At 43.7% G+C, this 135,681-nt stretch overlaps 3 protein-coding genes across 3 annotated transcripts in view; all 3 read right to left on the reverse strand.

The window, feature by feature from the left end:
- Window positions 1-1,253: 1,253 nt before the first annotated feature.
- PLCXD2 (phosphatidylinositol specific phospholipase C X domain containing 2) lies at window positions 1,254-56,537 on the reverse strand. The gene is made up of 4 exons (XM_073616099.1): window positions 56,186-56,537; window positions 21,031-21,488; window positions 8,824-9,065; window positions 1,254-6,607 (listed from the first exon to the last, which is right to left on the reverse strand). The coding sequence occupies exons 1-4, from the start codon at window positions 56,268-56,270 to the stop codon at window positions 6,451-6,453; spliced, it is 942 nt and encodes a 313-aa protein (XP_073472200.1). The 5' UTR covers window positions 56,271-56,537; the 3' UTR covers window positions 1,254-6,450.
- A 26,214-nt stretch (window positions 56,538-82,751) lies between these two features.
- ABHD10 (abhydrolase domain containing 10, depalmitoylase) lies at window positions 82,752-102,806 on the reverse strand. The gene is made up of 5 exons (XM_073616100.1): window positions 102,650-102,806; window positions 93,503-93,686; window positions 89,787-89,898; window positions 88,282-88,419; window positions 82,752-83,233 (listed from the first exon to the last, which is right to left on the reverse strand). The coding sequence occupies exons 1-5, from the start codon at window positions 102,747-102,749 to the stop codon at window positions 82,892-82,894; spliced, it is 876 nt and encodes a 291-aa protein (XP_073472201.1). The 5' UTR covers window positions 102,750-102,806; the 3' UTR covers window positions 82,752-82,891.
- Window positions 102,807-127,633: 24,827 nt separating this feature from the next.
- Window positions 127,634-135,681, reverse strand: part of AUNIP (aurora kinase A and ninein interacting protein) — a 10,157-nt gene continuing 2,109 nt past the window's right edge. Inside the window, exons 2-3 of the mRNA XM_073614179.1 lie at window positions 132,454-132,637; window positions 127,634-129,229 (exon numbers count right to left, since the gene is read on the reverse strand). Coding sequence (XP_073470280.1) covers window positions 128,697-129,229; window positions 132,454-132,637 — 717 coding nt within the window. The 3' untranslated portion in view covers window positions 127,634-128,696. The remainder of the gene's footprint in view (window positions 129,230-132,453; window positions 132,638-135,681) is intronic.

Raw genomic sequence — 135,681 nt, forward strand, 5'->3', positions numbered from 1 at the left:
TTGTTTTTGCAGATTGCAATTCAACATGCAGCTCACTAAATCTGGCTCGCTGTACTATAGTTTGCTCCCAAAGACCTATTCAACAGAAGGCATTGTTGCTCTATCTTGCAATGACAACAACATTTATCCCCAAGAACCAGTGGTGGCTGGTGCTCAACATTTTTGGGGGGGCACAAACAAACTGAAACATTTTTGAAAAAAAAAACATCAATTGCAGCCACTGCGCCCATCAAACGCAGCCACTGTGCCATCAAACGCAGCCTGTGTCCCAACAAACGCAGCCTGTGTCCCATGAAACGCAGCCTGTGCCCCATGAAAAGCAGCCTGTGCCCCATGAAACGCAGCCTGTGCCCCATGAAATGCAGCCTGTGTCCCATGAAATGCAGCCTGTGCCCCATGAAATGCAGCCTGTGCCCCATGAAATGCAGCCTGTGCCCCATCAAATGCAACCTGTGCCCCATCAAATGCAACCTGTGCCCCATCAAATGCAATCTGTGCCCCATGAAATGCAGCCTGTGCCCCATGAAATGCAGCCTGTGTACGGCACTTACCTTGCTGTGTGGTGTCCTCTCCTGCTGTGTGGCACTGGCAGCAGCAATGGAGGAGTCCGCTCCTCATACTTCCGGTTTTCTCTCTCGGGCGAAATGGGAGAGAGAAAACAGGAAGTGACATCTAACTCGGATGTCAATCGGGCGGAAGCTACTTGGTGCTTTGGAAAGTGCCGCAAGGCAGGACAAAAGCCCAAAATGAAGCGCCGTGTCTGCAATCTCGTGATTGCAGAGATGTGGCGCTTCCCATAGTGCACTGTGTCCGGCGTCCGAACACAGTGCACTTAAGGATCTTTTTTTCATTTTTTTTTTTTAAGGGCCAGTTTAAGAAAAAAATTTTTGACTGCCTGGAGGGGGGGGGGGGGGGGATTGAGCAGTGCCCGTGCGCCCCCTATGGACGGGCCACCACTGCCAAGGACAGAACTCTTCGACACAGAGATTAAAACACTGAAGATACCGAAAATGTTGATTTTATCTGTTATTTGGCAATCACAGCATTACTGTAAAAATACAACTGATTTTGATTTTCTTTCTTAGTTTTCTATATACAGAATTATAGTCTAGTGTCATAGGTGACAGACTAGTGTAAACCTTACCTCGCCTATCAGATTTTACATATTTACAATGGACAATGATAGAAAAAAAAATACAATAACATGAACCAGGCATCAAGCAGTACAGTATACAAAAATCACACACCAAGTCTTTAGTAAGTAAAATATGTTTTTTTTTATTGTATTTAGAGTTACTTTTTATTATAAACTTTAAATAGCAAGGCATGTACAACTATACTAGTTTATTTACATACATAAAATACCCAAGATATATAAGCAGAAAGACCCATACTTATGAATATCACAATTAACAAATGTTCTTCTATTTTGCTACAAGTTCATAGAGGCATCCCCAGTATAGGCTCCTAGCATTACCATTGAACAGCCTTTTATAGGATTAATTATCTGAAATTATACAACCCACCTAGCAAATGGGAAGATAGAAGTTAAAGGAAAACAAAGGGTCGTTACTGACCGAAACAACCAGTTACATAGCCTCCATTTTCTGACCTTCACTGGGAAACTGATAGTAGACAATTTGATGGTTGTTCTAAAAACTTCCCTGAAGCTTTTGTTTTAACGATTTCAACCCCATGGTTCAGAACAGCTTATTTGCAAAATCTCATAATAAAGTAACACTCAGACTTTGTAATTTACTCAACTAGAAGCTGAGGTCAAGCAAAAGAAGGCAAAGCATACAGAGAATCTTTAGTCATTTGAGTTAATACAAATTGCCTTTTTACCAAACACTTCAAGGCATAAATCCTAGCAGTGTGTAATTTGACAGTGCCAAATACTCACCACATGTATGTTGTTATAATAATAAATTAAAATTAAAAAGCAATGTAAACACTAACTCTTCAGGAGAAGAGTGGGCAGCATAGGGTAACAGAGTATACTTTTTATTTTACCAACCTCCTTCCAAAGTATCAACCTCTCCACCACCACCTTGGTGCCTAGGAACAGGACTGAAAATTGACATATTGGCATGCTTCTGCTCCAGCTTTTAAAAAGTTAACATAGGCACTTTAGGGCAGGGGGTGGCAACCTCAGCCCTCCAGCTGTGGTGAAACTACAAATCCCATCATGCCTCTGCTTCTAGGAGTCGTGCCTGTGATTGTCAGGGTCTTGCAATGTCTCATGGGAGTTTCTAAACAGCTGGAGGGCTGAGGTTGCCTACCCCTGCTTTAGGGGATCCAAAGAGCTGGATTATGTACTGGCACTCTATGCTGCCTTCTCACTTCTGAAAAAAATAGCTTACTATTTTGTTATACTTTGCTACAGATTCACTCTAATATACTTGGTGGTGGTGGTTGTAATAAACATACATTTGTGCATATGTATATGTATATATGGAAGAACATATTGACAGCATGACAGTCATGAGCTTTAACAATTCATAAGAGAACTTTCCAAGGAAGGTAGCTCAAAGTGGTCTTATTGTGGCCTTGTATCTGACCTTGTGGTTCAGCAAGGCAACGGTGGTGGAATTGTTTGGCTGATATAGCTAATTTCTCTGCTAAAGATAGCTTCAATATAAAAGAACTAAACAAAGTACCCTCAGGCCTCCAAAGGCTGGTCGAGAATTGTTTCTTGGATTTTGTCTGACATGTAGATTCCACAGTGTCCAGAACCATCTGTCCTGAGAGTGAAGCAACTGTCTGTCTTGAAGCACATTCCCTACCACCTTAGCCCTTGTATAGTTTAAATGCCTCCCAAATCTCTGAATCAAGGAAGTTTCGATGTTGACACCAGAATTCTAGAATTTCCCTGCAAGCACGGTGAGGAGTCCCTCCCGCAAAGCTGTTATGCTCTCCCAGGTGGGGTGTGCAGGGGAGCCACCCCAGCTGGGATTACTTACTGTGATTATTGCTAGCGGCTATAGTCACTGGCAATAATTGCATGAAAAATCCAACAGGCTGGTTGTGCCCAAGTTGATCAATCGATAGACTTGGGTAAAATCAGCCTGCCCATGCATGGTTCACATCTTGGCCAGTCACTGCTAAACTGGCAGAGATTCCAAGCGTCTATAGCTGGCTTAAGAATTAAGAGACACTAAAATTTACAACCAACTTTCTAGTGTCCAAAATATTCCTCAATAATCTTTGTGGTTGACTTCTGTTTACAGCATATGAAGTTGATGTAGTTCTAACATTCCAATTCCAGGCTGATTATTGGAACCAACAGTCTGTTACTACAGAAAAACCCTACAAAACTGGTGGCATGTAAGCACCAATCATATAACCATACACTACTTCAGGGTAAATCTTTTAAGTGGAGAGCTTATTTGGAATGCTTCTCTTTCTTCACTGATTTAAATATCCTATCATGCTTATTATTATCTTGCTGTGTATCTGTTCAGAAAACATTGCGTTTTACATATATATATATATATATATATATATATATATATATATATATATATATATATATATATATATATATCCCATACAAATATATATATATAGAGAGAGAGAGAGATAGGGAGAGATTAAGTGGAGGGGGAGAAATATTTCAGCAGAAAACTTTGGTATAATTATTACAGAACTGAAAGCATATTCTTGGCCTTTTAAAATGGGTCAGAACTGTAAACTATGTCATTATGAGAGAAAATAGAAAACACTTGCCCCCATTTATTTATCTTAGGTCAGAGTTTGGCACCAGCTGTGACAGTTAAAAGTCTAACACTTTGTGGGGGACTTTTGTCATGCCAAGGTTTAGCATATGTGTGACATGTCCTTCCATATATAATATGTGAAAAGACTTTTAGGAAACTGAAATACATTTTGTTTACTTGACACTTCACACAAATTTGACTTTCATTAAAAAATACTAAATTACATTTTGCTGTATGGCATGGTTTTGGATCAGCATGTGAATAATAGGCATTTTAAAAACAAATCCACATGCATGCATTAGTCTTTACTGTTTTATAAAGAACTGTCTAATTAAAGTGTAAAGTCAAAACATTTTTGTTTTAGTTCGGGATAGAAAAGGGAATGGTTATTATCTATCCCTTTGTTTTCTGTGTCCCTTTAAATAGATTTTCTGGGATTCACTCGGCCAGTCCGAGTTTCGAATCATGTGTTAAAGCCTACCCGAAACCCGGACACATTGTTCAGACAGGAACGTGGCTCGCAACAGGGCTTGACAGGAGGGTGAGGGAGTACTATGTGCCACACATTTGGAGTGCCCAAAGGTGTCTCAGGTGTGTTACAATCCTATAGTACATACTAAAACAAAAAAAAATTTCTGTGCGCCTCTAAAGTTTGGCCCCTCTTAAAGTTGTCAGCAGAACAGATTATCTATCAGAATTTTCTAACCTAATTCCTGTTCTATTGACAACTCAAAAACAGCTGCCGGGCTGTGGCACTAACCACTCCCCCTACCTCCTTGTTTGTCGTGTCTCTATTGTCCATCTGGCTGGAAATTAGTCATTCATGCATGCGTGATCGCACTGTGCATCCACTGAAACACACAGCACCTGGCAAGCCATGCCTTTCTCCCTCCTCCTAGCTTCCGAGAGACAGCTGCATGAGCCAATTTGTTTTACTATCCTAGCCTCCCCTCTACAACCTGGAAGTGAAGCTGAACAGTGCCAATCGTAGAGGTCCTAAAGATGACAACATAACCATGAAAGGTGTTAAACATGTTGAACATTGTCTTGTGCAGACATTTTGAGGTGCAGTAACCATACAGGCCCTACTTAGGCAGCCCAGGCTTAAAAGGATTCAAAATGTCTGACACCTGAACAAGTCGTCTTGTTGTATGTGGATTTGGGGTGGGGAGAAGCATGACCAAAGCCATTTTCAGTGACTGTAGGCATAGCAGATGTACACATTATATGGCTGTAATTTCCACTTGGTGTCATTTTTGTTCCATAAAGAGAGAATATATTTATAAGGCCCCTTTCACACGGTCGGACCGTTCAGGTCTGCCTGTCAGTTTTGACGGCGGACCTGAACGGGCGCTCTATGTTAGTCTATGGAGCGACGGATAGCAGCGGAGACATGTCCGCTGACATCCAACCCGGTCCGATCTGCAAAAAGCAGACGGATGGCCCTACGTCCGGATCCGTCACTGGCGGATCGGGTGAGATCTGATGAAAAAGGACATGCTGTCCGTTTTCATCCGATCCCTCCATAGGCAACAGCGGCGTCTGACAAGCCCCTCCCCGCTCAGTGAGCAGAGAGGGACCTGTCATCCGCCGGCTCAGCGGAGATCAACGGAGAGCTCTCCCGCAGAGCCGGCAGACCGAGGCGGACTCCGTGGAAGCGGAGTCCGCCTTGTGTGAAAGGGGCCTTATATATATATTGTCTAATATTTATTTTCTACTAACAGAGTATCACTTCCTATACTTAATTTATGTAGCAGCAGCTGATTCCCTATGGCAAACCTTGGCATCCCAGATGTTTTGGAACTACATATCCCATGATGCTTATACACTATGGACTAGTGTGGTTGCGCATCATGAGAAATGTAGTTCCAAAACATCTTGGGTGCCAAGGTTTCTCATCACTGTTCTATGGTTACTTCTCTGATATTGCACACAAATGTGTCATTTGGCATCTCCACTATCTCTTGAATGTGCTCTATATCCAAAAGGTTGAACCGAAAAACTAGTCGGTAGTTATTTTACTAGATAAAAATGATGGAGGTATGGATAATTCAAATAGTTATAGCTGTTGCAGAAAATTCTAATAACAGCATGTGAGCATGGCGGGGATGGTTTAGCAAACATAAAAGCAGGTAGGATATGCTTGACATCAGAGTGGGAGGGGAGAGACATCTTGGAATAAAAAGAAAATATTATTCCTTTTTTTTTCTTTCATATGTCAATGGAGTATAAATTCTTGGTAGCTTTCTGGAAAATTTGTTGCACTATTGTTTGGCCAACTGTGTCCTCACCGTTTTACATATTCCCCACATTTGGGTGATTCAGCAGCATGCATTCTGGTGAGAAAAACATGTTTATATCTTATATTTTTATATCAATCATACAGCACAATTGGACTTATTAAATAAGACATTGTGAAGGTCAGAGGTATGCAGTCACCCATAGCATTCAATCCAATTTCATCTTTTATCACTCTGTTGTGTTTAGCCTATTGAAAGCTGACATCTAATTAATTGGCATGCATGTTACTCTATTAACTCATAAATGAGAAAAGGAGATTCTAGTAATCAATATCCAAAGATGATCTTTATATAGCAAACATGGAAAATTAAAATGCAAGAAAGAGGTAGATGTATTTCAAATACCAGGAACAGCAATGGTAAGATTATTATCTTGACTCATGTTATATTCCATTTTCCTTCCAGGGTAAATACAGAACTGATGTTTTCTGCTAACTGTCGTCTTTTTTGTTTCTTAGTAGAAGATAGTTTAGTCCAATTACTGTCTCTGCAAAGTCAACCAGTTCTACAAAATCTGATGTAATTATATTAACACCCATGGCACCTGGCCTCTGCATCTTCACCCAGTTCAATATCATTGGAAGATTCCTAGGGGGAAAAAAAGACATAGTGACACAACGTAATACATACAAAATGTGTAACCATCATATCCTGTATGTTAAAAAGGCATGGCTTTGTGCATGCTATGTTGTGATATGGGTTATGGGTCCTGTTATGGTTATGGGGACCTTCACGAGTCCTGGACTAAGCTGAATTGATTAGCTTTAGTCTTGTCAATACTATATGGTACCTAGATTACAAAACAGGTTCAACAGAATTACAACTTCTTTGGCAAGTAAGACATTCCCTATATTTAAATATGTTTCAAATGTTTGTCTGGCATTTAGCTTTAAAGTCTAAGTCCACCAGAACCTACTAATTCTGTATTGGGTGAACAAAGTATAGGATGGATTTTTCATTTAAGTCTGCATCCCCCTATGGCCTTTAAAATGGGGTGTCCTCTCTTATGGATTACGAAGACCAGACACACCAGAAACTAACAATCTGAAAGGATTGGGGGAATACAATATATAGCTTGCTTAGGTAAGCAGTCATTGCTCAGAATCACCACTAAATGTAATTGTTTACTTTAATGTTCATCTTTAATGCTGTTGTAAAGCAATACAAGCACTAATGATGTGGAGTTAATCTCAATGCAATTTTTGGTCAAGGTAGACATTACCATTATTAATGAAGAACTTGCAGGGATTTTACAGCACAATAAAAATATTTTTTTTGTGCCCTGATGTATATAAGCATATACAGTACTCAATGCCTTTGGATGCATATATGTTCCACTATTATGTTCTGCTTGTTAGAGCGGTGCCAGTTGTGTACTGTTAGAAGTGTCATCCAGCTTAATCCAGTGTTTTTCATGATGTTACCATCTGACTGTACATCATATGATGTGGCGCACAAAGAAAGCTGGTTGTCATTTCCTTGGACTGAACATGTGCCAAACAGTAGGACATTACTGGGGAGTATTCCCTGTTTATGATTACCACTGTGCCCAGTCACTACAGTGCTACAGCCAGTAATAACCAGGGCCTTGCATTGACTTTGGATAGTGGAAACTTTAACGCACTGCACCAACAACAAAGCACTGGATATGTGTGGTAAATAAAGGCCATACAGGTCTCTAAAGGCAGAGACTTGACCACAGTTGTAACCTCTGCGATGCCTGTTCCTACATTGCTGTGATTTACAAAGTTTCTCCAAGAAGCTTGAGGATCACAAATCTCAAGAGTATACACTCTTCTGCAGTGCAGGGGTGCATTCTTGTGAGATTTGAGTGCCTGGGGGTTACTAGGTGGCTGCAAAAAAAATACAGTAACGTCACTAGCGCCCAGTGCTGGGATAAGTTCATCCAGCGCCCAGGGCAAAGATGCCAAACTGCGCCCCCTCCCCATTCATGATGTACAAGCTTAGGAGGTCCTACACCCAGCAATCACCCACTTGTTAAAATCTCTGCCTCTGTCACTTCTCTGGTCAACCTTGCAACAGAAGGAAGGTGCCTTCATCCCTACAGTAAACCATTGCTCCCATGGCAACCGTCCCTCCTGCCCACCCCTTGTCTTGTCCCTGCCCTGCTAGCACCTAGGCAAATGAGCCAGAAGTTGGGATCTGAGGGAAGTTTTCATTTTTCACTGCAATTTTTCTTAAAATACGTTTTAGGCTAGTAACTTTACATGGAGGGGGGCTAATTAATAGAGATGACATCAATATTAGTGAAATGCCTGTCTAATTGATGATGTTTAGTAAATTTGAGATAACCAGCTTTTGAAATGCATGTTTTGCTTTTGGATATATAAATTCCTCATAAAATTGTAGCAAACAATTTGTTTCATATTTATATTATTTATATAATTTAATAAATACAGGAAGTTCCAGAGTTACGAACACAATAGGAACTGTAGGTTTGTTCGAAGTTGTTCGCAAGTCGCAACACTGCATTTGTAAGTGTAACGTCCGGTCGGAACACAGCATTCGTAAGTGTAACGTCCGCCTGTGCATGGATGTGGGATGTTCCGGGCGCTTGTTATGTTATCTGGGGCTCTTCTGGCCATGCAGTACATGTAGTACTGCAGTATGGGATGTGTCCGGAGGTATCCAGGACCAGCGTGGAGCACAAGTGGCTGGCTTTTGAGGCTGTTTGTAAGTAGGAGTCGTTTGTAACTCGGGTGTTCGTAACTCGGGAACTGCCTGTAAGCAAATACAAATGATATTGGTTTACCCAGTGCAATGGTTTGTATTTTAACATTTACCTGTGGACAAGAGTATTTTTTAATCCAGCTTTCAGTCCTCTTACAATGGTTTTAACTTGTGGGGTTAGAATAGCTTGTGATACATGGAAAGTCCCTCGCTTAGACCGTTCTCCAAGAGTTGTTTCTAGAAACTGAAGCAGCTTGTGAACGTTGGTTGTGTTTGCCCAGGGTGCTGGCATTTTATTTCCTGCCCATAAATAGGAGTACTCATTCCATAAATTGTAGTGGTAAAAGACCAAAACCTTAAAAAAACAAAATGAAAACATTTGAAAAAACATCCACATTCTTTCATATGTAACAGAAAATGTACATTATATATTATTAGGTATATAAAGGATGAAAAGCTAAGAGGTATAGGGTGAAAGTGCTGCCTAGTGTAGTGCTTTCCTAAGCGTACCCCTAACTTACTCTACCCTTACTCCAGAGGAGTAAGATGATGCTGTGTCGGAGGAGAAAGATAGTAGTAGCATGGCTAAGCACCTCCATCATCTTTTATAGGCTATTAAGAAGACACGTGTACTGGAGAGAGAAGGGGAAGAAGATGCTGCCTAGGAACAAATGTAGTAAGTGTGGTCATGAGAGTCTCCTTATGGTTTGCCACAATTGCCAGGCCATAGCCTTGTCCATTTTCCCATGAGTTATCACAAACGCTTGTGTATTATTATAGTTGCTTGTGAATTGCTTCAATTTCCTATGTATATTACTACCACAGTTAATTACTATTGCACCATCAATAGCAGACCATGGCAACTGGTACACCACATTTTCTTTTTGTGGCTAACACCATATGCTACATCACACATGCCATCTAGCAGTTAAACATGTCTGAATACCACATGTTATGTGTTACCATTCATCTCTGCCCCACACAAAACTGTTTAAAAATTCCCAGGTATGCACATAGGCTCCCCGCTTTGAATTACAATCAGAACTGCAGGGCCTAAACAATTCTATGTTATTATCTTATTGTCCCATACTGTCAACGAGTACAGGTGTAGATTTCTCCAAGCTGAACAATATAGATTTTAGGCGGCAGGCTCAACGGAAAAAAAACAGATATCTCCTTTCATGCTTATAGAGTGGATGGATGAGGCCTATGGGCTATTGTATCCTGACAGCTGGCACCACCACCTGTCAGAAACTAAAAAGTGACTTTAGCTGAATGGATACAGGCGCTGTTAGGCCATTCATTTTCCACGAATTCCTTCAACAAAAGTCAACTGCAAAAACAACTTTTATCAATCAGCGTTGCCAACAGGGCCTCCCACTGAGTTAATGACAGTCAATTCATGCATGTATGGCTAACTTAAGAGAGAAGGACTTCTTTGCTGTTTCTTAACATACAATGACTTGATGTGAAAAATAATGTGCTGGCACTCAAAAGGAGGTTTATTATGCAAGTTACTAACAGAATAAGGCCCAATAATTGGTCTGCCTGTCATTTAGAAAATGATCTGTAACCAATTCTGTGTGTCTTTGCTGCCTTTGCACTTGTAGTCAAACAGATGGCATTAATAATCTTGCTAACATATTTGACGGATTTAGCATTGCAACAGATTTGCATGTAAAGCATGTAAACAACTAATAATTCTCCTGTGGTATGTTGACAATTGGCACAGTGGTAGCAGCACAGTGAGGAAGGTATGCATCAAGCCGTGATCTAATATAAATCTGTCTTATACCATGTTTTATTGTTCTGGATTTGTAATGTCTGCACTGCAGAATTTCTCTCCTAGAGAAAAATGTACCCTGGTCATGCAGGCAAATGTGTTTGTGGAACAAGGAACCTATGTACATAATCAGTTTGCTCAAAATACTTTATTGTAGTTTCTAGTGGGGAATAGGGATCTGACTGGAATGGAATCAGCACCATAACAGTAAGTACACAATTTTTTTCCCCCTAAATTGTCCTCAAAGTGTATGTATAGCCAAAACTTTTTGTAGCTTTGGGTATAGGAGGAAAGGGTTAAAATTCATATCAGATTTATATAACTGTCTCTGTTCCTGCTGGGTAGATACACCCTCTTATTTGGTCCTGGTGATCATAGTCACCAAAACAAAAAATGAGGAAAAATCAAAAACTTTAGAGTTATCACTGGAACAAGTGGTAATAAAGCTTCCAATGGGGGGCAATAAGTGAAAGAAAATCTCCCTGAGTGTGGAGGGAAGTGTAGAGTGTAGTGTGTAGAGCTTATTTGTCTGAACATGCAAAGTTTATATTGCACTTTCTGAGCACCTGGTCTGGAGCAAGTATGCAGATCAGGAGTTCTGACTTAAATCAGACTTTCCTGGTCTGGTATCTTCAGCCATGGCTAGACAGCTAGCACTTGAGGGAGGTCACAAATGGCAGTATCCTTTAAGCCTGACCTTCTCTATTATTAGCCCAAGTCTTGGCCCTTTATATATTATTCTGTTATAGAGAGAAAGGCTTGTCAATGTAGCTAAGATTGCCTGCATATTCAGGAGACACTTTGCAGCACTTGCTACAGTGAGACTGTTCCCTCCTAGTGCTCAGCCTGGACTTCATGTTATCACATCCTGAAAACAGAGTTTCCAAAACCTAAGAGTGAAGCAAAGCATCTTGTCACATGTAGTCCAAATAGCCAGGGTTTTGCAATAAAGTCGGACTGTATTGGACTACAAGTACCAGAAAGCTGTAGAAGAGAGAACAGAATGCTGGGAGAGGTGATCTAAAGCCTGTGTGGGGGTGGGATCGCTCTCTTGGGACCACGGCCTGGTTGTGCAAGCAGTGACTCATGCGGTGGACTGTGCTGTGGCTTGGTTGCGGCCTACGCTACAGGAAGAGAGAGTCGGTTGCATCCACTGCCAGGCACATCTGATTGCTCGGCGGCAGCCTGGAGGCTCGCCGGGAGCCTGGAGCCCACCCTCATCACATCCACGCCAGATCCAGCTGGATGGTAGCATGGAGCGATGTGGGGTTAAGTGCTGGCCCCTGAGCTAGACTCTGCAGAGGCCTTCTGCGGAGCCCTCATGCCACTTTTCAACCTAGACGGCCACTGGAATTGGTGAGCGGGCACTTGCCCATTTATTCTATACCAAAGGACACTGCATACAGACACTGTTGCCTTATTCACTCTACCAAGCTTGCAAGGAGATCCTTGTCACACTTTAATCCATACTGAGAGAATCTAGTATACATCTTGTCTGCCAAGATTACATTGTGCACATCTTAAAGAGCTAGGTGAAGACAAAAGTCTTCCTCTACAAAAAGGACTACAGAATATATCCCCCCCCCCACCCCCAGAAGGCATAAGAACATCTGGTGTCTACCTAGGCCCTTATAGTAACCAATGACTTTATTTGTTAGAGACTAGGTATAAAAACTTTAAAGTATTTTGCTTAGTGTGAATTGAGAGTTTTGCACATTACTGGGACTGTGTCAGGAGATTAAAAGGAGGGGTTTGACGAAATCCTAGTCACTCCTCTAACCTTTTTGGGCCTGTAACCATAGACGCCATACAGGGTTAAGTCCTGCTGGTTATATGTTCTTGGAGTGTTCTAATTGCTTATTTCCTAATTGAGTTTGCCATCAGCTCAGTGATTATGACTCACCTATCATATGTTACAAACTTTTTGTTGTTTAATTCATTGCCATAATTCTATCAGTAAATAAATACAACTGGTCTACTCTACATGTGTGTGTGCCTAAATATTTTTGTGCCTTTAAATTCTTAGCTATTTACCAAAAATGTTAGAACCCAGAGTGTCAGAGGTGTCGGAGGACTTGTAAGGTGGAAGGTGAGTATACCGGCCAGGTTTCAGAAAGATGTCGTGAGTTTGGCCACAAAGTGTATGTCCAAGTAATACCATTACTGTCAGCAGGAAATCCAGAGGAAGAGTGCTCTCAGTTTGGGTCAGTAGGCCCAGCTTCTGAAGACACTGATGTCCCAGCTATTGGTATGCCACCTGCCTCTTTCTATGCTGACATGAGCAAACTAGTCGAAAGCCTGGTAAAGAACAGTACCATTTCAGCCCATCAAGGGTACAGAAAGCTGTAGTTCTTCTTAGGGCTTATTCCAACCGCTGGAGGAGAAGAAGGGTTTGAGAGTTGAATGGATCAAGCCTTACAAGCAGTAGAAGAGTGGTGTGTGCCAGAAGTGTTGAAGAGACAGATGATAGGTGAGAGTCTCAGGAGCCTTGCAGCAGATGTCATACAGAGTCTGCAGAGGGAAAAGCTGGATTGTGTGGACATGGATTACATTGAGGCCCTGTGTGCCGTTTATGGTAGGGTGGAGAAACTGCCTGATCTGGTGTACAAGTTCGAGCACACCCACCAATACAAGGGAGAAAGAATGTCTGATTATGTTGTCAGAGCGGACTGGATTCTACATCAGATCATTCTGAAGAAGAGGATCGACCATCAGGATGCTGACAAAGTCAGGCTTGAAAGCATTTTGCAGGGTGTCAGGCTCAACCACCCAATCGTATTATGATTGCTACTCAAAGGGACGCAGGTGATCCCCACCGATCCTGAACTCATGAAACTGGTCGGAGAGAAAGAAGGGAAGGTAGAGACATTGACACCCTGGCAGTAGTATGCCCTAGGCCCCTGGGAGCTGAATAGAATTCTATGCTGATTGGAACTAACACTGAATTGATAAGAAGATAGTTAGTCCCACTGATAGAAGATGGTTCGGTACCCAACAGGATACATTGTAAACTGCACCAGGACTGAAAATGAGTAGCCCAAGAACAGAGTGCCCTGCAAAGGAGGTTGGAAGACTGTGGAGATTGGCAACCAAGGAAAAGGTGTTACAACCTGGGGTGGTTGTTTGCATGAAGGCAACTGTCAAGCTAGCCTGGAGTCAACCGGGCCCATTTGTCATGCTGGAAACAGATACACAAGCAGGAGCTGTGGGGGTTGAATTGGTCCTGGAGCTAGTATCCACCAAGGCTTTATCCTGGAATGGAAGGAAGGTACCGATCAGCATCCGGAATGTTACAGACTAGCCGGTCATGATAGGGGCTCACATGTTGGTGGGACGAGTGAGTGTGACTACTCCTGTGAACCAAAAATGTCAGAACCCAGAGTGTTAGAGGTGTCGGAGAACTTGCAAGGTCAAGGCAATGAGTGGGGGACAGAATCTTTGAGTGGCCCCCACAGGGATAGCGTACATCAACATTGCTAGGATCCCAGTGACTTCCTGAACACACAATCATTCTATAATCATAGACAGCAATCCAGGTCCACAATCCAATGACATCAAGTTTTTCATGGTATACCTTGGCAGGGCGTTTGATGTGTATCACTAGCAACAAAGCTCTCAACTGTCCCTCTTTCTTTCTCAGTTGTCCCTCTTTCTGATTTGATAGGCCTCTATAAAATGTATTATTTAAATATCAAAATGCTTTAGTAAATCTTTTATCCAGCTGCAGAATTATTGAATTTGTTATTTTGAAAATTCAGTATAAAGGAAAAGTAGTTGTGAAGGTATGAGGAATTAAGTTGTGAAGGTATGGTAACAAGGTCAATGTTCAAACAGTTTTACATTCTGGGAACTTGTGGCAAAGCTTGAAGGTAACAGCTATTGGATTTCATAATTTCGATCAACCCATCTATTCGGTTAAAGACAAAAAACTACTTTTATGGATTATGTTGCACCCTATTTTGCTAGATACCTACCTTTTCATTTAAACAAATACTGATTTTATATTGGGTGTGTACTAAATACATCAACTTGAATGTTAACTAGACCCTTTGCTCCAGATGCTCCACAATCGTGGAGATGCCAGTTAATTTCTCTTAGTGACAAAAAGGAGTTCTACGGTTTCACAGACTGATAGGATTGACTCTGTGTACCTTGCTATGGATTTAGGCTGCACAAGCTGTTCGATTTAAGAGTTAATTAGTAGCAGTCCTCGTGACAGATCAAGGAACGTGTTGCTAGAGGTGAGCAAAGCTGACAAACTGTATAAATGCAAACTAGTAATACATATGATATGAAAGTGCCACTGTGGGCAGGTGACTGATGCTAATCCAGCAATAATTGCTGCGGGGATCAAGTGTGAAAATATATTTGTCTAGAACACTGGAGCAATTTAGTGATGTGACCTAAACATATGCCATCCAAAGTAACACAAAATGAGCTGAAACAAATGGAAAAGTATCATCATACTGCATATATTTTTCGAGCATGAAGATGAGCTATCATACAAGCTGAATAAAATCCCAATGATATCAAATGCTAATTAGCACTTAACCTATTGTAACAGCCTCTTCACATCCCAATAATTGCAAGTAATGTGTTCAGCTGAGCATCCCTTATAATGAATAATTAGAACCTCTGCAAAGGTGTCTGATGCTTAAAAGCACTTGCTATTTATACATAGATCTTTTTCAACATGCTGAAACGTGTGTGTAAGTGAGCACTGACTGTGTACCCTTCTGTGAATATGTCCATTGCAATATGGAGAGAGAGAAGTCCAGGTGAATTCTGGCCATTGCCCCTACAGTCTACTTACAAAAGCTGAGCTTTAGATTCTTACAATGCATGCACCACCTCACTATTCGCTGTCCCCCTTAATTGTTTTCATTTCCCCCAGTTGTCACAAATTCCTAGGACTATACACTCAGTCACTGTTGCCCAACCTGCTGACTAAACCAGAACCCCCATGTCTGTAGCATGGGGTTGTGTCCTTCATTCTTGTAGCATTGCCACTCCTCCACTGTACCCCAGTCTTTACATTTCAGCCAGTTTTCCACTGTGTGCCAATCTTCACTCACAGTACAGTATTTTTCCACATAGCCCATATTCGTGCATCTCAGATAGTCCTCCACTGTGCCCAGACCCCACAAATCAGCCACTCCTCTAATGATTCCCATCACCCATAGATTCATCCATTGCGCCCAGATCCTGACAGCCCTGGCATTTTTTCACTGCGCAGTAATAAAAATTAGGCAGAGCTCCACTGTGCCTCAATCCCCTTTGCTTGGCCACTATTCCACTGCACCCAATCTTCACATCTCAACCAGACCTCCAAAGTGCCAAGATTCCTGCAGCTCTGCCACATATCTACCATGCCCCTATCCTGGAAGCTTAGCCATTTTCCACTGTGTTCTGATGTATGAAACTTAGGCACTCTTTTACTGTACCCTAATTTGGCCAGTCCCCTACAGAACCCCAAGCTCCGCAGCTTAGCCACTTTCCAGTGTGCTCCAATCCCTACAGCTCACCCAGTTTTTCAATATACTTACAAGCTCAGCCAGTCCTCCAACATGCCCTTTCACTATTTGTTTCCCACACTGCTAATATTCCTTATCATTTACCTGCTTGTCTGTTAATCCCTTTGTAGCCCACTCTATTCATATTATTGTTGGATTCAGTTATCTACTTTATTGGGCATATTATATTCCTTACAATATCTCCTATTTTTACTCACACTAATCCTTGCTTTGTTCTTAATAGACCCCTTCTTTTTCCAAGGATGTCTGACAATCTGTGATTTTAATTTTGTTTAGGTCCCCTGCCTATTTATATCCCTTTGTCCAGTCATTTGTCATTTTCCTCCATTATCTCTATCCCCATCCACAATCAGCTTCTACACTCTCTTCCTCTCATAGTGCTCAGTCCTCTCCCATTGCCTCTTCTCCCAGTGGTCTATGATCATCTGCCAGATCCCTCTTACTCCACCTCCTCTACCCCATTCACCCTTACCACAATTAGCTTCCACTCTGTCTCCCCACCATGATCAGTTTAGATGACAGTATATTATTAATATGTCTCAACTAAAGTATTGTCTGAAAGAGCAGTTAAGCATACCAGTTTGCGATAAACCACTTAGAGGTCAAATCTCATTCAGCCTAAATCATGAACAGACAGATTTGTTATCACACACAGTGCCTTGAAAAAGTATTCATACCCTATGGCATTTTGCACATTTTGTTACAACCGAAAGCGTAAATGTATTTTATTGGGGTTTTATGTGATAGACCAACACAAAGTTGCACATAATTGTGAAGTGGAAGGAAAATGATAAATGGTTTTCAAAATCTTCTACAAATAAATATGTGAAAAATGTGGCGTGCATTTGTATTCAGCCCCCCTGAGTTAATACTTTGTAGAACCACCTTTCACTGCAATTACAGCTGCAAGTCTTTTTGGGTATGTCTCTACCAGCTTTGCACATCTAGAGAGTGACATTTTTGCCCATTCTGCTTTGAAAAATAGCTCAAGCTCTGTCAGATTGGATGGAGAGTGTCTGTGAACAGCAATTTCCAAGTCTTGCCACAGATTCTCAATTGGATTTGGGTCTGGACTTTGACTGGACCATTCTAACACATGAATATGCTTTGATCTAAACCATTCCATTGTATCTCTGGCTGTATGTTTCGGGTCGTTGTACTGCTGGAAGGTGAACCTTTGCCCCAGTCTCAAGTCTTTTGCAGACTCTAATGCCCCGTACACACGGTCGGATTTTCAGACGGAAAATGTGTGATAGGACCTTGTTGTCGGAAATTCCGACCGTGTGTAGGCTCCATCATACATTTTCCATCGGATTTTCCGACACACAAAGTTTGAGAGCAGGCTATAAAATTTTCCGATCGTGTGTACACAAATCCGACGCACAAAGTGCCACGCATGCTCAGAATAAATAAAGAGATGAAAGCTATTGGCTACTGCCCCGTTTATAGTCCCGACGTACGTGTTTTACGTCACCGTGTTCAGAATGATCGGATTTTCCGATAACTTTGTGTGACCGTGTGTATGCAAGACAAGTTTGAGCCAACATCCGTTGGAAAAAATCCTAGGATTTTGTTGTCGGAATGTCCGATCAATGTCCGACCGTGTGTACGGGGCATAACAGGTTTTCTTCTAAGATTGCCCTGTATTTGGCTCCATCCATCTTCCCATCAACTGCCTATGTGCTTTCTACATGATCTTCATATATATATAAATAGTACATACCCTCAAATGGGTATACAGTGATACATAAATGCTACCCTGTGCAAATTGCTACCTTAGGCAAACTGATCTATCCAGTTCTCAACCATTTGCAACCCTCATGTACTGGACCAAATTTAGAACACAACTTTCCAATTGAGTACTTACAACTACAATTTCATTAAGCCAGCCATACACATTTTGAATTGTGAATGAAATGAGCTGGGTGGAAAATGTTGGCTGAACAGTAACTGCATCCTATCAGATATAGTCACTGCTTGTACAGTCAAGCAGCTGGGGATGTTGGGGCTGTCTAAATACAATAGCCAAAAGTGGAGATTCCTTCATGCTCACTGTTTACCTAAAGCTGGCTACATATTATACAATCTACTGGTACAATTTTTCTTAAGGCCCCTTTCACACTGGGGCGGTAGGAGGCGTCGGCGGTAAAACAGCGCTATTTTTAGCGCTGTTTTACCGCGGTATTCATCCGCTAGTGGTGCGGTTTTAACCCCCCCGCTGGCGGCCGAAAAAGGGTTAAAACCCCTCGTATAGCGCGGCTATAGCCGCGGTATTACCGCGGTATAGCCGCGCTGTCCCATTGATTTCAATGGGCAGGAGCGGTTTAGGAGCGGTGAATACACCGCTCCTTCACCGCTCCAAAGATGCGGCTGACAGGAGATTTTTTCTTCTCCTGCCAGCGTACCGCTTCAGTGTGAAAGCCCTCGGGCTTTCACACTGAACAAACAGTGGAGGCTGTTTAGGGGCGGTTTGCAGGCGCTATTTTTAGCGCAATAACACCTGCAAACCACCCCAGTGTGAAAGGGGCCTTAGATTTACCAAAACCATATAATATGAGGTCAGGCCTAAACAATTTCAGAATGTATGCAATCAGGCAGGCACTACATAGATGAAGGTAATTCTAAAGGAAATTGAACAATAACAATTGTATAATGTGCAGCCATCTTTAGAGTGGGTTGATAGTGGGTACATACTTCCTAATTACCTTAGTAAACATAACACTAAAGCTCTTTTCACATGGGTGGTCAGGGGGTGCTAAAAACAGGCCCGCCTACCATTTCCCTGGCTGCATTTTAACTTGGCTTTCAGCGTTTGACAGGTGACACCACCTGTCAAACACAATCATCAATGTCAATGGGAACACATTGATACTGTTAGCCAAACAATTGGTTTGGGGCTGTGGCATGGCATTTCAATCCAAAATCTCCAATGGGATTTACAACAAACCCCCCCCCCCCCCCCCAAAAAAAACAGCTATGTAACTAACAGGCAGCATGATTGCCTAATGACAACCTGGCTGCTCTATCACGCTCTAAACTAATCAGTATTCAACTTATTTTCATGCCAACAAACTGCCTTTGGGTAGTTGATAAGGAGGTAGGCAGGCTTCCTGCATTTTATTTGTTGAGAGTGAATACAGGTTTTCTGTTAACACTAATGAAAAGTTGAATAATGACCCTGTCAACACTTGTTACTTTGCAAGTAAACTTCAGGATGACAAAGTACAACTAATTGAATAATTGTTTCTGCTCTTACTTTATTTTAAAATGTGAAAAACGTTTTTTAAGGGAATTGAATGTGAGGGACTCCCAACATCCTTAATTATAGACAGAGAGAATATGCAACTAGTGCAATAGGAGCCGCCCCCTTGGACTTTAAAGGCAGAAAGGAGTAGAGAAGTATATAAAAGGCAGTCAAGTGCCTTTTATATACTTCTCTACTCCTTTCTGCCTTTAAAGTCCAAGGGGGAGGCTCCTATTGCACTAGTTGCATATTCTTTTCGTCTTATTTTAAAATGTACTTTTTCCATATCTTTTAGTTTTTGTTTAACTAGTGTTAAAAATGACATTTTCTGGACGTGTGGCAATCCTATCTGTAATCCCTGGCTCATTGACAGTTCTTTGGCCACTGCTATTTAAAGTTCTTCCTACACAGCCTGGTGCTACTCATCAACCCAGCGACAAGGTTATCTGTACGGGAGTGCACAGGTTGAACATGTACAGATCTCTCTCTTTTTCTTCTCTGACAGCAGCTGTGCAGAATCCATTAACAAGATCTGCTGGGTGCTGCTGACAAACAAAATGCTAAATGTTCATACCATTTACACCATAAAAAAGGGAAAAAAGATATCAATTGTACAGTAATATCCTTCAACAATTACTTCATTAGTCAAAAAAATGAAGACAGGGTCTCTTTAAAGTAAAGTGTCTGACACAGATCTAAAAGTATCTATTCACCCTTTACCTTCAATAAAGATTTGGAACTGTACACCACTTCCAAAGGGTACTGTCAATTTTAATGTTCAGCACAAGCACAATAATTCCACCCAGAACCTCCATCTAACATGTTTTGCCCCCTACTGAAGCTTAATCATAGAACAAGGGGGAGGAAAAGATTTAGGCCTTTACACTTGCGGTTGGGGCATGGTAAAAACACACAGCTGAGCTGCATTGCAAAGGGGTGTACACATGAAAATTACCCCCCCCCCCCCCGTTACGTAGTACCGCCCACTGAAAACGATGCATTTTTTCTGAATGTGGCTCTGTCACGACTGCCCCACAACTGGCAAAGTAGTGCGGATTTTCAGGGGTCAAAATAGGCAGTGAGCAGGCAACATGATGCCTTCTCATCTCATGTTAAACACTCGCTGAAGAGTGATCCACTGTGGAACGCTCTTAAGAGGGCACGCAAGTGTAAACAAGTCCACATATACACTCTCAATGTTGAGTGTCACTTAATGCTTAAAGTTATATTAACCTCTCATTGATACCAATAAAACTATACGTTGTATTCCAATTATTACCAAACATTCCATTATATCCATTTATCTCTCACCATGTCAAAATTAACATATTTATTACAAAAACACAACAAGAAAAAAAAAGCAGTCTATTTACATTGCAAAATGAATAGTATGCAGGACGTTTGATATGTTTCACAAATTCTCATAATTCTTTACCTTTTTTAAAATGCTTTTCCATATAAAATATATTCAATATTTTCCTATAATCATTTTTATCAGGAATCAAAATGTTAGAAGGAGGAACTTGGGTGGACTTTGCTTGTGTTAAACAATAAAGTTGATTTTTTTACCTTGGAAAGTGGGTGTGTGGTTCCAGAACATTGCTGAATTGCGTTTTGGAGAAAAGGACCCCGGAGGAGAGCACCTAAGAGCTGGAGTGCAGAAGTCCTAGGAGTGGCTTCATCTTTTGTGAGTGCCCTCACCCTTACTATTAATCAACAAAGTGCATAGTAATTTAGTAAAATGATTCTGATGAAATACCTGGTAATTTTTTTCCCAGAGGTACTGCAATGTTATATTTTCAACGCATTCAGCTGTACAGAGTTTACTTCCAAACACTTCTTGCAGCATATTGACAAGATACAAATGGTGCTCGTGTTCCATGGCATAGAAGTGATTGAAGTCCAGCAATACAACCTCTTTGCTGTGATTGTTCAGAAAAGTGTTTATTTCCGTCAGTCCATCCCATACCCGTATTCCATATAGGCCATGTATAAAGTAGATCTCTCTTCCCTCTTCTGGCTTAGAAGACACACGTAGATCAAAATAGCGAATACCTGACTCTAGCTGTTCTTTAAAAGTCAAATTCTGTGTAACAGACCATTTCTTCATCAGCTTTTTCACCAGCGAGATTTTTGCTAAGCGCTTGATTGATGCTGCCTGATCTGGTCCAACTGGAGATTTCTCATCAACCCAAAAGCTGAACGAATCATGTGATCCTAAAATATAAAACGTCAAACTGTATATAAATATGTTTGTGCAATAATCAGATTAATCATGCAGTTGAAGCTGTTAAGTGTAAGATATCAAGACAACACAGTAACTATCTAAATAGAGGATCTCACTTTTTTTGTCAATTAAACAAAAACATTTTCTTGTTCTAATGCTGATTGCCCTTCACTTTACCTGATCGCTGGCAAAAAAAACTTTACTCAACTAAATTGTGACATCCAGGACTGAGTCTACTATCTTGTTCTGTTTACAGGTGGAGTCCTTTTTCGGGTGCCTGCATTAAATGGACATTTCCTTTTGGCTTTCCAGTGCTGGGCTCCTTTCAGGATCAAAATAAAAGCATGCAGGTCATGCAAGGGGACCACTGAAAAGTGGCCGGCTTTGGCATTACTGATGTCGGCAAACAGCAACTTATAGCGGGAAAAATCGGTTACCTAACTGACACTTTTGACCCTTTTTTGGGGACCAGTGACATTATTACAGTGATCGGTGCTAAAAATATTGACACTCTAATGACACTGGCAGGGAAGGATTAAAATCAGGGGCAATCAAACGGTTAAATGTGTACCTGGCTGGTGATCCAGTGTAGTGGGGGAGGTGCTTTTACAAGTGGAACATGGATCAGTGTTCCTGCTTTACAGGAACACAGGATCCATTTCTTATTTACTGACAGAATAGCAATCTACCTAGTTTACATAGGCACACTGCCATTCTGCGTGTGTATTGAACAATCAGCGGGTGCCAGCGTGGGACCCAATGATCAGCTCCCACTGTGTAAAATCATAGCTGGAGCGAGCCCACCGGTAGTGCGCCCTCACGTACCGACACCCGGAAGTGCAGGATCACTTATTGTATATTTTTAGTCAGATACTGGAGGAGACGCAACCCCAATTATGGTGACCTGAGGTGTGCCATGGTGGCCCATGAGAGTAAGCTTAAAAGAGGGCATACCCTGAGTATGAAATATGGAAAAAATGCGGAATGGGTGGGAGGGAAGGAGGGAGGATTAGGGGAGAGGAAGAAGGGGGATTATAAGGCCCCGACCCCTCCTACAAATACAGGCTAGCCAATGGCCAGCCTTCTAACTTGTAGTCAGAGTCAGGATACTAGAGGAGATGTAACCCTAACTGAGGTGTGCCATGGTCGCCAGTAAGAGAAAGCTTAAAAGAGGGCAAAAGAGACACCAACTAGGTACAATAAGTGAACTTTAATGAAAAACATGACAAAGACTTAATCCAAGACTTAATCCAACAAAGTAGCAAAAGCATGTTTGACCTCCACATGGGGATCAGGAATATACCGACTGTAGCAAGATGATAGCTAGCGTCCCATGTATTTGATGACATGGGATGGGACCCCCTGCTTGGATGCCACGGATGTTGCCCCAATCCTGAAAGAATGGTCTGTGCACTGTTTCGGGTTCAACCCCAAGTTCACAATCACAATCCTAACATGTGAGATGAACTGACTAGAAGTAAGAGCCTGTGTAGGGAAGGGAAGCAATGGGCTGTCGAGAGGGGCTGCTGAAAACATGAAGGCGAGCTGATCCAAGACCTCCACTGGACACCAGACAGTGTTGGTTCTGTAATAATTGATCACAAAACCCTGACCTGTCTGCTGGTTCTTGTTGTTGGGGAGTTGAAGTGCAAAATGATCCGGAAACCTGGTAAGGCCACCCTTGAGGAGTATTGGTGCATAAGTCCAGCAAGGGATACCTCCCCAGGTCTGAGGAAACCAAAGTAACTAAGGAAGACGCTGCCTTGAGGACCAAGCTGGGACCCAACCCAAAGGGTGAAAGGGACAACAAATCTGCTAGTTCACAGAACATATGACCGGAGATAGGCAAGCATGTCACCCCTGGCTTGCCCTGCGTTTTCTGGATACCTTTAAGCATGGCTTTAATAGGATGAGCTGCAAAAAAGGACGGTCTGTCAGGATGGAGAAGTGAAAAGAAGTGCTGAATGCCTGAAAGGTATAGCTTAATGGTGTTAAATGACAGTGACAATTTGTCATGACAATAGGCCATGAAAGTCATCATGTACTTAACACCCCCCACCCATTTGCAGGGATGAAGGGACGTGAAGCCACAGAAACACCTCCACGCTGTCTTGTACGCCCTGAGTGGGTTCCTTGACAGTGACGCATTCACCAGGATGGATGCCTGCACCCTGAGAGCGTCTAATCCAACGTCAGCAGGGCAAACGGTGGAACTGGCTTGCCCACCTGATCCGCTTCTGGATGTTGTTGGAAGAAACGCCGGAAATCAGCACAAGGCATCAGCAGCCACATTATAGACCCCACTTATGGACTCCCCTTGGAAATGAAAATTATACCTGAGACCCAACAATGTCAACCTGCGCATGAACAACATTATCAGGAGCCGGATCTATCCTTATTGATGATCTCAGCAGTGGCTGCGTTATCAGTGAAGAAAACCACTGTATGTCCAGACCAAGAGGGTCCCCAGGTGATAGCCGCAGCTACAATCGGATATGTTTCAAAAAGTGCTGATGTCTGGGCAAACCAGGAAATGTCCGACGCCTCCGGAGGCCAAGGGCCTGCTAGCCACTGACACCCAAAAACAGCTGAAAAACCTACTGAGGCGGCGACATCCGAGAAAACTCTGGGAGAAAATGTCGTAGGTGGATGTATGAACATAGAGATCCCATTCCACTCACACAAGAACTGATCCCACATCAGCAGATCTGCCTGAGCATCGGCCTGCAACTGCACTGCCGAATCGGCGTCTTGGTAGAGAGGAAGGAGAGCCAAAAGCCTAGACACAAATGACCTGCCCTGAGGAATAATCCTCATAGCAAAGTTGAACATGCCTAATAGAGACTGCAAGTCTTTCTTAGAGCACACCGGGGACCTGACCAAACTGTTTATGATACCCCAGATCCTGACCAGCTTGTCCTGAGGCAGACTGGCGATCATGAGGACAGTATCTAAGGTGATACCTAAAAAGGTAATCACAGTGGAAAGCCCATCAATCTTATGGGCAGCTAAGGGGGCGTTCAGGTCCATGAATAATTCAGTGAGTGCTGCAAGGTCTTTGGGAGGCAGTGCCGGGCTTTCTAACAACAAGAAGTAATCCAAGTAATTAATGACCTTCCCACACCCCATCTGAGAAGAAAAAACCCAATTGAGAGCTGAGGCAAACGTATTGCAGAGCCAAGGACTGCTCTTGGAGCCAAACGTTAACTTGGAAGCAAAGTAATAACACTCCCGCCATTTGAACCCATGCCATTGCCAGAGAGACGGTTTGATGGGGAGCAGTTTGAAGGCATCTGAAATGTCAGCTTTAGACAACCATGTGCCCTTACCCGTCTGTAAAATATGCTGGATGGCTAAGTCTACAGATGAATATTGCAATGAAAATTCCTCTGAAGGTATGAGGGAATTTAAACTAGGTATGGGTGATGAATGAGGAGCCGACAGATCTTAGATTAAACTAAATTTATTAGAAAAATGTACCTCTTACCACACCAATGGGCCTAACCCTCCACATGCTAAATGGTGAAGACACAAAAGACCCAATGACGAACCCCTTGGCTAACTCATCCTGCAATAAAATATCTACTAACCGGGCGTTGGTGGCAGCAGATAACAAATTGGCACATTCAACCGACTGTAAAGGATGGGTGATAAGACCTGTATGAAACCCCTCAGAAAAGCCTTCAACCAGAAACTTCCTAAGAGCCGGGGATAGGTGGTGAAGCAACCAGAAATCTAACCTGGGGATATTACCTCAGCTCAGTCATGAGGAACTGGACGCCTTGATGGGACAAGCTGACTTGGTGTGTGCCCTGAAACAACTGGCACAAATATGGAGGAGTCTGCACTGGTTGTAATTGCAGTGCAGACTGTGTAGTTAAAATTGTTACACAGCTGAGCCTTGCCTAACAAATTAATGGGTTTGCCCAGTTTATCAAACTGCCCAGAAGGCCCCGTGGAAGAACCACTGGACCCTGGCCTGTTGGATCCTGACGCAACCGGATGATCCAGTTTAGGACACCAGTTGGCGGTGTGGGCAAATGACTCACGGTTGGCACAAGTTGGAGACTTTTGACTAGCAAAATGTCTAAAAGACAGCTCTGTATCAATGTTGCTCCAAACTGAATCTGTGCCCAAGTGGCAGCGAATTTAGCCGAAAAAGATCGGTGATAATCGTAGAAGGTGGGACCACCAGATTTGTGGGCCAGATCTACCACCTTGTGGAGATAAAGGTTCAGCTCCTCTCTTCTTCCCAGGACTGACTGGACAAACAACATCCCTATAGATACCGAAAGATAGAACAATTTTGGCAATGCTCAGCTTGGGGTTAAGCCTAGGATCACGGGTTTTGAGGACCACCGAGACTTCCCCACAAGCATAAGCCTTGTTCTCCACGACGTCCTGTGACACTATGAGTAGGGATGCCAGATTGACATCTTTCCCCTCCAAAATGTCCTTTTTAGATTAGCAGGAATAAAATGGGCAGGAGAAACAGATGGTAATTGAGAAGGAACAGCCAGAGGTAGCTGCACACTGGTGTTACCCACGGAGGATCCGGATGGCCCAGGATCTGCGGAAGCCGCTGCAACTACTACTCTGGCTGGACGGGCCTCCATCACATCCATCCTGTCTTGTAACTGCTGAACAGAAGTGGAGAGTGTGTTTAACACTGCGTGGATCTATGTTAGCGAAGTAATTAAAGACACATGCTCCGCATTGGTAGATGGCTGTGGCTGAGATGGATTGGAAAAGAGAAGCCTGAACAACTCCGCTTTCCTGGCCGTGGCGTAGGAGGGATGAAGGCAAATTCATCACTCTCTATGAAACGTGTGACATGTTCCAATCTGTGGAAAGAACCAACTGAATATAGTCAGCCCAATCACCAACCATGCCCTAAGCCTCAACTAAACTAAAATGGTGAGTGGTGCTGAAAGAAAATAAAAAAACAGTGCGTGAGTGACACTAATAATGACATGACCCCCTACGTGAGTGTGGCGCAAGCCCGAGTAACCTGTTGCACAGAGACAGGCAATTAAAAACAAACACTCAGGGCTTGGTACCTACAGGTCGTGGTAGGCAGGAATAGGAATGTACGTGACGTGCAACGTATGATGTACAGGCGAGAAGATTGCAAATGTTACAATCATTAAAAAAGAAACCTCAGCCTACACAGATCTGTAGACGTGACAGATCCTGGTATGTATTGCCCCTAGCTATGACCCTGGACGAAAAGACACACAGAACACACCTTGCCATTCCTGAATGAAAAATGTAGAATCCACCTGTAACAACACCATGACGACTGTAATAAATCAAATGATAGAAAATACAAGCTGAAAAAAGTAACGACATGCCGACCAAATGAAAATCACCTGACCAGAGTGAACGTGAGCTCTGTGGTGGGAGAACGAAAGGTGCACTTGAGGTGAAAAGTAACCGCGAACAATCATTTTTTTTTCATAAGGGGTAGGATGAACCAGGCTGTGCGTACCCTGATCAGTCTATGACATGTGACATGGTGCCGAATGTACAGATCAGTGGCAGCCCAAGAGGGCTAACGTGGCCACCAAGCTGTAGAACTGACAGACTCGGCAGCCTGGGAGATGGCTAACCAAGCCGTGTGTACCCTGCCCTGGCCGTGACATGTGACATGGTGCTGAAATGTGCTTAAAATTACAGCCAAAAGAGTGTTAAATAATGGAACTATACGTTTCAGCTGCCCGTCATGGTAAGCTAGTGAGATTCCTGACCTGCGGCCCCTGATGCAGGCGAGACTGGCAACTTAACCCAGCGCAACCCCATGTTCTGGCTCAGCGGAACACCCTGCCCGTGGGTGACAGGTAGCAAAGAAACCCTAAGACAGTGTTGCAGCAGACCCTGACAGAACAAAATACCAGTTCCTATGACACAGAGCCCGTGATCCTCTGAACGGTGATCCTCTGCACGCCTCCTCCCCCTCCTCCTTCTGACACCCGGCCCTGAACCTACCTTTAACCAGACCGCTGCGATTTTACACACCCACGTAATGACACTCGATCACCGCACCGCTGAAGAGAGAGCAGGAGACGAGAAGAGCATCCTCCCTGAAGTAAAGCCCACCGGCCGATACACAGGAAAGCCATTATCTGTGATCCTGGATTAAAGCCGAGAGTGAGACCGGAGCTATGCATGCTGACCCGGCCTCCAGGAAACACATACAAGCCCCCAGACACATCGGAGCAGCTCATCCACGCTGATCACCCAGAGACGCCGTTACCCGAAACCAGAAATGATGCGTCGACTGCTCTCCTGAACCCGGAATTGCTAGCCGACGAGTACGTAGGGGAGGAGGGGGGATTATAAGGCCCCGACTCCTCCTACAAATACAGGCTAGCCAATTGTCAGCCTTCTAACATGCGTAATCCTGTGCAGCGCGGCCGTCCTGTAGCAGTAAATGTGTTATGGGGCGGTTGGAAAGTGGTTAAACGATAATATACAGAACTGCCTGAAACCAACCTGCACATAAAACAAAGCTGGTTGGATGGCAAGAAATGTTCCTGCACACTTTTTCTTTCTTCAACTCCAGAAAGGACACACAGACCTGCCACTTTTGGAGGAGAATCATTAAAAAAATGCTTATACATAAAAGAGAACTCTCATCTAATGGATATTGTCCTTATGATCATAAAAGTATTGCTTCCACTTCCATTACTACCACTGACACCAATGGTCCCCATTTTTTTAGTTACCTGTAAGGGGGGATTCTTGGTAATGGCCACCAGTGTAATCAGGTGCCTCTACCAATGAACACCAATGTAAGGTGGTATTTCTCCCACTGACCACCAATCTAAGGGGGGCCTTCTCCACTGACCACTAATGTAAGCGGACACTTTTCCATGAACCACCATTGTGAAAGAACACTATTTTGTTATTCTTTGTTTCCTTTAATTATTATTATTAAAAATGATTATGTTATACAGAGCAGCCCTAGGTGTTAAATAGTTTAAAGTAGTATTAAACCCAAAAGCAAACATTTTCGATATTGCAGTTTACCAATTCTTAGAAGTGGGGGCTGCATTTGTTTTCTTTTTAGGCTTTCCTCTATTTTCTATCTGGTGATCCTGCCAGTAAGTCTGTTGTTTTTCTACAGAACAAGCTGTCCTGCAGATGAAGCACTTAGAGGGTTAAGACAAACCATTTAACACTGACAAGATGTGCTTACCATGATCAGCTTTTATTTATTTATTTATTTATTCATATAAAACCTTTATCCCAAAAGGAACAAAACTTTTGCTGTAACTGCTTATAAAATGTGAACTGGAGTTTGGCTTCAATTTGCTAGTGCATCTAACACCCCCCCGGCTGATGATGCTGCTGTCCAAAGGTGTTTCTGTTGCCCCTTAATCCAGAGTGGAGGCACCCTAAAACACCTGTAAACGAAATGTGGCTAAAGCTTCATGCACAGGAGACTCCAGTGCAAACTCTGCTGAACACATGTTTTTAAAAGCTGAAACCGGTGTTTAGAAACGCCCGTTTTGCCGCGCTTGCATGCCGCGTTTAATTGTGTTTGCGTCTAGAAGCGTTTAGTTAAGATAACAAAGAACCTCCCCAAGCTCAGAAAGCATGATAAATTTTAACTATTTCTGCCATTTTGATCAGAGTGAGCAGCAGCAGCAGAGAGAGCAGTTGTATACTTGCATTTGCCTCTCTTTCTGTGTTTTTTTTGGAAATGGATCCCATATTGAACATATTGCAGAGCAGATAATGACATTTTGTGACCCGACTTTGGGGCCCGTATCTCGGGGCCACTTGGTGCTAGGAATGCCAACTTTGGATATGTTGTAGTGCTAGTTGCACTGTGTTTGCACACCACATTTGGGGTTCCTAACACCAAGTGGCCCCGAGATATGGGGCCCCAAATTCGGGTCACAAAATGTCATTCTCTGCTGCAGTTTACCATCATATTTATGTGTTTTCTGGTCCAAAAAATAGGGTTCCTTTAAAAACACGGTACCGGCGTTTAGCCGTGTTTAGCGTCTGAAACGTGGAAAACTTTTGCGTCCGAACCCATTTTTTGCTTCTAGAAAAACGAGGTTAAACGCAACTGCCTAAAAATGCCAAAAAACGAGACTGTGTACATGGACACATAGGATAACAATGAATGTGTTCAGGGGCAGTTGAAAAAAGTGTCCAACTGCCTCTGAACGCCCGTTTAACAGCGTCTTGTGTGCATGAGGCCTTAGCCTCGGTTCACACCAGAGGCGGCACGACTTGCAGGTCGCCTCACCGAGGCGACCTGCACACGACTGCCGGGGCGACTTGCAAGATGACTTCTGTATAGAAGTCTATGCAAGTCGCCCCCAAAGTAGTACAGGAACCTTTCTTCTAAGTCGGAGCGACTTGCGTCGCTCCGATTAGAACGGTTCCATTGTACAGAATGGGAGGCGACTTGTCAGGCGGCTAGGTCGCCTGACAAGTCGCCCCCGTGTGAACCGAGCCTTAGTGTGAGTTACCGCGTTTGCTGCGTTTAGAAGCGTTTGGACGCTTGAAATACCTCTAAACTCAGCGTCTGAACTAATTTGTTTGCTTTCCAAAAAAGGCCTCTAAACTCAACTGCCTAAAAAGGACTATAAACGACCCTGTGTACATGTACTGATAAGATAACATAGAGGAGAGTTCAGGAGAAATTGAAAAAAATGCCCAACTGCTACTAAACTTCCGTTTACCAGCAGCAGTGTACATGAGGCCTTAAAGATGCACAAGGTTAACACCCTGTAATTATCTGAACGATATAAGATTACCTAAAGTCAAAATGTTATCAGCTAGTGAACTGTTTGTACATTGTCCATATGCTGAAAATGAAATCTGGATTCAATCAGCATCAAGTGGTGATTAGGAGAACATTGTAGGCTAATCCTCTAGATCCAGTGTAGCAGAACAAGGAGCTACCAAATGCCAGGCTTTTAAAATCATATTAGAAACAACCAGAGCAGCTTTAAAGGAAACTGATGTACAGGGCTTGCCATTTCTGACCTGCTACTGAAAAGGTAGATCCTTGGCTGTCCTATGATATTTGTTTGATGGCTTCAGTATTTGAGCCATAAAGCTAGAACAAATTTTGCAGAACGGGAAGTCTGACTTGCATACCACGGCTTGTCAGTGTGCCTCAACAGGTTGCAACTAAGAGATGTCAGAGCACGAAACACGTCAATCTTGCCCTGTTCTGTTGTACCCCACTATATGATGATTTTAATGTGAAGTGTACAATAAAGTCTGAGAAGAGAGCAGTTAATCAGGACCCTTGATCTTAGGAGCTCTGACTTTACTAATGTGAATGCCTCTTCCAGGTTAATGACTCAGAAAGTGCTGCAGCCATATGAAAGTGCTGTAGCCATAGTTCCCCTGAAGCATATCCAAATCTCCTACAATTCTATCTCATTCTGTACTTGAATTTCAGAGACAAGCTATCGGAAAGGTTTGGCCTTTTGGACTCATGTATGATTCATATTATACCTTATTTCTAATTGTTCTAAAGACTTCAAAGAAAAAAACATGTTTTATGTTGGATTATTACCCTGGTGCAAGTTTATTCTTGGACCCTACTGGGAGGGTAGTATAGCTAAATCTTTTATTATATTTATCTCTTGTTACACTTTAACCACTTGCCGACCGGCTCACTCCGATATACGTCAGCAAAGTGGCACAGGTGCGCAAAACAACGTACCCGTACGTCACTCCGTCCTTGGCGGGTAGCGGGCACGCGCGCCGCCGGTGGCCCGCGATCATACCATGGAGAGGCAGAACAGGGAGAGTAAACAAGGCATTTCCCTGTTCTGCCTAGCAACATGACAGGGATCTACTGCTCCCGGATCGGGAGCAGTGATCTCTGTCAGGTTCTAGTGAGCCCATCCCCCCTACAGTTAGGACACACTGAGGGAAGACACTTAACCCCTTGATCGCCCCCTAGTTTTTAACCCCTTCCCTGCCAGTGACATTTACACAGTAATCAGTGCATTTTTATAGCACTGATCGCTGTATAGATGTCAATGGTCCCAAAATAGTGTCAAAAGTGTCCGATCTGTCCACCGCAATGTCACAGTCACGACAAAAATTGCAGATCACCACCATTACTGATAAAAAAAAAATTATAATAAAAATGACATAAATATATGCCCTATTTTGTAGACGCGATAACGTTTGCGCAAACCAATCAATATACGCTTATTGTGATTTTTTTTTTTACCAAAAATATGTAGAAGAATACATATTGGCCTAAACGGAGGAAGAAATTTGTTCTTTTATGTATTTTTTTGGAAAATTTATTATAGCAAAAAGTAAAAAATATTGCTTTTTTTTCAAAATGATCGCTCTTTTTTTTGTTTATAGCGCAAAAAATAAAAACTGCAGAGGTGATCAAATACCACCAAAAGAAAGCACTATTTGTGGGAGAAAAAGAATGTAAATTTTGTTTGGGTACAACGTCGCATGACCGCGCAATTGTCAGTTAAAACAATGCAGCGCCGTATTGCAAAAAAGGGCCTGGTCAGGAAGGGGGTAAATCCTTCCGGGGCTGAAGTGGTTAATGCCCTGAACAATGCTTTCCTCGCTATAAAATATAACATTCGAATAACTTTTATATAACTTATTTAAGTGATTGTAAAGCTTTTTTTTTTTCTTTTTTTAATAAAAATAACAAACATGCCTATATTTACCTGCTCTGTGCAATCGTTTTGCACAGAGCAGCCCTGATCCTCTTTTTCTGGCGTCCCCCCACCGGCACTCCAGGCTCCTCCTCTTCATTGAGTGCCATGCGGGCTCACTCCCGAGTCGCCCTGCTGCATCCATTGACATAGACAGTGGGACTCGACCCCGCCCTCTGCTCCTGTGTCACAGCTTTTGATTGACAACAGCGGAGCCAATGGCTCCTGCCCCTATTAATCTGTCCAATGAAGAGAGCGACAGCGGCTGGAGCTGCGCTCGTGCACATCCCTGGATCGGATCGGGTTCAGGTAAGAAAAAGAAGGGGTCTGGGGGGGGATCTGCAGCACAGATGGTTTTACACCTTAATGCATAGAATTCATTAAGGTCAAAAACCTTTAGACTTTATAACCACTTTAATACTAGATGGGATAGGGCTTTTTGTTTGGTAAATTTTAATTACAAATAAAAATATATAAAACATTTATTTCTTATTTTCTTTAATCATAATATACTAAAATATCTAAAACTTGATTAAAGCTGGTCATAGATGATTGTTGTTTTTGTTTTTTTTTGATCAACCAGCTAGCTGATCAAAAAAAAAAAAAAAAAAACGAGTCATCTATGGCCAGCTTTAATCAAGTTTCAGAATGATGAGATTCCCCCATCTATACTTTCGAGGTGGATGAAGGAATCCTCCCCATTGCACTGTTGTATTCTGACAGTGGGACTCCTCTGCTTTCATAATACACTGATCAGCACTGCAACTGATCAGCTGCATGCACTGATCGAACACAAATTTTCCAACAGTCCTGTTCGAGAGTTAATAACTAGGTCAAATCCTCCTAAACAGGAAAGGCCATAGATGAACTGAAATTCGGCCCATCCTCGCTGAACCAGTCGAATTTCGATCCATCTGTGGCCAGCTTAAGGCTGAACTCGGAGTTAGGTAAAAAAAATTACCCTTCCAGTGTCTCCCCCCTGCCCTCCCCCTCCCTACACTGCAAGGACTGAATGCTTGTTTTGTCTAGGTTAGAGGAATAAGCAGTTATACTTACCTTATTGCTCACTCCCATAGGCCACCTCTGCACCATATGACCAGTCCCCCAAAGCCATTTCTCTTCCCTGCGCTGTTGATAGCATGTTTCCTGAAGTCATCATTTACAGTTAAGGGACCAGCAGTCCTGCATTGTACACGAAGATGGTGAGAGCCTGCTCACAACTCAGAGAAAGAAAGTGCTGGCTGCTGTGGAATGTGAGGAATAGGGTAAGTATAGATGCTTCTTCCTCTAGGAGCTTAAAGAGGAACTACAGTCTGCTCACATAATTTGTAATAAAAACATCTTTGCCATTCTGAAGCTTCCCTCCAAGCACTTTGCATATTATTTTATATATATACTTTAATAAATGGAAAGGTGAAAAAAAATGACTGAAGTTCCACTTTACAGATCCCTGCAGGAGTAAAAGATTATGTCTTGTCCCTTTTTCCTACAGAGTGTGATCTTCCTGCTTTTGCTCACAGTGGATAGGCTAAGTTACTAAGCTAAAGGGAACCTCATTATGAAAAATCCAATTTGAAGACAACCCTCATCCCCCAAATTATAAGGTAAAATAAAGCTGTCTAAAACTGAAAAAGAAAGAACGTTTTGCCTTGACGTATACTTTAATATATATACATAATTATGGAAAACGGTACTGGTGAACACAGCTTTTTTCAAAAATAAACAAATTATTGTTCCAAAGACTCCCATTTAATTTTGAGACATCAAATCTTCTTAACAGTTTTTACCTTTACAAATGGCAGCTGATAAGACAATATCGAATGTAAAACACGTATCTGATATACATCATTGAAACATTAGCAGCAACCAAGAAATCATAGAAGCAAAGCAAGTACGCTAGGAGAAGGTCCTTGGATTCAGGTCACTAACAATCTACAGTTAATCTTCTAATTAATGGATTATCTTTTTAGACAAACCTCTTTAACTAATCCAGCCATGAAAGCACGATGTTCCAACACACAAATGGTAAGTAACATTTCAGTAATATTTTTTTTAATTGAATTTGTTTACTGGAAAGGGAAACGAGTAACTAGATTTTATGGGCTAAAGATCAGTATGGTTAGTCAAGAAAACCGTTATTTGTTCTGATTCTTCAATCATCTCAGTACATCTCAGTACAAATCAAGTTTAAGAATCAATTGGTTGTTTTGCTCCAGTTTTACTGGCCTAAATTTAACGTTTCTGTGGGTCCCTTACCACTGTGGTGTCCGTTTATGAAGCAGTGATCAGCGGTGATCCCGAGGATGGCCGCTGATCACAGTCCATAAACAGTTTATGAAACAGTGATAATCGGGAGAGAACATGTTTGAACTTGTTCTCCCGCCGATTATCTCCACACATGGAGAGGAGAATCCTCATTGAATGACACAGTAACGGCCAGTTTATGAAGCGGTGATCTCATCACTTCACTGGCGATCTGTGTCAGAATTCACACTCCCAGGTTCACCAGCTCAGAGGTGGTGAATCGGGGAGTGAAGAGGAAATCTGGGGGGATCTGAGGGGGAAGGAGGAAGATTTTTAACTTCCTTATGCCTCGTTCAGACCCCCCAACACTGTAAGCATGTCCCCCTGTCATATTTATGTGTATACATATATATACATATATACATATAATGTGTATATGTATATATATATATATAATGTGTGTGTATATACATGTATATATAATGTGTGTGTGTGTATACATGTGTATATAATGTAGGTGGACTCGTTATTTTATTAACAATAATCCACGCCGTCTGTCCATGTATTGAGCGGTGATAATTTATCACTGCTTAATAAACTGACATCTCTGTATTTCTGGTTCTGTAATCTCGTAAAGTCTCACGAGATTCCAGTATCAGGAGCCGTTCTCCACTGTTGGAAGCATTTGTAGATCTCTTCACTCCTCCAAAGGTGAAGCGATCTACAAAGCTTCATAAACAGGCACACAGAGGAGAAAGATCTTCACTGTGAATGCCGGAGAACGAAGCAGTGAATAGATTTCACTGCTTCATAAACGGACACCTGTATGTAATACAATTTACGCTGTGGCTTGCAAGCTTTCGAATTTCAATTTGACAAAAATACGGCACACCACAACAAGATTCTGGTTTGCCATTTATGCTGCTCTGAGCTGACTTTTCTTCAACATATATTTTTAGGATTACATCTGCCCCGATTATGAAATCAGGAAGATCAGGAGGTAGTACAAAACCCAGATTTAGGCAGGCCATATGCACAAGAGATTCAAACCATGTAGAGGCAGGCTGAATGTACTATGTTAATGGATTGATCAACTTGGGTACAACCAGCATGTTGGGTTTTACCTGAGATTATTGCTAGTGGCTGCTATAATTGCTAGGAAAAATCACTTTCTTCTCCGGGCGGGGGTGGCTTCACCTGCTCTCCCCGCTGGGAGAAGACAATGGCCCAGCAGGAGGGGTTCCCGCATCAACACTGTCTGTGTTGATGGGGGAATTGAGCAAATTTCTTTCCTGCAACCCGTGGTTGAAAGCTTATGCCCATGGGGGGGGGGATTTTACAATATCTGTGGAGCCCATTTTTGGAAATATGATAGAAACTGCAAACACCGGAACTGATATATGCTAACTTTTTACTCATATGAAATTAGGCCCAGCTAGGCTACTCGGTAATATAAAGTTGGACACATACATATGTAAAATCTTCTTTATGCCAGAGACACACTGTGATCAAGTTTGGATCCACTAATCTATTATTGAAGTGGATCTTCACCCCCCCCTTTTTCCCCCACTTACTGGGTGGTCAGTTGTGCACAGTTCAGATACTCACCTATCCAGGTGATGCAGCGTTGTCCCACTGAGATCCTCTTGTCTTCTGCCACCACTAGGTTCAATGTTGCCATTTTCCTTTTGACATCATCAAGAGGCTCTCCGGCTCTTCCTGATTCAACCACCACACCTCCCGATGACGGGAATAAAGGGCTATGCTTCCTGGGATATGTGACGTGCATATCCCAGGAGGCACAGCTCACATTGTGCACGTCATTTGCCTAGGCGAGTAATGTGCCTATTCATGTAGCAGAGGGTAGGACGGGTGGATTGGAGGGAAGTCTGTTCTAAGGGTGAAGATTCAGTTTAACATTCTATTCAAATGATATACATTTAGGGATGTCCTAACACTACACACTCATTGCTACACCATGGTTTATCTGCATTGTTCCTTCTCATTGTACATTGGGTTGTGACTCCGCCTCCACAACCTGATAGGACCACATAGCTATAAATTAATGAGTAGGCACCCGCCCCAGTATTCTCTTATTTTTCCTCACCTGTCAGGACCGCACAGATCAGCACCCCCTTACCGCTTCGCCCCAGCCAGGTTCCAGCCTCTCCTGGGTGGAAGTCCTTCCTGTACAGCCTCTAAACGAGCTAAATGGAAGGAGCCCCACTCTGGTGATCTCAGGGGCACCCTCTTTCTCATTTGTCTGCCTGACCATGATATAAGCCTTAAACAGGCTTGATGTGTAGCAGCCCATATAAAGCCTTAAATAGGCTTGCTGGAGGAATGGCCTCTGAAGTCTCAGCTTTGGCCTCAGAAAATAAGCCTTAAACAGGCTTAGTTGTGTGCAGCGGTCTCCCCCCCTCCCCCTCCTTCACTCTTCCTACCTGCTGGGCTCTGTTGTCCTCCAAACATTCCTCCGTGGTCGCCGAGCGTCCTCGCGCATGCGCAGTGCGTCGTCTCAGGGCGCTCCTCTGCCTTTGCCAGATTCTAAGATGGCGCCGAGTGTCTCGCGGCGCTACTGTGCATGCACAAGCGCTCGGCGCTAATGGCGGCAGTTTTAAAAAGCCCCAGTGTCAGTTTTTCATTGCTGCTGCTGGATGACTGACCTGAGACAGTTTTTTTCTCTCTGAAAACGCTCTACAAAGGTAGGTGTCTTGTCTTTTTGCCCAGCTGTCTCCTAAAGCCTTATTTCTTTCTGCATATCTCAATCCTACTGTCTCTGCAGGTTTCCAAACCACTCTTCCACTATGGAGACCACTGCCCCAGTAGATCACCGCCAGCCTAATAGGTAAGGGGGGGGGGAGACAAGGGTAAGTAGTGAAGATCGAAAAAGAGAGCACTACTAATGCTACCTAAATTGGTCAGCCCTATCAGGTCCTCAGGAATGTCTGCTTCAAGACAGAGAGAGACCTCGCATAGAAGAAGTCGCTCCAGACACAGACGGAGCCGATCCTACCACAGGAGAAGCCGCTTGAGAGGGTCGCAGAAGGAGCCGATCTAGATCATATTCTAGACACGGTCGATCCCGCCATAGAAGATCTCCTTCGCGCAGACCCCGGTCTCCCGCACGCCACTCCCATCCCTCCGGGAACGCCTGCTGGATTTGTGGTGTGGCGGCTCTCCCGGATAAACTGGCCTGTCAAAAATGTCTAGAGGAGGCCACAAAAGAAAGAATCTCAGATACCGGAGAATCTGCTGGAATCTCAGCTCCGCAGGCCTCGATGGCGGATGTGGATTTTTCTACCAGTGCCTCTCCAGCCCGGGCCAGCACATCAAGGGAGCAAGACTCTCTGTCCGATAATGAGGGTCTGGAGGTATCGGCCGGATTTGACTTCTCTCTAATAGAGCCGTTTGTCAAGTCGGTCAAAGAGGCGATAGGATAGGAGGACCCCCAGGAAGTTCAACCAAAACAAAGAAAATATTTCCCTCACCTTAAGAAGGATCCAGAGGCCTTTCCGTTTATAGACGAACTGGATGACCTGATCAAGGAGGAATTGCAAAGACCAGAGAAGAAATTTAGTCTGAATAACAGACTTCTTAAGCTATATCTGCTCAAGGAGCCTAAAGTGACCCCCCTGGTGTCCCCTCCGGTGGTAGATGCATCTTTGATGCGCCTAGCCAGGCACGTTACACTCCCGTTAGAGGACGCGGTAACATTCAGGGACGTGCTCAATAGGAAGATCGACACGGACCTCAAGAGGGCTTACCTGTCAGCAGGAGGCGCCTGCAGGCCTGCGATAGCACTTGCAGCAGTAGGAAGAGCCATCTCGAGCTGGTCTGCAAGCACCGAGAAGCTCGTATTGCAGGGTGCAGACCAGGAAAAAATAGTTAAAGCTTTGCAAGAACTAAGCTTGGCGGGCGACTTTGTGGCAGAGGCCTCGGTCGATACCATTAGGTCTGCATCGAAATCTATGCTGGCTTCGGTAACGGCCAGAAGAGCATTATGGCTGAAACCCTGGACGGCGAATCCAGCCTCCAAGTCTAATTGGTGTCGCAACCCGTTTGACGGAGAGAATCTCTTCGGGACGAAATTGGACTCAGCCATCTCTAAGGTGACTGGTGGCAAGTCTGGGCTCATCCCCTCGGATAGAAGGCACAAACAACAGAGACCTCCTCCCTTTAAGCGAAACCTTCCAGAGAGGTATAGAGACGCGAAAGCGTACAGACCGGGGAAAGAGTACAGAAGGAGCTGGAAGAATCCTCATTCATCTTTTATGAAGTTCCAAAAGCCCAAGACCCCCGCTTCTAGTGACCAGAAGCCCTTTTGAAGGTGCGCCCGTCCAGCCAGCGGTAGTGGGAGCAAGACTCTCCAGATTCAAGCTGGTCTGGGCGGAGACCATAAAGGATACCTGGACTCTGGCCATCATCAGTTTCGGCCACAGGTGGTCCTTCAAAAATCGACCCCCAAGGGATCAATTTTGTCCAACTCGCATTCCTCCATCTCGGGAAAGAAGGTTGTCTCTACTGAATTATGTTCAGGATCTTCTCCAAAAGCGGACAATAGTAAAGGTCCCGCCAGCACAAAGAGGCAGGGGATTCTATTCTCCACTATTCCTCGTCAAGAAAAAATCGGGGGATCTTCGTCCAGTTCTAGATTTAAAAAACCTCAACAGATCCATCTGGGTGGAGTCATTCAGGATGGAAAGCTTGCAGTCTATCCTCCAGGCCATAAATCTGGGAGACTGAATGCTTTCCATAGATCTCCAGGACACCTACCTGCATATTCCAATCCATGCGGCATTCCAGAGATTCCTGCGATTCTCGGTGGGTCATGGGCACTTTCAGTTTCAAAGTCTTCCCTTCGGGATATCGACAGCTCCCAGAACATTCACAAAGGTCCTATTACCAGCAATAGCCTCCTTAAGAGAGAAAGGTCTAAGGGTTCACCACTACTTGGACGACATCCTCCTCCTCTCAAACAGCTGGGAGTCACTCGTGCAACATTGCGAGATCCTAGTATCCACTCTAAAAAGTTTGGGATGGATAATAAATTGGGGAAAAAGCAACACCCAGCCTACCCAAAGGATGGTCTTCCTAGGGGACGAACTGGACACCCGAGCAAATACAGTGGAGCTGCCACGGGAAAAAATGTCTCTACTAATCCAGAAAGTAAAGAAATCAATCCCGGCTCCGTTCTTACCAGCCAGAGCATGCCTCAGCCTTCTGGGTTCCCTATCAGCAATCATTCCAATGGTCCAGTGGGCTCAATGGAACACCAGACTCCTTCAAGCCTCCTTCTTGCACCAGTGGGACGGCTTGCCCATGTCCCAACTGATTTACATCTCGGAGGAAGCCAGTCTATCTCTGCATTGGTGGACACACCCCTACAATCTCAGGAGATGCAAACAGATAGCCATTCCCCATTAGGAAGTAGTGACTTCGGATGCCAGTCTGGAGGGATGGGGGGCACACTACCTACATTATGTGGCTCAGGGCCGCTGGCATTTCAAAACCAAGGACTTGGTCTCGAATGTTCTAGAGATGAAGGCAGCCTTCCGGGCCCTTTTGGCATTCAGCACCTTTCTGAGAGGGAAACAAGTTCTCATAAAGATGAACAACTGAGTGGCAGTAGCCTACATCAACAGGCAGGGGGGTACCAGGAGCATCGCCATGATGCAGGAGGTCGGCCCGGTGATGCGGTGAGCTCAACTGAACCTTCTGGATCTGAGGGCGGCTTATATCCCAGGAGTCCAGAATCTCCTAGCGGATTCACTCAGCAGAACATTCATTTCCAACAACGAGTGGTCCCTGAGCTCCCAAGCATTTGCCCTCATATCCCAGACATGGGGTCGTCCGGACATAGACCTCGCGGCAACGCCAGCAAACACGAAGTGTCAGAGATTTTTGTCGAGGATTCCCTTTTCCTCAGCGGAGGGAACGGACTGTCTCCTACACCCCTGGAACTTCCGCCTAGGCTACATTTTTCCACCAACTCCTCTTATAGCCAAGTTTCTTCTGAGGCTCAAGCATTCAGTAGCCCTAGTGCTGGCTGTGATTCCCTTCTGGCTGCGGAGGCCTTGGTTCACCACCCTCCTACAGCTGAACACACTTCCACTCCCCGTGTCGGCAGATTTACTGACCCAGGGCCAGCTACTCCACCCGAGCCCGGAGAGGTTACACCTAACGGCCTGGAGGCTGAAAGGTCTAGATTTCTAGGCCAAGGATGCTCTCGGAAGGTAGTCGATACCCTGCTCCAGGCTAGAAAGTCTACCACAAATAGTACCTATGGAAGGATTTGGGAAAAGTTCACTTCCTTTGCTCAGGAACAAGGTTGGGACTCTTCTTCCCCATCAGTAGTGCAAGTGCTCGAGTTCCTCCAGTCAGGCCTGGACAAAGGTCTTGGGTCCAGCACCCTAAAGGTACAAGTATCTGCCATCTCTGCCTTGACAGGAGTTAAATGGGCCCTCAATCCATTGGTGGTTCAATTCCAAAAGGCCTGTCTAAAACTAAGGCCTCCTAGAAAGCCTTCATTTCCGACATGGGATCTCTCAACCGTCCTGGAAGTCTTATCCAGAGAACCATTCTTCTTCCCACTTGAAGACATCTCCCTTTGGGACCTGACACTAAAGGTCTCATTTCTAATCGCTATTACATCAGCCAAGAGAGTCTCAGAAATGCAAGCCTTGCTAGTCAAAGAGCCGTATCTGATGATCTACCCGGACAGGCTAACCCTGAAGCCTTCAGATCGATTTATCCCAAAAGTCTCCTTCATTTCACTTTAACCAGGAGATTGACCTCCCGGCCCTCGTCACGGATCAGGGCGCTCCTCGTCCACTGGATGTCAGGGGTAACGTTTTGCAATACCTCTCAACAACCAAGCCATTCAGAAAGTCTGAAAACCTTCTAATCATCCCACACGGATTTAGAAAAGGCCAAGCGGCCTCTGCCCGTACCATCACCTCATGGCTTGTGAAAATTATCAAGAAGACCTACTCCTTGAGCACCTTGCAGATTCCAGAAGGCTTAAGAGCACATTCTACCAGGGCAATGGCTACTTCATGGGCAACTTACTGTAGAGTCTCAGCGGAAACCATCTGTAGAGCGGCCACCTGGTCCTCCAGAAACACCTTCATATCCCATTATAAAGTGGATGCTGCACGCTTATCAGCAGTAGAATTCGGGAGGGCCGTTATACAGGCCAACTCTTCTGTTTCTTGTCAATAAATTTACTTTGCATTCCCACCCAGTCTGGCGAGTTACTCCCCAATGTGTATGCTGCCATGATGCGACAGGACAATGGAAAATTGTATACTCACCTTTCCGTAATTTTCCTTTCCTGTCGCATCTTCATGGCAGCATACAATCGCCCACACTTCTGAGGTGACTTATATATACAGAGAATACTGGGGTGGGTGCCTACTCATTAATTTATAGGTATGTGGTCCTATCAGGTTGTGGAGGCGGAGTCACAACCCAATGTGTATGCTGCCATGAAGATGCGACAGGAAAGGAAAATTACGGAAAGGTGAGTATACAATTTTCCGTTATCATATACTGCAGTCTAAGCACTTCTATGCACAACTGCACCATGCAGTTGCGGCCCAAAACATATCGGTAGACTTTTCTCTTTCTCCAACCCCCATTTTTGGTATGTTGCAATACAGTAAAGTACAGAAAGGTGTTATAGCTAGCTGTTACGCATCTTTACTCTCCATCTATTCAAAAGCATATCCCTGCAAGCCAATGGAACAGTGGCTGATCTGGGGGAATTGACCAGCAAGCAATGGGAGATGGCATTGGAAGCGGTGCATGATAGTTCCCTAAATACCTCTCTGTGCCTTTTCTAACTGTACATCTTGTTGAGAGTACATTCTACTCCTCTTAAATTATTCAAGATGGAACTTCTCCCTGACCCTGCCTGCCCTAAATGTAGCAGGGATCTTATTCATGAGTTATGGCGCTGTCTAAAGTTACATACGGTAGATACTGGGAATCCATACTTTCTACCATTAATCAAGCATTCCAGTGTACTTAACCCTTGGACACCAAATGCTGTTTATTAGGAATGCTAGGTGATGTACTCTCAGATGCATTTTTTAACTACGGAAGCAGTCTCCAGGGCCCTGTTTCAGGCTCGCAGAGTCATTTTGCTCCACTGGAAAGGTGCTTCCCTTTCCACCCATAGAGAATGGGTAACTCATATGGGCACCACTCTTAGCTATGAACGGGTTATCTACCAACATAGGGGATGCCCGTTCAAATTTGAAAAAGTTGCTGGTCTCTGCATGCTATTTGTTATAATGCTTGTGTAATCTAACTTAATGGAATTGTGTATGCTAGTTTTTGCTGTAGATTGCTTTACACTTTAGGGGAGCAGTGGGACTTGAAATGGCAGGTATCAGCTTTTATTCATTTTGGACTGAAATGCAATATCGGTAAAGTGTAATCATGCCCAATGGAGGTATTTGTGTATCTGTTTAGTTCTGGAACCTGTATGTTTGTTGCACTGAGCTCCTTCTATTTACTAATCTAAAATACTCCGTATTTATAGTACATGTTACTTCAATATTTTATATTCCTGATATGTGTTTGTTTAATTCAGCTTTAACCACTTCAATACCAGGCACTGAGACACCTTCCCGCCCAGGCCAATTTTCAGCTTTCAGCGCTGTTGCAATTTGAAGACAATTGCGTGGTCATGCAACACTGTACTCAAACAATTTTTTTATCATTTTGTTCCCACAAATAGAGCTTTCTTTTGGTATTTGATCACCTCTGCGGTTTTTATTTTTTGCGCAACAAATAAAAAAAGACCGAAAATTTTGAAAAAAAAAACAAGTTTTTCTTTGTTTCTGTTAAAAATTTTTGTAAATAAGTACGTTTTCTTCTTCAATGATGGTCACAGATACAGCGGCACTGATGGGCACTGATGAGGTGGCACCAATGAGGTGGCACTGGTGAGGTGGCACTGACAGGCACTGATGATGGGCACTGATAGGCGGCACTGATAGGTGGCACTGATGGGCACTGATAGGTGGCACTGGTATGAGGCACTGATGGGCACTCATAGGCGCCACTGATGGGCACTCGTAGGTGGCATTGATGGGTAGTTATGGGTGGCACTGATAGTTGGCACAGATGGGCATGGATGGGCACTGATGGGCACTGACAGGTGGCACCAATGGACACTGATGGGTGGCACTGATGACACTAAATGTTTGCACTGATGCCCCTAAGGGTGGCATTGCTGGGCATCACTGCAACATAATGGTGCCAATCAGTGCCCATTTGTGGGCACTGATTGGCACATATTGGGCACTGACTGGGCACACTGGGCACATGTGGATGGCCATGGGGTACATACCTGGCCATCCACATGTTGCCCCTTCCCTGATGGTCCTAATGGCGATCCCTGGTGGTCCAGTGTGGTGATCTGAGACGCGAGTGAGGAAGAGCCGATCAACGGCCCTTCCTATTGACATCGTGATCAGCCGTGATTGGACACGGCTGATCACGTGGTAAAGAGCCTCCGCCATGTCATTGCGTGGGCGCCGCCGGCGGCGCGCGCGCGCCCCGGCCGGGAGCTCCGTGAGACGGGTCGCAGGTCTCGCGGACTCGATCGCCGCGGGGATACTCGCAATCTCCTCACGGAGAGGATGAACGGGGAGATGCTGATGTAAACAGCATCTCCCCGTTCTGCCTAGTGACAGTGTCACTGATCACAGCTCCCTGTCATCGGGAGCTGTGATCAGAGTAATGACACACACAGCCCATCCCCCTACAGTTAGTAATCACTCCCCTAGGACACACTTAACCCCTCCCCGCCCCCTAGTGGTTAACCCCTTCACTGTCAGTGTCATTTACACAGTAATCAGTGCATTTTTATAGCACTGATTGCTGTATAAATGACAATGGTCCCAAAAATGTGTCAAAAATGTCCGACATGTCCGCCATAACGTCGCAGTCACAATAAAAATCGCCGATCGCCATTACTAGTAAAAAAAAACTTATTAATAAAAATGCCATAAAACTATCCCCTATTTAGTAAACGCTATAACTTTTGCGCAAACCAATCAATAAACGCTTATTGCGTTTTTTTTTTTTTTTTTTACCAAAAATATGTAGAAGAATACGATCGGCCTAAACTGAGGAAAAAAAATGTTTTTTTTATATATTTTTGGGGGGATATTTATTATAGCAAAATGTAAAAAATAATGCGTTTTTTTCAAAATTGTCACTCTCATTTTGTTTATAGCGCAAAAAATTAAAATCGCAGAGGCGATCAAATACCACCAAAAGAAAGCTCTATTTGTGGGGAAAAAAAGGACAACAATTTTGTTTGGGAGCCATGTCGCACGACCGCGCAATTGTCAGTTAAAGCGACGCAGTGCCGAATCGCAAAAAACGCTCTGATCAGGAAGGGGGTAAAATCTTCCGGGGCTGAAGCGGTTAATAAGACACAATGTACAGGGATAGGGACAATTGTAGACACGCACCCACACTCACTCAGGTTGAACTGGATGAACAAGGAAAAGGGGCGCCTCTGAGTATATATCAATAAACATTTATTTCAACAAACAATATCCACTCACATGGAAGACTGTAGTGTTACGTTCCGGTGCGTCTCTGGGCAGAGGAAAAACTGGAGGACCACAAGTCTCAGCAAGTCCGTGCAGTGCTGATCCCACATCGGATCCTGGCGAGGATGGATAGTGGTAGCTGGACACAGCAGGGGCTCCCTCAGGTCTCCAGATGGCACTTCCGGGTAGGGATGGGTTAAAATAACACAGACCCACTGTCTGCGGGTTCCAAGGATGGGGTTAAGAGGACGCCAAGGCCGATCGCCGGGCGTGCTGCAGAGTATGGTGAGGCTCGTCTGGCTCCGTGGATAGAAAAACACCATTACCACTCTAAATGCCTGTTGCTAGGGGGTCCCTCGTAGTCTGCCTCTTCCAGTGCCCATCCTTGGAACCCGCAGACAGTGGGTCTGTGTTATTTTAACCCATCCCTACCCGGAAGTGCCATCTGGAGACCTGAGGGAGCCCCTGCTGTGTCCAGCTACCACTATCCATCCTCGCCAGGATCCGATGTGGGATCAGCACTGCACGGACTTGCTGAGACTTGTGGTCCTCCAGTTTTTCCTCTGCCCAGAGACGCACCGGAACGTAACACTACAGTCTTCCATGTGAGCGGATATTGTTTGTTGAAATAAATGTTTATTGATATATACTCAGAGGCGCCCCTTTTCCTTGTTTATCTTTTAACCTATTGGACCTCGCTTCTGGTCTTTTTTTGGTGGCAGCCCTGACTGATTTCCCCTTGTATATATATTTATATATACCCATCCGGCCATTGGACTATTTAGGAACAGTTATTTGAGGTATACCTGCATTGCGCCTTTTTTACTTGTCCTAGGTTGAACTGGATGGACTGGTGTCTTTATTCAACCTTACTAACCATGTAACTATGTAAAATACAATGTTTTTCACTATTGTTTTTCAAACTGAAATGATAACTCCAAATGCTACCCATTAAACATATACTGTACTTTCCCTTAAAAGCACTACTGAACTACAACAGATGAATAAGGCCCTTTCCACATGGGGCGGGCTCCGTTGAAGTCCACCTGCTCAGCGGGGAATCTGTCTGCTGATGTAAACGGACCGCATGTCCTTTTACACCTGACTGCCATCCAATCAACCAGTCGGATAGGGAATGGATCTGTTTTTAGCGGATAGGGAATGGATCTGTTTTTAGCGGATAGGGAATGGATCCCCATCCGTCAGTTTTTAGCAGATAGGATTGGATTGGATGTCATCAGGTCTGCCTGAAAAACTGACCTGAACGGTCTGCCCGCGTGAAGGTGCACAAAGACAGAGAGGTTGATTTACTAAAACTGGAGAGTGCAGAATCTGGTGCAACTCTGCAAAGTAACCAAGCAGCTTCCATTTTTTTTTTTTTTTTGTGAAAGCTTAATTGAACAAGCTGAGGTCAGAAGCTGATTGGCTACCATGCACAGCTGCACCAAATTTTGCACATTCCAGTTTTAGCAAATCAACCCCACATTTTAATGCACAAAGCACATGACCTTTATTTGGCTGAAAGAATACTAATTGTTCATAGCTGAAGGCTGGACTTCATTACTAGATGACTTGTTTTTTAAGCCTTGGAAGCTGATTTCTGATTGGCTGTAGCTTGCTATTGCGTGTAGGTGTACATATTAAATGGCATTACATGGATTTGCACGCTTTACGGGTTAAAATGTTTGGTCTTCTAATGTTCTAATGATTAATGTTCAAAGGGTTGTATTAACTGCTCTAATCTATTATAGTTCAATGAGCAAAGAGTGTAAATCCTCAAGGCATATATGTGGATTTTGCTTACATTTATACAATGAATTTTTTTATACCAAGTCACAAAGTGTTAAGCTGCTTACACACCAAAAGCATATGTAAACCCAGTCACTAATATTTTATATAGGCTTAAAGTGTATTTCCACCTTTGCAGTCAAGTTTGAGATACCCCCGCTACATGTTTGTTACATATTCCCATTTACACAATGTACTCAAAAATAATTTGTACTTCATGGGCAACTTTTAGAACAGATGGCAATGTAAAGATAAGGAACAATGGGGAGTTACTGAGAGAGAATTCTCACTCTATGTGAAACCACTGCACTAATAGGTAAATAGTATACTTCCTTGTTAGAACAGATCCTCAAAATGAAGTATAATACTTCTCTATTAGGGAACACACTCATAACACCATACAGGCAGTAATTGGTGGTCACTGGTAGGTGAAAGGAGGCTTGCGCTCCAAGGGATCCTGGGGTTTCTGGAAAAGAGGGTGCTGAACACTTAGCATGGACCCCAAAGTACTTTGGATAGAGGGTGGAAGGATTAAAACCTCTGCCTCATTTTTTTTTTTTGGTGCATGTGTCTTCGCTTGGGGGATTCACACCACTATTTATCCTTGTGACCACTGTAACCAAGAAAAAACATTAGAGACAATCACACATATTATAATTTTTATGAAACAAGAGATGAGGGTAATTCTTTCAATGGGAGAACCTATTCCAGTGACAACTGTCTAAAAGGGCTCTGATTAGGGGGTATGCCCTTGAAATGCGTAAGCTATTATGCACAATTGAGGCAGTGCCTACGTTCACTGTAAGGGTTCAACATCTGTGCGTATCGGCTTGAGAGATTTTTAACTTTATGGATTTTATGTTACACAGCACAGATGTGCTCTCTATCTTGGTGTACTGTTTAAGGATTTCCCAGTCTGGAAGAAGCTCCTCACTGGGAACCGCATTTCCTTTTCCCTGCCTTTTCAGTGGATACAGTGGCCCATTCAAATGAATAGGCTGCTGTGCACGTGCAATGTGGCCCCAGGGAAACTGCACAAGTGTGAATCTAGCCTCAGAGCATTTGACAGGCGTTGAGGAAGCATTGTATCGCCTCACGACCTGCCTTAACCCCTCGAACTCCACATTAGCACACCGCAACTGTGTGCACTGCACGTGGTTCTGGGGCACTTGCAGAGGGGGACAGTAGAGCCACAGCTCAACTATGAAGTTTTACTGCTCCTCAACCACTAGTGTGAACAAGCCCTAAGACACTCGTGACCTCAGAAGTTTGTATCCTTTTTACACTTGAGCATTGATGGTTGATTTTAGATTTTATTTGCAGGGATTGAACCCTCACTTTGGGATATACATACATACACTTTAAGGCCGGTGTGAATCTAATATTTATGCCAGTGAAGTGAATAACAGAGTCCTTTGCACTGTTTTCACTTTATTCATTCACGCAATCTTTGTTAAGAATGTAGTGCTGGATGTTATTGTTTATTTATGTGTATAGCGCAGTACTTTATATTAACTCCTTGAACCCTACGGACTAAGACTGGGATGCCATTAAAGTTCAAGCGTGTGTAAAGGCAGACGTCCCAATACTTTTGACAATATAGTGTATGTGAATCTGAGAAAATCCAAGAAAATCTATTCTGTGGTGATTCAGCTGCATGTTATTGTACTAATAAATGGTATAAGTGAACTAATTTATTCAGGAAACCTAATATAGTCACCATTACTGTGGTCTTTCCTCGTTGAATCTATTTACTTGCCCCATTATTCCCTGCACACCCAATGCTTAACAAAAATGGGATGACTCTTGAATCTCACTCACCTACTGACTAGAGTTAGCAAGTGATGGATGGAGAGAATGGAGCATTGTTCTGATCCAGGTTAAATCCTCACGTGACTTAATCTGCTTGTCTTTAGTCTCCATAAGTGCACATCATCTTTCAAGGTATGTGTATAAGTGCCATAAATGCATTTCTATATTACAGTCTAAACTGTACAAGAGTTTGTATAATTGCCCATTTAAAGATTTTCCTTGAAGCACAGTTTTGAAGCTCTTTAAATATACTGGTACTAGTAACAATGGAATCTGGCAGGACAGGGTACGTAAGCATATTTTCGATGTAAGGATGCAATTTTATTAATGCAGCTGTTCTACAGAGAATTTACACACCTTTTACATTTAGGTGCTGTAAGACCCGTTTCACACTGAGCCAGTTTTCAGGCATTTTAAGCGCTAGAAATAGCACATGTAAAGCTCCTGAAAACTGCCTCCCATGCCGCCCAAGTGCTTTCATATTAGCGCGGTGCACTTTCTGGACATTAGAAAAAGTTCTGCAAGCAGCATCTTTGGGACAGTTTGGGTTGTGCTGTATACAGCGCTCCCAACGCCCTTGCCCATTGGAATTAATTGGCAGTGCTTCTGAAGCACCTGAAAAGCACTTCGGAAGCGCCGCAACACAGGCACTTTTCACCCCTTCTTTGAGGTTAAAAGCGGCCCACTAGTGGCTGAAAAGTGACGCTTAAACAGCGCTAAAGTGCCGCTAAAACGAGCAGTGCTTTAGCGCTGACACGGCCGCGGCCCCAGTGTGAAAGGGGTCTAAATGGGAAAACATATCCAAATCATGACCAGGTAATGCTTTACCAACCTTTTGAAAAGTAACTAGCAATAGGCCTAATTCACTAAGCTATAATAATTAATATTTGACATATTCAATTCTAAGCAGTACAAGCCAATAAAAGAGCTCAAAATAAGAATCATAGTCCTGAAAATAATGATTGGTATGGCAGTATAGCATAGTAAAATAAGCCCCATGAACTTGTTGATGATAACCTAAAAAAATGCTTACAAAGTCATCACCTTTTAAATGCAGCTCAAGCACACTAGGCACAATGTTGCCATTTTGCTATATACACTAGTAGAATTGTGTAAATAAATTCAAAGGGGCAGGGTTATATTTTTTTCTCGAACAATTTAAAATGGTTGTAAAGGGTGAAGGTTTTTTATCTTGATGCATTCTATGCATCAAGGTAAAAAACCTTCACTGTGCAGCTCCCCCCGCAGCCTGATACTAAGCCCTCATGCACACAGGCTGTTAAAATAACGTTATGAAAACGCCAGTATCTTTGCAGTGATTTTTTTTAACTTTTTTCAGCTTTTTTCAGCGTTTTTGCAATAGCGTTTTTGAGCGTTTTTGAGCGTTTTTCAGCGTTAGCGTTTTTTAGCGTTTTTTTTTTTCAAAATTTTTTTTTTTTTCAATGGATCAAAAACGTTAAAAAACGTTGGCGAATGACATTTTTGAGCGTTTTTGAGCGCTAGAGCGTTTTTACAGCTGAAAAACGTCTCTCAGAACCCACTGGTCCTGGGTTTTTTTTACAGCTTAAAAACGCCTATGCCACTTGCAGCTCAAAAACGCCTAGGTGGGCATGAAGCCATAGACTAACATAGACAGGCCTTTTTAAGCTGCAAAAAAAGCTCAAAAAAGCAGCTGTAAAAACGTCCGTGTGCATGAGGACTTATACTTACCTGAGTATGATCTTGATCCAGCGATGTGTACGAGAGCAGCGGGTCTCCCGGGTCTCTCCCTTCTCATTGGCTGAGACACAGTCTGCGGGAACCAATGGCTCCCACTGCTGTCGATCACAACCAGTGAGGACAGACCGGGGGGATGGGACTGAGACAGGCTCTGTGTGTCCCAAAAACACAAAGAGGCAGCTCAGGAGAGAGCATGCGTGAATGCCCCCAGAGCAAGCAGCTTGCTTTGGTGGCACTCAGCAAGAGGGAGGGGCAAGAAGCCCTGGCAGGGTACCTGAGATGAGGAGGCTCAGAGCTGCTCTGTGCAAAACCATACGTATGATGTGTTTATTATTTTAACTGCTTCCCACCTGGCCGTCGTTTGACTTTAGGCCGTCATTTGACGTCCCCCCTAGAACACACCTTGCACGCACCCCACGGGCCATGCTGTGGTGCGATCTGTCACCCGCTGTGTCCACTGGAGCATATGACAGATCAATTTACTGGCCTGCTGCTGGTACCATATGATCGCTGTGACCAATCACAGCAGATCATATGACAATTGTACACAATGGATGGCTTCCATTCATGCCATTTATTGTGTACTACTGTGTTGATCTGTGTGATTGGTCACAGTGATCACATGGTACAGACGGGCCCATCACAGCTAATCACAATAGTAAACACTGAATGAATCGATTTCATTTAGTAAAAATGACTGTTTATAACAGTGATATTTACTGTTATAAGCAATCATAGTGTGCAAAATAAAAATCCTGATCACCTCCCCAAAGTAGTAGTGTTACTCTGGTCACAGTAGACCAAAAAATCGTAAAAAAAAGAAAAAAAAAAAAAAACATTTTTACAAAACAATTACATTTTTTTGTTATTTTTCTCTATACTGTCACCAGTCAGTGTCCTTGATCACCGAAATACCAGTTATATGATGATGCTGTACTGCATCGGTGACAGTATGTTAAATAAAAACAGTTGTGAAAATCTTTTTTATTTAAATTTCTTCGTTTTCAAAAAAATTGTGACAAAAAATTAAAACTTCAAAAAACTTGCCATGCGTCTTACTAAATACCGTGGACTGTCTATGTTCCAAAAAGGGGGTATTATTTGTACTGTCCTGGTGCTTTCGAGCCTCAGGAAATGAGGTCAATATATCAGTATTGAACGATTTTCAATATGAGCCGAGGCACCTAATTTTACCACAAAAAACTGGGAAAACTTATTGACTCGAGTATAAGCCTAGGATGAGAAATGCACAGCTACTGTAAGTGGAAAAGAGGGTCAACTATGCCCATTTGCAGCCTCACTGTGCCCATCTGCATGCCTCACTGTGCCCATTTGCAGCACGGGGGCGGAGCCTGGCGGCAAATTTAAAAAAATGTACAAACCATAACACATACAGTACTGTAATTTTACAGATTACAGTACTGTATGAAATTATTTCACATCCCTTTTGTCCCCAGTGCTTTGGCCCATGCCCTGCATGCAGTTTTATATTATATACACTGTTCTTTCTGCCTGGAAACTGGAGATTGTCCATAGCAACCAAAAAGTGTCCCTTTACGTCAAAAGTGGCTTTAGACCACCTAGAAAACAGCGGATAGTAAATTAGAACACTGCAGAATTGAGCGATAGTGAATCGTGGGGAAATTTATTTTATTATTATTATTATATTATTATTTTTTTTAATTATTTATATTTATTTATTATAATTTATGTTTTTGTGTTTCAAACTTCATCATACCCGGGATATCTACTAGACTCTTGTTTGGACAGATTTAAGTGTGTTGTTGTTAAGAATTACAGACCTACAATATAAAACGCCAAATTTCCATGCAAAATAATTTTACCGCTTTCAGCACCTAAAATCCGAAATAATCATACCGCCAGGGAGGTTAAAGGAGAATTAACCAAAAAAGGTTTATTAAATCTACAAGGGCTTTTTGTTACCACTACTATTCCTTTATATTGGCTTTTAAAATTTACAAATGCAGCAATTTAGAATTTGGATTTTTAAAAGATAAAAAAGTGAATTTTATATACAACTATATAGATCAGACCAAAATGAGGGACAAATGAGGAGAAAAGAGGGACATTGCTCCAAATCAGGGACAGTCCCTCGAAATCAGAGACAGTTGGGAGCTATGGGATTGCCAAGAGATTGGAAAGAACATTCACTTGCGTTGCGCTATTGCGTTGCTCCCTCACTTTTGTTCTGTCACCTCTCTCTTGTTGACAAGCGACATTCTGCAATGTTTCAGCCATGCCATGCAGGTAAGTGCTCTGTTTATTGATCTCATTGCTAGTGATTGTTGCCAGCAACAGACCTTGTCCTACGTAAGGTCTGATTTTGGCCATGCACACATCAATTAACAAGCAATATGGACGATGTTCCACTATTTTTATTGCAAAATAAATGAATATATCAAACCAACTGATCACCAACAGTTTTTCTTTTTGATCTTTTGAAAAATGCAGAATGTTGTTGCTAGGTTGTCTTTGTCTATTGTTAGGCTTATAATCCTTAGCCTCTTGTGGAAGTTAATGAGCTGAGGCCTGTAAATCACCTAACAGCCTCTCTCTCTGTAAGTATGGAGGAAGACCTTAATACTTTCCTAGAGAACCTCTATAATCCGTAAATGTACTGTAATATTATTGGATTCCAATGTCCCTGATTAATAATGTAATATTAACCAGGTTAAAGCAGAACTGTAGCAAAATAAAAAATGTACATATTTTATACAGTCGGTCACTAACATTAAAGCGGGGTTCCACCCAAATTTTGAACAATATCTGTATGTATTCTCTTCCTGGCCTAGATGCTGACATGCCGTTTAAAAAAATTTAAATCGCAGTAATTACCTTTTATTTTTCTATTCTTCTTTGCACTTCCTGGTTCTCCTCCCGTGGGAGTAGGCGTGTTTCTAGCCTCTCCCAGACTCCGCACAGTCTCCTGGGAGCTAGTCTCAGGCTTCCCAGGATGCCACTGAGCATGTGCGGGAATGAGCGGTGAATGCTGGGAGCACAGCATTCACCACATCCAGGAAATAAATGCTTGTGGGCTTCAAATGCCCACAATGAAAATGGAAACCGCCTGCAGTGAATAATATAAGTTATTCTTTCCGACGAAATCTGACACAGGTGGACATATTACACACAATATGTGAGTATATAATGCTGAGAAGAAAAGTTTGTGAATGAACTCAAAAAAAAAAAAAAACGATAGATAGGTGGACCCCCGCTTTAAGCCCGCTCCCACATGCCGCAGCCCTTGCTGCACCTCTGAAACGTGATCCACAGTGAATAGGGCAAGCGGTGAAGAGGCGATTTATGTAACCTTTTTAACGCCTGCTTTAACCCTTAAAAAAAGCTAAAGCGCGACCACTTTCGTTGCAGGGCTATGTCACATTAGTGATCCTGTCACTGCTGGAAACTCATCTATAACAGGTTTCGATGCAGCCTTATACACTTAAATGGGTTGCTGTGGTACCGCACACTAAATGTGATGTGTAAGCAAGCCCTTACATGGCAGCTTTTTTTTCTGAGCCCCCCCTTGTTGACCCTGCCATTAGATCTTTTAATCTTCCACTAACATATCACGCTGTCTAGCAAAAGTGTCAGTTACAGTTAGAACATATTAAACTGGTGGGGTGCTTAAAATGGTCAACTTTTATTCCTATGTCTTAAAGGGATACTAAAGTCTCCTTTTTTTTTTTCTTTAAAAATAATAAATATGTTATACTCCCCTCCTCTGTGCAGTTGGTTTTGCACAGGGCAGCCCAGATCCTCCTCTTCTCGGGTCCCTCTTCTGTGATCCTGGCCCCTCCCTCCTGTCGACTGCCCCCACAGCAAGCAGCTCTGTCTGTCCATTCTGACACGGAGTCGCAGTTCGGCACTGCCCCCTCTCTCCTTATTGGCTAACTGACTTTGATTGACAGCAGCGGGAGCCAACAGGACCGCTGCTGTGTTTCAGCCAATCAGGAGGGAGAGATCCTGGACAGCTGAGGCACTCGTGCACATCACTGGATCGAGATGGGGCTCAAATAAGTATTAGGGGGGCTGCTACACACAGAAGGGTTTTTTTATCTTAATTAATAGAATGCATTAAGATAAAAAAAACTTCTGCCTCTAAAGTGACTTGAAACCTTACTAGTCCATGGAATCCAGCATTGTGTTCCGTGCAGGTGCAATTCCCCTTGCTCCATTCTGCTCCCCTGAAAAAAGTCCTTGAATCATCAGGCATCCCAGAAGGCAGTTTGCGAGAACACGCACATGAGCGAGCAGAAATGCCATAGTTCTCTGGCCACTGCATGTCTGCACATGTGACAGACCCCCCTGGGCATGTGCAGACCACTGTCATTTTCTACCAGGTTGATCTGTCTCACTAACTGCCTCCTAAGATGTCTGTTGTAGACATCCCAGGATGTAGTGGGTGGCTGGATACATAATCCTCACCTAGATGAGATCTTAAAAGTTAAGGTGTAAAAACATTAAGTATCTGTGTAAACTACATGTTTATCTAAGACCACCTTTCCAAAGGGCAAACTTTACACAGAAAAACAAAAACTTCTGTTTTATTGCTAATAACATATACGTGAACCCTCACCTGGTAAAACAACCCATTCAGTTTTTTAAAAAAAGAAATGAAAGGCAAAACATTTGTGTATAGATATTAAAAAAACATTATAAATTAATTCCCCCCCCCCTTTTTTTGAAATAAGTTATGACATACCCTCTGTTCTCAGGTGCATAGAGAGCTCAGAGAGCTGGGGGAGGAGAAACAACAACACACTGATCTCAGCAAAAAAATGTTTATTTAATATCCATACACAAATGCTTTGCCTTTCATTTCTTTTTTTAAACTGAATGGGTTGTTTTCCCAGGTGATGGTTCACATATATTTTATTAGCAATAACACAGAAGTTTTTGTTTTTCTGAGCGCTCAGAAAAACAAAAACTGCTGTTTTATTGCTAATAACGTATACGTGAACCCTCACCTGGTAGATAGAACAACCCATTCAGTTTAAAAAAAAGAAATGAAAGGCAAAACATTTGTGTATAGATATAAAAAAAAAAAAAAACATTATAAATGAATCCCCCCCCCTTTTTTTTTTTAAATAAGTTATCACATACCCTCTGTTCTCAGGTGCTTAGAGAGCTGGGGGAGGATAAACAACAACACACTGATCTTCCCAGTAATTGGCTGTGGGGGGATATGCATGTCAGCACAAGTCTGATCATTAGAGGAAAAGGGTTCTCAGCACAGCCAGAAAACAAACCACATTGTGCTTTCATGCTAAGTGTGGTCAGTTTTTAATAGCAAAGCAGATGGACTGGCAGCAACAGGAGGGATTTCACACATAGGAAGCAATACAAAGAGAACAGGATATTTTTTCATACAAGTACATAGTACAGTAGGCACATATCACGAATATGAAATGTTGCTGTAACATATTCTTTAACCGCATCATATATGTCACTTTTAACATTGTTACATAAACAGTACGAATTATGTAAATACGGTAACCAAATTTCTTTAAAGAAAAAAAAAAATAACAGACTTCTGATGCTAAAATCACAATTTGTTTATTTGTTTGTTTGAGCTATGCTAAAGTCCCAGTGTTACTGAGTACAAGCTCCATGCTGTCACCTAGGATTGAAGTGAATCATTCAGTGACATGATGAGAGCTCATGACACACCTCACATTCCTCTGGCGGTAATCCTATGAATGTAACAATGTTAATTACACCTTTAATTGCAACGTATTCAGGACTGCATACCATTTATACAAGAACCGTAAGCGATTGGCAATACAGAAATAAAATATAATTATTTTATGTTTATTAAAGGTAAAAAAAAAAAGGACATACCTGGTATGGCTAAGGTAGATAGAGGCAATGTACTCAGACAGACTGGCAGTGTGCCCATCCAATCTTCATAACTTTTCACTGCCATGATTTACTCCTCTTGTCTTTCAGCAATCTTCAGTCCAAGGTCAGTCTATATCTGTTGATATCCCAGCATCTCGGATTTAGGGGGAGGCTGATCTATACAGTTCAGCTGTCTGATTGCATTTCCTGGAACACTGGGGGGAAAGCAGCCTTCCGTATTGTCAGCACCACAGACAGCTCTGAGCATGACTGCACAGCTAAGCGACTTATGTCTGTTTGCTGAGTAAGCTGGGCTGTACCTCTCATCCAGCCTGTCACAAAGATGTGACATCATGAGCCATGACTGCTGGCACGCCACCTTGAGGTGAAATAAGGTTAATCCCTGGCCAGGCAGCTGTAAGGTTTATTTTACAATGAGCTCACAGTAACCCATTTCATTCTAAATATACTTTGTAACAGAAGCATTATAAATCCATTCATTTTTAATAGAAGATCCTGAATAAGCTTTGAGTTTTTTTTTTAAAAAAAAAGATTTTTATGGACCAAGTTCTAGTAAAATGTACTTTTTTCTCATAAAAATGCTAGGTGGTGCCAATGTGAATCTATAACATACCCTCCAATATTAAAAAAAAAAAAAAAAAAAAAAAATTATATATATATATATATATATATATATATATATAGATAGATAGATAGATAGATAGATATAGCTTTCTCTCTCTCTCTCTCTAGAGAGAGAGAGAGAGAGAGAGAGAGAGATCTACATATATATATAGACAGAGAGAGAGAGAGAGAGAGAGAGAGAGAGAGAGAGAGAAAGAGATACAGTATCTCACGTATCTCACAAAATTGAGTACACCCCTCAAATTTTTGTAAATATTTTATTCTATCTTTTCATGTGACAACACTGAAGAAATGACACTTTTCTACAATGTAAAGTAGTGAGTGTACAGCTTGTATAATAGTGTAAATTTTCTGTCCCCTCAAAATGACTCAACACACAGCCATTAAGGTTTAAACTGCTGGCAACAAAAATAAGTACACCCCTAAGTGAAAATGTCCAAATTGGTGCCAAAGTGTCAATATTTTGTGTGGCCACCATTATTTTCCAGCACTGCCTTAGCCCTTTTGGGCATGGAGTTCACCAGAGCTTTACAGATTGCCACTGGAGTCCTCTTCCACTCCTCCATGATGACATCACGGAGCTGGTGGATGTTAGAGACTTTTTGCTCCTCCACCTTCCATTTGAGGATGCCCCACAGATGCTCAATAGGGTTTAGGTCTGGAGACACGCTTGGCCACTTCATCACCTTTACCCTCAGCTTCTTTAGCAAGGCAGTGGTCGTCTTGGAGGTGTGTTTGGGGTCATTATCATGTTGGAATAATGCCCAGTCTCCAAAGAGAGGGGACCATGCTCTGCTTCAGTATGTCGCAGTACATTTTGGCATTCATGGTTCCCTCAATGAACTGTAGCTCCCCAGTGCCAGCAGCACTCATGCAGCCCCAGACCATGACACTCCCACCACCATGCTTGACTGTAGGCAAGACACACTTGTCTATGCTTCACCTGGTTGCTGCCACACACACTTGATACCATCTGAAACAAATACGTTCATCTTGGTCTCATCAGACCACAGGATATGATTTCAGTAATCCATGTCCTTAGTCTGCTTGTCTTCTGCAAAGTGTTTGCTGCTTTCTTGTGCATCATCTTCAGAAGAGGCTTCCTTTGGGGACGACAGCCTTGCAGACCAATTTGATGCAGTATGCGATGTATGGTCTGACCACCCCTTCAACCTGTGCAGCAATGCTGGCAGCACTTATATGTCTATTTCCCAAAGACAACCTCTGGATATGAGACTGAGCATGTGCACTCAACTGCTTTGGTCGACCATGGCGAGGCCTGTTCTGAGTGGAACCTGTCCTGTTAAAATGTTGTATGGTCTTGGCCACTGTGCTGCAGCTCAGTTTCAGGGTCTTGGTAATCTTCTTATAGCCAGGCCAGTGATGGTCAACCTTGGCACCCCAGATGTTTTGGAACCACATTTCCCATGATGCTCCCATGATGCTCATGCACTCTGCAGTGTAGTTGAACATCATGGGAAATGTAGTTCCAAAACATCTGGGGTGCCAAGGTTTGCCATCACTGGCCTAGACTATCTTTATGTAGAGCAACAATTCTTTTTGCCATGAGGTGCCATGTTGAACTTTCAGTGACCAGTATAAGAGAGTGAGAGCGATAACACCAAATGTAACATACCTGCTCCTCATTCACACCTGAGACCGTGTAACACTAATGAGTCACACCACACCGGGGAGGGAAAATGGCTAATTGGCCCAATTTGGACATTTTCTCTTAGGAGTATACTCACTTTTGTTGCTAGCGGTTTAGACAATAATGGCTGTGTGTTGTTATTTTGAGGGGACCAACACAAAGTAGCACATAATTGTAAAGTGAAAAGAAAATGATAAATGGTTTTTACAAATAAATGTGAAAAGTGTGCCGTGCACTTGTATTCAGCCCCCCTAAGTCAATACTTTGTAGAACCACCTTTTGCTGCAATTACAGTTGCAAGTCTTTAGGGGGATGTCTCCACCAGCTTTTCACATCTAGAGAGTGACATTTTTGCCTATTCCTACTTGCAAAATAGCTCAAGCTCTGTCAGATTGGATAGAGAGCATCTGTGAATAGCAATTTTCAAGTCTTGCCACAGGATCTCAATTGGATTTAAGTCTGGGCTTTGACTGGGCCATTCTAACACATAAATATGCTTTGATCTAAACCATTTCATTGCAGTTCTGGTTGTATGTTTAAGGTCATTGTCCTGCTGGAAGGTGAACATCCGCCCCAGGCTCAAGTCTTTTGCAGACTCTAAACAGGTTTTCTTCTAAGTATGCCCTGTATTTGGCTCCATCCATCTTCCCATAAACTCTGACCAGCTTCCCTATCCCTACTGAAGAAAAGCATCCCTACAACATGATGCTGCCACCACCATGTTTCACGGTGGGGATGGTGGGTTCAGGGTGATGTGCAGTGTTAGTTTTCCGCCACAAACAGTGTTTTGCTTTTAGGCCGAAAAGTTCAATTTTGGCACCTTCTGCCACATGTTTGCTGTGTTCCCCACATGCCTTCTCGCAAACTACAATTAGGACTTCTTATGGCTTTTTTTCAACAATGGCTTCCTTCTTGCCACGCTTCCATAAAGTGCTTAGAAAAAGTATTCATACCCCTTTAAATTTTCCACATTTTGTCATGTTACAACCAAAAACGTAAATGTATTTTATTAGGATTTTATGTGATAGACCAACACAAAGTGGCACATAATTGTGAAGTGGAAGGAAAATGATAAATGGTTTTCAACATTTTTTACAAATAAATATCTAAAGAGTGTGGCGTGCATTTTTTATTCAGCCCCCTTTACTCTGATACCCCTAACTAAAATCTAATGGAACCAATTGCCTTCAGAAGTCACCTAATTAGCAAATAGTCCACCTGTGTATAATTTAATCTCTGTATAAATACAGCAGTTCTGTGAAGCCCTCAGAGGTTTGTTAGAGAACCTTGGTGAACAAACAGCATCATGAAGGCCAAGGAACACACCAGACAGGTCAGGGATGAAGTTGTGGAGAAGTTTAACCACTTCAATACCAGGCACTTAGACACCTTCCTGCCCAGGCCAATTTTCAGCTTTCAGCGCTGTCGCAATTTGAACGACAATTGCGCAGTCATGCTCCACTGTACCCAAACTAAATTTGTATCATTTTGTTCCCACAAATAGAGCTTTCTATTGGTTGTATTTGATCACCTCTGTGATTTTTATTTTTTGCGCAACAAATAAAAAAAGACCGAAAATTAAAAAAAAAAACAAGTTTTTCTTTGTTTCTGTTACTTTTTTTGTAAATAAGTACATTTTCTTCCTCAATGATGGGCACTTATATGGCTGCACTGACAGGCACTGATAAGGCAGCACTGATGGGCACCGATGAGGTGGCACCGATGGGCACTGATGGGCACTGACAGGTGGCACTGGTATGCGGCACTGATTGGCACTCGTAGGCGGCACTGATGGGCACTCATAGGCAGCACTGATGGGCACTCATAGGCAGCACTGATGGGTACTTATGGGTGGCACTGATAGGAGGCATTGATGGGCATGGATGGGCACTGATAGGTGGCACTGATGGACACTAATGGGTGACACTGATGGGTGGCATTGCTGGGCATCCCTGTTTTTTAAATTGCCACAGAGGTGCCAGTTAGTGCCCATTTGTGGGCACTGATTGGCATATTTTTTACATGTGGATAGCCATGGGGGATGTACCTGGTCATTCACATGCTGGGGGCTTCCCTGGTGGTCTAGTGTGGGAATCTGAGGGGGGGCTGCGCTGATAAACAATCAGCGCAGACCCCCCCTGTCAGGAGAGCCGCCGATCGGCTCTCCTCTATTCGCGTCTGTCAGACATGAGTGAGGAAAAGCCGATCAACAGCTCTTCCTGTCAACATCGTGATCAGCCGTGATTGGACACGGCTGATCACGTGATAAAGAGCCTCCGCCAGACTGACACACCTCACCACTGATCGCCGCGATGCGCGCCCCCAGGGGCGCACGGGGGCTGTTATCCTGCTGGACGTCATATGATGCCCAGTCAGGATAACAGAACCACCGCCCAGCGGTCATTCTGCTATAGGCCGGGCGGGAAGTGGTTAAAGCAGGGTTAGGTTATAAAAAAAATATCCCAAGCTTTGAACATTTCACGGAGCACTGTTCAATCCATCTTCTGAAAATGGAAACTGTATGGCACAACTGCAAACCTACTAAGACATGGCCGTCCACCTAAACTGACAGGCCGGGCAAGGAGAGCATTAATCAGAGAAGCAGCCAAGAGGCCCATGGTAACTCTGGAGGAGCTGCAGAGATCCACAGCTCAGGTGGGAGAATCTGTCCACAGGACAACTATTAGTTGTGCACTCCACAAATCTGACCTTTATGGAAGAGTGGCAAGAAGAAAGCCATTGTTGAAAGAAAGCCATAAGAAGTCCCTTTTGCAGTTTGCGAGATGCCATGTGGGGGACACAGCAAACATGTGGAAGAAGGTACTCTGGTCAGATTATACCAAAATTGAACTTGTTTGCCTAAAAGCAAAACACTATGGGGGTCATTTACTATAGCGCCGCGGCGATAATTACAGCAAATTAGCACTAATCACGCTAATTAGCGCTAAAACGGTATTCACTATAGCGCTGGTAAAAAAATACTCCCAAAATCGAATTTACTATAGTTCCCTGAAAACAAATAGCACCCAAACTCTTATGCCCCGTACACATGGTCGGACTTTGTTCGGACATTCCGACAACAAAATCCTAGGATTTTTTCCGACGGATGTTGGCTCAAACTTGTCTTGCATACACACGGTCACATAAAGTTGTCGGAAAATCCGATCGTTCTGAATGCGATGACTTAAAACACGTACATCGGGACTATAAATGGGGCAGTGGCCAATAGCTTTCATCTCTTTATTTATTCTGAGCATGCCCGGCACTTTGTGCGTTGGATTTGTGTACACACGATCGGAATTTCCGACAACGGATTTTGTTGTCGGAAAATTTTATAGCCTGCTCTCAAACTTTGTGTGTCGGAAAATCCGATGGAAAATGTGTGATGGAGCCTACACACGGTCGGAATTTCCGACAACAAGGTCCTATCACACATTTTCCGTCGGAAAATCCGACCGTGTGTACGGGGCATTACTCTGCTAAAACCTGGAGTTGTGCACATGGAAATAATGTTTAAGCATGATATATTTGCCTAAATGGTACTAAAATATGCGGTATATTGTTTAAAGATAATCTGCTTTTAAACTGTGTGAAAAAATGATTTCTACACTGAAATATCTTTAAAAGTCTGAGAAGAGATAAATTCCCCATCTGTACAATTAGGTGCCAACACAACTGAGCATGCTCAGACCTGCAAACTACTTTTATTTTAGCTCCCATGGCTTTTTTACAGGGCACTATAGTAAATACCAAAATGAGCGATGGCTTAAAGAGCGTTTTTTGGGAGTGAAAATGAGAGTTATGTAGCCCAATGCAAGTTTCAGCCATTGATTCTAATGGTACAATTTTAACTTCCCCAAATAAATACATTTTATCTCAACAAGAAAAGTATCTTTCTTTGAAATAAACTGTCTTTGCAACAATGTTGCTTCTACGTAATCTATTTTGTTTTTAAGAATGCTAGAGTGTGGAATGTTTTCATGTTTTGGTAAAATATATTTTTCTCTGTCACTTTCACTTGTTAAGTGGGGTACACACTATAAGAAAATCGGGTGAACGTTCATCCAATTTTTCTCGATGTTTCACAGCAAATCGGAACCGATGAAAGAAAATTCGTACAAAAATTCTTACGAATATTCTCGTATGACAAAGGCTTTTTTTTTTATGTTTATTGTTGCTGATCATGCGCAGTCTTTCTTTTCTGATTTTTCTTGGACAAAATCGTACGAAAACGGGACACATTAAATGTAAATCATTCGTTCCATTCCTGTACGAGAAAAATTTTGTTTGTTCCTTCAGGAATTTTTGTATGAAAATTCGGAATCAGATGTCGAAAGTTGTGTACACACTATACGAAAAACGTACGAAAATTCTTTGGACGAAAATGTTCGCCTGATTTTCTTATAGTGTGTATGAGCCTTTACTCTCCATCTCATACAACACCTTTACCCAAACACACAGGTGTCTTTACAAACCACAAACAATACTATTGCTTATGCACATTTAAAATGAGTCACAATTTTTTGTTTTTTATTATTTCCAAATAATCATAATTTGAGCCCAAAAAATGTGATATGTGTACCAACATCAGAAATTAAAATGTAATTCCCAATAATTAGAGGGTAACATCACTATTCTACACTCACCCACCAAATATCACAGAATAAATCTAGAAGAATAACTCTTGAGTAATGTAATTCCACCACCTGTATGTCCAAAGAAATGCATTATATGTATTTATGTGTAGGAGGTGTTTACATGTGGCAGCTCTGTGGCTTAGAGGTTAGAACTTCTGCTTAGCATCCCTTAGGTTAGGGTCTGGATGTGAATCCCAAACATGCCACTTCATGTAGAGAAGTTGTCTTATCTCCCTATGATCAGTGGCGTCTCCAGCTTTCATATTTAGGGGGGGCACATGGGGGGACAGGGACAAAAGTAGGGGGGCAACTATAAAATGCAATATATATATATATATATATATATATATATATATATATATATATATATATATATAAAATCTATCCTGGGGCCCTTTACTACGATCCCACAACGGCCCTTTCACATGGTCTGCAGTGAGCTCCCTTCCTACTGTATTGGGCCCCCCCCAGGGTGGCAGAAAACAAGAGATATATGTCACCAGCATACCAAGAAAATATAAGGGTCCAAAGCAGTGGGAGAACTATTGGGGTTGCAAAGGTTGTCTTGCCTCCGGGTCCTGGTGTTCTGCCACTGTGGGGTTCCCCAGCCTCCTCTTACTGTCCTGCCCCCGCTATTGATAGTGCTGGTCTGGCATCTCTTTGAATTTACAGGCTGGTTCTCCTGTCCTAAGGATGGGAGAAATCAGTCTGTTTTTCCAGTAACTGGGAGTCCTGGTGGAGTCCTTCCTGCAACTCGCTCTTCTCCCTACCAGTGAGGATGCAGGAGAGGGAGAAGATCGGGGGGCCATGGTTGTGTGAGCGCTCGCATTATGCAGTGTCAGCGAGCAGAGGGAGGGGGGAGGAATCACCCGCAGAAGCTGACTGGGGACGCTCTCCCTCTTAGACATTGCCTTTTTGTAAAAAAAAAGATGTTCTTTTTTTAATTGGGGGGGGCACAGCATAATGTTGGGGGGGGGGGGTCAGGGCCCCCTCTGGCCCCCCCTAGAGACGCCATTGCCTATGATGTTAAACATAACTGACTCAGGTCCTAAAATTATGTCTAAATGTAGTGTTTATATGTAGGAGGGTTACACCACCGTTGTAAATCTTGCCAGATACACTATCTAGTCAAAAGTATTGGGACACCTGCCTTTACACACATGAACTTTAATGGCAGCCCAGTCTCAGTCCGTAGGGTTAAAATTTGATTTGGCCCACCCTTTGCAGCTATAAAAGCTTCTGGAAAGGCTGTCCACAAGGTTTGGTGTGTCTATGGGAATGTTAGACAAATTCTTCTAGAAGCGCGTTTGTGAGGCCAGGCACTGATGTTGGATGAGAAGGTCTGGCTTGCAGTCTCTGCTCTAATTCAGCCAAAGGGTGTTCTATCAAGTTGAGGTCAGGACTCTGTGCAGGCCAGTCAAGTTCCTCCACCCCAAACTCCCTCATTAAGAAAGTTAGTTTTGAACTTTAGATTGGAAGCTCATTGCAGCCAGGGACTGTCTGATGTTAATGTTTGTTAGCACTAATCATGCCCAGGGACTTGAACATTTAAAATTGTAGGGTTTACACTGCACAGGTACATATGCTTAGAAAACTATGTTGCTTAGAAAACTTTGTTGCTTTGTTTATGTGCATGCAAATGGACTTTGATTTTCCTGTAGAATATTTTATATGCAAGTAAATTAATGTACATAATTTTGTTTCTGCTGACAAAATAAAAGTACATTACTGAGCTTGTTGTTTTTTCTTTTCTTTCTTCTTTTTAATTAGTTTTGGGGGTGGTGGTTTTGGGGAAGTGCAATATCTTACCTATACATATAGAAATTATAAGATATAATTGTGCACCAAAAAAACTAAACTCTTCAGCACACCTGCAAGTAAATGATAAAGGTGGAGTCTTTATATAAAACAGCTGTGGAGAATTGCAGGTAATGAATTCAGCTGGTGGATAGGCAGTGTTGTATGTGTCAGCTCTGGTTCACATTGATGCGATTTCAAATCTCATGCCAAATCGGCAGCAATTACACTGTTCTAATCGGTGCGTCGCTGCAATTTCTAAAAGTAGTTTCTGTACTACTTTTGGCGACTTCAGGGTGTGATTTTTATTGACATCTGTGCAGATTTCTGCACAGATGTCTCTGAAATTCCCCCTGCAGTCAGGACTGACATGCGGGAATAAAAAAGGTGCGAGTTCAGCTGAACTCGCATGATTTCCTCCTGCTGTCAGTGTGAACCAGGGCTTAAACTGCGCCTTCGTCTTTGTAATTCACCTGCTGCAATCCCAGGGACACCATTTCTTATCAAACTCCCTTAAATTTGCCTTCAAATATCGTTATATGTATAAATACAGATTCGCATATCTGCAAATAAACGAAAATAAAAAAATTCTAATCATGGCTGCGATCAAATATTCGCAGCTGCGATCAAAGGAGTGTGGTTTCACTTTCTGACCTGGAAATTAGTCATTGTAATCACCTGGAAGTTCCTGTGCTGGTCAGGATCTCCATCGAGGTGGACATGGCGAGGTCCCTCTTTAGCAAAGAGGAGGTGCTGCTCATTTGCCGGGTAAGTGTAGGATATGTATTTGTGCTTAACCTCTTCCTGCCCTCCAGCCCGCCCTGGGCGGCGTGGATCTCGTTCTGGGTGGACGTCATATAACGGGCCTCCAGAACGACCGCACTTGTGTACCCCCCGCCGCTTTGCTAGGACACGGCGTGACCCCGATCTGTGTAAAGAGACACGGCTCTTTAACCATGTGATCGGCTGCGTCCAATCACAGCCAGTCACATGTAAACACAGAGATGCCGGTAATCGGCGCTCCTCGCCTCACACTGACAGTGTGTGAGGAGAGGAGAGCCGATCAGTGGCATCTCCTCACAGAGGATATCTAGGAATGTAATCAGGGCACTGATCATCAGTGCCCTGATTACAATTAAGTGCCAGCAATGCCACTGCCAGTAATTAGTGCCCACAATTGGCACCAATCTGTGCCCACAAGTGCCAGCAATCAGTGGCCATCAGTGATGCCAGTCAGTGCTCGCTATCAGTGCTGCCCATCAATGCTGCCTATCTGTGCCCAGTGCCGCCCATCAGTGCCACCTATCGGTGCCCATAAGTGTGGCATATTCATGCCACCTAATCAGCGCCCATCAGTGAAGGAGAAAAATTACTTATTTACAAAATTTACTGACAGAAACTAAGAAATACTTTTTTTTTTTCAAAATTTTTGGTCTTTTTTATTTATTTATTTATTTTTTTAGGAAAAAATAAAAAACCCAGGAGTGAATAAATACCACCAAAAGAAAGCTCTATTTGTGTGAATAAAATTATAAAAATGTCACATGGTTACAGTTTAGCATGACTGCGCAATTGTCATTCAAAGTGTGAGAGCGCTGAAAGCTGAAAAATGGCCTGGGCAGGAAGGGGGTGTAAGTGCCCTGTATTGAGGTGGTTAATCAACGTGGGGGTGGATGTGGTAGTTAGATTTGGTGTGGGTGGGGTTCATTGATTTGTTTGGCATCACCACACATTTGCTTTTTTGTTTGGCCCATGTGCACACATCACTTCCTGCATTTGATCTGCTGATGTAAATCAGTAAGGACTATGCAAATGTGTATCTGTTGCAACAACTTCAAAGTAGTCCCTGTACTACTTTGGTGTGACTTTCATGTGACTTGAGGTACATAGGGTGCAATATTACACAGGCATTCCCAGTAGTTGGGGCCAAGTTGCAGCAGCATAGTGGCAGCAAAATAGTGTGACATTCAGGTCGCAGCAGTGTGAATGAGATTCATGGATAATACCTTTGAATTAGGCGCTATTCTCACTTGTGCATCAAGTGGGTCAAATTCATCCCTGCACTACCTTGGTTTGACTTTGATGCGACTTGAGGTCCATATACAACAAGATTACACAGGCATTGGTTGCACAAGTGCAAATGGGGCCTAATTCAAAGGTGTTATCAATGAATCTCATTAGGTTCCTTTCACACTAAGGCTATGTTTCCACTAGTGCGACTTTTCATGCGACTTGGGACTGAAAAGTCGCATGACAAATTGTATCCCATGATTTCCAATGAGTACCGTTCATATCTGTGCGACTTCAAAGTAGTCCCTGCACTACTTTGGTCCCACTTTGATGCGACTTGAGGTCCATAGATACAGGCATTGCTTCAAATCGCGGTAAAAAGTCGCGGTAAAATCGCGGTAAAAAATCGCGGCAAAATCGCGCGACTTTGGGGACGCAATAGTGGAAACATAGCCTTAGCCGATTTTTCATGCAACTTGAGGTCCATAGGGTTCCTTTTACACTTGTGCGACCTGAAAGTCCCACGATTTTGCAGTGCTTTTTGCCACAAATTTGATGTGATTTTTAACAATGCCTGTGTAATCTTGAGGACTATGGACGCAGGAGTCGCAGAACAAGTCGCACAAGTGTGAAATGGGCCTTAGGGCGAATGCATCGCATTCGGACCAAACTCACACAGGACCCTTTTTTTGGTCCACAGCAGAATCGGATTGCATGGGTGTTCACACCCATGTAAACGGATCCCTGTCTGAATTTGCAGTTCGCTCTGCGATATGCAAACTGATTTAGGGGCGTCATTAGCTTTCTACGGACACTCCCAGCAGTTTGCATATGGCAGTGTGAACTACCTGCGAGTTGTATGTGATGCAGGAATGTCAGCCAGAGACCCAGCCCCCCTTGTGACATCACTGACCCATTATGCCCCGGGCAGTGAAGTCGCAAGGGGCTGGGTCTCGGAATGACATCATCCGCCCCATCGCAGCATTGGATGGAGGATATTAATTTTTTGAATCTTCAGTGGTAGAAAGAAGAATGGAGGACGAAGCGGAGGAAGATGGAGAAGACCGAAATAGGACCGGAGGAAGAAGCGTGGGGGGGGGGAGACATTTTTAATAAAAGGAATTGTCAAAAACCGGCTATTGTCTTTTGTCACATTTCACTGCTTTTTTTGGTGAATGGGTATCGGGTACGTTGTACCCCTACCCATTCACATGGGGGGGCAGGATCTGGGGGCTTCCAGATTCCGATAAGACCCCCAAAACCACTGGGCAAGGGTTATGGGGAAGAGGCTCTTGTCCCCATCAAAATGGGGACAAGGTGTTTTGGGGGGACACCAAAGCACCCTCCCCATGTTGCGGGCAAGCAGTCTGGTGTGGTTCAGGAGGGGAGCGAGGCCTGCCATGGCTGCGTGCATAGTTTTTTACTTTGCTTTTTAATCTATATTGCCAGGATCCAGCAATACATTACAGATGCGAGCAGTTTTAACCACTTAAGGACCGCCTCACGCCGATTTACGTCGGCAAGGCGGCACGGGCAGGCAAAATCACGTACATGTACGTGATTTGCCTCCCGCGGGTGCCTGAGGCGGTCCCGTTTTGTCCCCCGGCGATCGGAGGTGAGGGGGAGGCCATCCGTTCGTGGCCCCCCCCTCGCGATCGCCGCCGGCCAATCAGATTACTTCCTTTGCTGCTGTATGCTAAACAGCAGCAAAGGAAATGATGTCATCTCTCCTCGGCTCGGTATTCCGTTGCAGCGCCGAGGAGAGAAGACTGGTATGTGAGTGCACCAACACTACACAACACAGTAGAACATGCCAGGCACACAAAACACCCCGATTCCCCCCCCCGATCGCCCCCCGATCACCCCCCAATCACCCCCCCCCTCCCTGTCACAAACTGACACCAGCAGTTTTTTGTTTTTTTTTTTTTCTGATTACTGCATTGGTGTCAGTTTGTGACAGTTACAGTGTTGGGACAGTGAGTATTACCCCCCTTTAGGTCTAGGGTACCCCCCTAACCCCCCCTAATAAAGTTTTAACCCCTTGATCACCCCCTGTCACCAGTGTCGCTAAGAGATCATTTTTCTGATCGCTGTATTAGTGTCGCTGGTGACGCTAGTTAGTGAGGTAAATATTTAGGTTCGCCGTCAGCGTTTCATAGCGACAGGGACCCCCATATACTACCTAATAAATGTTTTAACCCCTTGATTGCCCCCTAGTTAACCCTTTCACCACTGATCACCGTATAACTGTTACGGGTGACGCTGGTTAGTTTGTTTATTTTTTATAGTGTCAGGGCACCCGCCGTTTATTACCGAATAAAGGTTTAGCCCCCCGGCGGTGATATGCGTCGCCCCAGGCAGCGTCAGATTAGCGCCAGTACCGCTAACACCCACGCACGCAGCATATGCCTCCCTTAGTGGTATAGTATCTGTACGGATCAATATCTGATCCGATCAGATCTATACTAGCGTCCCCAGCAGTTTAGGGTTCCCAAAAACGCAGTGTTAGCGGGATCAGCCCAGATACCTGCTAGCACCTGCGTTTTGTCCCTCCGCCCGGCCCACCCAAGTGCAGTATCGATTGATCACTGTCACTTACAAAACACTAAACGCATAACTGCAGCGTTCGCAGAGTCAGGCCTGATCCCTGCGATCGCTAACAGTTTTTTTGGTAGCATTTTGGTGAGCTGGCAAGCACCAGCCCCAGGCAGCGTCAGGTTAGCGCCAGTACCACTGACACCCACGCACGTACCATACACCTCCCTTAGTGGTATAGTATCTGAACGGATCAATATCTGATCCGATCAGATCTATACTAGCGTCCCCAGCAGTTTAGGGTTCCCAAAAACGCAGTGTTAGCGAGATCAGCCCAGATACCTGCTAGCACCTGCGTTGTGCCCCTCCGCCTGGCCCAGCCCAGCCCACCCAAGTGCAGTATCGATCGATCACTGTCACTTACAAGGCACTAAACGCATAACTGCAGCGTTCGCAGAGTCAGGCCTGATCCCTGCGATCGCTAACAGTTTTTTTGGTAGCATTTTGGTGAACTAGCAAGCACCGGCCCCAGGCAGCGTCAGGTTAGTGCCAGTACCACTAACACCCACGCACGCAGCATACGCCTCCTTTAGTGGTATAGTATCTGAACGGATCAATATCTGATCCGATCAGATCTATACTAGCGTCCCCAGCAGTTTAGGGTTCCCAAAAACGCAGTGTTAGCGGGATCAGCCCAGATACCTGCTAGCACCTGCGTTTTGCCCCTCCGCCCGGCCCAGCCCAGCCCACCCAAGTGAAGTATTGATCGATCACTGTTCACTTACAAAACACTAAACGCATAACTGCAGCGTTTGCAGAGTCAGGCCTGATCCCTGCGATCGCTAACAGTTTTTTTGGAAGCTTTTTATTGAACTGGCAAGCACCAGCGGCCTAGTATACCCCGGTCGTAGTCAAACCAGCGCTGCAGTAACACTTGGTGACGTGGCGAGTCCCATAAGTGCAGTTCAAGCTGGTGAGGTGGCAAGCACAAGTAGTGTCCCGCTGCCACCAAAAAGACAAACACAGGCCCGTCGTGCCCATAGTGCCCTTCCTGCTGCATTCGCCAATCCTAATTGGGAACACACCGCTTCTGCAGCGCCCGTACTTCCCCCATTCCCAACCAAATGCAGTCGGCTGCATGAGAGGCATTTTTATGTCCTCCCGAGTACCCCTACCCAACGAACCCCCCCAAAAAGATGTCGTGTCTGCAGCAAGCGCGGATATAGGCGTGACACACGCTATTATTGTCCCTCCTGTCCTGACAATCCTGGTCTTTGCATTGGTGAATGTTTTGAACGCTACCATGCACTAGTTGAGTATTAGCGTAGGGTACAGCATTCCACAGACTAGGCACACTTTCACAGGGTCTCCCAAGATGCCATCGCATTTTGAGAGACCCGAACCTGGAACCGGTTACAGTTATAAAAGTTAGTTACAAAAAAAGTGTAAAAAAAAAAAATATATATATAAAATAAAAAAAAATAGTTGTCGTTTTATTGTTCTCTCTCTCTATTCTCTCTCTCTATTGTTCTGCTCTTTTTTTACTGTATTCTATTCTGCAATGTTTTATTGTTATTGTTATTATGTTTTATCATGTTTGTTTTTCAGGTATGTAATTATTTATACTTTACTGTTTACTGTGCTTTATTGTTAACCATTGTTAACCATTTTTTTGTCTTCAGGTACGCCATTCACAACTTTGAGTGGTTATACCAGAATGATGCCTGCAGGTTTAGGTATCATCTTGGTATCATTCTTTTCAGCCAGCGGTCGGCTTTCATGTAAAAGCAATCCTAGCGGCTAATTAGCCTCTAGACTGCCTTTACAAGCCGTGGGAGGGAATGCCCCCCCCACCGTCTTCCATGTTTTTCTCTGGCTCTCCTGTCTCAACAGGGAACCTGAGAATGCAGCCGGTGATTCAGCCAGCTGACCATAGAGCTGATCAGAGACAAGAGTGGCTCCAAACATCTCTATGGCCTAAGAAACCGGAAGCTACGAGCATTTTATGACTTAGATTTCGCCGGATGTACATAGCGCCATTGGGAAATTGGGGAAGCATTTTATCACACCGATCTTGGTGTCGTCAGATGCTTTGAGGGCAGAGGAGAGATCTAGGGTCTAATAGACCCCAATTTTTTCAAAAAAGAGTACCTGTCACTACCTATTGCTATCATAGGGGATATTTACATTCCCCGAGATAACAATAAAAATGATTTAAAAAAAAAAAAAATGAAAGGAACAGTTTAAAAATAAGATAAAAAAGCAAAAAAATAATAAAGAAAAAAAAAAAAAAAAAAAAAGCACCCCTGTCGCCCCCTGCTCTTGCGCTAAGGCGAACGCAAGCGGCGGTCTGTCGTCAAACGTAAACAGCAATTGCACCATGCATGTGAGGTATCACCGCGAAGGTCAGATCGAGGGCAGTAATTTTAGCAGTAGACCTCCTCTGCAAATCTAAAGTGGTAACCTGTAAAGGCTTTTAAAGGCTTTTAAAAATGTATTAATTTTGTTGCCACTGCACGTTTGTGCGCAATTGTAAAGCATGTCATGTTTGGTATCCATGTACTCGGCCTAAGATCATCTTTTTTATTCCATCAAACATTTGGGCAATATAGTGTGTTTTAGTGCATTAAAATTTAAAAAAGTGTGTTTTTTCCCCAAAAAATGCGTTTGAAAAATCGCTGCGCAAATACTGTGTGAAAAAAAAAAATGAAACACCCACCATTTTAATCTGTAGGGCATTTGCTTTAAAAAAATATATAATGTTTGGGGGTTCAAAGTAATTTTCTTGCAAAAAAAAAAAAAACTTTTTCATGTAAACAATAAGTGTCAGAAAGGGCTTTGTCTTCAAGTGGTTAGAAGAGTGGGTAATGTGTGACATAAGCTTCTAAATGTTGTGCATAAAATGCCAGGACAGTTCAAAACCCCCCCAAATGACCCCATTTTGGAAAGTAGACACCCCAAGCTATTTGCTGAGAGGCATGTCGAGTCCATGGAATATTTTATATTGCGACACAAGTTGCGGGAAAGAGACAAATTTTTTTTTTTTTTTTTTTTTGCACAAAGTTGTCACTAAATGATATATTGCTCACACAGGCCATGGGCCTATGTGGAATTGCACCCCAAAATACATTTAGCTGCTTCTTCTGAGTATGGGGATACCACATGTGTGGGACTTTTTGGGAGCCTAGTCGCGTACGGGGCCCCGAAAACCAATCACCGCCTTCAGCGTTTCTAAGGGCGTGAATTTTTGATTTCACTCTTCACTGCCTATCACAGTTTCGGAGGCCATGGAATGCCCAGGTGGCACAAAACCCCCCCAAATGACCCCATTTTGGAAAGTAGACACCCCAAGCTATTTGCTGAGAGGTATAGTGAGTATTTTGCAGACCTCACTTTTTGTCACAAAGTTTTGAAATTTGAAAAAAGAAAATAAAAAAAGTTTTTTCTTGTCTTTCTTCATTTTCAAAAACAAATGAGAGCTGCAAAATACTCACCATGCCTCTCAGCAAATAGCTTGGGGGTTGCATGTCATCATAACGGAACCAAGAACCAAGAAATGTTAAGTTATTTGCGACTATCAGAATATACCATCATCCATGTGCGGGCCTGGCTCATGCTCCAGGGGTAGGTTAATAGTTAACTAGCTCACCTAAGTTACCGTGCTGGCAAGGGTTGGTTTATCAGGGCTTCAAGGGAGGTCATCAGATAGCGAGAAACCTCCTAGTCTGCTGTAGCAGTGGAGGGTTCCGCCAACCACTTAGACCAGACCCTGTCATATTTTTTCGGACAGCCTCTATGAATATAGGTATCTTTGTATAGGGGTATCATATCATTGACAAGCATTTTCCATAGACCTATAGAGGGAGGAGCTTTCCGCTTCCAGCATAGGACAATGGACTTCCTGGCGTAGAACAGCAAGAGACCCAACAGGGTTCTCTCAGCAACCCTGGGTACCAGGTCCTCCACCAGTCTCAACAAGCATATTCTTGGGGATGGGACAATAGAGATAATTAGTAGTTCATTCACCTCCATAAGAATTTGTGACCAAAATACTGAAATTGCCGGGCAGGACCAGAAGATGTGAATGTAGTCCCCTGGAGCGTGGTCACACCGCCAGCACTCCGGGGAGAGGAAGGACCTCATCTTGTGCACCCGAGCAGGAGTGAGATATGCTCTATGAACAATCTTGTACTGAATGAGGCGATCTCTCAAGGAAACCAGCATTTTAATTGGGAAGTCCCATATATCTTCCCAGTCCTCGGAGTCTAGCTCTGGAACGTCCTGGCCCCATTGCTGACGGAGCCTGGACAACTCAGGAGATAAGACCCGGAGGAGATGTGCGTAGAGCATGGAGGTGGGCTTGTTGGTGCAGTCATAGCGCAAAATCCGTTCCAAGTCAGATTGCACCAGCTGCCCCTCGCCTGGTGGAAACTGGGCCCTGAAAGCATGGGACAGCTGAAGATACCTGAATTTGTATGAGGGCGGGATGTTGTGGTGAGACAAAGGGGAAGATCGAAAGGTCTGAGGTGACATCTGAGAGAGCTTTGATATGTTACTTGGTCCACACCACAGGGTCTGGAAGTTTGAAAAAGTGATATAGGTTGAGATTGTTCCAGAGGAGGGCGTTCGGGGATACCGCAATTGAAGGATACTTTTCACAGGCCAAGCCCTCTCGCCAGGCCCTCTGGGTGGTACACATAGAAGGGGTCAGGTCGTACGGAGCCCTCGGACCCCGCAAAAGGAGGTTCGACAAAGCCTCCGCAGACCGTAACACCGCAGCTTCCATGGCCCAGGCCATGTTGGATCTGTCCGGAACAAGCCACCAGAATGCAGTGACCAGTTGGGCCGCAATGTAATACTTGTGGCAGTCCGGGAACACCAGGCCCCCCTGTGAACAAGGGCGCATTAGGGTGGTTAGTTTGAAACGGGGAAGACATGAGCCCCACAGAAAGGAGGAGAAAATTTTATTTAGATGAGTAAAAAATGATTTAGGGATCCACTGAGGGGAGTTATGAAACAAATATGTAAACTTGGGAAGGATTTTCATTTTGATAAGGTTGATACGACCCAACAGGGACAGAGGAAGATTCTCCCATGCTTTCAGCTTGGCTTTGACTGAACTGACTATTGGGGATAAGTTCAGTGGAATGAAGTCAGCCACATTCCTCGAAATACGTACCCCTAAGTATGTAAACTCGTCCACCCATTGCAACTGAAGAGAGGCCGAGGCCTCCCTTTTAGCATCCACATCAATGGCAAGCAATTGCAATTTTAACCATTTGACCTTAAGCCCTGTCACTTCCGGAAATTTTTCCAGGACCAACAATGCTCCCTGCAGAGAGGAGCCAGCGTCGTTTAGAAAAAGGAGGTCATCTGCGTACAGGGCCACCCTCTCCTCCAGCCAGGCAAGATGGAGTCCCTTAATGTGTGGCGAGACACGTAGTGCCTCGGCCAACGGTTCCATGGCAATGGCAAAAAGAGCCGGAGAGAGAGGACAGCCCTGCCGCGTACCCTTAGCAAGCTCAAAAACGGGAGAAAGACGACCCCCAGACGAATGGCAGCTGTCGGCGAACGATATATAGTCTGCAACCATTAAATAGACACCAGGGGGAATCCCATTCTCCGCAGAATCTCCCACAGGAAAGGCCACTCTATTGAGTCGAACGCCTTCTCAATATCGCAAGAGGCGACTATTCTGGTACCCTGATTGTCATGCCTAGCATGAATATTAGTGAACGATCTGCGAAGATTAATATCTGTAGATTTATTGGTCATGAAACCGATCTGATCCGAATCTATGAGGGAGGGGAGTAAAGGGTTAAGTCTAGCAGTGAGGAGCTTAGTTAGAATTTTGAGGTCATTGTTAAGGAGAGCTATGGGTCTATAAGATGCACATGACTTTGGATCTTTGCCAGTCTTGGGAATGAGAATAACATGCGCATGTGCCATTGTAGGTGGGAGAGAGCCCTGCTCCAGGCTATGAGTAAATAGGGCAGCCATACGGGCAGCCAACATGCTGGCATGTGCTAAGTAGAAATCAACCAGAAGACCATCCGGGCCAGGAACCTTGCCAATGGACAGGGAATTAATCACAGCAAGAACCTCCTCAGTGGTAATTGGGGCAACTAGATGGGATCTCTCCGAGTCGGACAGCCAGCCAAGGGCTATCGGATCCAGAAGGAGTTCCAACCCCTCCGGATCCAGACCCGTGGGTAAAGTGGTGGTATATAAGGATCGATAAAAGTCATGGAACTCTAGCAAAATGGCCTCTGGAGAAGAGATGGTCTCACCGGTGGGAGAGGTGAGTTCAGGAATCACAGTACCCGGGGTGTCATGGTGGGACATCATTGCCAACAGTCTGCCATTCCTATCTCCTTGTTCAAAGAATTTTTGTTTCGTATGGTACAGTTCCAATCTGGTAATCTGTGTTAAGTGAAGGTGAAGACAACATTTGGATGCCTGCAACGCATCAAAGTTTGAGGTGGAGGGATCTAATCCGTATTGGGCAGAAGCCAACTCCACCCCACCCTCCAACGCCGCAGTGGCAGCAGTTTGCTACGCCCTAACTGCCCTAATGGCTGAGATGTAATGGCCCCTTGTGAATGCCTTGAAAGCATCCCAGACTATCTCAGGAGAGGATGACCCTTCATTAGAGTCCCAGTAATCACTTAGGGCTAAAGGGGTTTGTTCTGCTATGTCAGGTTGGGAAATCCATTGTGCAACGAGCCGCCACATGGAGCCACTACGAGAGGAGGAGGTGCGCAGGGTGATTTTTAGGGGGCTGTGATCAGAGAGACCACTGGGCAAACAGGACGGGTCTAGAACGTCTGTCAACATAGAGGGATTAGCAAAAGCATAATCGATTCTGGAGGCGGTTTTGTAAGAGGTGGAAAAACAGGAAAAGATTTTAGTGGATGGGAAATTCCACCTCCAGACTTCTGTGAGACCTGCAGATAATGCCCAATTTGACAACTCCCCATTTAAGGACTTAGGTGGGGAGGGTCTATCCAAATATGGGGAGAGGATGGCATTAAAGTCGCCCAGTAGTAAAATGTTTGCAGGACAGTAGGGGGTGATCCTCTCCAGTATAGTGTACAATATTTCGGGCTTAAAGGGCGGCGGCACATAGATACCTGCAAAGACATATCTCTGCTGTCATATTATGAGTACCAGTATAACAAACTTAGTTGAGACCACGCACGTTCCAGGATACCACAGAGAAGGAATCCTGATCACGTGATGCCATAGTCGCTTTGACCATAATAAGTAGAGGAGCCTAATAGTCCTGGAGCAGATGACACCAGATAAGCAGCAGTGGAGCATGAGCCATTGTATGTGAAACACAAAATACACATGTAAAAAACAAACACAACTGAACTAGAACTTCCCAAGCACCGGGTGCTTATCCTACCAATCCCCGCCACCCCCCAGAACATCATGGAGGAAGTCAGGAAGCGGTCTATACCCAAAAACAAAAACAATACCTGTAAAGCTAAACCTAATAACTAGGCCACAATACAGTCCTCTGCAGTACTGAACTGAAGCTGTAGGTTCAACCCTATTGTACAGTTCCCCCAGCTATGTGTAGAGTGACAGTTCAGGGAACTTCTGGGGATCTTTGCAGAGTCAAATCTCCAGGGGTAAGTGCGTATCCAGCGTAACAGTGTACTTGCTGTAGCTCCGGCACTTTTGAAAAGGAGAATAGCAGGATGGGAAATTCAGGACATGTATGATCCGTGCATCAAATCATTTTCAAGCGATAGGAACAATCTTTGCCGTCATGTTGGATCCGGAGTCGGCTGTGGTAAAGCATGCTGTATTTAATATTTTTTTCCCGGAGCCGTTTACGGACATCGTTGAAGGTCTTTCTCTTTCTCTGTAACTTGGCCAAGAAGTCAGGGAAGAGAAGGATGGAGGTGTTACTGTATTTAAGTTTGGGATGTTTGAGCTTCCGCCAAAATCTTGTCCCTGTCTCGGTAGTTCAGGAAGCGAACCCAGAAGGGTCTGGGGAGGTTCCCCGGGATGGCTCGGCCCGTGGGCACTCGATGGGCCCTTTCAACCACATAGGTAGGGGTGACATCGGTGAGACCCAGCAGTTTTTTAAAGAACTCCTCTGCAAATTCCGCCGGGTGACCCCCCTCTTTCCCCTCAGGTAGGCCAAGGACTCTAACATTATTCCGCCTGAGCCGGTTTTCGGCATTGTCAGATTTTGCAACAAGGGCCTGCACTGTGCACTGCAATTCAGCAATGGATGTGTCGTGGGTAGCGGTGAGGTCCTCAGTAGTCGAGATTCTGGATTCAGACTCAGTCATCCTCCCCCTGATTTTGTCTAGGTCATTCCTTATCAGGTTGCATTCTTCAGCAAGGTGATCTATGCACATTAGCAGTGAGGTCATGCTCCGTTCAATTGCTGCAAGGATCATGGTGGTACTATCTTGTGGTAAGGGGGCTGATGTCGGTGCCACCGGGCTCCATCTCCAATTCGGCCAGTAAGGCCTGCAACCTCCCGACCAAAACAGCATCTGGTCGCAGTGAGGGAGGGGGGTCAGTGGCTTTTGCAATGGGGTGGACCTAACCGACTTAGGATGTGTCTTTTTTTAAGGCATCTGTACCGGGGAAGACACAGAAGGGGGTCCGCGAGGCCCATGCCAGGGATGGCGGCTGCAAGGGGGCCGGTGGTACCCAGGTGTAGTAGCGACCAGGAGCAGAGTACCTCAGTTAGAGCAGGCAGACAGGTGTGGCTCAGCAGTCCCCCCTCACCCAGCAGGAAGAGGGACAAGAGGGCAAAGGTGTGGGGACTGTGCACCAGGGCCTGGGATGCGTGGAGGCCTAAGCAGTCCAGCAGGATGGGGCCTAGGAAGATGAAGGCTGTCACCAGGCCCCGGACAGCTCGGACAGCTGGTGTTAGCCCAGCGGCCGTTCTACTATCAGCAGGAGGGGATGAGGTGCTGGGATGGATGGGGATCTCAGGCCTGACCTTGTCCCAGAGTCCAGGATGGGGAGCTCACGGCCGCGAGTCCCAGGCCGGCAAGATGTCCGCTGTCAACTAGGCCTCGGCAGGCCTCCACATGGAGCGTCGGCCTGGCAGCCCTCCAAACCACAGCCAGGAAGAGGGGAGACAAGCAAGAAGGGCAGGGATGGCCGGTCAGCGCTCCAGAGTCGCAGATGGTTTGGGCCCGGTGTTTAAATGCAAGGCTTCGAGCGGGAAGATGGTGGGGGCCGCGAGTACAGGCCGGTCACGGCCGGGTGGATGGTTCTTCGAGCGTGCAGCTCTTCCACACAATATACGACCAGGGCGATGCAGGGGGCGAAGGGGAACAGTCTGGAGGCTGTGATGGCTCTCACCTGGCCAGTAAGTGCACGGATGGCAAAGGATGTTGTTGAGGATCCCCGGAGCTCTCCTAGAACACGTCCGCCGCTGTTCACATCGGGACACACTCCCCCCAGGCACGATATTCAAAGGAATTTTTCATTTTTATTGTTTTACTTTAAGTATTAAAAAAATCACTGCTCCTGAAAAAACAGCCATTTAAAAAAAAAGAAAAATTTCCATTGATACATGTCCCCTGGGGCAGGACCTGGTCCCCATACACATCTTATGGCAAAGAACTTGCATATAAGCCTTCAGTGAGAACTTTAGATTTTGCAGGTTCGAGCCCCATTAACTTCCACTATTCCCGCATATGTGATCTGACAGGCATGTTTGCCGGCAATAGCGCGACTTTCCATTTACATGTAAGCCCAGTTTGAGAGTTGAAGTCCTAATTGGCCTTATTTGGGTGCAATTTTCCAGGACTGCAGGATCATATATTGGCGCTATAGTAAATGACCCCCTCCCTATGTGTGGTGGAAAACACTGCACATCAACCTGAACTAGACATGTGCAGAACGAAAATGTGTTTTGTTTAGTTATTTACATAAAATTAGTTTAGTTAAATTTGTTTCATTTACTCGAAATCAATTCAAAAAAGTTTTTGAATAGTTTTTGAATTTCCAAAAGAGAATAAAATAGAATACAAAATAAAGGAATAAAATAGAAAAAAACATAATAGAAAAAAAAAAAAAAACAGAAAATAAAAAGAATAGAATATAATAGAGTAAAACAGAACAAAATAAGATAGAAAATAAGAACATTAAGGAATAGAATAAAAAAAAAAGAATAGAATTAAATAGAAAGATAATAACCATCTTCTGAAATTCAAATAGAAATAACCATTTTCCAAATTAGAATAGAAAACAACAATAGTATAGAATAGAATGAATATAAGCATCTTCCTATTCTTTTCTATTTAAATTTGAATTGATTCTATTTGAATTTCAGAAGATGGTTATATTTTATTCTGTTTTTTTCTATACTATTGTGTTTTTTTCTATTCAAATTGATTCTATTTGAATTTTGGGAAATGGTTATATTCTTTCTATTCTATTATAGTCTATTCTATCCTTTTCTTATGTATTCAAATTTATTCTATTTGAAATTTCAGAAGATTGTTATATTCTATTTGTTTCTATTATTTTCTAGTCTGTTATAATCCCTTATTTTCTATTCTATTTGGAAATTTGAAAACTATTCGAATTTGAAAAGTATTCAATTCAAATTTTCGTCCTTTTATTCTTCGTTATTTCGGATTAGTTTTAAATTCATACTATTGTAATTCAGAAATTGCCATACATCCGAATTTCCAAAAAAACAAAAATTCGTAACAAAACGAACCGCACATGTCTACCCTGAACACATCATCCCCACGTGAAACATGGTGGTGGCAGCATCATCATTTTGTGGGGACAGGATGCTGGTCAGAGTTGATGGGAAGATGGATGGATCCAAATACAGGGCAATCTTAGAAGAAAACCTGTTAGAGTCTGCAAAAGACTTGAGACTGGGGTGGAGGTTTACATTCCAGCAGGACAACGACCCTAAACATATAGCCAGAACTACAATGGAATGGTTTAGATCAAAGCATATGCATGCGTTAGAATGGTCCAGTCAGAGTCCAGATCTAAATCCAATTGAGAATCTGTTGCAAGACTTGAAAATTTGCTGTTCACAGACGCTCTCTATCCAATCAGACAGAGCTTGAGCTATTTTGCAAAGAAGAATGGGCAAAAATGTCACTCTAGATGTGCAAAGCTGGTAGAGACATTCCCAAAAAGGCTTGCAGCGGAAGCTAGTTCTACAAATCACCTCCGATTGGCCATAACAGTGATACCCGCCTCCTTATTTTCGCTCTGTGAATGGAGGTGAAAGATCCACTGCATCTCTCATTTTACTTGCAGAGGTTTAAATAGCCCTCTAGGAGCAAGTATCAGTGGTGGACGTGCCCGTGCGTCCACATGCACACTGCTGAGGGCGTCCTATGTGCATTGTTGCACATGTAGGTAATCTTCCACACCTGAAAACATGTTCACATTTATGCGCATGAGCTTTACTGCTGGCACAGCCTTTGAAATGATGTTCCAGCCAGCTGTTGAGCAGGCATCTCCAAAATAATTTAACGTTTACCTGATTTTTCTCCTACTCTGGAAGTTATATAGTCCTATTCAAACCCACTAGGTTTTTTTCTCTCCTCCATAGCTATTTGGGTTTACTACTACAAAAAAAAAAAAACTGTAGATTTGTAACTGTAGAATCTTAAAGTTGGTTGCTCTTTTATAACAGTGGTATTAGATATCATGGAATGCATAAGTGTCTAGGTGACGTGAAGGCAAGTCAAATAAAGCTTATATTTCATGAAATTGCTGATGAAGGTATTTGGAAGGCTTTTCTGTAGGTTTGTAAATGGTCTAATTTGAAGGCATAGCCCCCGACAGAACAATCCATCCGTATTTGCACCAAGCAAGAATTCAGAGCAGGGGTGCTCAACAGCATGATGAGGTCCATCATGATGACATGTCCATGTCCACACTGCATATGCAGAGCAGACACGGGCACAGCCCACTCTACTCTATGGGCCCTCCGATCCATCCAGATGGAAGGAGACGGGTCCCCTTCTGTTTTCTTAGCAGATCGGAATGGAGGTAGGTGAGTGTAAACGGACACAAGTTCATTTACATCTGCCGCTCCAGAGGAGGTGAATGGAGGGTCCAATTGAGTCAGACCGATCTTGTGAAAGGGGCCTAAGGCTGCTTTCACACGGATGCGCAGTGCACCTGTGGCTTTCCTAGACTTGTATTATATCCTGCAGGTGTGTTGCACTTTCAGAAAGGGCACCAAACCCACAGGGGATAACAGAAGTCTATGGCTCAGTGCAGGTAACCACTGCAGAACAGATATACCCAAGTATACACTGAGATTTTAGTAATAAACTTACCTTTAATAACAGTCTTTCATTCAGGTATCGCTGGCTGTTGCGGTCACAGGTAGAGTGCATTTGGTGTCACTCCGCTTGTGACAGGAGTCAGCACTATACAGGAAGCATCGGCTTATGCAGAGATCTGCTCCACAGCCATCTGCTTCCTCTACCCCTGGCTTCACTAATGCTCTTGGATGGCAACCCGTGATCTGTGCTTGCCAACCTGCCATCCCAGAACAGGAGGTAACTGGCCACATCAGAAGGCTCCACGAGCCACATGTGGCCCCCAGGGCACTGGTTGGGCACCCTTGATCTAGAGGTTAACATACAAATATTTTTGTTAAAACCTCTAACTTTCTCTTGCACAAAATGCTCTGCTCTATTTATACTTTAATAATTAAAAAAAAACAAACAAAAAAAAAAAAACACAGTAGCTTGTTAGTAAAAAGGTGAAGCTGTAAAAGAGTTTGATTAAATCCTTACAAGGTATGTGGATTACCTAAAACAGGATTTTTTTCCAGCAAAACTGAAGCTTCACACTAGAGAATAGATTCACTTTCAAAAGAAAGCATGCCATGACAACCTGCTGATTGGAAAGGAAGCATTGTTGGAAAAAATAAACCCTCAGTTTACTCACACATCGAAAGTATGTTAAAGGAAAAGGCTTCAGAGGCAATAGATATGAGTAAACATACACAGATGTCTTACTCTCTGCTGTTCTCAGTTATCCTCCCATTCATTTTTGAAAATCTTGTATTAAAATGAACACATTTAGAAAATATCTTTCATTAACAAAAAAAAACTTGCTTTTCAAACTGTGGCTATATATTATTTTATTATTTTTGGCTATAAACAAAATAAACAGTGGTGCTGAAAGTGGCTGCAAGCAAATCTGTACAATTAAAAAAAAAAATTCACATTTACTAAAGGGCAAGTAGAAAATGAGGAGGCAATATTGGGGTAGTATAAAAAGACACTGTAAATACTGAAGTGAAATAGTAAACAGTCTTTCCATTCCCACATAACATTTTGTGGCCCTGACCTGTACAAACATCTATATAATATGAAAATGCTTGGCGGGAAGAACACTTAGGTGTAGCCTATTGCCTATGGTACAGTGTATGTTATTGTATTCACTTTATCCCAATGTTATAAGTTTATCAATTAAATCATCAATTGTATAAACTAGAAGTTTAATGTCATCTTTCTCACTCATCCGATGTTGACCATGTTTACGAAGAATGACATCTACGTCTGTACTGATAACACGGTCAGCAATCTGCAAGGACACATGCCATGGCACATCCTCATCTTTCATGCCATGGATGAGTCGAACAGGAGACGTTAGAGGTATAGGACCATTTAGTATGCAATGGTTTTCAGCTTCTTTAACAAATGAATAAGGTATGCTATAAAATCCAGATTCGCAATACTTTGAAGGTAATTTCCATTCCCCTGTTTCTTCAATAACCTTCTTTTCCTAAAAAAAAAAAAAAATAATAATAATACACTCAATTTATATCGTACATCTTAGAATGAATTACCAGCCAAAAAAAAAAAAAAAAAACTGCAAGTTAAAAAAGGCCTTACAACATTTCCCTTTGGATGGAAATGGCATGGATACATATTTCATCGTTTTACATGAAAAACAATGGAAATGGATATTACAATAGGTTTACCAGCTCAAAAGTGTTGATGGTAAAAAAAAAAAGAGCAGCATCAAAGATTATACATTCCAATGCACTTTCTACACATTGAGAATTTACAACTCCCTTAGCATGAAGAAGTCTGAACATACACATTTTGTACAGTACATCATGAAAATAACAGATTAAAAAAATATTTATATAAAATCACTACACAAACTAACGACAACATAATAAAACTACTTCCCTCCACAAGCCACAGAGAAGTAAAACATATTAGAAGGATACATACAGTGGGGACAATATTTGATCCTCTGATGATTTTGTATGTTTGACCACAAAGAAATGAAGGGTCTATAATTATTATAATATGCGTATTTTAAATGGTAAAGACAGAACGTCAACCAAAAATCCAGAAAAAAACACAAATGCTATAAATGGAGTTGCAGTTCAGTGATTAAAATAAATAAATATTTGATCCCGAAGCAAAACATGACCTAGTACTTGGTGTAGAATCCCTTGATGGCAAGCACAGAGGTATGACGTTTCTTGTAGTTGGTTACCAAGTTTGCACACATCTCAGGAGGGATTTTGGTCCACTCTTTATTACAGACCTTATAAGATAAGATAAGATTAAGGTGTGGAGCTATGCTAGGCCATCGCCATGACTTTAATGTGCTTCTTCTTGAGCCACTTCTTTGTTGCCTTGGCAGTATGTTTCGGGTCATTGTCATGCTGGAAGACCCATCCAGGACTCATCTTCAGTGTTCATGGCATATTAGAGATACCGTTCAGGATTGTGATGGAGAGCAGCAAAAATACTCACCTACTTTCATGTGTTGTTCAGTTGCTGTACGGATGAGCAAGCCTCATTGCTCTGTCGCTGCCAGAGACTGCGAAATGTTACCTCGCCAGCAATGGTTCACTCATCTGCTTAGCGAGGCTGCAACACATGAAAGTAGATGAGGGAGATTCACTCTCTCTAACAGTTCTGATCACCAGTGTGAATGAAAAGCTAGGGTAAATCCAAAATTTAGAGTTGTACCTAAAAGTGGAATAGAGGGGTAATCTTCAAATGATAACCATCTAGGGCTGGGTTCAAACTGTGCGGAGCTGCTCGGGGTTCGGTACGTCCCAGTTCACAGTTTCAGTTCTGAATTAGGTGCAAATTTTTGGCTGAATTTGGACCTGAAAAACGGAGCCAAAGACCAGCAGGACTCTGCTGCTGTGCGCTCCGCAGCCCCCGGAGATGTGTAAAGCCGGCTCGCAATTCCATGATGAGACAGATGGTATAAAAAAAAAAAAAAAAAAGAAAAAAAAATCCACAACATTGGTTTTAAAATTCCCCTATTCTCTCACTCAAAAAAAAAAAAAAATTTGCTTTAATGTACTTTAAAGTGGAGTTCCACCCAAAAATGGAACTTCCACTTTTTGGATTCCTCCCCCCCTCCGGTGTCACATTTGGCACCTTTCAGGGGGGAGGAGGGAGCAGATTCCTGTCTAATACAAGTATTTGCTCCCACTTCCTGGCATAGCTCACCGCGGCGCTTTCGGTGACCTATGCCACTTCCGGCGCCTACCCCTTCCTCCCCTGCTGTATTCTGTGGGACACAGAACACAGCAGGGACCTGAGATGACGCGCAGCGCGACTCGCGCATGCGCAGTAGGGAACCAGGAAGTGAAGCCGCACGGCTTCACTTCCTTATTCCCTTACCGAGGATGGCGGCGGCAGCAGCCAAGAGCCGAAGGACGGATCAGCTTCGGCTGCCGACATCGCGGGCTCCCTGGACAGGTAAGTGTCCATATATTAAAAGTCAGCAGCTGCAGTATTTGCAGCTGCTGGCTTTTAATATTTTTTTTTCAGCGGCCCGCCACTTTAACCACTTAAAACGGTTGTATACCCCGCTTCCACATTTTTACCTACAGGTAAGCCTATAATAAGGCTTACCTGTAGGTAAAATGAATATCGACTAAACCTGTACTGTTTAGGAGATATTCACCTTGCATGCAGCCGCTGACGTCAGCGGCAAATGCGCTCTGAAGATCCGGCAGATGCTCCTGGAAAATCAGAGCTCCTTGCCAGAAAGAGGACTCCCGCGCACATTCATGGGAGTGATGTCATCGTGTCTCTGGCCACTCACAGCACCGGAGCCGCGAACCCGGAAAAAACAGAGGGAACAGGTCAGCTCCCCCTGCGGTGACCGGGAGCCGATACCGGCGCTTCGCTCTAAGGTAAGTATTTCATAATGATCTAGTATGCGATGCATACTAGCTCTTTATGCATTTGCCTTCGTTTTTTTTTTTCTTTTTGCCGGCATACAACCGCTTTAAGGACCGAGCCTCTTTTTGACACTTGTTGTTTTCTAGCAAAAAAAAGGATTAACTTGTAAATTACTTAGAACCCCCAAACATTATATATTTTTTTTAAACACCCTAGAGAATAAAATGGTACTCGTTGCAATACTTTGTCACACCGTATTTGCGCAGAGGTGTTACAATTGCAATTTTTGGGGGAAAAAGAATAAGACCACAATCAAGTTAGCCCTTTTTTTTTTTTTTTAATTTTTTATAATTGTGAAAGATATTGTTACGGAAATGGAGTAAATGGATACCCAACATGTCATGCTTCAAAATTGCACCAGCTCGTGGAATGGCGACAAACTTTGACCCTTAAAAATCTTCAAAAGGGCGATGTTTAAAATTTTCTACAGGTTACCAGTTTTGAGTTACAGAGGAGGTCTAGTGAAATGGTGAAAACTGAACAGACGCAAAATTGTAAATATCCAAATGTCGCTAAAAATCTGAAGGTTTTCTTTTTTCCCTTTACAGCTTTCAGAATTTGTGAAAGACCCCCAAATTCAAATATTTTCTGAACGCATATGACCTCTAGAATAAAAAGGTGCTGATTTTTTTAGACCCCGCGGTATTTGAGCAAATGTTTATCAAACCAATATATTCGCAAAAAAATAATAATAATAATAATAATAATACTACACTACAACCATCATTAGTAGATAAAAAAAACACAGCTAAATTTTACAAAATTCCTGCTAAATCCCTACTAAATATAAAAGCTTACCCTGTATAGAGTTAACACATAACAAATATTTGTAATTTTTACATTGCGCCTTTTTTGCAAAATGGTTAAAATTTAACGTATGCAAAAATGTAAATATACAAAATTTCTCTAAAGATCTGAAGGTTTTCATTTTTCCCTTACAGCAGTCAGGATTTGTAAAAGACCCCCCCCCCCCAAATCATATATTTTCTGAAAGCATAGGACCAGTAGAATAAAAAAGTGCTACTCCACTATCCGCACAGGAATGCACTTTTTTTCCATGCATCCTCATACAGGCAATCCTATTTATGCCAATTGGGTTTGTTTGCCAGCCTCCCTCCCACCCCAAAAAAAAGGTTTAGCATCAGCCACCACTGGGTCTTACTAGGTTTTAGGTTTTTTACTTTTTACATTTTTTTAGTTACATTTTTTATTTTATTTATTTTTCTTGGGGGGGAGGGGGGTCTTTGGTGAGATACCAGAGGTCTAAACAGACCCGCATATCTCTTTTTTGAGACAGAGAAAGGGACTGAAGATAGTCCCTTTCACTGTAGCATTTTACTTGAATGAATAAGGAATCTGTATAGGGATTCCCAATTCATTCATAAAATGACAGTCCGATAAATAGTAACATTAGCGTTTTCTATGATCAGCTGTCAGTGTCAGTGGGCATATAAGAGCGATCAGTAGTGATCGCTGCATGCGCCCTCTCTACTACAGGGTGGGGCTTGGTAAACACATGTTTACCAAGCCCCAACTTCTCCCCCACTGCTTCCCACCCCCTCCGATCTCCAGAATGACAGTTCCCCAGAGCTCAGTGCAGGAGAACATATAAGCGGGGGGAGGAGAAGGAGGGATGCGCTCTGAGCAGGGATGGATCAGGGGTGTGGGGGCAGCACACACACACACACACACACACACACACACACACACACACACACACACACACACCTGGACCCTCCTCCCCCCCCCTTCAAGCCCCATGCAGCATCTGAAGCCGGCGGGAGTGGAAGAGGAGGGATGCCAGCTAATGATGGTGGCTGCAGGAGTCCAGTTTCCGTGGGGGGGGGGGGGGGGTAATCAGTGCTGAAGGGGATAGGAGAGGAGAGTGAGGGGGCAGTTATAGGTGAAAATTAGCGGCGGGAGGTGGAGAGGCAGGAACAATTCTGCTATAAGTTTATGGTCATTGATGTGACCATGAGGTTATAGAAGAGGTGGAAGGTAAGGTCTGTATGCCGTACAGACTTGGGCACCTGCAGACTTTGCTGTAGGCATACGGACCTGGCAGTGAAAGGGTTAAAAGAAAACGTTGGGTCATTTATTTCTATTACAAGGAATGTAAACATCCCTTGTAATAGAAAAAAAAAGCATGACAGGACCTGTTAAATGTGAGATCTGGGGTCAAAAAGACCTCCGATCTCACATTTACACCTAAACGCAATAAAAAAAATAAAAAATTTATTTTCCCTTTAAGACCATTGGGCAGAAGTGATGTTTGACGTCGCTTTGTCATCCAATGTTATGGAGCTGAGTGGGGGCCATCTTTCCGGTGGCTCCGCTAAGCGTCGGAGACGACCGGAGTGCGGTGGGAGGGGGGCCCTCTCCCGCCCCCGATAAAAGTGATCTTGTGGCGAATCCACCGCAGAGACCAGTTTTATCTCAAAGAGGACCGTCCGTCATTTCTGAAAATATCAGAGTTATGGCAGCTAGCTGCTGCCATAACTGAATTTAGCATCAAAGTAACGACGTCCAGCTACGGCGGTTTGCGGCAAGTGGTTAAACATAAAAAATACTTTATTGCTACATTATAATGGATACACTTACCTCTGATGGAAGTTGATTAAATGCAGTTACAAAATGATCCGCAGCAGGGGCGACACCGACAAGGGCTGCAATCTTTTCTGGACGAGCCAGTGCAGCAAGCAACATTAGCCATCCTCCCATGCTTGACCCAACTAATATCTTAAATAAAAAAAAAATATTAGTTTAATACAAATACAGTACATACAAAAGTCAAAACAGAATTCCACCCTAATAAAGCAGAACTTTTTTTTTTTAAAGGCAAACTAAAGAAAAAGAGGTCATTGCCCAACAGTGACTCACCCATCTTGGATCTTACTACCACCCCTCTTTCAGGTTGAATGATGGCAACATCATTCAACCCAATTCATGTGTGCCCAGGTTGTCATGGACATGCTCTCCTTGAAAAGTATCACCATATCAGTCTGAGTTCACAGCACAATATGTCAGGAAGCAATGCAGATATCATAACATGTGCACTGCTCTCTGCAGTACCAAAGACTGCCCACTGCTGGACAAGAGGTCAAAAGAATGAGGACTTGTGACAATGGATTAACTCTGGCTTGCTGTGAATTTGAGTTCAGACCACACCTGGGAGAAAGCAATCACTCCTGCACACTGCCATCCAATCAACTGTGGCCAGGGCATTCTCTGCCTCGTAGCTGAATGTACAAAAAGGGATGGGTATGCTTGTGACATCACTGACCTAATATATCACAAGCATCTCCGCCCCCACCTTCCCGCTTTGTGTACAGGTTGCTGCGGGCTGGGAAATACCTTGGCCACGACTGATTGGGTAGCAGTGGACAGAAGTGACAGCTTCTTTCCAGGTTTGGTCTGAACCTAAGCTCACATCAAACCTGAGCTCATGCTGACTTGTGATCAACAAGAAAAAGTGTAAATATTCTTAACTTTGTAACTTTGAGGTCATTGTACACCGGCTTTTACAAAATTTCTTGTGTACCAGAAGTGCTGCCTGTTTTCAGGAGGAACCTTTGTATAAAAACGTCAACATATACAGGTTTCATCAAACTCCTTATAACCAAACAAAAAACATGGCTGTTCTATCATTTCTTAAAATACAAACTGAAGCAATTCCATTAGTTACGGTACTTGGTCCAATCTGTTTCATAACTGGATTATTTCAAAGGGCTGCATGCTTTTCAAACACAGTGTTGTAAAATAATTATTTTTAAAGAATAAGATTTTATTGAACATTTTCCATGTTATACACTTGGAGCACACATACATAGATGAAACATCGAGCACTAGATTTGTAAATTGTTTGAGAAATAAAAGATTTTGTAGAAGAGATTCAAATATAAAACATCAGTTTATTAAGGTGTAAAAAGCAAAACATTTAAATAAATTGATCATAAATCTTTGCTGAACTTCGGTACACCGGTGAGGAAACTGTCCATCTCTTTGTTTAGGCTGATGTAGTAGAATGAACAAATCGATCTATTAGCCAGCAAAGGTAGAAATCATACAGACTGGAAAATACCTAGACCCCCAACATGATGTTTTACCTGGGGTCCTTCGGCCACGTCATCCAGAATAGAAAGTACATCTTTCTTCCATTTCCCTATTGTGCACTCTTTTATGCTTCCTTCTGAACCGCCACATCCTGTGTAATCAAACCTGAAAATGAAAACAAGGTGTGTGCTTGAACATGAAATAAAGCAGGTCCTGTAAATACTGAAAACATAAAAAATAGCCAGCACAAGACCCCCTAAGTCTATTTGGCAACCTCTTCCTATAAAGCTCACAAGTGGTTCCTTTAGCTGGCTATAGGCAGTTTGAATCTTAGCCGCTTCAGCAGGAACCGGTTGAGATTCGAACCATGTATGGGCGGGGATGAATTTACCCAAGTTGATCAAGAACACAATGGCTTTGGGGGAGGGATTCCATGTCAACACTGTGTTCATGGAGGAAAGCAATCAATTTTCTTTTATGGCCAGACTTCCTACCCAATAGGGAAAAAAAAATAAATAAAAAATAAAAAAAGTAGTCTTTTATTTTTATAACTGCTGCATCTTGGCTGTCCTTACTACTATAATCTGAATAAGCCCACAAAAATCCATTGTGCAACCTGAACAGAAAATAAATGGAATGGATGAATAAATGTTTCTGCTGCATGTCAAAACTTGCCTGTCATAATCAAAGTGATTAAGTTCTACAAGTCTTCTACTTGAATAAGCAATGCACAACTCCAGGGATGAAGTGCTGTTAACACACTTCAGGAAACACTGCAACAGTGCCATGTCAGCAAGCAACTTGGTTTAACATAATTTGATTTTCCCTTGCACCTAACCCAAGTAGGACACTCAAGACTGCCTCTGGGGAGGGATGTAGTCTCTTTCCAATCTTTTTTGTGCAATTTTATTCCCTCAAAACAAGACCTTATTTCACACATATTTCTCGCTGTAGGGGGAATGTAGATCAGAGGTGATAATTCTGACTGATTATAAGTAAGATTAATTAGAACGCAGTAGTCCCAGGGTATGCATAACTACACAATCTGCATAGAAACGTCACGTAGACGGCAACAGATTTCCCATGTTTGCTGAACCATAGGATTGGGAGTTGTTCGTTCAAGACAGCCAGGCTGGCCTTGCACAATTAGGCAAAAACCAGGAAAAGACATTGATTTAGTCCTCTCCATTCTCAGCATCAACCTCTAAAGAATTTCCAAAGTACGCCTTAATATTAGAAGCAGAGTTGGGGTGACTAGTGCAATCAGAAGACCTAAAGCGTATTTGATTTCCAACCTCAGAATGTTCCATCACATTCAGCAGAGTTGGTAAACTTCTAAAAAGGTGGTAGAAATACAGTACTATCCCCAGCCTGGTTTTCAAGAGTGCTCATAACTGGGAAACTCTGTCCACATCTGGTGGGCCTGCCTTAAAGTATAATGGTTTTGATCCCAGTGTATTTTACATCATTTGTTTTAAAACAACTTTTTTTATTTGAATATTAAAAGAATCACAGGGTTTTAAACATTTTAACGAAAAAAAAGTTTTGAAAACAGCTGATGTATTGCATTTCTTGAGGTTTTAAATTACCCCAAAATTGCATATAGTATACAGTACAGCAGTCAGAGTGCAGTGTTCAGTACTGCACAGATTTAATTTGTAAGCAGTTAGCAGCCCTTTATGATGGTGGTAAGTGTTCCTTCAAATGTTGGTGATTAGTGGCGAGTGCCCCATACCACTGGGGGTGGTCATTTTTTCCCCTTAACACTGGTAATCAGTTCATATGCCCCGTGTGTCACCTTGCTGCTCAGTGAGCATCAATGTCCTCCCCTTTCTTGATGATTCGTTTTTTCCCTCTTAGGTTTGTGGTAAATGGGAGCAGTTTTTCATGCAGGATCAGGCAGGAGATCACAAGCAGTAGAAAAATGAAGACGATTGTCAGCAGCGGAAGGGGCAGACTCTCACAAGCTGAGTTTACATTTGTGAATCATGTGATCGGCCATCACAAGGCACAGATACACTCAGGTCAAAGACAGATTCATTACAGACTTTTTAATGAGCACACTGGTCACCCATGCCTAGGTTCTGCAGTGCCATTTATAAACGGCACTACAAAAACAGACATCTCCCCAGCAATTTTTTTACAATGCAGCCATAGGAGGTGGTAAAGAACGAAATAACGCCCTTCTGAAAAAAACAAGACACGGAGTGCAACAAACAACAAGTATTGCCTGATAACATAAACGTAACAGCCAAAAAGTCATATCACAGGTGAAACTGCTTTCTACAACGCAAAAGCAGTATATCTCAAACCATGGTACTGATTGACAATACTGAATGATACCCTACACAGATTCCAAGAAATCTAGACACCCTTAGTTGAGCATCATCTTCCAGATATTTTTGATCTTGGTTCTTTGACTCTAGTCTGGCAAAATACAAAGTCTACATGCTTCTTTGGATTTTTCTTCCCCATAGAAAAAGACCCCAGCCCCCCGCCCCTCTTCCTCCTCATCCTTCCCCTTCTCCCCTACCACTCCCTTCTATTTTAACCCACCTTTTAAAACTGCAACACCTTTGGTCTAAGCCCTGATGACCTGCCCAGTCTTGGGCACCACCCTTTTGTAAACTGCGCTCGTTACACATGTTATATTAGCAGAGGTCACCAATCCCTGGGCCATTGACCGGTACCAGTCTGTGGCCTGCTGAGGACTGGGCAGCGGGACATGAGTGATGACCACGGTCCCAACAGGACTATCATAGACCTCCGTTGCCACTCACCTCCTGCTGTGCAGCTGTGTCACTGAGCCCATGTATCTTATCCTGAGTTTCCCACCCCACCGCTGATGTCATCCTTTCAGCAGGGCATGGGGAGGAGCTGGAGATCTGCTCTGAAGGGCAGAAGTCGTTCATATTAACAAATGGTTAACATGTTCATTTTGGCAGCTCCCGCCCACCATCCAGATCTGCAGCTCCGAGGAGAAGACACACGGCTGAAAACTGCCTCTATCTTGCCACAGGTAGGACTGTGCAGGGGAGGCAGAGACTGAATTGGGGCACTGTGATGGGGCAGTAAGAGATGAAAGGGGGAGGGGAACATGACTGCAAGAGGCACTGACAAGGGGGCTGTGGATGCTAAGGAAACTGTGATATAAAGGGGACTGCAATGTAAAGACACTGAAATCATTACAGTGCAGCCCCCATTACATCCCCGTGCCCCTTTACAGTGCAGCCCCCGTTACATTCATGTGCAGGGTACTGAACTGTAACGTGAAAGGTAATGCAGGACACTGTAGGACTGCTTTCAAGGGGGAACTGTGGACACTGTTAAGGGGGTTTGTGGTGTGAAGTGGGGCTAAGAACACACTCCGTTAATATATCCAGTCCACCTCCCTGGTCCCTGGAAAAATGTTGGCTGTTACGAAACTGGTCCCCGATACCAAAAAGGTTAGGGACCGTTATATAGGATTCATTAGATTGCTAAAATATTGAACCTGCATGTAATGCTTGACCCCTGAACTAAATCTGTACTGCCAAGCTTCTATCTTGAACCAGTCAGAGTGGCGTTAGCAACTGACTTTTATAGTGTTACTATTTTTAGTTTGGTAAATGTCTGCGCTCTTTTTAAAATAAAATACTACACCAGACAGCCTAGGTAAAAACCACCTTGATGTGTATTGAGTACGCTATCAAATAACAGAACAGCAGGAATGACCAGTGCATGGACAAATGCTTTAAAGTCCTAAAATGTGAGCAGTAATGTTAGTTACCGGATGAACGAGTGACCCAAGGATTTGCAGAAATCTTCGAGTGCCATTGCTTTATGACCATTCATGTCTGATAAATAACCAGGCAAAAAAATGACTCCAGGACTTTTGCCTTTATGCTTGTGGTAAGCCAATTTAGGTAAATCTTGTCGCACTAGAAGCTGAGCTGATGACTTTAACCTGCAAGCTTTAGTGGAATAAAAACGGTTAGGTAAAATCATAATCGAAAATTACAGCCAATTCAACAAAATCATTTTTTCCGGTAATGAAAAGCTGTTTTGATTGCATTAAATAAATCAGTGGACACAGATAAAGAGAACTAAATTTACATGCAAATAACTTTTTGGCCCTTGTACCTCAATTCTCAACAATGATACTTGAAAGTGATGGATGGTCTCAATGATCAACCATTCATGAAAAATACAGATTTATGTGTATATAACATTAGTTAACAAGGTTTCCAGGTCTGCCGACTGTGTCCACATGCAGTTTTCTTCTTCTGCTTCTACATTTATATGTTCAGAATGAATTGCCAAGGATTATGGCAGATTTACTTAAAAGTAAACCTGTTATGAGAGAATAAGGTAAAATATTACAGTAGGCCTAAGTGTTGAACCCTTGCTGTCTGGGGAGGAAGTGGCACTGCAAGGGTATTTTTGTTCACACTCGTGGGATGCGGGAACCCTGCGTGTTCCTGCATCGCACCCGACTCGCAAGGCAGTTTACACTGCCATACGTGAACTACGAAGAGTGTCAATACAATGTTAACGACACCCCCATTTCAGCTCGCATATCGCACTGCGAACTGACAGTTCGGACATGATTTAGATCGCATGGGAGTGAACACCCATGCGTTCCGATTCTGGCGCGGACCAAAAAAAAAAAAGGGTCCTGTGCGAGTTTGGTCCGAATGCGATGCGAATTTAGCCATACTATCTGTATGGCTGAAATCGCATTGCATGGACATCGCACTGCAGTGCAAATCACGTGCGATCACACACTTGTGTGAACCGGCACTTAATCTCAAAGTTTAGCTTTAAAGTAATTATATGATTCAGTTACTTTAACTTGAATGTTAAACAGATTTTCTAATTTTTGATTTTATTTCTCCATCCTTGAAATCAGGGACCTCTGCCTTTCAATATAAATGCTAAACCGATGTCTCTGATACTTCAAAATGTTTTGTCAAGCCTTTCCAAGCTCGGCTATTGTGTCATCGTGGGAATGTTTGGATTAATACGCCTGTGTTTGTATTCTTCATGCAAATAGGAAAGAAAAAACTGCTACAAATATCAGCTGAGAAAATCTGGAGCACAGTTTTGCCAGGGGCATCAGAACTCAATTTAGTTTCAAAGATGGATAAAATGTTGAGGTTCCAATTTTCTAAAGCAAATGTAATTCTGCTTAATCTACTATCCCTTACTGTATTTCACTGGACATGTTATAACATGGCACTGTCAAAGTGCACAAATACCATTTGCCCATACCGTTAACCCTTTCACTGCCTTGCCCTGTGCTCCATTTTTCATCCTAGATTACCACTTCATTTTTTTCAGATTCTCCCTTTTTTAACCTTCTTTCCCTTACAGTTTTCAGATTTGGAAAAGACCCCAAACCATACATCTTTTCAAAATATAGGACCAATATAATAAAAAGGTGGTGCTACGGATTTTCTGCATCCCATGATATTTGTGCAAATGTTTATCAAAACAATATTTTCAATAAAAATACATCATCGTTATTAGCACACAAAACAGAACATAACTTACAATTCCTACCAATTCTAAAAGATAAAACTGCATTAAGTTAAATAACAAATAACATTAGACTTTTAAGATATAGAAAGATTGAAGACAGAGTCCTCAACCTCCTCCTTCTCTGTAGCCCTGCACTTACTACTGAACAGAAAGAGGTTTGTACAGAGCACTTCCCGTTCATTCAAGAGCTGCACAATTCTGGCTAAAACGGGAATCACAATTTTTTTTGCGTGGAAGATCACGATTCTTGCGGCATCACATCATCTTTCACATAAAAAAAAAAATTAAAAAACGGGCTAACTTTACTGTATTTTTTAAAATTTATTAACCACTTCAGCCCTGGAAGATTTGGCTGCTCAATGACCAGAGCACTTTTTGCGATACGGCACTGCGTCGCTTTAACTGACAATTGCGCGGTCGAGCGATGCTATACCCAAACAAAATTGACATTTTTTTCCTCACAAATAGAGCTTTCTTTTGGTGGTATTTGATCATCTCTGCAGTTTTAATTTTTTGCGCTATAAACAAAAAAAAAAAACAAAAAAAAAACAAAAACACAAAATTTTGTACTTTTTGCTATAATAAAATATCCCCATTTTTTTTTTTTTTTAAAAAGCTATTTTTTTTTCTCAGCCAATATGTATTCTTCTACATAGTTTTGGTAATAAGAAAACGCAATAAACGTATATTGATTGGTTTGCGCAAAAGTTATAGCGTCTACAAAATAGGGGATAGAGTTATGGCATTTTCATTTTTTTTTCCTTTACTAGTAATGGCGGGGATCTGCGATTTTTATTGTGACTGCGACATTATGGCGGACACATCGGACACTTTTGACATGACTGACAATTATACAGTGATCAGTGCTATAAAAATGCACCGATTACTGTATAAATGTCCCTGGCAGGGAAGGGGTTAACACTAGGGGGCGATCAAGGGGTTAACTGTGTTCCCTGACTGTGTGTTCTAACTGTAGGGGGAGGGGAGTGACTATAGGAGATGACAGATCGTGTTTCCTAGCTATTAGGAACGCACGATCTGCATCTCCTCTCAGAACAGAACAGGGATTTGGGTGTTTATATACACACACACACATGTCATTGTTCTGCCTCTCGTGCCCGCGATCGCTCGTGACCGAGCATCAGCACCCCCGCATACTAGTAGCATCGCATACTAGCTCATTATGAAATACTTACCTTACCGATGCCGTCAATCGGGGGGTAGCACACCATTGACAGGGCCGACATCTTTCCCAGAGTTATTTCTGGGGTCGCGGGGTCCAGAGCTGCGATGACGCCACTCCAGCGTATGCTCGTGGGAGCTGCCAGCCACGGCACAGGCCCTGAAGAAATGGCACGAGCGGGCCATTCCTTTAGTGCGCATGTGTCGATGACGTCGGTGGCAGCGCTTATAGTAAATATCTCCTAAAACAGTGCAAGTTTAGGAGATATTTACAGTACCTACAGTTAAGCCTTTACTTCCTCTTTAAGTGGTTAAACTGACCTAATATACAGATCGAAGTTAATTTATTTGATCTAAAAGAACTAAATTATACTTTGTTTATAGTTCTCTCCCAGCGCTGACAATGTTGTGATAAACTTGGCAGGCTACCCGTTTTGTTTTTTTTTGGGGGGGGGGTTCACAGCTGTCAGCTGTGAGCAGAGAAATCTGCACTGAATCGAGAAAATGCTGTGTTAAGATCGTGAGGGGGGTTGAATCGAGATTGCGGTTTAACGATAAATCATGCAACTCTGGTACACATGCATGGCATGTTTTCCTATGCACACCAGAGTGCTCAGCACTGAGTGCTCCTGTGTTCACTCAGGAAAGGTAAAGCATAGGTAATTCTGAAAGACATATTTACTGATCCCCTACTCACCATCCTGAAGAAATTCTCCCCTGCAGTCTTCTCCCTTCCGCAACCCATTGTCTCTGCCAGTACAGGTAGGGGGGGCAGCAGCAGGAATTGGAGGGTGGGCACACTGGACACAGCAGGTTTGTGGAGGGGAGATAATTGCGGCTACACGGCAGAGAGGCTTAATCACATACTGCGGGCGTGGTGGTGGTAGCAGCAGACACATTTTGCTATGAATAGTTGCCATCTGCAGCTTATCAGCTAAGCTTAGTGAGAAGTATCTTGGGGATCCCTTTGTTAGAAGATTATGGTCTCCGAAGTAACCATGAGCTTTTAGCAGAGTGAGGAATGCAACTGATACAAGTCCTTCAGAGCAGGTGGGCCCAGGTGTAAAAGACTCTTCTAGGTATGCCACAATTTCTGTGATTCCTGTACTGACTCCGCCTCCTGAACCTCCTCCTCTCAGCACCTCTGTACATCAGAAGGCAGGCTCTGTGAAACGTGTGACAGCAGTGCCTACTCACAGGGCATAGTGTATATGTGTCACAGAATTCAAGGAAGTAATGTAGGAGGATCTTCACAAAGTTTACAAACTTCAAGATTTCTCAGATGAATAGGAGTAGGCTAGGAATAATTGAAATACAAATGTGGAAATAAAGATATGATTTGACCACAGCTACATTTTAAATAGGGATGCCTAACCACCTCAGCTACGGGACAGTTTACCCCTTCATGACCAGGCCATTTTTGCTATTCAGCACTGTGCTAATTTAACTGGTAATTGCGCGGCCATGCAACGCTGTACATAAATTAAAATGTGTATCTTTTTTTTTTTTTTTTTTTAACAGAAATATAACTTTACCTGGTGGTATTTGATCACCACTGGGTTTTGTATTTTTTGCGATATAAACAAAAAAAGACCGAAAAGTTTGAAAAAAAACAATACTTTCTACTTTCTGTAGTAAGACATATCCAATAAAAGTCTTAAAAATATAAATTTCTTCATAAATTGTGGCCAAGATGTATTTTGGTAAAAAAAAAAAAAAAAAACCCAATAAATGTATATTGATTGGTTTGCGTGAAAGTTATAGCGTCTATAAACGTTTTTATATGTTTATACTACCAATGGCAGTGATAAGCGACTTATAACTGGACTGCAATAGTGCGGCAGCGACGACTGACATCACCAGTGACACCAATACAGTGATAAGTGCTAATTCTATACACTGTACTAACGACGCTGGCTGGGAGTAGGATTAACATCTTTCGGGGGCGATCAAGGGTGTTAAATGTGTGCCTAACAATGTGTATACTATATGCTACTTTTTACTAAAAGATCTCTTTGTTTCTTATCCCTGCTAAGCAGGGATAAGAAACAAAGAGATTGTTCCCTCTGTACAGAGCTTGTGTTGACTTGGGCTTTGATTGGATACAACCAATTGGCAGTTCTCAGTCATGAAATATTGGCTGGGACCTGCTAACAGACTGCTGCTGTGTACAAGCAAGTAGAAAATACTGCACGCTGATCTCAGCTACGGTGCAACAAAGGGGGTAAGAAAAATCTGACTTCACACCATAGGAGGACAACTAGGAGGTAAGTGAATACTTGCTCATTATGGGGAGAACCCACCCAAACATGGTTCTGCTTTCTTCAAATGCGGTTTTCCTCTAATACTTATATCTGATGTACTCGGCTGTGATTTATTAGGTTGAGTACACACTGGAAGTTCTTATTTGTTTAGGCTGAATGAAAAAAAAAAAAACAAAAAAAAAAACAAAAACAGATCGCCGTACTAACACAAGCAATGTTATTGTGGTGATCCCCCCCCCCGCTGTGCCTTTGTGTTCTGACAGGGGGTCTCCCCCCCTTCCCCCGCCAGAACACACTAATCAGAACTGGCAGCCATCGGTTGCTAGTGCTGATCACATGAGGGTTGGATGTTGGTTTTTCAGCATGCTCATGCGACAAAAGCTGGTCGTAAGACTGGCTTCTGAAGGACAGACAGCTGTACACACGGGCCAAAAGTTGGCCTGTTTCTACCGAACCGACCATTTTCGGAGGATTTTTGTTTTTTAAGTTTAAAGGGGTTGTAAATCCTCGAGATTTTTCACCTTAATGCATTTTGTGCATTAAGGTTAAAAACCTTCTGTAGTGCAGCAGCCCCCCAGAGCCCCCGTTGTACTTACCTGAACTCCATCTTTCCAGTGACTAGAATGAGCACAGCAGCTCCAGCTGCTGTTTTGGGTCCTCATTGGATAGATTGATAGCAGCGGGAGCCAAATCCAGTGATATGGGAGCGAGGCCGAGTCTTGCTGTCTGTGTCAAAAAGCAGCTCTCCTTGTGGGCACTCGAGAAGGAGGAGCCAGAAGCACAGCTGAGGGACCCCAGAAGAGGAGGATCGGCCCGCTCTGTGCAAAACCATTGCACAGAGGCGGTAAACATACCATGTTTGTTATTAAAAAAAAACCTTTACAATCACTTTAAGTTACATTATTTAAAGTGGAGTTCCACCCAAAAGTGGAACTTCCGCTTTAAGGCCTCCTCCCCAGCTCCTGTTTGTGAAACTGAGCTTTTGGGGAGGACGGGGTGCAGGTACTCGATTTTGACAGGTATGTAGAAACGAGAAGGTCCTGGACTGCCGTACTCCGTAGAAAAGGCATCTTTATTGTGAAAAATTAGATAAAATCCAACATACAGTCAAATCAAACGTGGACAAAACAGGGATCAATGGCTAACGTGTTTCACATCGTTTGATGCTTAGTCATAGCTCATTTTGACAGGTACCTGCTCCCACTTCCGTTCCAGTCTAAGCTCTCCCTCACAAGGTCTTCTGGTACATGACAGGTCCTACAAGACTTTGGGACCAGTTGCAGAGCGCAGCGCCGCTTGGGCATGCGCAGTGCGCACCCGGTTGTGAACCTGTAAGTTGTTGCAGCCGGGTGCCCATAGTAGAGATACCGGCGCCACCGAGGGAGGCCATGGAGAGAACACAGTGTGGGAGAGTGCACCGTTGGATCATGGGACAGGTGAAGGGCTGTTTATTAGGGCCCCTTTTACACATGTGCAACCTGAAATTCACGAGATTTGAAGCAATGCCTGTGTAATCTTGGGGTCTGTGGACCTCAAGTCCCATCAAAGTCAGACCAAAAGTAGTGCAGGGACTACTTTGAAGTCGCACAGATATGAACGTACTCATTGAAAATCATGGGGTACAACTTGTCATGCGACTTTGCAGTCCCAAGTTGCAAGGGGCCTAAGTCAGCAGCTACACTTTTTGTAGCTGCTGACTTTTAATAAACAAAAATATGGCTGGAACTCTGCTCTAAATTAGAACAAAAGCCAAATGACATTGGTCTGTCAAAGTTGACAACTTCCCGGTGGCCTCAGAAGAGCACTCAAACTTGCCCAGGCCCATCTCTAGTGACAACTCAGAATTTGGCATTACCTTTTCAGTGTAGCCACATGTGAGGGCCGCGTTCTGCACATTCCCGCTGGAGGCAGCCAAATGCATGTCAATTTGGACACAGCCTCTGCTCCCCATCTGATGTCTGTGTGGGTGCATGGCTCTAAATGCAGTGTGCTTCGGGGGCCGTGCACCCACACACATCAGAATGGGAGCAGGGGCTGTGTCTGTGAGGCGGATGCAATGGACATGAATGAGACTCCCTGCAAAGGATACCTGGACAGCTCTGTGAAGGTAAATGTGGCCCTCCTTGGGTGTACAATATAGTAGGTTTGACAGGCACAAGGTTAAATGGAGAGAGGTTTAATCCTTCGTCAATCTATCCACCAGAAAAAAAGTTTTGCCTTTAGTAGTTCTATAATCTGTGCATGAGAGCTCACTGATTAATGTATTGTGTGTGATGTACATCGCATTCCATAAACACGCTGGGGGTTATTTACTAAAACTTCATGGTACAAAATCTGCTGCAACTCAGCATAGAAACCAACTTCCAGGTTTTACTGTCAAAGCTTAAATGAACCAGCTGAAGTTAGAAGCCAATTGGCTACCATACCCAGCTGCACTAGATTATCCCCTTGGCGCTGACTGTATGCAAATTTGCGTTTATGGCTGGAAGAGGTAAACTTGGGGTGATGCCTACAGCTGCAGTCATCACCCTGGTACAGTTTTTTTTAGAGCGGGCAGTTGGCTTTTTAGTGACAACAACCGATGCGGCTAAAAGCCGTTCAGCTGTTATCCCAAGGAGCGGGAGGGGACGTCCACCCCCCCCCCCCGCCCCTCCCGCTGCTCTTCCCGGGCCCTCACTCCCACCGGTAGTCTTGAGCCACCAGCCTGCGCATCCGCCGCCTAGTCTGAGACCCGAACAAAGCCGGATTCAGCTCTAATCGGGTCTCCGATGTAAAATCCCGAAAGCGACGTCACAACGTCACTTCTGGTTTACTCGGCTGCCAATGGCGGCGATTTAAAGAAAAAAAAAAAAAGATAATATTCAGAATCACCGATTTTGGCATTCTGAATACTTAAGTGTAAAAGAGGGATTTGGGGTCTTTTAGACCCCCGATCCCTCCATAAAGAGTACCTGTCACTGCCTGTGACTGTGACAGCAATAAAAGTGATCCGAATTTTTATTTTTATTTTTATTGGGACAAGGTAAAAAAAATTAAGATTTTATTTTTTATTATATATAAATGTATTTTTTTTTTTTAAAGCACCCCCAACCCCACGCAGCAAAGAAAACGCATACGTAAGTCGTGTCTGCAAATGTAAATGGTGTTCAAATCACACGTGAGGTATGGCTGTGATTGTCAGAGTGAGAGCAATAATTCTAGCAAAAAAAAAATCTCCTCTGTAACTGTAAAGCGTTGCCTATGGAGCTTGTTAGGTACCGTAGTTTGTCGCCATTCCACAAGCGTGCGCAATTTCAAGACATGACACGTTAGGTATTTACTCTGTGTAACATCTTTCACATTATACAAACAAGTTGGGCTACTTTTACGTTTTTTTTTTAATTCATGTAAAAGGGCCCCCCCCCCAAACAAATGCATTTAAAAGACCGCTGTGCAAATACAGCGTGACATAAAATGTTGCAACAATTGCCATTTTATTCTCTAGGGCCTCTGCTAAAATATAATATATGTTTGGGGGTTCTAAATAATTTTCTAGCAAAAATAAATAAATACAGGATTTTAACTTGTAAGCAACAAATGTCAGAAATAGGCATGTTAAGGATTATGGGTGCAGAAGTGATAATAAATCTACCCCACTCTCTACAAGTGTTTGGGGCATCAAAATGGAAATCACACCAAGATACTATAGAACAAAAAGCTGTTCACTTCATTAGGCAAGAAAAGTAGGTTTGGAAGAAGTGGAGGTTTTTATTACTATAGTAAACAGACAACAATGTGAGAAGACCTGGCGGAGAGCCAGCAGCACCTCATTCCCCCCACACCTCCATCCTGTGCCATCACAGCCCATACACTATACAGAAGTTATCAGCACTGATTACTGCTCTACCATGTGACAGCTTCCAGCGGATTGCCAGTACCACAGACAGACAGGGGAGGGGCGCTCTCACCTTGCGGGTGTCTGGTGATGTTTGGTGGCAGCAGTAGCCCTCCCCGCGTGTACATTGCCAGCGCCCAGGTGCGAGATATACGCAGCGCTCTCGCCGCCATGTTTACTGGTGGCAATGCCAAATATCTCTCTCAGCCCCGCCCCGTGACGTATCCGGAAGATCACCCCCCTCTACAGAACTGAACTGTGACAGAGGAGTGCGTAATCAGCTGAATCACGTGATACGAGCCCTCTCATGTACTGCTTAGAAATTCAACTGCGTGTTGTGTGCAGTTGGTACAGAAGGTTATGACTGGGGCCTATGCTAGGAACGGAATACAGCTTTAGCTACATATCTTTCATATGGGGTCGCTAAAGCAGTAAGCTAGCTAAGCCCCTCCTACCCAGAACTCCATACTTGAATGAGGGGGAATTCAAGTACCAACTTGTAGGAGGGGCTTAACCAGCATGCTCTAAAAAGGGGAGGAGTCAACACGTAGCTACTTAAAGCGGGGGTTCACCCACACCGCAAAAAAAAAAAAAAACATTAAAAGCCAGCAGCTACAAATACTGCAGCTGCTGACTTTTAATACACGGCCACTTACCTGTCCCGGGGTCCAGCGATGTCGGCAGGGGACGCCGAGAACCCGCTCGGTTCTCGGCAGCTGCCGCCGCCATCCTAGGTGAGGGAATCAGGAAGTGAAGCGTTGCGGCTTCACTTCCCGGTTCCCTACTGCGCATGCGCGAGTCGCGCTGAGCGTCCCTAGTGGTCCCCGCTCTCTCCTGGGAGCTGTGTGTTCCCAGCAGACAGCGCGGTCGGGACTGGAAGAGGCATAGACTCCCATGGGAGTCTATGCCGGAAGTGGGTGCAAATACCTGTCTTAGACAGGTATCTGCACCCCCCTCCCCCCTGAAAGGTGCCAAATGTGACACCGGAGGGGGGGAGGGTTCCGAAAAGCGGAAGTTCCATTTTTGTGTGGAACTCCGCTTTAAAGTGGAACTATACTCATTTTGGCTTAACCACTTCAATACCAGGCACTTAGACACCTTCCCGCCCAGCCCAATTTTCAGTTTTCAGCGCTGTTGCAATTTGAATGACAATTGTGCGGCCATGCTACACTGTACCCAAACAAATTTTTTATCATTTTGTTCCCACAAATAGAGCTTTCTTTTGGTGGTATTTGATCACCTCTGCGGTTTTTATTTTTTGCGCAACAAATAAAAAAAGACCGAAAATTTCGAAAAAAAACAAGTTTTTCTTTGTTTCTGTTAAATTTTTTTGTAAATAAGTACGCTTTCTCCTTCAATAATGGGCACTGATATGGCTGCACTGATGGGCACTGATGCGGCGGCACTGATGGGCACCGATGAGGTGGCACCAATGAGGTGGCACTGATGAGGTGGCACTAACGGGCACTGATAGGTGGCACTGATGGGCACTGATAGGTGGCACTGGTATGAGGCACTGATGGGCACTCATAGGTGGCACCGATGGGCACTGATGTGTGGCACTGATGGGCACTGATAGATGGGCACTGATGGCCACAGATGGGCACAGATGGGCACTGACAGGTGGCACAGATGGGCAATGACAGGTGGCACAGATGGGCAATGACAGGTGGCACTGATAAAGCATTGCTGGGCAGGTCTGGGCATATCATTGACATAATAGTGCCAATCAGTGCCCATTTGTGGGCACTGATTGGCACAGATTGGGCACATGTGGATGGCCATGGGGTACATACCTGGCCATCCACGTTGCCCCTTCCCTGGTGGTCCTAGTGGCATCCCTGGTAGTCCAGTGGGGTGATCTGAGGGGGGGCTGCGCTGATAAACAATCAGCGCAGACCCCCCCTGTCAGGAGAGCCGCCGATCGGCTCTCCTCTACTTGCGTCTGTCAGACGCGAGTGAGGAAGAGCCGATCAACGGCTCTTCCTATTGACAGCATGATCAGCCGTGATTGGACACGGCTGATCACGTGGTAAAGAGCCTCCGCCGGAGGCTTTTTACCAAGATCAGTGTAGCGGTGTGTCAGACTGACACACCGCTCCACCGATCGCCGCGATGCGCGCCCCCGGGGGCGCGCTGCGGCATGTTATCCTGCTGGACGTCATATGACGTCCAGTCAGGATAACAGAACCACTTCCCGGACGTCAATCCGCTATAGGGCGGGCGGGAAGTGGTTAAAGGATATGTAAAGGTTCGTATAAAAAAAAATAAAATAACAAACATGTCATACTTACCCCCTCTGTGCAGTTGGTTTTGCACAGAATGACTCCTTTCCTCCTCTTCTGGGGTCCCTCAGCAGCGCTCCTGGCTTCCCCTCTTCTCGAGTTCCTGGTTGGAGAGCTGCTCTCCCTCGGGGCACATGTGCGGGCGTGCTCCTGAGTCCTGCTGCTGCGTCTATTGACACAGAACGCAGGACTCGGCCCCACCCCCTGCTCCTACCTCATTGGATTAAATTGACAGAAGCGGGAGCCAATAGCTGTGCTATCCAATCAGGACCCGAGACACACGACCCCATCGCTGCAGGGCATGCGCGGCGCTCTCTGTGATCAGCGAGTCTATGAGACTAGGCTGATCACAGATCCCGACCCCTTACCACGTGATCAGCTGTAAGCCAATGACAGCTGATCATGTGATGTAAACAGAGTCGGTAATTGGCTATTTTGCTAATAGCGTGAGGAGAAAAAAAAAAGCTGATCACTGGCGGCTGTCAGAGGGATATCGGTCCTGATGAAAGAGAGATGCCTCCAGCTCATCTGTGCCACCTGCCAGTGCACAACAGTGCCGGCTACTAGTCCCACCCATCAGTGCCACCTATCAGTGTCACCAATCAGTGCCTCATCAACAGTGCTACCCATCATTGTCACCTACCAGTGCCCATCAGTGTTACCTATCAGTGCCATCTATCAGTGGTACCTATCAGTGCCACCCATCAGTGCCGCCTTATCTGTGCCTATCAGTGCCCATCAGTGTAGCATATCAGTGCCCATCAGTGCCCACCAGTGCCGCCTTAGCGCATATCAATGAAGGAGAAAAATTACCTGTTTGCAAAATTTTATAACAAACTATGAAACATGATTTTTTGTTTTTCAAAATTTTCTATCCTTTTTTGTTTGTTTACCAAAAAATAAAAACCCCAGCGGTGATTAAATACCCCCAAAAGAAAGCTCTATTTGTGTGAAAAAAAAGATAAAAATGTTGTTTGGGTACAGCGTTGTATGACCGCGCAATTGCCATTCAAAGTGCGTCAGCGCTGAAAGCTGAAAATTGGTCTGGGCAGGAGGGGGGTTTAAGTGCCCAGTAAGCAAGTGGTTCAGGTGAAAAACCCTGAGGGCTTACAACCCCTTTCAAGTGTTACTAAACCCAACACAGTAAAATCAGTCTATATATGCAGTAAAGCATGCTTGTTATACTCACTGTGGAACCTAAGGGGTTAAACCTTTGCATTGTGTATAAAGGCTGTTTGATCCTGTCTACTCTAATCCTCTTCTTCCACCGTCTCCAAAAAATAACCTGATATTTACAAAGCCAGGGGATGGGCTGCACATGCTCAGTTTGGTGTGTATTGCTAGAGAGGTTTTTTTTTTTTTTTTTTGTCCAGACAGAGGATCAGGGGAGAATGAAAACTCCTCCTACAAGCTTTACTAGGAACTGATAGAAGTCACAAGACTGCTATATACTGCTGATGAGAAAAGGTATTTATCATTTTATATTTACTAAAATAACTGCATTTCCATGTTCTGTGCACTGTGGGAGACCAGATATAGTGGATGCAGGTTCCGGGTTTAGTAACACTTTAAGCAATGCAACATCCTGGAGCTCTCTATTGGCGGCTGATATCTTCAAGCGGCTGGCTTCTGGGTATTGAACGCCAGCTGCTTTCATTGGCTGGGTGGTGACGTGCAGGAGTTCCATCAGCATTGCCAACATTTTTCCGATGAGCTGCACATGCACTGCTCACTGTACAGGGGCAGGCAGGAAGATAATTATAATGCAGAAGAGACAAAGCATGTACATAACGGTTTGAAAAAAACGTTACATTCCCAGAATGTTAACTGTCACATTTGCTTGTGCTCTCAACCGCTGACAAACTCTCAAATGGCTTGTGTAATAACTGATCATACATGCAGCACCTTGGCAGTTGCATAGCAAACAAAAGCTAAGATGGCAACTTCCTTTGCTGAAAAGGATAGGAGGGTATAGTTCTGCTGCAGCTGCTCTTCTCCCTGTCAGCTGCTGACAGGGGTACACCCCCCCACCAAAAATCTTTGGTCCCCCAAAGGGATAACAGCATCACATACAACACCTCCTTCACTCCTCTTCCTGTTGGGGTACCCCAAGGCTCCATCCTTGGGCCCCTGCTATTCTTTCTCTACACCTCTTCCCTGGGCCAGTTGATAATCTCCCCTGGCTTCCAATATCACCTCTATGCCGACACCCAGATCTATCCCTCTATTTCCCAGCTCGTTCCCTCAATCTCACATATCACAAATTTACTGAGCACATATCTGTATGAATGTCACATCACTTCCTCAAACTCAGTCTTTCTAAAATTGAGCTTGTAATATTTTCCCCTCTCAAATCACTCACAGGTGCTGGCCCCCGGCTCGCTACCGCAGTGACATAGAAATGAGAGGAGACTGGTCACACACCGCAGTTATAATCCAATAAGGCTCAGTTCACATCTATGCATGTCGCTCTTGAGCGTTTCTGTAGTGCTTTTTGCTGTGCTTGTTTTTGTAACTGTGTTTTTACAGCGATTTTGCCACAATTTGCGTTTTGTGTGTTTTTTTACATTCAGTGCCGTTCACAACAGCGTGCTTTGCGAGAGCACATGTGATTCGCACCACACTGCAGGGCAAATCACATGCAATGTCCGTATAATGTGATTTCAGCCATACAGATAGTTTGGCTTCGGTCTGGTATGGCTTTGGAGGGGACACCCCCACACCAAAAATATAAAAAAAAAAATGGCATGGGGTCCCCCCGAAATCCATACCAGATCCTTATCCGAGCATGCAGCCTGGTAGGTCAGGAAAAGGAGGGGACGAGCGAGCACTCCCCCTCCTGAACCTCACCAGGCTCTGCGCCCCCCCACCCCAAAGCACCTTGCCCCATGTTGATGGGGACAAGAGCCTCTTCCCGACAACCCTGGCTGGTGGTTGTCAGGGTCTGTAAGCGGGGGGCTTATCAGTATCTGGAAGCCCCCTTTAACAAGGGGACCCCCAGATCCCGCCCCCTCTATGTGAATGGGTATCGGGTACATCATACCCCTACCCTTTCACCAAAAAAGCAGTGAAATGTAAAAAAAAACCAAGAGCCGGTTTTTGACCTATGTTAAAAAAATAGCTCCGACCTGTCTTCTCCCCAAGCCATCTTCTCCCGCCGCCGTCTCTCCAGGTTTTGTCTTCTCCCGCCACAGTCGTCTCTCCCAGTGCTGTCTTCTCCCTGAGCCATCTTCTACCGGAGCGGTCTTCTTCCTCAGCGCCGGTTACCCGCTAAAAACAAAAAAGGCTGCTATTGTCCTGAGGCTGTCTTCTTCCGTTGTGACGTGCCCCGCTGTCTGACATCTCTTATATAGCCATGGGGCGTGGCCATCCAATGACGTCACCTGGAGAGCCCCACCCTTGTGATGTCAAAAGGGGGCGGGCTCTCTGGGTGACTTCATCAGATGGCCACGCCCCATGGCTATATAAGAGATGTCAGACAGCAGGGGATGTCACAACAGAGGAAGACAGCCTCAGGACAAGAGCGGTCTTTTTTTTTTAGCGGGTAACCAGTGGCGAGGAAGAAGACAGCGGTGGAGAGGAAGAAGGCAGCGGCGTGGGAGAAGACGGAACGGGAGAAGACAGCACCTGGGAGAGACGGTGGGGGGAGATGACGGCTCGGGGAAAAGATAGCTCAGAGCTATTTTTTTTAATAAAGGACTTGTCAAAAACCCCATGGCGTTTATTTCGTGAATTTTTTTAGCCAGTCCCCTGCAATAAATAGTTTTTGTATATTTTCTGGTAAATAGTTTTTTGCTTTAAAGGGTAAGTTCACCTTTACAGAAAAGTCTGCAAGGTAAACATACACAGGTCCCCCTCCTCGCCCCAGGGTCCCGCTGACCTGTACCACTGCAATCTCCGGTTCTAAGCCCCGGTATATCCGCATCAGGAGCCCGGGGCTTAGAAATCCTTGCGTCTTCTGCATAGCTAACAGGATGGGCTATGCGGCTGCTGATTGGTCATGTGACAGCGCTGACCAATTAGAATGCTCCAAAACGTCCCCCTGACGAGGGACATTTTGGACATTCAGCTCCGAGGATTTCTAAGCCCTGGGCTCCTGACATGGATATACCAGGCCTTAGAAATCCTCTGAGCTGAATGTCCAAAACGTCCCCTGTGAATTGGTCAGCGCTGTCACATGACCAATCAGCAGCCGCATAGCCCACATTCAACCTTTTTTGCTATTGTCTCTATAATGTTGAATCTTTTCTCTCTATGTTGAATCTTTTCTCTTTATGTAGAATAATCTTGGACTCATAGAGCTAAGGTTAGGCACATTCGACCACAGGTTCGATGGACACAGAACGCTATTGTAAGTATCATGTCGAATCTCCTATCTATATCAAACTGTTGCCACAACGAAAACAAAAATAAAGCATTTGTTTATGTGGATCTTTCGGTTTTCGGATTCTGCATGTTCGTTATCGTTTGTCAAAATGATAACGAAAGTACCCGAAATTCGGACGAAAACGAATGCACATGTCTAGTTATTATGCAATGCATACTAGCTCATTATGCCTTTGTCTTATAGGGGTTTTTTTACCAGGGTTTACAACCTCTTTAATGTGTGATTTATGGACAGGCAGAGACTGCGGGCCTGAAAATCCAAGATGGCGCCGCAGTGTTCTCAGTGAAGGGCACCCCTCGTGGCATGGACAAGCTGAAGGACCTGGGACTCAAAACAAGTAAGCTCATCAAGCGCCAGGGCAAAGATGCTCCCAAGGACATGATATATTATGCCCAAAAGATGTCAGGGACCCTGGGGATAGAGCAGCCATCCCGCTCTGAGGGGACACAGCAACAGCAGCCAGACATGCAGGCAGCCACTCTCCCTGATCAATGGGGGGAGGAAGAGATGGAGCAGGCTGATCCCATGACAGGGGAACTGCATAGCCCAGACTCACAGGGCATAGCTTAACCCTCCTTGGCAGATATCGTCAGGGCAGTGAACAACTGCACAGCATCAGTTAATACACTAAAGGAGCAGTTTGGAGTTTTGAGGGAGGATGTGTCATTACTGAGACAAGATATGCAAAAAATCCAGGAACGCACCATGGCTGTGGAGAGCAGGGTTAGTGATGTGGAGGGCCAGATACCACCCATAGCTCAGGACACCAAAGCTGCATTACAGTTAGTTAGGGAAGCAAACGATCATGCAGAAGATATGGAAAATCGTCTCAGACGAAACAATGTATGCATTGTGGGCCTACCAGAGCGGGTGGAGGGGAGGGACCCCACTACATTTGTGGAGAACTGGCTAATTGAAATTTTTTGCAAGAATGTTTTTTCACCTTTCTTTGCGGTGGAGCGTGCTCATAGAGTGCGGTCTCGCTCACCTCAGCCAGGGGGTACGCCCAGATCCATCCTAGTGACATTGCTCCACTACCGTGACAGAGAAGCAGTGCTGCATCAAGCACGAGAATGGGCAAATATTTAACATAATGGAACCAGGGTGTCATTTTACCCTGACTTCTCGGCCGAAGTTCAGAGACGCAGGGCCAAATTTACTGATGTCAAACGCCGGCTGCGGCTCCTTCAGCTACCTTATACCATGCTATACCCTGCAAAGCTCCGGCTAGCCATGAGGGGCCAAGCTCAGTTTTTTGAATCTGCTAAGGAGGCCTCAGCGTGGCTGGAAAGAAATGAGCAGGCCTTAAAGGGGCAAGTGCATGAAGAAGAGGACTGACACCTGAATCATGAGTGGGCTTGCTGGCTCATATAGTGCAACTTCATCTTTACTGCTTGCTACTCTTGATTAGGAGGGATCCCCTCCTGTAAGTTAGGATGCTGTTGTTGGATTTACAAATGTTGAACTTGGACAGAATCGTGCGATGGAATGTCGCCGAAAGTGCTAATGTTGCCCTGTTGGCAGTGTGCGAAGCTCGCAGGTTCGGTTGGTATACAGTTTTGGTTCACCTTTCTTTTATCAGTTGCAGAATCACTAATGTCAAATACAGCAGGAGAGACATGCCTCAAGTTTCTACATGCCCTGTTCCCCATGTGGTGCTCAACCGGACAGGGAGTAGCACTTTACTTGTTGCCCTTTACAGGCCAGGATGCTGGCGGGAGGCCCAGAGCCCACGACTACAAGGGAAATTCCGTGCTCCGGAATCTATATTCATCCTGACACTTGATTTCTACTACCTCTCTCCATGGCAAAGGTTTGCATAGTCTCTTGGAATGTTAGGGGATTTCATTCTCCTTTAAAGCGCACTATGATCTTTATGTGCTTGAAAAAAAAATGTATCCCCGGGGTACTTTGCTTCCAGGAAACTCATTTGACAGCAGAGGCAGCGAGTTCTCTACGATACTCGTGGGTGGGGAAAACCTACCAATCCACACAAACTTCCTACTGCAGGGGGGTCAGTGTTTTAATCCATGGAGCCCTGGCCTACCAGGAATATGATAGAGTCATAGACACGGATGGTCACTATGTCTTGTCTTTATTTACTGTCGACTTAATACATTGTTCTTGTGTGTTAGCATGTGTTTATATCCCTCCGCCTTTTACGGCGATGGTGCTCAGACTCCTGCTCGCATTCTTAGATGGCAGGCCAGATGGACCGTTGCTCATAATTGGAGACTTTAATTGCTGTTTGAACCCAGTTGAGGATAGACATCCGGCCCCTAGGCTCTCTGCCCTCTCCAGGGGTACTTCCCTGGCGCGTTTGTTGCAAGAGGTGGGCTGGGTGGATATCTGGCGACACCGCAATCCGTTTACTTGTTTCTCAAAATCATATGGCTGCTTATCTAGAATTGACCTGGGGGTGGGTAGCTTGAGCATACTCCCGTTTGTTGTTGATTTGGTACATAGACCCTGTAGTGTATCGGACCATTCTCCATTAGTAGTACATCTCCTAGTAGCTCCACCAGCTATGCTACCTAGAGCCCCGTGGAAATTTAATGAATTCTGGCTGAAGCTATTTCACTCCCATGAGGGGATAGCGGGGAGCATGCATGAGTTCTTCACATTCCAGGATCCTAATAACTCGAATCTGCAGCACTGGGATGCCTTCAAGGCATACTTGAGGGGCCTATTGGTAACTGAAATAAACAGGGTTAAGCATGCTTCCTCTGTTCTTAAGGCGGAGGTGGAATCTAGGGTTCAGGCAATGGAGCAACTATACATAACAAAACCCTCTGACTCGGCCACGGAGGCCTATCAGCATTTACTCTCCTTGCCCAAAAAGAGATTCATTTCCAGACCGGCATTCTTTGAGGAGGGTGAGAAAACCAGCTGCCTTTTGGCACAAATTGCAAACTCCCACCAAAGGTCCCCTGCCATAGGAGCCATCCAGTCCCAGGTGGGACCCCTGGTATGCCTGCCTGAGGTGATCATGCAGGAACTCGCAAGTTTCTATGAAACTCTCTACAGTCCTGGCACTGCCTACACCCAAGAAGACCTTGATCTATACTTTGCAGAATGTTGCTTTCCCCGAATGGTCAGAGAACCAACGAAAGGAGTTAGAGGCCCCACTCGCTATAGAAGAGCTACAGGTTGCAGTTGGCTCCTTCCCCAACTGCAAAGCTCTGGGGGAGGATGGGATCCCCATAGAAGTATATAAACAATGCTCCGACGAACTATTACCACGCTTGCTAAAAGTGTTCAATGAGTCCCGGGAAAGAGGGGTCCTCCCCCCCTCAATGTCGAAAGCAAACATAATTCTGTTGCTCAAACCTGGTAAAGACCAGGTAGATCCAGGGGCGTACCGCCCAAACTCGTTGCTGCAGAGCGATGTCAAGATTCTGGCGAAGGTGTTGACAATCTGGCTAAATGGCGTAATAGTATCTATTGTGCATGATGACCAGGCTGGCTTCATGCCCAATAAATCCACGGCCATTAACCTGAGATGGCTGTTCCTAAATTTTCAGTCCCGGGTGGATAACATGGGTAGTAGGGTGTTACTATCGTTAGATGCCACAAAGGCATTTGATAGTTCCAATCTATACTATCTCTAGGCGGTATTGAAGAGGTTTGGGTTTGGCCCTAATTATATTTCATGGGTATGGCTTCCCTATAGTCAACCACAGGCTGCTATCTGGGCATTCGGTACCTTGTCTCATGTCTTTGCATTGAGGAGGGGAACTAGGCAGGGATGCCCGCTATCCCCCCTCCTTTTCGCTCTGGCTATTGAACCATTGGCAATTGAGATTAGGACTAATCAGCGTATTACAGGTTTCTACTATGGCAATATGCAGGAAAAGGTAAATGTTATACGCGGATGATACCTTGCTTATGCTGGGAGACACTGACCTTGCCTTGCGTGAGGCCATGGCGACCATAACCAAATTCGGTGGATTTTCTGGTTTACATATAAACTGGTCAAAATCTGCTCTACTCCTACTGGATGGGGATTACACACAGTCTGTGACTTCCTCGTGTCCTATACCCATTACCACCTCCTTTAAATACTTGGGGATTCTGGTCACATCTAGGCCGAGGGACTACATTCACCTAAATATCTCCCCCCTCCTCCAACGGTTTAGGGAAAAGGTTAAAACATGTAACTCCCTCCTCTAATAAAGATAATACTCATGCCACAACTGCTGTACTTTCTTCATAACGCCCCCATGGTTATCCCCTTAAAGATATTCAGAATAGTAAACACCATTTTCCACAGCCTCATTTGGAAGGATAGACCCCCTAGGATCAAACTGGAACACTTGCAAAGACCCAAAGACGATGGAAGCTTGACACTGCCAAACCCTTGGTTGTATTACCTGGCAGCTCAGCTGCAACATCTCATTGGCACATTTGGAACTACGGGGGAACCAAAGACTGGGTCTCAAAGCTCCTGGCAGACATTGATGCTCCACACTGTACACAGAGGACTAATTCCCATGGCTTTGGAGGCTCTAGCCTTCGCTAAACCACATAAAAAGTACCCAACCTTTAGTCTAGTTCAGAAGGTATGGAATAGATCCAAATATCTCCAGAAGGTGGATGGCTATACTGATTACAGCCCTATTTGGCACAACGATACTTACACTGAATTGGCCAAACTGCAATCTGGAGCTAGGTGGAAAGCATATGGGGTTACCCACCTTAAGCAAATTTTCCATAATGGGGTGCTGCACACCTTTACCGACCTGAAGGAGACATATAACCTACTGTCCTCAATGCATTTCCACTACTTACAACTCAGTCATGCAGTTGCGGCGCAAGGCCGGTCTTCAGAGTGGCACCTATCCCTGGCCCCAGTGTTTAGCCTTATTAGGGATGCTGCTTCATCTAAAGGATTTATTTCCCAATGTTACAATCCATTCTGAAGCAGCATAGTTAGTCAGGTTGAAAAAAAGACACAAGTCCATCCAGTTCAACCATAAAAAAACAAAAAAAAAAAAAACCCCCAAAAAATATCGTACAATCCAATACACCCAATTCTATACCCACAGTTGATCCAGAGGAAGGCAAAAAACCCCAGCAGAGCATGCTCCAATTTGCTACAGCAGGAGAAAAAAATTCCTTCCTGATCCCCCAAGAGGCAATCGGATTTTCTCTGGATCAACTTTACCTGTAACTGCTAGTACCCAGTTATATTCTGTACATTTAGAAAAGTATCCAGGCCTTTCTTAAAGCAATCTACTGAGCTGGCCAGAACCACCTCTGGCGGGAGTCTTCCACATTTTCACAGCTCTTACTGTGAAGAAACCTTTCCATATTTGGAGATTAAATCTCTTTTCCTCCAGTCGTAAAGAGTGTCCCCGTGTCCTCTGTGTTGATCGTAAAGTGAATAACTCAACACCAAGTTCACTATATGGACCCCTTATATATTTGAACATGTTGATCATATCCCCCCCTTATTCTCCTCTTCTCAAGAGTGAATAAATTCAGTTCCTCTAATCTTTCCTCATAGCTGAGCTCCCCCATGCCTCTTATCAGTTTGGTTGCCCTTCTCTGCACTCCAGTTCCCCGATATCCTTTTTGAGAACTGGAGCCCAAAACTGAACTGCATATTCCAGATGAGGTCTTACTAATGATTTGAACAGGGGCAAAATTATATCTCTCTCTCTCTCTGCAGGAGCACCCCCTGCAAGTAAGGGAGAAATAGGAGGCAGACATTGGACAGTTAGATGGGGAACAATGGGAGGAGATTTTTCAGGCGGTGGGTACTTGCTCACTGAATGTATCCCAAAGACTTACCCAGTTATATATCCTGTTGCAAATTTACTATACCCCCCATAGACTCCTCTTGATGAACCTACAATCTGACTCAACATGCGCAAGATGAAAACAAGACCATGGGGACCTCATACACCTACTATGGAGCTGTCCCAAACTTCACACATACTGGGCAGGAGTAGTGACCCGAGAGCATGTGTCCAGGGTGTACTGGAAGAATATGAGTGGGAAGTGCACATTAGAGAGGCTATCCACAGAGTCTGCTCCTTAAATGTTACTGGATCAGGGAATTTTTCTGCAAGATCAGGTCCAATACTCAAAAAGAATGTGTTGAACTTATTAACCACTTCATTCATATTATACTTTTTCCTCATTATCATTAATAACTCACTTGTCTAGAGTCATTTTTTTATTACTGTATTCAATATATAATCCTTGACTAAGCACTATGTTTGAAACATGTCAACTGTAACCTATCCTGAGCTATTGTCCCATGCTTGAAGAATAAAGGACGTTTTATTGGATTACAACTGTGGTGTGCGACCATTTTCCTCTCAGGGGGAGACATACTAATGCCTCGTACACACGAGCGGACTTTCCAGCAGACTTGGTCCGACGGTCTTTCCGCCGGACTACCTGAACGGACGGACTTGCCTACACATGACCGGACTTTTCGGCAGGCTATGTCCACCCGTCTTTCCAACAGACTTTCGCCGGACTTTCAGAATGAACGGACTTGCCCACACACGGACAAGTCCGTTCATTTTGAACATGACTCAGGTATGACGGGACTAGAAAAGGAAGTCAATCTCGCCGCTTTTTATCTGCGAGATTGATACCTTGCGAGCCCCGTCGCAGGGCATACCAGGCTCTTAAGTCTGGTATGGATTTTATAGGGAACCCCCTACGGCGAAAAAAACGGCGTAGGGTCGCCCCTAGAATCCATACCAGACCGCGATCCGAGCACGCAGCCCAGTCGGTCAGGAAAGGGGGTGGGGACGAGCGAGCGCCCCCCCGAACTGTGGCAGACCGCATGCCCTCAACATGGGGGAGTGGGTGCTTAGGGGGAGGGGCGCCCTGCGGGGGCCCCCCCCCACCACAAAGCACCTTGTCCCCATGTTGATGAGGACAAGGGCCTCTTCCCGACAACCCTGGCCATTGGTTGTCGGGGTCTGCGGGCGGGTGGGTGGGTTATCGGAATCCAGGAGCCCCCTATAATAAGAGGGCCCCCAGATCCCGGCCCCCCACCCTATGTGAACGAGTATGGAGTACATGGTACCCATACCCATTCACCTAGGGAAAAAGTGTCAATAATAAAACACACTACACAGGTTTTTAAAGTAATTTATTAGACAGCGCCGGGGGGGGGGGGGTCTTCTTCCGACTTCGGGGGTCCCTCCGGTTCCTCTTCTTCCGGCGTCCGATGTTCTTCTCCGCTCTCTCTAGCCTCTTCTCCCGGTGTTCCAGTACTTCTGCCGGCTCCTCCGCTGTCTTCATGCCGCTCTTTTGGCAGCGGAGGCCAGAGGCATAAAGACAGCGGAGGAGCTGGCGGAAGAACTGGAACACCGAGAGAAGAGGCCAGAGAGAGCGGAGAAGAACCAACCGGACGCAAGAAGAAGGAACCGGAGGGACCACCGAAGTTGGAAGAAGACCCCCCCGGAGCTGTCTAATAAATTACTTTAAAAAGCTGTGTAGTGTGTTTTATTATTGACACTTTTTCCCTAGGTAAATGTACCCCATACTCATTCACATAGGGTGGGGGGCCGGGATCTGGGGCCCTCTTATTATAAGGAGCTCCCAGATTCCGATACGCCCCCCGCCCGCAGACCCCGACAACCAACGGCCAGGGTTGTCGGGAAGAGGCCCTTGTCCTCATCAACATGGGGACAAGGTGCGTTGTGGTGGTGGGGGGGCCCCGCAGGGCGTTCCCTCCCCCAAAGCACCCACCCCCCATGTTGAGGGCATGTGGCCTGGCACGGTTCAGGAGGGGGGGGGGCGCTCGCTCATCCCCACCCCCTTTCCTGACCGACTGGGCTGTGTGCTCAGATCGGGGTCTGGTATGGATTCTAGGGGCGACCCCACGCCATTTTTTCGGCGTAGGGGGTTCCCTTTAAAAGCCCCGCGCTCACCGCAATAGGAAAATTTGTTTTTACTATTGCAGGGAGCGCGAGATGCAATACCCTGCCCTTGCGTCGTATCTGGTCCATCAGACAAGCATACAGGCGAACGGGCTTTCCGACGGACCAGCATACAGACGAACGGGCATTCCGGAACTGAGTCCAATGGAAAGATTTAAAACGTTTCAAATCTAGGTCCGGCAGACTTTTGGGAAAAAAAAGTCAGCCGAAGCCTACACACGATCGGATTGTCCGGCGGACCCTGGGCCGCCGGACCGAGTATGTCAGAAAGTCCGCTCGTGTGTATTCAGCATTATACATTTTTTTTTATTAACCTTAATGCATGCTCTACATTAAGGTAATAAAAAAACCTTTACCTTTATAACCATTTTAGAGCGGTGTTCCAGCCTGAGGGGAAAAAAAAAGAAAAAAAGTCAGCAGCTACAAATACTGTAGCTGCGCTGACTTTTAATATAAAGAACGCTTACCTGTCCAGGGAGCCCGCGATATAGGCATCCCAGATGGTTTTTGGATTGGCTCTCGAGTGATGCCGCTGCCATTCGTGGTAAGAGAAACCGGCAGTGAAGCCTTTTGGCTTCACTGCCGGTTCCCTACTGGCCCGGCAGCAGAGGAAGGAAGAGGGGGGCCGAACTTCCGAGGGACGGTGCCATGGCGCAGTCTCCCGGAAGTGGGGATGGGTACCTGTCAAAAACAGCAGATCAGCAGAGCTTTCACTTTTGGGTGCAATTCTTCTTTGACCACTTCAGCTCTGGAAGATTCACCCTCCTTCATGACCAAGCCATTTTTTGCGATACGGCACTGCGTTATTTTAACTGACAATTGCGCAGTCGTGTGACACTGTACCCAAATAAAATTGATGTGCTTTTTTTCCCCACAAATAGAGCTTTCTTTTAGTGGCATTTGATCCCCTTTGCGGTTTTGCTTTTTTGCGCTATAAACAAACAAAAACAAAAAAAATAAAAAATGTTGCCTTTTTATTTGGCTATAAAACCTAGCCAATTAAAGAATGTAAAAAAAAAAAAAAAAAAAAAAAAAATTTAATTTCTTCATCAAATTAGACTAATAGGTATTCTGCTACATATTTTTGGTAAAAATAAATCCCAATAAGCGTATATTGATAGGCATTGAAATGAGGCATGCAAAAAGAACTGAGTAAAAATCAAGTTAACACTTTTATTGATATATACATATGTCATGTTACATTGCGATATTGAGCATATGTAAACATAATATAAACACATATAAATTAAAGCGGAGTTCCACTCATATAAAAGTCAGCAGCTACAAAAAGTGTAGCTGCTGACTTTTAATAAATCGGACACTCACCTGTCCCACGGTCCAGTGATGCGGGCGAACAACTCCACTCCCCCTCCTCCCTGCAGCACCGGCATCACTACTGTGGGCGCCACAGCCGGGCACGCAATGCGCACGCACTGTGCATGCGCGAGCCGCGCTGCCGGTCAATCTTCTGGGACCTGTGACGTGTCCCAGAAGATTGCAGGGAGGGGGGAGAGGTGAACTTCCTTCCGGTGCCGCGGAGCCCCGGGAGGAAGTGGGGGCTGGATGCCCCTAAAAAGAGGATATCCGCTCCCCCCTGGCCCAAAAATGACATGCCAAAATGTGACATGTCGGGAGGTCACGGTCACTTAAAGCGGAAGTTCCATTTTTGGGTGGAACTCCGCTTTAAAAAAAATGTTACAATACATATATTAGATAAATACCGTATTTATCGGCGTATAACACGCACTTTCTTCCCCTTAAAATCAAGGGAAAATCGTGGGTGCGTGTTATACGCCGATCCCCACTGTCTGAGCCAAAAAAGAGCGAGCGCCGCCGAAAAAGAGAGAGCCGAGTGCTCGGCTCCGCTCGCAGTCACACTGCCCAGCCTCCCTGCTGTTTTCAGAGAGGATGAGAAGAGCGAGTGCTGCCGAAAAAGACCGAGCCGAGTGTACTGTGTCTTAATCTCGCCCAGCTCCTATGATGGACATAACACAGGTCCAATGGCGGGACTGCGAGCGGAGCCGAGTACACAGTACACTTGGCTCGGCCTTTTCCGGCAGTGCTCGCTCCTCTCAGCCCCTCTAAAACAGCAGGGAGGCGCGACAACCTGAGTACATAGGCTCGGCAGCAAATTTAAACAAATGTTGCAAACAGCACACGACACTGGGCAAGGCTACAAATGGACACTGTTCATTCTGCAATGATGGTCAAGGCTGCAGATGATCATTGATGAGGCTGCATTGATGGACATTTAAATGTAAGTTTTTTTCCTTAAACTTCCCTCCTAAAAGTTTTTTTCCTTAAAATGCCCTCCTAAACTTGGGGTGCGTGTTATACGCCGATAAATACGGTAGGTAGTTAGACAGCACATAGTAGTAAGTGTGTATATATATATATATATATATATATATATATATATATATATATATATATATATATATATATATATATATATATATATATATATACACACACACACACACACACACACACACATAAAAGGGTAGGCGGAACATAGCAGTGACTGGTATCCATACAGATACATGGATAGATAAACAGCACATTGCACTAACCAATTGGCAGGGTAATAATGCTCCATATGCTAAAATTAATAAAAAATTATAATATTGAAAATATGTTCTAGATGAAAGTACAAACTAATATTTTAAAATATGGCAGCATCCTGGTGCCCAATGTGTTTCGTGGGTAAAACCACTTAAATCGGGAGCAGATGCGTCCAAAGGTCTGTAGAAAAATATAGATATCAATACACGCTAACTATACTATCAAAAGGGTATACATAAAAAGGGAGAGTAATAGTCCCAGTCCTAGATACTCACTTGGGGCTAGGAGAGGGATGGCGAACTTTGGCACCCCAGATGTTTTGGAACTACATTTCTCATGATGCTCATGCACTCTGCAGTGTAGTTGAGCATCATGGGAAATGTAGTTCTAAAACATCTGGGGTGCCAAGGTTCGCCATCACTGGGCTAGGATATAGTAGCATGGAAACCGCTGGAAATTGCAAGTCCCGGATGCTGAAGTATATGGGCCCATGTGCAAGTCAGATAAGTGTACAAGGCCCCCAAGAAAAACTGAGATTCTTCCTATGGTACTGAATGTTGCTAAAAAGGAAATAGCTAATAGAAACATCTCAAGTGTATAAATATGCAGATTGTCTTTCATACTAATAGGGGTAAGTAAAAACAATACTCATTGTAGAAATTGTGGATGCTATACAAGTATGAAGAGAAAGGGGGGGGGGGGGGGGGAGATATAGAGGGCAAATGACAAAAAGGTAAACCCATGACCAAGTAAAAACAAACAATAGGGTGTACTGTAAGGTATTGCATAGACCATTGTGCAACACACTGAACAAAGCAACAAAACAGTGAGTGAAACTAAAATAGTAAAGAGAGCATATCTCAAAGTGATTACCTAATGTTAAGGATGAAACCCATAATCCACATGTGAGAGCACCGTGTCTGGATCTATAGCCCAGGGAATGCTGTGGCACCAGCTGTGGGTGGCGGTCCGTCACCCTTTTTGCCCGCACCTCCCTGCTTCCATCACGCCACCGTGACACTGGTAGGGTCATTTGACTATGTCGGACCTATATTAGACACTTCCCTAGGCTGTACATCCGAATACGGTGCACTCACCCGTGGATCATGGGTTTCATCCGTTTTTACTCAGTTCTTATTACATGCCTCATATAAAGTCCCAATCTTTTTTCTTTTTTCTTTTCTTTAACCACTTGACCACTGGGCACTTAAACCCCCTTCCTAACCAGACCAATTTTCAGCTTTTGGTGCTCTCACATTTTGAATGACAATTACTCAGTCATGCAACACTGTACCCATATGAAATTTTTGTCCTTTTTTTCACACAAATAGAGCTTTATTTTGGTGGTATTTAATCACCACTGGGTTCTTTATTTTTTGCGCTATAAAAGAAAAAAGACCGAAAATTCTGTAAAAAAATAAATTTTTCATTTCTGTTATAAAATTTTGCAAATTAGTAATTTTTCTTCATATATTTTGGCCAAAATTTATACCGCTACATATCTTTGGTAAAAATAACCCAAATCGGTGGATATTATTTGGTCTTTGTGAAAGTTATAGCGTCCACAAGCTATGGTGCGAATATCTGAAAATTGATCACACCTGAAGTACTGACGGCCTATCTAATTTCTTGAGACCCTAACATGCCAGAAAAGTACAAATACCCCCCAAATGACCCCTTTTTGGAAAGAAGACATTCCAAGGTATTTAGAAAGATGCATGGTGAGTTTTTTGAAGTTGTCATTTTTTCCCACAATTCTTTGCAAATCAAGTTTTTTTTTTTTTACTTTTTTTTTTCACAAAATTGTCATATTAGCAGGTTATTTCTTACACTCCACATATGCATACCACAAATTGCACCCCAAAACACATTCTGCTATTACTCCCGAGTATGGCAATACCACATGTGTGAGACTTTTACACAGCGTGGCCACATACAGAGGCCCAACATGCAGGGGAGCACCTTCAGGCATTCTGGAGTGCCCAGGCCAATTCTGACATTTCTCTCCTACATGTAAAAATCATCATTTATTAGCTAGAAAATTACATAGAACCCCAAAACATTATATATGTTTTTTTAGCAAAGACCCTAGAGAATACAATGGCGGTCGTTGCAACTTTTTATCTCACACGGTATTTGCGCAGCAATTTTTTTAACGCTTTTTTTTGGAAAAAAAAAAAACTGTTTTGTGCTTTACAAAAACCAAAACAGTAAATTTAGCCCAATGTTTTTGCATAATGTGAAAGATGAAGTTACGCCGAGTAAATAGATACCCAACATGTCACCTTTCAAAATTGCACGCGCTTGTGGAATGGCGCCAAACTTTGCTACTCAAAAATCCCCATAGGCGACGCTTTAAAATTTTTTACTGGTTACATGTTTTGAGTTACAGAGGAGGTCTAGGGCCAAAATTTTTGCGCTCGCTCTACCGATCGCAGTGATACCTCACATGTGTGGTTTGAACACCGTTTTCATATGTGGGCGGGACTTACATATGCGTTCGCTTCTGCATGCAAGCACACAGGGACAGGGGTGCTTTAAAATTTTTTTTTTTTTTTTTTTATTGTTCATTTTACTTTATTTATTTTTGTTTGATGCTTTTTTACAAAAAAAAAAAATTTTGACCACTTTTATTCCTATTACAAGGAATGTAAACATCCCTTGTAATTGGAATATGGCATGACAGGTCCTCTTTACAATGAGATATGGGGTCAATAAGACCCCACATCTCACCTCTAGGCTGGGAAGCCTGAAATAAAAAAAAAAAAAAAAAAAAAAAAACGATCCTGGCTTCGATCGTAGCGGTGAGTCGGTAGAAGCAGCGGAGTGCGGCGGGAGGGGGGACATCCCCTCTCGCCTACCGTAAGAACGATCAAGCAGTGGAACAGCCGCTATGATCGTTCTTATGGTGTAGGGAATCGCCGGCTGAAAAAGCTGATATCTGAATGATGCCTGTAGCTGCAGGCTTTATTCAGATATCCCCGCACAAAGTCAAGGACGTTGTATGACAGTCGGCGGGCGGGAAGTGGTTAAAACGTATTTTTTTTTTTTTTTACACAAAGTTGTCCATTTATACAATATTTCTAACACATAGCATGTACATACCAAAAATGACACCCCAAAATAGATTCTCCTGCTCCTCCTGAGTACGGCGATACCACATGTGTGAGACTTCCACAGCCTGGCCACATACAGAGGCCGAGTACAGCCGAGCGTGGCTCAGCATGGCAGGGTATGGCTGGGTATGGCGGGGTATTGCAGAGTATGGCGGGGTATTACAGAGTATGGGGGGTATTGCAGAGTATGGGGGGTATTGCAGAGTATTGCGGGGTATTGCGGAGTATTGCGGGGTATTGCAGTGTACTGCGGGGTATTGCAGAGTAATGCGGGGTATTGCAGAGTATTGCGGGGTATTGCAGAGTACTGCGGGGTATTGCAGAGTATTGCGGGGTATTGCAGAGTACTGCGGGGTATTGCAGAGTATTGTGGGGTATTGCAGAGTACTGTGGGGTATTGCAGAGTAATGTGGGGGTATTGCAGAGCAATGTGGGGGTATTGCAGAGTAATATTGGGGTATTGCAGAGTAAGGTGGGGCATAGCAGAGTATTGCAGAGTAGTGGGGATGGCTGAGCATGGATGGATGGATGGTTGGATGTCTCTGTGCAGCGCTGTGGGCACTACACAACCAGCCCACAGCGCTGCAGCCATCCATCCATCCCCCCCTCCTCCACAGTGTACCGATCGGTACACAGGAGGGGAGGAGAGTAACCGGCGTCATCAGACGCCGCCGGTCTGTTTACATGTGATCGCGCCGTCATTTGACGGCGCGATCACATGGTAAATGGCCGCGATCAGCGGCCATTTACCGGGATCCGTGATGCGCCGGGTCCTGAGGACCCGGCGGTCACGGATGTGTTCGGGTGCACGCCCCAGGGGGCGCGCGAGAGGGGAATTCTGAGAGGACGTCATATGACGTCCTCCCAGAGTTAAGCAACCGCCCTGCAGCCGTCATTCGGCTATGGGCCGGTTGTTAAGTGGTTAATACAGATTTAGGGATTGAGATACATGTTTGTATTAAGTCCCACATTTCCCCTTTTCCCTATATATTATATATTGATAGGTGATCAAAGGGTTGCCTGTGTGCCTAGCCTGTGTTTTATTACAGTGTGGGAGGTGCTTTTACTAGGGGAAGACATATATATATTATATATATATTTGGGTTCTTCAACAACCTTTTAACTTTGTAAAAATATGTATTCTGTTCCAAATCCTATAGATTCTGCCCTGAATATGTTTGTTGAGCTTGTACGATAAACCCCTGCCTTGAAGCTTCTGAGTATTGAGACATTCCAAAATGAAACAGAGCCATGGCCAAAATTTTTTAGAATGACACAAATATTAATTTTTCACAAAGTCTGCTGCTTCAGTGTTGTCAGATGTTACTATGGTATACTGAAGCATTTCATTAGTGTCAGAGTTTTATTGACTATTACATTAAGTTTATGCAGAGAGTCAATATTTGCAGTGTTGACCCTTCATCACCAATCATGAATGGTCTCAGGATGCTTTACTATTGGCATGACACAGGACTGATGGTAGCGCTCATCTTTTCTTCTCTGGACAAGGTTTTTCCTGGATGCCCCAAACCATAAGGAGGGATATTCGTCACAGAAAATTACTTTTTACCCCAGCCTCAGCAGTCCAATCCTTGTACCTTTTGCAGAATATCAGTCTATCCCTAATGCTTTTCTTGGAGAGAAGTGGCTTCTTTGCTGCCCTTCTTGACACCAGGCCATCTTCCAAAAGTCTTCGCCTCACTGTGCATGCAGATGCACTCACACCTGCCTGCTGCCATTCCTGAGCAAGCTCTGTACTGGTGGTGCCCCACTCCCGCAGCTTAAATCAACTGTAGGAGATGGTCCTGGCGCTTGCTGGACTTCTTGGGAGCCCTAAAGCCTTCTTCAAAACAATTTAACCTCTCTCCTTGAAGTTCTTGATGATCTGATAAATGGTTGATTTAGGTGCAATCTTAGTAGCAGCAATATCCTTGCCTGTGAATCCTTTTGTGCAAAGCAAGGATGACTGCATGTGTTTCCTTGCAGATAGCCATGGTTAACAGAGGAGGAACAATGTCCAGTCTGTTATTCTAACTCAATCAGGAATGCAGAATGATTCCCAGCCTTGTCCTCGTCAACACTGACATCTGTGTTAACAAGCAAATCACTGACATAATGTCAGACGGTCCTTTTGTGGCAGGGCTCAAACATAGTGGAAATGTTTGTTTTTTTGGATTAAGTTCATTTTAATGACAAAGAGGGATTTTGCAATTCATCTTATCACTCTTCATAACATTCTGGAATATATGTAAATTATACCATACGTATTTAATCTATGACATGTCTATTGTATATGAATCACACGTGAAGAATAAAACATTTTTATTCTTCACGTGTGATTCATATACAATAGACACGTCATAGATTAAATACGTATGGTATAGTAGTTGTTTACAATGTGGCAGCTGTAGTTAGATCTATACATCAACTTTTATTATCATTTATTAAAGTTGATTTTTGACTCCGAGGTGCAGTGGTGGGTAACTGGGTATAGAGTGGTTAATATACATTGGAGACCGTTTATTAGCAGAATATATGTAAATTGCCATCATAAATACTGAGGCAGCAGACTTTGTGAACATTAATATTTGTGTCATTCTCAAACCTTTGACCACAGCTGTACAATATTATGTATCACTTGTAACATAATAGAATGCGATCAAAACCCCTAATTATCAACATAATCACCGATAAAACTAATAAAATGTGCCACAATATCCAAATGAAAAACCACAGTACAGAAAACATTAATAAACTCAAGTCTTTGTTGAAAAAAAAAAAAAAAATCAATTGACAAACTTCAGTCAATGACCGTAATGATAGGTGGTCAGATCAGGAACTCTGCTGCTTAATTCATAAGTGCTGGACTGAGTGTAAACCTGGTTTTGTTCCCACAGTACTCAAGGGGAAGTAAAGAAAAGAAAAAAAAAAAAAAAAAAAAAAAAAAAAGGGAGAAAACCATTGCGCAGACAGTATGAGGTATAATAGCCTGGGTAATGATGGTAAACAAAACACTCACACTTAGATTGCATATACAAGGTCAGTTGCACACAAAACACTGCTCCTCAGTTTCTTGTGAAGGGAGAAACCGAGGTCTCTCCAAGGTGGCTGTCCTGAAAGACGTTTAGGGAAAAGGGGGTTAGATGGGTGCTCTTGCCACTAGTAGCATCCTTCAAGGACAGAGGCAAGCCCCAGTGCTTCTGGTGCTATCACTTCCAGGCCCACATGCTGGAGCACAGGTTCTAGGATTTTATGCAGCTGTGCTCCATGTTTTTGTAAGTGCATTGGTTTTTAATCCATAAGAAATGTAACTACACTATGGTAGGTTTCCCCTTTATATTCCTTATACCAACCTGTACGTGGAATAAACCCATGCCACACCAGTGGAGGGATAGTGGAGTACTGGGAAAGATCCGTGAGTGGAGATAAAAGGGATGCTTGGTTGACTCCTATGCCAACACAGAGTCAAATACCTCGGGTGAGTGTGGGAGCCATAGAGTGTTCATGGGAAGTTGTGAACAGATATTCTTTATTGCACTATATTGGTAGACTTTTTAGGCACAGAGTGCTTTTTATGCATGAACTGGAGACAGACTTTATCATCATTTATCACAATTAATTGTTGAACTAGTAGGAGTATTTATTTACACTATTTTGTACAAATAGGATAGTGCTGCAATTGTCCGTTGGTATATTTTTTAGCACACTGAATGGTAACTCACAAAAACATATTTGAGGTTTTTCAAATTGGACTGTAAAGTAGAAATTGATTTTAAAAACAGGGCTATGGATTTATGTAGGCTAGACACATTGTGATTTTGCACAATATGTGCATCAATTACCTTTTTTATTTTCACATTTAAAAAAGGACAGACATTTAAGGGCATATTTGTAAACCAACTAAGTAAACGCAAATTAAAAATCCAATTACTAAAGAAATTTGCAGGTTAGAAATATAGGAGCTGCCATTTCAGACTGTTCAGTTGCAAACTTGGGCTATATTCAAACTGCCTAGATAGATACATGCTGTGCCACTTTTAGAACACACACACAAGACAATTTTGCAAAATCTGTCTGTGCCAGTCTTTGCGAGTTCCAGCAACTGTGTGCAAACAACTGCAGCTGCAAGCCATGGCTGTCAAGATTTGTACCTCGCACAATGGCAGGAGCCACCACTGGTCACGTGAATAGTGCCTCTGACCAACCCTGGACACATTGTGTATTCAGGGTTGGTTTCTGTGGAGTTTGGGCCACACCCAAACTGGCAGAAGCAAATTGGCCAGTTTGCGTCCAGAGATTACTGAGCTCAGGGGTGGCTAAAGCTAACTATATGCATTCCATCACCCGTGTGAATCTAACCCTAAATAATGTTACCCCAACATTTCATATTCCTGATATGTGCCAGTTGTACCATGTACTTGTATGAAGAAAGTATCCTGTTCTCTTTGCATTGCTTCCTTTGTGTGAAACCCCTGGCGTTTCTGCCAGTCCCCTCGCTTTCCTATTAAAAACTGATCACACCAAGTTTGCTCTCTGCCAATGATCGGACTTGTCCTGACACCCCCCCAACCCGTGCACAGCCATTCACTGGGAGGATCAGTGTGCTGCTCCCTCAGCTCTTATACAGTGGACATGAGACATTTGAAAAATTAAAAAAAAAAAAAAAAAAAAAAATTAGATATCTATACAAAAATGTTTCTATTTTAAACTGAATTGGTTATTTTACAAAGGTGATCATTTACAATCACTTTAAGGGCTGTCATTCTGATACTGGAGATGAAATTAAAAAAAAAAAAAAAAAAAAAAAAAAAACACAACCCCTACCAAAAATATGCATTGCTGACCTATTCTTCCAAAAACACCAGTTGTCTTGCTGTTATGGCAACTCACCATCCTAAAACTAAATTGAGTACACAGATAAGTTAAAATGTCACTTACTGTATGTTTATTCTGAGTGAGGAATTCAGAAAGCACTAGAGCAGCGTTTCACAATGCCAGTCCTCAAGACACCCCAACAGGTCATGTTTTCAGGCTCTACATTTTTTTTTGCACAGGTGATTTGATCAGTTTCATTGCCTTAGTAATTACCACAGCCATTCCATCTGAGGGAAATACTGAAAACATGACCTGTTGGGGCACCTTGAGGACTGGAGTTGAGACTTGCACTAGAGCCAACTAAAATAGCATTTTCATAGAGTACTAAACAGCAGCCTACACATCTCAAAGGTTTGCTTTAAAATGGCCTAATGTATCCATGTGACAGTTCTAAGAAGGCATTACTTTCCCACAGCCACCAATTAGGTCCCAATGTTCAGGGCACATTTCATTCTAATTGGTGCCTGTAAATAAACAAACAATGCCCGTTCTGAGTACCAGCACAGGGGTACATAACACCAATTTATCTTGACTATACATATGCATTCTTATGGGCATATATAGAATGGTTATCCAATATATTCTCTTTGTGAACCAGCATACCCGAGGGCTGGTTCACACCACAAAAAACGCACTCCAGATCCATTGCAGATGTGCGTTTTCAGATACATTCAAGATGCTTTTTTCCCCATTTGTCTTCCCTATACTGTGGTCCAGTGCATTTCTGATGCGTTCCAGTGCATTTTTTGTTGAGTTTTACCACGTTCTAGTTCAGTCCAGTGCAGGAAAAATGCAGCATGTTCTACTTTTTTTTCCTGGAACTGACACTGGTGTGAACTATGCCATTAGAAACCATATAACCTACTTTCAATGAGTTTTTTATGCAGAAAAAAGATGCAGTGAACTGCATGTGGTGTGAACTGGCCCTTACAGAGTTACACATTTTCTAAAAAAGAAAAATCTGTATTCATCTTTTGATTCAGTGCTTTATAACCTTATTTCCTTCAGAGTCCTGTGTAAACATGTATGGCAGAGAATCATCACAGAGATATTGGCGACTTCTTTTCATTGGGCTAGCAGTCTCCCAAGGAACATTAGTCCTGTCCTGAAGTGGACCTGATGGGTAGCGAGTCTTTTCAGCTCTATGAGCAATTACTCTGTTGCCCTGTGAATCCTGAGTGAATAGCGGACTGTCTGGCTGGAATTCTGTATGTAGGTCTTTATCATGCACTTCAGGGCAATAGGAACTTATTGAAGAGTCCAATAAAGAAACTAAAGTTTGCTTAGCAATGCCAGATGTACAGAAATCTGCAGGGCGCCACTGCATATTCTCTGTTTTTACCGAAGGACTTTGCAAACGATCTTTTGGATGGACAGGGCCATCTGTCACACTACTACGTTCATCATAGTTTTCTTTACACAACTTTGCAGATTGCCAAATATCCCTGTGTGGATAGCATGAAGTAGTGTTCTGATAGGTAGAAAGTTCATCAACATAATCAGAAGAGAATCCTATAGGCGAGAGAGAGAAGGGGGAAAAAAAAAAACAAAAAAAAAAACACAAACACTGCATTATAATAGATGTGAGAAAACCCTGTATGCACACAAAAATAACGTTCTGATGCATGTCATATAATTTAGATAAAGGCCTTTGATGTGGATACATTTAAAGTAGCTCAAAATCCTTGCATTAAAAAGGTAAAACATGTTTTAGGCTCACTCCCTCGTTATACTTACCTGAGCCCTTCATTCAATCCAGCGCTGTGCACATTTGCAGCTTCTCTCCTCACATCTGTGTCACACTGACTTTGCTGGGGCTCCCAATCAAAGCCAGTGACGAGGGACAGGGGGTTGGCCCAGAGTCTCACTGTCTGGGTTAATAGACGCAGCAGCAAGGCTCGGGAGTTAATTTTCCTTTCAATCACGGTCCTCAAATGTTAGGAGCTTTGGGAACAACTCAATGTGCAAGCTAAGAAACCTTGCCCAGCATACATTAAAAATAAACAAGTACAGTCAGGTCCATAAATATTGGGACATCGACACAATTATCTTTTTGGCTCTATACACCACCACAATAGGTTTGAAATGAAACAAACAATATGTGCTTTAACTGCAGACTTTCAGCTTTAATTTGAGGGTATTTACATCCAAATCAGGTCAACGGTGTAGGAATTACAACAGTTTGTATATGTGGCTCCCACTTTTTAAAGGGACCAAAAGTAATGAGACAGATTAACAATCATCCATTGAATTTTTACTTTTTAATACTTGGTTGCAAATCCTTTGCAGTCAATTACAGCCTGAAGTCTGGAACGCATAGACATCACCAGACGCTGGGTTTCATCCCTGGTGATGCTCTGTCAGGCCTCTACTGCAACTGTCTTCAGTTCCTGCTTGTTCTTGGGGCATTTTCCCTTCAGTTTTGTCTTCAGCAAGTGAAATGCATGCTCAATCGGATTCAGGTCAGTTGATTGACTTGGCCATTGCATAACATTCCACTTCTTTCCCTTAAAAAAAACGCTTTGGTTGCTTTCGCAGTATGCGTCGGGTAATTGTCCATCTGCACTGTGAAGCGCCATCCAATGAGTTCTGAAGCATTTTGCTGAATATGAGCAGATAATATTGCCCAAAACACTTCAGAATTCATCCTGCTGGTTTTGTCAGCAGTCACATCATCAATAAATGCAAGAGAACCAGTTCCATTGGCAGCCATACATGCCCACACCATGACACTACCACCACCATGCTTCACTGATGAGGTGGTATGCTTTGGATCATGAGCAGTTCCTTTCCTTCTCCATACTCTTCTCTTCCCATCACTCTGGTACAAGTTGATCTTGGTCTCATCTGTCCATAGGATGTTGTTCCAGAACGGTGAAGGCTTTTTTAGATGTTTGGTAAACTCTAATCTGGCCTTCCTGTTTTTGAGGCTCACCAATGGTTTACATCTTGTGGTGAACCCTCTGTATTCACTCTGGAGAAGTCTTCTCTTGATTGTTGACTTTGACACACATACACCTACCTCCTGGAGAGTGTTCTTGATCTGGCTAACTGTTGTGAAGGGTGTTTTTTTCATCAGGGAAAGAATTCTTTGGTCATCCACCACAGTTGTTTTTCGTGGTCTTCCGGGTCTTTGGTGTTGCTGAGCTCACCGGTGCGTTCTCTCTTTTTAAGGATGTTCCAAACAGTTGATTTAGCCACACCTAATGTTTTTGCGATCTCTCTGATGGGTTTGTTTTGTTTTTTTTTAGCCCAATGATGGCTTGCTTCACTGATAGTGACAGCTCTTTAGATCTCATATTGAGAGTTGACAGCAATAGATTCCAAATGCAAATAGCACACTTGAAATGAACTCTGGAACTTTATCTACTCCTTGTAAATGGGATAATGAGGGAATAACACACACACACACACACACACACACACGGCCATGGAACAGCTGAGCAGCCATCTGTTCCATTACTTTTGGTCCCTTAAAAAGTGGGAGGCATATACAAACTGTTGTAATTTCTAAGCCGTTCACCTAATTTGGATGTAAATACCCTCAAATTAAAGCTGAAAGTCTGCAGTTAAAGCACATCTTGTTCGTTTCAAATCCATTGTGGTGGTGTATAGAGCCAAAAACATTAGAATTGTGTCAATATTTATGGACCTGACTGTACATACAATAGCAGTAATGTAATGAAGCATTCACTTTTCCAAGTGGCCCGTTTTGTAAAGAACACAGACAGTGAACAGTACTTATCCTTTGTGCTCCAGTAGCTAACATCCATACAATACACAATCTCCAGCCTGTATTACCAGTTTCCATAACCAATCCTGTGTCTATAACTGCCAGTTCTGCTTAAAAGAGATTCCCAAGTAACTGGACATTTTACCTATCCTGTGGAATATGGTGACATACATAACTACCCTAATGCCTCGCTCAAGTGAAGCATGTTATATTGTACAACTGTGCAGGGCTGTGTTTACCCGCACAGAGATGTGGGTAAACACAAGGAGTCCCCTTGATTATTAGGACGCAGCACCTGCACACATAGCCACTGTATCCCAATATGACATCCGTGTGGATGTGTATCGCTGAAGTCATCAAGGTGTCAGATGTCATATTGGAATACATCGGGTGTGTCTGTACAGGTGCTGTGCCCCCCCCCCCCCCAATGGGACTCCCTGCATGGGATCTCCGTTGCGGGTATACCTGGCTCTGCACAGGTACACAGTATAACACTCCTCACATGAACAAGGTCTAATACCTCATAAATTCAACAAAAGAGAAAAAAGGACAGGAAAAAAAAAAAAAAAAAAAAAAAAAAAAAAAAAAAAAGGAAGAAGAAGTTTGCAAAATAGGCTTCATCATAAGCAGCTTCGCATTCTAATGGAACCCATATCAGCTTTCTTAGGTACCCCAGTTTGCATTTGTTGCACACTAGATTAAAATACCAGTTTTAAAGGAAACAGCCTTAAGTAAGCTGCCTTTAAAGGTCTCTTACTTGGCAAGCAGTGGAGCAGATCTAGCTTATAGAAGCTACTGCATTATCATTTTACAGGGCAGAAAAGCATTACCTGTCATAGTACCATTGTGTTTCTCAGAAAGAAGGTTTAAAAAAAAAAATTGTAGCCAATCGTAAAGTACAGAAGGTGATATCTCATTTGTGGATTGCACTTTGGTTCAGCGTTCTACACGGTTTTAGTCTTCTGTAGCATTTTTCATTTCAGTAACCACAGTACACACTTACCAGCATTTAGAGGTTTGGCATCATTTTCTAATGCTGTTGCTGTGACACACAGACTACTGGTTAGGTTTTCTTGATTTTTAGGCTTTGCTACTTTCTTACCTATGAAAAACAAAGAATAATAAGGGGGGGGAGGCACGAATGATTCGTTAATTATGACAATTCTAGTCATATGTAAAATTGTTACCTTACACCCCCCCCCCCATAAAAACTAAAATATTAGTTCTGTTATGACATTTTCTATTGTGTTCTCATACTTTATTTACAGTGTATCCAGAAAGTATTCAGAGCGAAGCTACAAATACCCCATAATGGCAATGTGAAAGAAGTTTTTTTTTTTTTTTTTTTTTAATAAGTTTGCAAAGATAAAAAAAAAAAAAAAAAAAAAAAAAAATTATATCCCAGGTACATAAGTATTTACAGCCTTAAAAAAAAAAAAAAAATAATTGTACACAGCGCTACGAACATTTAAAATAAAAGTACATAGTGTTTGGAATAAAATCCTTATTTCAGGGAAAGAAAACTGAATGGTGAGCACGGACTTATCCTCCACCAATCAACAACACACCAGGCCTCTTACCAAAAAGAATGGACCACTCAATTACAGGTGGTCAGACAAACACGATAAATCCACAAAAACATTTCATAAAGATCATAGATGGCTGAGTCTTGTAGTCTCATCAGATAAATATTCCGAGGTGCATGCACAAGATACAAAAGGAGGAACTCCGAATGGTGTACCATTATAAAACCAGGTCATTTATTTAAAGAAATATCCAGGGTACTCACATTTCAGCAAATAAAAACAGGCATGTTCAAAAAGCAGCAGTCTGTATAAGCAACTTTTTTTTTTTTTTTTAACAAAATGTTGCTTATAAAGACTGCTGCTTTTTGAACATGCCTGTTTTTATTTGCTGAAATATGAGTAGCCTGGATATTTCTTTAAATAAATATGACCTGGTTTTATAATACTACACCATGAGGAGTTCCTTTTGTATCTTGTGCATGAACCTCTGAATATTTATCTGATGAGACTACAAGACCCAGCCATCTATGATCTTTATGAAATGGTTTTGTGGCTCTGTGGATTTATCGCGCTTGTCTGACCACCTGTAATTAAGTGGTCCATTCTTTTTGGTAAGAGGCCTGGTGTGTTGATGTTCTGTGGAGGAGAAGTCCATGCTCACCTAAATTGCCCAGGGCGAAGATGAAAAACTGCACTGCACTGCGCCCCCCCCGCTGTGAAAAGCTACAGCGCCTACAAACTCCCCTCAGACATGATATAAGACAAGAGATGGTTAGAGACTGAGGGCATGTTGCAGGCGATGGTCAGACTGCAGACATGATAAAAGTGATCAATGCAGCCTCACTGTGACCATCATAGCAGACTCACCATAGCCTGCCCTGGATCACACAGCGGACACCTCCCGCAGCGCTGGGAGAGTCACATAGCTGGGTCTGTGTTCGGCGGTTCCGTAACAAGGTCCTGCCCCGCCCCCCCCCCCCCCCCCAGACCGGCTTGTTACGGCGCCGCTGCACACATACACAGACACAGCTCCCGGCGCTGTGTGACAAACAAGAGGAGGAGGTGGGAGGGGAGCGCTGCAGCCACAAATGAAAGCGGCCCCAAGCGCCCCCCTTCCTCCAGTAAATGGTCCCACCCAGGGCATACGGCCCTTCTGCCCACCCCTTGTACAGGCCCTGCTGCCTACACTGTGGGCGATTCCAGTTTTTGTTCCCTGAATAAGGATTTTATCCCAAACACTATGGACTTTTATTTTTAATGTTCTTAGCACTGCGTACAATTTTTTTTATGCTTTTTATTGTCACCATACAATTTGTCAGCTGCTTCATTATCATTACTAGCGCAGTGATTAATCTTGAATTTACAGCCTTTGCTCAATACTTTGTTGAAGCACCTTTGGCACCAATTACAGCCTCAAGTCTATTCGAGTATGATTGTACAAGCTTGGCACACCTATTTTTGGGCAGTTTCTCCCATTTTTTGCAGGACCTCTCAAGCTCCATCAGGTTGGATGGGGAGCATCGGTGTACAGCCATTTTCAGATCTCTCCATAAATGTTCGAATCGGGTTCAAGTCTGGGCCACTCAAGCACATTCAGAGTTGTACCGTAGCCACTTCTTTGTTATCTTGGCTGTGTGCTTCGGGTCGTTGTCCTGTTGGAGGATAAACCTTCGCCCCAGTCTGAGGTCCAAAGCACTCTGGGGCAGGTTTTCCCACCAAGGATGTCTCTGTACATTGCTACATTCATATTTCCCTCGATCCTGACTAGTCTCCCAGTTCCTGCCACTGGAAAACAATCCCACTGCATGATGCTGCCACCACCATGCTTCACTGTAAGGATTGGCCAAGTGCCTGGTTTCGTCCAGACATGATGCATGCCATTCAGGCCAAAGAGTTCAATCCTTGTTTCGTCAGACCAGCGAATTTTGTTTCTCATGGTCAGAGTCCTTCAGGTGCTTTTTGGCAAACTCCAGGTGGGGGTGGGGGGTCATGTGCCTTTTGCTGAGGAGTGGCTTCCATCTGGCCACTCTACCAGACAACCATCTCTGCAGCACTCCAGAGAAACGCTGGAGCTCTGTCAGAGTGACCATCGGGTTCTTGGCCACCTCCCTGACTAAGGCACTTCCCCCCCCCCCCCCCCGATTACTCAGTTTGGACAGGCGCCAGCTCTAAGAACAGTCCTGGTGGTGCCAAACTTCCATTTACAGATGATGGAGGCCACTGTGCTTATATGGACCTTCAATGCTGCAAAAAATTTTCTGCACCCTTCCTCAGATCTGTGCCTCAATACAATCCTGTCTCGGAGGTCTACAGACAATTCCTTGGACTTAAAGGCTTGGTTTGTGCTTTGCCATGCACTGTTAACTGTGGGACCTTATATAGACAGGTGCGTGACTTTCCAAAGGATGTCCAATCAACTGAATTTACCACAGGTGGACTCCAATCAAGTTGTAGAAACATCTCAAGGATGATCAGTGGAAACAGGATGCATTTAAGCTCAATTTTGAGTGTGATTTTTTTCATTTTTAATAAATTATGTGGGGTATCGTTTGTAGAATTGCAGAAAATGAACATAATCCATTTTGTAATAAGGCTGTAACATAAAATGTGGAAAAAGTGAAGCGCTGTGAATCTCACTCAAACATCATTAAAGTGGTTGGAAAGTCAGGATAAGAACTTGCATCCCTCTTTTTTCTATTTAAGGA

Source organism: Aquarana catesbeiana, linkage group LG02 (genome assembly GCF_042186555.1).
Source record: "Aquarana catesbeiana isolate 2022-GZ linkage group LG02, ASM4218655v1, whole genome shotgun sequence".
Classification (NCBI taxonomy): Eukaryota; Metazoa; Chordata; class Amphibia; order Anura; family Ranidae; genus Aquarana; species Aquarana catesbeiana.

Bases quoted from the DNA above. Each gene is read 5' to 3' on its own strand.
- PLCXD2 (XM_073616099.1), bottom strand. From the start codon at position 56,270: ATGGCAGTGAAAAGTTATGAAGATTGGATGGGCACACTGCCAGTCTGT. The intron at 21,489-56,185 runs GTATGTCCTTTT...TTTATATTTTAG, and splicing joins ATCTACCTTAGCCATACCAG to GATCACATGATTCGTTCAGC. The intron at 9,066-21,030 runs GTATTTCATCAG...TGTTTTTTTAAG, and splicing joins TCTGGGAAAAAAATTACCAG to GTTTTGGTCTTTTACCACTA.
- ABHD10 (XM_073616100.1), bottom strand. From the start codon at position 102,749: ATGGCGGCGAGAGCGCTGCGTATATCTCGCACCTGGGCGCTGGCAATG. The intron at 93,687-102,649 runs GTGAGAGCGCCC...ATTCCACTAAAG, and splicing joins CATCACCAGACACCCGCAAG to CTTGCAGGTTAAAGTCATCA. The intron at 89,899-93,502 runs GTAACTAACATT...TTTCATTTTCAG, and splicing joins TTGGGTCACTCGTTCATCCG to GTTTGATTACACAGGATGTG.